Source organism: Amborella trichopoda, chromosome 1, assembly GCF_054954075.1.
Source record: "Amborella trichopoda isolate Santa Cruz 75 chromosome 1, AtrichopodaSantaCruz75HAP2 v2.0, whole genome shotgun sequence".
Lineage (NCBI taxonomy): Eukaryota > Viridiplantae > Streptophyta > Magnoliopsida > Amborellales > Amborellaceae > Amborella > Amborella trichopoda.
This window is the reverse complement of record NC_142336.1, coordinates 55,852,517-55,983,532: the sequence shown is the minus strand read 5'-3', so window position 1 is coordinate 55,983,532 and position 131,016 is coordinate 55,852,517. Positions and strand designations below refer to the sequence as shown.

At 35.3% G+C, this 131,016-nt stretch overlaps 6 protein-coding genes across 32 annotated transcripts; 4 read left to right on the top strand and 2 right to left on the bottom strand.

Moving 5' to 3' along the window:
• The first annotated feature begins 21,498 nt into the window (after positions 1-21,498).
• LOC18440839 (RNA helicase family protein) lies at positions 21,499-58,715 on the top strand. 25 transcript variants are annotated; one of them, XR_016040176.1, is made up of 34 exons: positions 21,499-21,918; positions 22,537-22,642; positions 23,116-23,327; positions 23,888-23,941; positions 28,457-28,610; positions 28,702-29,108; positions 29,361-29,579; positions 29,930-30,041; positions 30,183-30,374; positions 31,152-31,231; positions 33,100-33,222; positions 33,415-33,501; positions 34,222-34,322; positions 34,844-34,901; positions 36,439-36,504; positions 37,534-37,616; positions 37,705-37,888; positions 41,755-41,907; positions 42,023-42,124; positions 42,243-42,309; positions 44,356-44,460; positions 45,307-45,447; positions 45,580-45,669; positions 45,805-45,861; positions 50,148-50,231; positions 51,486-51,584; positions 51,682-51,822; positions 53,505-53,575; positions 54,518-54,578; positions 54,789-54,881; positions 56,206-56,405; positions 57,573-57,665; positions 57,937-58,059; positions 58,290-58,715. XR_016040176.1 is itself a non-coding variant. In XM_020671486.2 (34 exons), exons 1-34 carry the CDS (start codon positions 21,637-21,639, stop codon positions 58,365-58,367), a joined length of 4,380 nt encoding a protein of 1,459 aa, XP_020527145.2. In that variant the 5' UTR covers positions 21,499-21,636; the 3' UTR covers positions 58,368-58,715. The 25 variants fall into 25 exon arrangements, 13 of the variants coding, with proteins under 13 accessions (XP_020527145.2, XP_088702060.1, XP_088702080.1 ...); XR_016040174.1 differs by having other exon boundaries at positions 56,190-56,405; XR_002282095.2 differs by having other exon boundaries at positions 42,243-42,395.
• A 1,457-nt stretch (positions 58,716-60,172) lies between these two features.
• Positions 60,173-62,739, top strand: LOC18440840 (uncharacterized). Of its 2 annotated transcripts, none has more exons than XM_011627500.3 (3): positions 60,173-60,252; positions 60,535-60,957; positions 62,369-62,739. In XM_011627500.3, exons 2-3 carry the CDS (start codon positions 60,550-60,552, stop codon positions 62,513-62,515), a joined length of 555 nt encoding a protein of 184 aa, XP_011625802.1. In that variant the 5' UTR covers positions 60,173-60,252; positions 60,535-60,549; the 3' UTR covers positions 62,516-62,739. The 2 variants fall into 2 exon arrangements, with proteins under 2 accessions (XP_011625802.1, XP_006851040.2); XM_006850977.4 differs by having other exon boundaries at positions 60,195-60,301.
• Positions 62,740-69,896: 7,157 nt separating this feature from the next.
• On the bottom strand, positions 69,897-71,955 carry LOC18440841 (uncharacterized). Its single transcript, XM_006850978.4, has 4 exons — positions 71,632-71,955; positions 71,347-71,479; positions 70,996-71,040; positions 69,897-70,093 (listed from the first exon to the last, which is right to left on the bottom strand). Exons 1-4 carry the CDS (start codon positions 71,801-71,803, stop codon positions 70,036-70,038), a joined length of 408 nt encoding a protein of 135 aa, XP_006851041.1. The 5' UTR covers positions 71,804-71,955; the 3' UTR covers positions 69,897-70,035.
• Positions 71,956-80,153: 8,198 nt separating this feature from the next.
• LOC18440842 (Zinc finger C-x8-C-x5-C-x3-H type family protein) lies at positions 80,154-91,458 on the top strand. Of its 2 annotated transcripts, none has more exons than XM_011627555.3 (10): positions 80,154-80,395; positions 81,995-82,157; positions 82,239-82,384; positions 82,518-82,616; positions 83,086-83,179; positions 83,331-83,551; positions 83,788-83,948; positions 85,374-85,563; positions 85,750-85,822; positions 91,229-91,458. In XM_011627555.3, the coding sequence occupies exons 1-10, from the start codon at positions 80,352-80,354 to the stop codon at positions 91,265-91,267; spliced, it is 1,230 nt and encodes a 409-aa protein (XP_011625857.1). In that variant the 5' UTR covers positions 80,154-80,351; the 3' UTR covers positions 91,268-91,458. The 2 variants fall into 2 exon arrangements, with proteins under 2 accessions (XP_011625857.1, XP_088702043.1); XM_088845917.1 differs by having other exon boundaries at positions 83,070-83,179.
• An 8,775-nt stretch (positions 91,459-100,233) lies between these two features.
• Positions 100,234-103,204, top strand: LOC18440844 (uncharacterized). Its single transcript, XM_020671208.2, has one exon. The coding sequence runs from the start codon at positions 100,306-100,308 to the stop codon at positions 102,841-102,843; it is 2,538 nt and encodes an 845-aa protein (XP_020526867.2). The 5' UTR covers positions 100,234-100,305; the 3' UTR covers positions 102,844-103,204.
• A 6,282-nt stretch (positions 103,205-109,486) lies between these two features.
• Positions 109,487-115,050, bottom strand: LOC18440845 (putative protein phosphatase 2C 44). Its single transcript, XM_006850982.4, has 4 exons — positions 114,846-115,050; positions 110,785-111,061; positions 110,191-110,345; positions 109,487-110,026 (listed from the first exon to the last, which is right to left on the bottom strand). The coding sequence occupies exons 1-4, from the start codon at positions 114,981-114,983 to the stop codon at positions 109,886-109,888; spliced, it is 711 nt and encodes a 236-aa protein (XP_006851045.2). The 5' UTR covers positions 114,984-115,050; the 3' UTR covers positions 109,487-109,885.
• Between the last annotated feature and the right edge of the window lie 15,966 nt (positions 115,051-131,016).

Below are 131,016 nucleotides of genomic sequence, written 5' to 3'. Positions count from 1 at the left end.
ACATAATATTTGTGGATTAGATAAATCTCAACCGTTCCTTAAATTAATCTACTTTATTATAAACAACTAATCTGCTTTTGTCGATTAAACCGATTGTGAAGAAACCCCAGGGGCCAAAGTGATAGACCTGCAGTTCTTGAAGCAATTGGCTTCGGTAGCTATAAAAGGCAAAAGTTTATACAAAGGTGTCAACTTTATACTCTACCAGTAAGGTGCACCAAAAAAACCCACTAGAAGGTACTTTTTATGTTAAAAAACCTTCAAATCAGTCATCTTGATCGCAAGATTAATAAACACGAAAAAAAGGAGATTTTTAGTCCTAAATATAGTTCATTTTTTAACACGTTATATGGACCGTCCATTTTCAATATTTTTAAGTGTTTATAAATCGGCTTGATTATCACCATTTATGGAACTTTAAATTTCATAAGTAGAGACAACAATAGATTTTCATACCATCACAAGGTTTTGCTGTATGGAAACTGCATTCTCAGCATAGTTTTGAGGGTACACCTTACTTCAATAGTGTAAGGTTGACACCTTATATAATAATAATAATAAAAAAGGTTAACACCTTATACAAACCTCACCATTAGTTAAAGCACTTGAAATTAGAGTTGCATTTCTAAAAGTCTAGATATAATTTAGTTGTGCAAATACAAAAATAAAAGCTTAAAAAAAGGAAAAATTATATGAACTCCCCCTCCACTGATTTTGTTATTACACCCAATACCTTATTGCTATTTTCCTTTACATCAACTTTGGTTTGCTGAGGTTGATTTGGCACTTGAATTGCTGAATCGACATTGGGAATAAACATAAACCCAAAAATTCACATGTGAGTTGATGCAAAAGAGAACAACAAGAAGGTATTGAGTGTGATAACAAAACTAATGAGGTCTTACAAACTTTAGCGTAGGGGAATTTATGTACCTTTTCGTATTAAAAATAAGTTGGTTGTAGTACTTTGTGTAGATTGTCCAACTGCTTAAAACAACTTCTCCAACTGCTTAAATCTAGCAAAACATTAGTTGTGACTAATTTTCAACCAACTCCAAGGTTCCATTGATCAACTTATTACATTGGCAAGGCCACCGATTAGTGGTCGGATTGGTAGGAACACCAATTATGATGTTCCATTCATATTTATCAAAATTGAACCTAAAAGGTGATCTTACCAATCAGACTGCCGACCAGTGCGTTGGCCAATCTTGTCTAAAGTAAAAATTGAGTTTGGTAAAAACAAAACTTATTACAACTATTTATTTATTGGTTTTGACTGGTCGAACCAAGTGGTTTTAACCTGTTAGACCAATTAAATGAAGTTAGACAAAAAATTTAATATATCGTACAATTTAAAAATATTTTTCCATTTTTTTCTTTTTTTTTAGTAAAATCCGTCCAATCAATTTGACCAATGGTAGAATCATTTTTCATTGGATTAGATCTCTTACCAGTTCGATGACTGGTCCAATCGTTATACCTCTGTTTCCATCCCCCGCAAGGATGGGGCTTAATGGCTAGGACTCTATATGCAATAGTATAGCACATGATTAATATGTAAGAGTTCAAAATGCCTTGCAATTTGCTTGATTGCATAAATTCTAGGAAAAATATCTCCATAAACCCTGTTTTTTACTTTCATTTCTCCAGACGTAAGATTGCAAAATTATCTTACTGCATATAAATTCGCTCTATTATATCTTCTAACCCCTAGACATATTTTATTCATTTTTACCAATTTTTTTAGCCCAAACAAATTTAAAAATATATTATTTTGCTAAACCCTCCCTCTCTTTAGTGCTCCCTTTCTCTCTCCCCAAATCAACCTCCCAAACCTCTCTCTATCTCCCCCAACTCTTTATCTCTCTTCCGTTTCCCCATCCTCTCCAATTCTCTCTCGCCACCCAGGAACGCAGCCTTGAACTGCCACCACCTATAAAGCTCTCTCTGTCTCTTTTTTTTTTTACAATAAGCTCTCTCTCTCTCTATCTAGTCAGGGTCCCCCATCTCTCTTGCTTTTTGTAGTCGGGCTCTCCCCCATCTCTCTCTCTCTCTCGACCCTGTACCCGACCACCATCCCTTGCTCTGAAATCCTAACCATTGAAGTTGGTTTTCAAGAGGAGTGCTTGTTGAATGGAGTTTCTTCACAAACTTTGAATTCCAGGATTTCCACTTGTTTTTTGGGACAAATTATCCCATTTCAGAGCTCCATTAAAGAGCTTCAATGGTTAGGATTTCAGAACCGGAGAAACAACCGTGTGGGTTAGATTTTAGAGGGCTTCAGGCTTTGGAGTGGCTGAGCGTATCAGATTCTGGTGTGTTTTCAAAGGGAAACCAATGCCATAATTCCATTGCTTTTTTCGTGCCATGACTGCATCATCAATGGAGGAACTATCAACCGCTCATACAATAATAACAGGCAATAAGAGAACCACCATCAAACTTGATAGACTTCTTGGAACAAAGGAGCCAGAGATAGAAAGAATTGGAACTAAGGAGGTAAAGCGAGAAAGTTGGAACACAGGTTATTTCCCGAGCCCCTTTCTGCCGTAAAAATGTTATAGAGCGATTGTTCTGATTGGGGCTTATTGGTGGCTGATTCACGACATTGGTTTTACTGTGTTCTTCTATTCTCTTGAAATTCCCTAGAATATTCTCTTGTATCATTGAAATCTTAACTTTGTCAAAATGGATTGAGTTTCCCGAGATGGGTTTATTCCAACTTATCAATAGGCAAGTGAGAATTTGGAACGAGAAAATCGTCAATGGACCTAATCACACAGAGCCAAAGTTATGCTTATGAATGAACATAAGAATGGTGGCTTACCTACTCAGAAGCCTTGGCCATTTTACATGGGCAATAAAAGCTTAGTTGCTATGATTTGGGGTGAGAGAGATTGTGATTTAGAGAGAGAGAGGATGGGAAAAAAATGGAGAGAGCTGGATTTGGGGGGACATAAGAGAGAGAGATTCGGGGAAGCATGGAGAGAGAGAGGGATTTAGGGAATCACACGAGTGAGATAGATTTGAAGAAGCACAAGGAGAGAGAAAAAGGATGGGAAAAACGAAGAGAGAGGGAGAAGGATCTAGCGAAGCACGAGAGAGAGGATAGAGAAAAAACGAAGAGAGAGAGAGGGGTTTGGAGATTTACATGGAGAGAGAGAGTGAAACACGTAAAAACATAGAGGGGTAGAAAAGATGTATTTTAAAATTTGTTTGAACTAAAAGTTGGAATAAAAATGGATAAAGTTATCGAAAGGGTTAGAAGATAGATTTTGAAATCTTGGGTTTAGAAAAAAATGAAAGTTAAAAATAAGATCTATAGAGCTATTTTCTCAAAATTTTATTCTTTAATGCCGTGCATGCATACCAACCTTGGTGTCGTGCGCTAACGTGGAGTGTCTCCCTCTCTCATTTAAAACAAATTATTTGTCTGTACATTCCATACCCACGAATGTATTAAAAAAGTAAAGCAAATATTCTTTCCTTCCATTTGTTTCATTTGGGTCGTAGCTCAACTTACCTACTGGATATTAATCTATTTATAGGCTTGAGTGGTTAACCTTTACTGTCTTTTTGCTACATAATACATGCACATGCGTCGCCTTCCTCAAACAATAAGATAATACCTCTAAAAAGTAGGCCTTCTCACTTAATAGAGCTCCCCTCTATCAAGCCATCAAATAATTAAATAATTAGCACATATAGCATATGTTCTTCCCATAATATATTGTACACTAAGTCCTTCAGCCAAATGAGCTATATGGGAGAATTTCATTTGAGATTTTTAGATCTATCTAAGAATCAACATGTGATTATTTAAAAAGAAAAAAGAAGGAAAAAAAGAAGAAGAAGGATTTTTCAGTTCTTTAACTATTAGATCTTGCCCTCCAAATATCGGATGTTTCATGTTCAATCTTGAGACATTATCTTTTCAGACACAATGTACGCTATTTGAATTATTCTTTTTGTTTTCTCTTTGTGTTGGCGGCTTGATTCCAAAGACTACCTCCCCAAAATTTGGAGGTTCTCAAATAACTCCTAAAGTGGCTTTGCTTCGAGGGAGCAAATAGACAATATGGTCCCCAAAAAATTATTTAAGCTAAAAGAAAATGTTTATACAAGGGCGAGGCCCTAAACAATCAAATTAAGGCGCACCTCAAAAATTCGCTAGAAGAAGTTATTTCAATGCCCAAAAAACCTCAAATTGATAATCTCAACCTCAAGTTGAATAGGCATAAAAAAAATATAGATTTCAAGTCTTGGAAATAGTGTAGCTTGCAGTGCATTTTTGGACCATCAATTTTTAAGATTTTCAAATGTTCATAAATCTATTCAATCTACATTATTTTTGAAGCTTTAAATTTTGTAATTAGATATAAGAATCACAAAATTTTCCAATATTAAAACATCTTTGACCACCATTTGAAAACGCACCTTACTTTGATGGTTTAGGGCTTCCGCCTTATACAAACCACACCCTAAGCCAAAGGGTCTTTAGCAATTCTCCATCAGGGCTGTTGTTGATTAGTGTTTGTGCAAGTATGTAAGTTAATTATGTGGCGGTGAGGAGGAAGTTTGAAAGACCAACCAAATGCTCCCAAATGGTGGTGTGCACAGTCATTATATTCTCACAAACAAACAACACAAGTGACGCCAGCAATACATAGATGCCCAAACAAACAAATCAGTGAAAGCAACGCGTGTCTGCATCACCAAACAGAGGAAAGTGATGATATCATGTATTAGCAAAGGGTGAAAAAAAGGATGCCACTATGAAGGAAGCCACTTTGGCGGTAGATATGCACCATTGTTTGACACGTTCCATCCCGCTTTACCTCTACCTCAAAAGCTTTACCTCTCTCCCATGGAATTTTTGGGACCTGTCTCAACGGCTAGCAACGGCCCAGTCCTAACCCTAATCTCCAACGGGATGGCTCTCGCTCTATTTGGGCTACGGCTGGTCCGGGCCAAGCTAAAAAAAAAAAAAAAAGACTTATAAATAAAAAATATATGAAGAATAATAGATTAGGCCGCATCAAACCAGGCTAACCCTGTCGTGGGCTAGCGAAGAAGCCCGGGCCCTAATCTCTATACCGATATAATCAATCAAATTTTTCAATAGATTTTTGGGGTTTCATCCCTATATAAACTTTTTCTCTTTTAAAATCAAGTAGAATAAAATTATACTCCCAAAAGAGGTATGGTATACGTGCTCCGCAAGAATGCGTGATGATCCCTATGAAAAGCCGTAAGGTATCACCATCCAAGAATGATTAACGTTGATGGAATGATTGGACTGGGAAACATGACATGACCCAAGCGGTGGGCATCTCTCATTGTCTGTCGCCGTTTCGGACGTCATGAAACTAATTTTAATGAGGGGGGCTTATACCATTAAACTCCTTAATATTTATTATAATGCAGCAACTTTTTAGTTAGTCCTATGAAAACAAAAAAGCTCCCGGCAACTTATGGGCTCATGAAACATTATAAGATCAACGGTTCAGATTAAATTTAGATCGATCCAATGGTTATAATTGTATTTATAATTAAATTTTAATTTTTTTTTTACAAATCTAAATTACATAAAATTTAGAACGTTTATTTTTAAAAAATAGTATAATCTAATAAAATATCAAAAAAATAATTCGCATAAATTAAATTGACCAAAATACCTTTGAAAATTTACAAAGGTATTTTAGTCAAATTATTTTATGTGAATTATTTTTTTAATATTTTTATTAGGCGCATCTTGATGAGAAGAGTTTATGCTCCAAATTTCATGCTATTTATATTTATATAAAAAATATTAAAATTATATTAGCGATACGTTAGATCGGCCAAGATTCAATATGGGTCATTGGGCTTATACTATTCCATGAGCTAGTAGACTCACCCTAGCATTTTCCTTAGTCAAAAGTAAAATAGAAATTCCTAATATAAACAAAAGTATTTATTAACAATTAGTGGATAATGACATCACCAATATTGTATGTGACATCACCCGTAATATGCATTAATTGTTTTATAACTACTAATTAAATACCATTATTTTTATATAAAAATATTCATTCCACCCTTCTAAATGACTAAAAATACCCCCACATCGAAAAATTTATTTTATAATTCATAGATATCTACATGTTTAAAAATGTTGAGGACTTTAAAGGTATACACCACCAAGTGGTATAGCCTAACAAAACCTTTTTTTGCGAATATGAAATATTGGAATCTACCTTAGAATTGCTACATGATTATATAAAGAAAATAGATTTTGAGTAGGATTGGCATTGCCAACAAGGCCCAAGTCCGGTCTCGGTATCTTAGGGTTAGCCCAGACCTAGCTTGGCCAGGTGCGGACCGGGCCAAATGGTCCTTGGTCCGGGAGGTCCAAACTAGGCATAGCCCTGGCCTCGTCAAGTCATAAGGCTGATCTTAACCTTATAGATTAAAAAATAGAAAAAATAAGGAAAAAAACAAGGAATGCGAGGTTGGGCCACATTTGTGTTTCATACCCTAGTTTTTCAAGAAAAGTAGATCGAAGTGGATTGTTCATGTGCAATGTAAGTCTAATATAACATCAATTAGGAAGTGCAATTTGGTCTAAGTAAAATGCTCTAAAAGGGCAAGGATTAGCACATGCAATTTAGTTTAAGTGGAAGGCTTTAAGAGGGCAAGGTGAAGGCTCAAAATGATGTATGGGTAAATTAGTGATGAAATATATGGTGACTTATGGACATATGGCCTTAATAGAGCATAATAGCATAACATAATTCATTGACCCCAAATAATAGAAATAAAGGTCATATGATGATGATAATGATGACCCCAATTTTTCAAGGACAGCCCTACGGGGGCAAAACCATGTAGCCGGTTCATTGCTATCCCTAATTTTAAGATACTTAACACTGATATCTTGCCCTCCAAAAATTGGATGGCAAATGGAAAGTGATTTGAAGAGCATTATTATTATTTTCATGATATCATTCTCTATGTCAAAGATGATACATCCCTAAAATTTGCGTTCCAAAAAGTACTTTAATATTAGGTTTTAGTGGGGAGTAAACCGCCACTATGGTCCAAGTAATTTTTTGGCTCATAATTTATGATGCTCTCTCGGGTCCACAAGACTGGACAAAATTACCATATTCGTATACGCCTCGTCACGTCCACGTCTGCCAAGTGCTCGCAAACTATAAAAAAAAGCAAAATGAAAGGCATTCGCTTTCATGTTTGATCCTTGAGGTTTTCATCTTTCGAAGTCTGAGGATACCACACACTGACCTCTCCTTTTTAGTCAAAGACAATTGTATCCATATTTCATTTTCCCATGTCATGAAATGACATGCCTAATGCCATTGTGCATTTGACCAACATCTTTTTTAAAATTCTTTTGTCAAAAGAATTCATGTTCTCATTGTAGCATATTGTCTATTTAGTCCCTCGGATAATATCTCATCGAAATGTAATTTTGAGGATCTAAAATCCATGGTGACCGAACCTCTTTAACCTATAAGCTAAAATCAAATAAATAAATACATAAATAAATAAGTCGTGCCACTATTCACTTAAAAAATAATGTCTCGAGATTAAATTGAGAACGTACAATTTTTTAAAGGTGAGATATAAGTTTCAAAAGCTTAAAATTTTATTTTTTTTCCTTTTGAAAATAATCATCAAGGGATTCTTTAGTGGTTTTCAAATTTGATTGAACAATTCTCTTAAGTAAGTTATCTGCTCGAGGGAGTAAGGCTACAATGTATGCTCCCACTGGAGCATAATATACACCCTCCTTTTGTCTTATCTCTTTGTTAGGTTGAATCAGCGTTTTAAAAAATAGTGAAAAAGGAACCGGATCGCCCAAAAATCGAAAATCGTCCGGTTCTAGAGAGAACCGGACGATTCTGTACAGTGAATCGCCGATTCACTGTACGGAATCGGTGAGTCCGAACAGTGAATCTGCGATTCCGTACGGAATTTTTTTTTTTTTTTTTTTTTTTTTTTTTTTTTTTTTTTTTTTTTTTTTTTTTTTTTTTTTTTTTTTTTTTTTTTTTTTTTTTTTTGGTAATCTATGATAGATTTTTTTGTAACCCATGATCAAATTTTTTGGTTTTTTGTAACCCATAATAGAATTTTTTTTAATCCATGATCGAAATGTTTGTTTTCTTTTCTTGTAATCCATGATCGATTTTTTTGTTTTTTGTTTTTTTTTTGTAACCCATGATAGAATTTTTTGTAATCCATGATCGAATGTTTTGTAATATATGATCGAAATGTTTGTTTTTTTTTTGTAATCCATGATTGAAATGTTTGTTTTCTTTTCTTGTAATCCATGATCGATTTTTTTGCTTTTTTTTTTTTTTTGTAACCCATGATAGAATTTTTTGTAATCCATGATCGAATGTTTTGTAATATATGATCGAAATGTTTGTTTTTTTTTGTAATCCATGATCGAAATGTTTGTTTGTTTTTTTTTAATCCATGATTGAATTTTTTGTTTTTTGCTTTTTTTGTAACCCATGATAGAGTTTTTTGTAATCCATGATTGAATTTTTTGTAATCCATGATCGAACTATTTTTTTCTTTTTTTGTAATCCACGATTGAATTTTTTGTTTTTTTTGTTTGTTTTTTTTTGTAATCCATGATCGAATTTTATGTAATCCATGATCGAATTTTATGTAATCCATGATCGAATTTTATGTAATCCATGATTGAATTTTTTGAAAATTTGTGATTTTTTTTGTTTAATCCATGATCGAATTTTTTTTTGTAATCCATGATAGAATTTTTTGAAAATTTGTGATTTTTTTTTTAATCCATGATCGATTTTTTTGAAAATTTGTTTTTTTTTTTTTTAATCCATATAATTCAAAGAGAAAACGAGAGAGATGATGATTCTGAGGCCACCCTATCCCAGCCATATTATTCACATATCGAGTCCCAACAGCAACAGTGTAGGGATGAGCACGAAATACTGTAAATTAAATGCTGAATGGCGGTTCATGCAGGGAAAGAACATATCAATATTCGCATATTCATTCAAAAACATGAAAATTCTTAATGGAGTACCCTCATTTTTTATTGAATTCCTAAAAACTAATATTTATAATGAATTTTAATAATTTTTTCGGATTTTTTTGAAGCTTTATTCTGACCGATTCACCCGATTCCGATCCGGATCGCCGATTCGCCGATCCGGATCGGTTTTTGAAAAGCCCGATCCGGGTCACCGATCCGGTTTTTAAACCATTGGGTTGAATGGAATCATTCCATGTCTATTCAATAAAGTTATTAAAGGGAAAATTGTGTTTGATTTGAAAGGATGTAGCTGTTCTCAAGAGGTTAAAATTCTAAAAAAGGAGGTGGAAAACAGGGAAGACACTGACGATGGAAGCCAGAACGTCTTAAATGTAGAATACCTCAAGAATCTATTGAAAAGTATTATTGTGGTCTTGTGGACCATAGAGATCTTCAAAAATCCATGTGAGAAGGATTTAGAATACGAAACACGTTATATCTTTACAACTTAAAAAATAATGCAGATATGATGATTTATGAATAACTGAATAAATAAGGAAAAATCTTATACAAGGTTGCAATCTTAAAATGTAGAATTAATGTGTACCAAAAAAATCCATAAAAAGTTATTTTGATAGTGGAAAACCCCCTAATTGATCATCTTGACATCGAGATGTATTAATATAAAGGAAAAAAATAAAGTTTTAAAAATCATATATCTTGCAATGCATTATCTGGACCATCCTAGTACAATAAGGAAGTACAGTGACTGGTCAAGTACTATAGACCATCATCTGAACGCTAGGATTTCTTCAATGGCCTTCCAACAATTCAATTCTTCCTCCCCCTATCAAGCCAGACGAGAAGTCAACCCCATTTTAAAAATTTTCAAGTGCTTATAGATCTACTTGATTTGAATGATTTTTGGAGTTTACGATTTTAGAGATAGAGATGAAAATAGATTCTCCAATCATCCTATAAATTTTTTACACCAAAATTATATTTATGATAAAATTTGGAGGTGTGCTTTAATTTGATTGTTTGAGGTTGCAACCTTATACAAAGCACACCAATAAACAATATCAAAGTAATTTGAAAAAAATCATTTTAAGGTTCAGAGTCTAGTTGTTGTTTTAGACACATCATCAAGGTCTGCAAAACTCAAGATTATGAACTTCTAGATGCATATCCATCTCTGAAATGGGTTATGGAAGAGGACCATATTTGAAGAGCTGTGTCCCTCATGCACCAAAACCGCACCCTTGTTTAGGAGAAATATTTTAAAATGCTCCCTATATAAGGCATGTCGTTCAAGTGATTTATGGAGGAGATTTGACGAGCCAATGCTCCCTAGGGGGCACAAAATATGGCCTGAGACCAGGCCACCATGGTCCCCTGGAGCCTTGTTGGGCTTGGGCCTAGGCCCTAACCTACATGGCTCAGACCTTACTAGTTACGGCCAAGTCTCTGCGAGGGCTCCTTTGGTCCAGTCATAGCCCAGTACAGCCCTAAAGGGACCCAGGCTGGCATCGGGCTAGAATAGAACGGCAGGAACCTGGCCTATTGCCAGCCTAACCTCGTAAGTAAGGTATATGGTCCTGATCGTTTATATCATGCTCCACAATTTGGTTAACCATATCCCAGACCTTGCACTCCGTTTGCTGGCTCCTATTTGGCAGTTTCTCTAAGAGTTTGAGTCTTGAATGTTGTGTTGTGGACTTTCAGTCCTTACAACCACTTTTGCCTTCACATGTTTAATCATGTCCATGTGCAATTAAAAGTTGAGATTCAGCTGAATTTTGATGGCTAAAGTTGCGATTCAATTCAGCTCAATTTTGATGGGAGCTCTAATGGTAATTCAGGATAGTTGATGTGAAGGGTCTACTCGAATATCAAATGCGGTAATTGAAAGAGATTCTTTGAACGTTATTAAATAGTGTAAAAGTGAATAAAGTGAGGTCAAAATCAAAAATGCGCAGGGGTGGAAATATAATATTTATTCATAATTAAGGGGAAGGTGAATCAAGAAGGAGATAGTGTCACAGAATGAGATGTAGTAAAGCAAAGCTTGAGTGCAACAAGAAATTGAATGCCGGCGTAAGATTTAGATGTTGTTTCTTAAGTCGTAATTGTTTCTTTTTTTGGTTAAGAAAGAGGGCCGTATGTTATGTTTTTCTTGTTCCTTCTTGCAACAATATTTTTCTATTATAAATGTTAAATTATTATAATAAGAATGTAAAAAGAGGTCATTTACATTTAGTACAAATAGGTCACAATCACTTTTATCTATCGAGATTCAAATCGGATAGCTGTGAGTGTGTTATTTACTAGATTCAAATTTTTTTTAAAAAAAATCTCAAATTTTATGACGTATCCAAATCTGTCCAATTTGAAACTAATGTTTAAAAATGTCTGTGACCTTATAACAAAATGGTCTCATAGTTTATATTCCCTTATCATTAAAGATCCATTTTATTTTTAGAAAAACCAATTAAAAGTTGAGAAAGTATAGGCTGCTTATGATGTGCCCGCTGGTGGTTATTGTAATTTGGACTAACTGCCAAAGCTTGTGCACAAGAGTAATTTTGGAAGCAGTGATATATACAAGGAAAAAGTTAATGTAGAGCCTAGGCTTTATCATAATAAGTAAACCTGCACCTCATAACCCCATTAAAAATACAGTCTCGGCATTGGAAAGCTCTCAATTGATCGTTCAAAACTTAAAAGCTATCCATCAACAAAGAAAATTGGACCTTAAAATTAGTGTATTCGAGAACACATTATTTAGACCGTCCTTACTCAAGTGTTTATATATTCTACCAAATTTGCAAAATTTGGAGCTTCAAATTCATAATGAAGGATCAAAATAGATTTTTGGACCATCAAAAGGATTTACGACACTGGAACAACCTTTTCTGGCATGGTATTGAGGTGTGACTTTACTTTTTGCCGGTGTTTAAAAATTCGATGCTCTAGTTAGGAATCGAGCGATCCGAATTGGGTATCGGTCAAATCGTTCCGGATTCCTTTTTTTAGTTTTTACCGTGAAGCCTAGGCCTTTCCCTAACCAAACCCTATATGGCTATATCTAAACAATTTTGATTCATTCCAAGATCATTTTTCTATAGATCTAATATCCATTGAATGGACAATCGTAGATCCGAGGATTTGATTTAGCAACCTATGAGCTCTAATATTTCTTTCTATTTTTATTCTCATTGAAATTGATCTTAAAGTAACGAGAGAGAAACATGCCTTCAAAATTTAGAGCCTCACATACGCTCCTAGATCATACTTCTATACTCGATGTTAAAAAAATCATCGAGCCAAAGACCCACTTGAGTCGACACGAGACCAAAATGGGACCAGTTTGAGTTCCCCACGGAACTGGTTGAATGTTTAAAAATAAATAAAATAAAAACATGAAACCACCATTTGCTATTCTCGATCTTTCTGCCTCATTTCTTCAAGAAACTAGTGTTAGAATTCCACCTTTTGAGCCGACTTTTCTATCCATACAACCACTTTTTTTTCTTTTTTTTTTGGTAAAAAAGCAAAATAGAAGCAATAAAAAAAAAAAATATAGGAGTTTTTCGAAATTGCAATTGGAAATCTTTGATCTCTTTCACTATTTCACCAAAGTCTATCAAATCAGTCTATCACATTCATTTATAACTGCCAAATAAAATTTTTAGAATCAAAATAAAAAGAACCTCTAATATTGATTTTATTTTTGTATTTTCCTCCATTTCCTTTAGTTCTACTCAATTTTTTAATTATTTTCCCTAGAGAAAATGCACTCTTAATCATGTTTCAACTATTCTATATGATCTAAATAATTGTTTTGGATCTCTTTGGGAATCAAAAGATGATTTTTTTTTTTTTTTTCATTTTGAGCTTGGCTTTGTTGAATATGGTGATATCCAAAATCACCCACATAAGGAAATCCCATATTATGTGGGATTGAGATTTGATATTGATAAGTTTCCTAAAGGAAATAGAATTCCAAAAAAAATAGGACTCTGAGATATATATATTGGTTTTTGAAATATATGTAACACCTATAACAAGTTTTCTATTTGATGTGGACTCTTAACCTTATATGGGATGAAAGTACAGAGAATTTGTGTGCCCTATTTAGATTACCACATGGGAAAGGTGGCTTCCTCGAGAGAGAGAGAGGCAGATGCATCATGCGTATGAGAGGCAAGGCTTCCCCTTTAGAGAGAAGAGAGTTTACTATAGAGAGAAACTCCACATTGTGCCTCCTGTAGATTGAGAGGCTCGTTGTTTTGTGGAGAAGCGGTTCCCATAAAGAAGTTAAGTGATTTTCTCTTTTAGTGAGCGAAAGTCTATGTTACTCTCAAGGTTCTCCTATTTGACAGTGGTTTAGTTGTGTAATAGATATGATATCTTCCTGGACAATGGTTTAGTTATGGAATCAATATGAGAGGTCGACGATGGTGCCCATCGAGAGACTAAATTTAAAAGGGTTTACTCAACTAGATTTTGTTGAGGGTAACTCTATGCCCCAAAAATATGTAATGTAACTTTCATTGGTATAGTGGTTTTCAGTTTGTCGTACCCATGTGGTAAACCATGTAAATCTTTGTGTTTTTTGTGACGTATGTGTTTCATGCTTTATTTATCGTATTATGGTAATGCTTTCTTGTATTTTGTTTTTAGCTGGATAAGTACATGATCTTGGTAGGATCCAGCTTTTGGGATATTTGTTTTTGCATCTAAGGGGATTTTTAAATTTTAACAAGTGGTATCAGAGCGCATGGTTCAGTATAAGGCTAGTGTTGGGGCATTCGGTTGGAGAAAAACACATGACAAAGTATGTGACCATTTTATTTGAGGTGGAAAAATGTGATAGCAAGCACAACCTTGAAAGAAAAACCTATGTGATCTTTTACCGGGGAATACATTTTTTTTTTTTTTTTCACCCTTTTCTTTTGGCAAAAGATCACTTACATGTGGTCTTTATTATAATAAGATAAATTTTAAAATAAAATCAACATAACAATAAAACCAAGATCTTAACAACTTGATGACATTGAAACAACTATGCACTATGCTTGAGAATAAAAGATAAGATTGCAAGAAATAAAAGAAAGAGTGTCGAAGATTACCTCAACCGGGCTTATTATACCCCACACCAAGTCACCACCATCTGATGGCGCGGGATCAACTAGCTTCAATCTCGAACCGAGAAAGAAAATTTCGGCCAAACCACACCAATAGAACATGGATTCTCTTGATCACAAACTCAAACCTAGGTGAATTCTCTTAGCAACCTAGTTTGAGAGAGGTGGATTCTCTTTTTGCTAAATCCTAAAACCCTTAGCCATAAATCTATATTTGAGAGATAGGAGAGAGAATAACTCTACAGCCTAAATCCTTAGGTTCTTTAACAATGTGTGAGTGAGAGATCAAACATGAGAGAGTGGTGCGTGCCCCCTTTTGGGATATAAGAGAGAAATATGGGAATTAGGTACAAGAGATAAGGTGTAGGGATTTTTGGGTAGAGACAATCCCTTTTTATAGGCTTTGAATAAGATTAGAGTTATTTAGGGTTTTCTTTGACTTGCCTCTTCTTGTGAGATTGAACATAGACCGTCGATCAAGGGTGACTTGTGGGTTGAGAGATCTAAGCCATCCATTCCATAGATGGGTCATCAACATTATGGAAGGTGCATGAATCATTATCCCCATTTCCTAAACCATTTTTTCATCAATATATTTAAATAAAATAAATATCATGCATTCTATAAAATTGCACGATCCATGTCACATATTCCATAAGGATATGTCAAATACTATCAAGTAGATAAATACTACCAAATATAAATAAGGTAAGATCGATATCAATTCAAATTGACCATATCTCTTTAAAACAAATTTGCTGCAAAATAGATAAAGCCATGGTCAATATATCCCTTTCAAGATTTGACGACATGCCACAAATCAAACTAACCTTATCTTAAAAGCAAACAAGATAATCCAAAGAGGGTGGGGCGTGTCACACTTTTGTGACACATGTGGGCCCCCACCCACATGCCACATGGTAGGCTCATGTGCACTATGGGCCCCCATGGAAAAAAATATTATTTTTAAAATTGAATAAAACTATTTAAAATACATATTTGAATTTTTATAACTTTGTAAAAACAATAATTGTATTTTTATAAGTTAAAAAATCACAAATAAAATATTGAGAGATTCATAAAAATTCATATAATAAAGCTTAAATCATTTCAATAATAAAATGAACACAAATAAATTAATATGATGGGAAAAGGATCCATATGGTTTTAGGAATCCAATATACAATAACGAAGTACTCCACCTTCAACTATGGACTACAGACCACACTAGCTTTATCGAACCGACCTAGTGTTTCCCATGATCCATAATCTAGGCAGAGGCTCATTAACGGGTCACCAAAGTCAGGTCGATGAATCAAGGGGTCGCAATCCCAGTCTGTGGATTACAGGTCCCCCTAGAGAGGAGTCAAGGTCACCACGACTTGATGCGACCACAGCTTTATGACGCATAGGGGTATTTATCGCACATGTATACGCTTCACCCAAATGTGGATATCTGACTTTCCTGAACAATCTATCAATATGCATGCCGTGTGATGAAACATGGATGAGGTTTTGGCCCCCGTCTCAGTAGGCCACTATCACACACAAGGGTCACACAGTCGCTCAGCTCACTCATCCGGGCATGTTCTTCAAGTTCATCAAGGGCTAACACATAAACCCTCATCGATTTGTTCTTCATGCCCAGGTAACATGGGTTTTTTCCAACCGACTGGCCTAGATCGTTAAGCACATATCGGTATCAGCAAACCATCGTTTGCTTAGTATAGTCCACGAGGGACCACACTCACACTGAGTTCATGTTCCACTATATCATTTCATTTTACAAGCACTTATAAGGCCTTTAAAGGCCACATGAACCCAACAAACCTTTCCAACAAGAATAATGAAAAATTTTATTTGGCAACACATGATGAATTTATAAAGCTATCCGTTGGTTATTGGCAAGGTGAGCAGGTGATTTTGATATCAAGGTTGAAATTGTTGGATATAGTGATATCCAAAATCACCTATATAAGGAAATCCTTAATCATGTGGGATTGAGATTGATATTGATAAGTTTTCTAAATGAAATAGAATTCCAAAATGATTAGGACTCTAGAATATATCTCTTGGTTCTTGAGATATATGTAACACCTATAGACAGTTTATTATTTGGTGTAGATTTCTAACCTTATATATATAGGTTGAAAGTGTAGAGCATTTGTGTGTCCTATTTGGATCACCATATGAGAAATGTGGCTTCTTCTATAAAAAGAGAGAGAGGTCGGGGTCTCCTGTGCATGAGAGACAAGGCCTTCCCTTTAGAGAGAAGCGAGCTTCTTATGGAGAGAAACTCCACGTTGTGCCTCCTGTCGATTGAGATGTTGGTTTCTTTAGAGAAGCGGTGCCCATTAAGATTTTGGATGGTTTCCCCTTTTAGTGAGATAAAGTTTATGTTGCTCTCAAAGTTCTCCTCCTAGACAGTTGTTTAACAGTACAATGAAGATGGTCTCCTCCTGTACAGCGGTTTAGATGTGAAATCGAGATGAGAAGTCGATGATGGTGCCGATTGGAGACTGGGTCTAAAAATGTTTACTCGACTGGATTTTGTCAAGGGTTATAGAGGTAACACTATATCCCAAAATTTGTAATGTAACTTTCATTGGCATAATGGATTTCAGTTTGCCGTGCTCGTGTTCTTGTAGCGTATGTGTTTCATGCTTATTTCTAGTATTATGGCTCGTGCTCTCTCCTATTTTGTTTCTAGCTGAATAAATACAAGATCTTGGTAAGATCTAACTTTTTGGATTCTTCTTTCCGCATCTAAGGGGGTTCTTAAATCCTAACAGGCTTTTTGTTCAAATTTAAATTTAATTATTTTGACTTAAAAGTATATTTTAGAGTTATTTTTTTTCATTTTGCCTCGATTTCTCAATTTTAATTGTTTTTTCTTGTTTGTTTTGCCATTTTCTTTCATCCCTTGAGTTTTTTTTTTTTTTTTTTTAAATGGTTTTTAAATTTTTTTTAAATAGTATGAATCACCCATTTGAGGTTGGCCAATCTGACTCAAAACCAGTGGCTGACTAGTTCGACCAACATGCCCCACTTTTTTTTTAGCACCGGGTAAAACCAAGTGGAGGATCCAATCAATTGTATTAGGTACTCAGCCTCACCACTTAGTACACACGCTGGAGTTCACATGAAAATACCGAAGACACATTTAGCGGGGGGATTTTATTATTTGACAAATTCCATATTTTAAGTCCTTCCAAAATTAAAGCAATAAAAAAAGTAATTGCCCCAAACCCATTCCCCCTCAAAGCAGACTTGAACTATCCATTTGAGAAAGATAGATCAAGGCTTTAATTTTTTAGGAAATTATGATAGATGAGCTATTTAATATTTTACCTAGATAGTTTGACTCAATTTCAAAATCTCCATCAAAAGATGCGTGATCATAAGTTGTAATTGTTGTGGGTAGACATGGGATTCGATGGGTTCGAGTATGGGTTCAAAATTTGGATCCGAATACTATTTGGGTTCGAATCCAATTAGATCTGACATGTTGCCACCCCTACTCAAGATGCGTGGATTTTCAATTTATTTAGGAAAATTTATCTACATATGTATAGTAGATGAACTATTTAACATTCCACCAATTTTTTATTTAAATTCAAAATGCCATGCATGATCATGAGTTGAAATAGTTACAAATAAGTAAAATATTAAATGGTTTTTCTCTTATAAGTATTTTAATAGTATTCTAAACTATTATAACCAACCAACGCTATATATTTTATCTCTGTTTTTGGTTTGAGCTCTTTTCTTATATATTATCTCTTTTCATTATCGCTATATACAAATCCAATCCCCCAGCTAGAGTATCCATGTACAATTCCCCACCCGCTCTCTCTCTAATAAATCTAATCTAGGGCCAATCCCATCCATGGCATGAACCATGGAAAGGTATTTTCTGAGTGAGAGTTTATTGTTCTCTCTATTTCTCTCACGCATAGCAGGCTATAGATTAATATCTATAAATAGGAAAAATTATAGATATCCCTAAAATAAACTTTGTAGACATCCTACCTCCAATATTTTTAATATCGCACTTTCAACTCTAACATTTTTTTTTTTTGTTTTTACGGTAATGAAGAAGTCAACAGATTGGATACTAAACTATCATTTCCTTCTCTCTCTTTATCTCTCTATCTACCGCCCTCTCATTAATGCTTCTTTGCAGCAATCCACTACCTTATCATTAAAACCCTTCTAGTAATACTAAGTGATGCCTATCCATTTTCACCAAATATGACAAAGACATGCCAATTTATTGTTGTAAAGCTTGAGAATAAGATGATCAAGCTCCCTCGGAATGACTGCAATAAGGGTACAATGCTGACAAGGGCAAACTTCAAATGAAAAAAAAATTCAAGAGGAGTTTACTGCCACAACTCGATTGGATGCTGCATGGAGAATAAGGCATTTGAACACCTAAACTTTGTATACTGTACCATCGGCCATTTTTTTGTCCCATTTTGGCCAAAAAATGTATTTTTTTGGCACTATTATATCATGGATGAGTTTTTTTTCGGCGAATTACCCAAGGTAAAACTTTTTTAGGCTCTTGGATGGCTATTATCGATGTCTAGAGCTTCCAACACCGTCCTTGAGGCTCTCGCTTCTCTATAACTCAGTTGCTTGGAAAGGTGTAGGATTTTCGTTTATTCAATTCAAAATCTTAACTTTCTATTGATTGGTTCGGTTTTGGGTTGTTTTGCTTTTTTATTTTTAGGGAATAACGGGTGCTTCTGGTGCATTTGTTTTCCCTTACAATGGATGAGTGAGGGGGTAGAGAGAGAGGGCATGTAGAGAAAAAGATAGAGGGGAAGAATAGTTTAGTCCCAATATGTTGACCTTTTAATTGAGGGAGGATATAAGTAAGAAAAAAAATTTTGGGGTTGTAAGTGTGATACTGGAAGTATTGGAGGTAAGATATTTACAAAATTCACTTTGGGGGTATTTATAATTTTTTCTATTTAAATGGGTGTTTGGCAAAAGATTGTCTACTCTTACTTTTATAAAAGGGAAATTTTAAAAATGGTGCCTTTTTATTATAAAAAATAGAAATAAACATCAATTGTTTATATTTTACCTTTAACTCCTACTTTTGAGAGTGTTTGTTGCCCTTAGTTTTATTTTATTTTCTGTACATTGAATTATCCTTAAATAGGAAAAGAGCCTAGGCTTAATTGGTTAGCATCTAACGATTTGCAATGCTACGACCTAGGTTCAATTCATACCCCATTGACTCACCCAATTAAAAAAAAAAAAAAAAAAACTTAAACATTTGAAGTTAACACTTCTCATAATCTCACATTTGTAAATAATATTTTAAATCAATAAAATAACCAAGATACCCTTAAATTTTAAAATTTATTTCAATTTTTTTTTTGCAAAGGCCATGAAAAGCATGGATGCTGAAAAATTGAGCTTAATCGGGTACAAAGAAATTGAATAAAGTTAATGTACAATATTGCAATAGAGTTTAAGCACAAAATAAAAAAATAAAAGAAAAGTGTAGCGTCAATTGGGGGACACAAGTGGATATGTGAGTCACCCAATGCACCTAACATCCGTCTTAGTGGTGGATGTAAAAAAAGGTCCCACAATCAATGGTCCATCCAAAAGAAATCCTAAAAATATTAATTTTATTTTTAATTTATTTTTTACTATTTTTATATTTACCATGATTATCAAATCCGAAATTTTTTTGGATCTAATTTCTATCTTTAAGATGGATTTTGGATGGAAGAGTCATATAAATAGATGAGTTGGCCGACTCATAAATACCTTGTCTACAAATAATAGGAAGAAGCTTATAGAAAGGCTGCAACTTCATACTATCGAAGTAAGGTGCACCTCAAAAATCGTATAGAAGATAATATTCCTTTTTTGGAGAAACTTCAAATTTATCATCTTGACCTCGAGATGCATATGAATAGAAAAATTGCAAGTCACTAAAAATAATACATCTTCGGACAAGTTATCTAAATTGTGTATTTTAAAGTATTTATAGATCAGTGCAAATTTTGAATTTTTAAATTATATAACAAGGGACAAAAATAGATTTTAAAGCTATTGTAAAGTTTATGACACCAGAACTATATCTCCAAGCAAATTTTAGATGTACTTCTTCATTACAATGAGGGCCTTGTATAAATCTCACCTAAAACAAAGGAAAAATCTACATTACAATGAGGGCTTGTACAGACCTCACCTAAAATAAAGGAAAAAAATTTAGGAAAAATTACATACATATCCGTTATATTTTGCATTATTACGGATGTATAAAATAGTTTCCGTTATTACATGTATGTTCGTTTTTTACTTTTTATAATGCAAATTTTTAAAAAAGACAACTTTACCTTTTTTCGGATGTTGAACATCCAAAAATTACATACATACCCATTTTTACATTTTCGGATGTTGAACATCCGAAAATAGGCCGAAAGTTTATATTCCTATTTTCGGGTGTTGAACATCCGAAAATATGACAATCTGAAAATGATTTCGGATGTTTAACATCCGAAAATGATTTCGGATGTTGAACATCTGAAAATGTGATCCGAAAATATTACATTTTCGGATGTTCAACAATAAAAAATACAACCTTCTAGAAGGTCTCTATAATTTCGCTGTCATTTTTAGATGTTCAACATCCGAAAATGTGACTGGGAATGTGAAAAATGGGAATGTGAACGTTTAACTTTCGGGCTATTTTCAGATGTTGAACATCCGAAAAACCCTTCAATTCGAATGTTCAACACCCGAAAATGGGAATGTGAACATTAAACTTTTGGCCTATTTTCGGATGTTCAACATCCGAAAAAGGGTAAAGTTGTCTTTTTTAATAAATTAGTTATAAATGGTAAAAAACAGACATACATGCAATAACGGAAACTATTTGGTACATCCGTAATAACACAAAGTATGTAAGTAATTTTTCCAAAAGTTTATATAAGGTTGTACACACACCTAAAAATTTGTTATATTTTTTAGGATCTGGCCAAACCTGCATATATAAAAATGCGGGCCTATTAATATATTTATTTTTGAGATGGATTTTTGTACGTAATTTTTAAGGACATGTAATCTCTAACATGGAGATCATGAATATAAAAAAATAAGTAAATTTTAAAAACTAGAAATAAAAATTATAGTAAAAAAACATTTAGACCATTAGTTTTCGTTGTTTTTAGATTGAACACTTACTTGCATCCATCTTTAAGATGGATGCTTTTCAGTTTTGGACCGCTTATGTAGTCATGCGGTCAGCCGGCACGAAACAAATTTCCTATTTTTCTTACTAGCAAAACCATCCAAAGTAATACTGTACATCGCTCGAAACGGCGCCAATCTTAAGCTCTGTAACGTGCGCTCTGCAACCTTTTGACGGGAGTCTCTTAAAAGATAAGTTCAGTATTCTTGTTTCTCCTGTGAAAAGGGCATAGAAAAATGCCTCCAAAGAAGAATAAAAAGGGTGCTCCCGCCGGAAACTCTAAATCCAGCGACCGGAAAAATGCGCCGAAAGTTCAACTCTCCGCCGAGAACGAGCGAAAGGTTCGTCAACTTCTCCTGAACTCCGGCCGAAATCCCATCTCCTCTGCAAAATCCGGCGAAAATTCCAGCCATGTCTCCATCACTCAGAGGGCCAAGAAGCTCGAAGCGGTTTATGAAAAGCTTTCATGCGAGGGCTTTAGGTCTGATCAGATTGAGCATGCTCTCTCTGCGCTTAAGGTAAGGACTTTGTTCTTCTGGTTTTGATTGTTCAGTTCATTAGTATTGTTGATGAATGAGTTTACTATGAGCTTCTGTGGATCAGGTTTGCTTGAGTATTTGATTTATGGACATCTGTGAGCTGAGCTCAGGTCGGAAGGTTTTAAGAGCTTAACAGTTTTGATGGAATTTAGGGTTTCAGTAGTCCTAGAGCTATATTGATTGGAGAAATGTATGGAATTTGTGTTTTCTTACTCTCACAAGTCTCTCTCATACTCATAATCTGAAGGCAAATTTAAATAATTTCTCATCTCTGCATCCTTTGGACCTTATATAATGAACTCTTTACCTATAATCAATCCATTGTCGTGAAACACTTTTTTCTCCAAATGTTTGCTTACAAAAGCAGATTTGTAAAGAAAACCGTTCAATTCGAATTTGAAACTCGTAAATTGGAAATGAAGTTTATGGAGCCAGGTTGGTAACAATGTGCATGTATGAGTTATGATCCTCAGTTTATCCTTTCTTGGATCACTGGTTTAAGCCGCATTCTAGTTAATTTTCTACTTCTTTATGTTTTTTAATGCTCTAGATATTGGTGATTGCATCATTTTTTGATTAAACCATGTTTATGAAAAGGATGAAGCTACTTTCGAGATGGCTCTTGATTGGCTATGCTTAAATATTCCTGGGAATGAGCTTCCTTCGAAGTTTTCTACTGGGACATCCAGGAATACTCATGAAGGTACACGTGAATCCGCCACTATAAGTTCCATTGATTTCATTTTTGAGTTTTGATTGTCTTATTCACGGGGGACTGTTATGCTGAGTCTTGCCTTTGTTTGAGTTTAATTCATCCCCAAGTTTTTGGTTAGTTTGCTCATTTTTAGAAGTTCGAAATCTAGTATTGACATTGATTATGATTGTACGAAGATAGTGGGTAACCTAATATGGTTGTCACATTTCTTAGTTTATAATCATTACTGGAATATTAACTTTCAAGAAGAATAATCATTATGAGCACAATGTAGCATGTTAGCAGTAACCTGTGGTTAAAAATCATCTGCAAAATGTGCATTTTCATTCTATCAACTAGCAAAAATAAATTCCGTGACCACCGAGTACTGATTATGAAAGTGGAGTAGGCAGTAATCTTTGATTAAGTCCCTCTCACGATGTTGATGTTCACTAAATCAATGGCAATTATTTTCTGTATAGCTACTGCTTATGCAGGAGGAATGGGCTCCGTTAATATCATATCTTCAGCACGGGAAGACTGGGTTCCTTCAAAACCTTCTCCAGTTGAAGGTGGGGGCCAAATACAAGGACTTACTGTGAGGCACAAAGGGAATCAGAGTAAAGATCATGATAATTTACTGCGCTCATCCCAAGCTGACTGGATACGCCAGTACATGGAGCAACAAGAAGAGGTAATCCACTTAATGTGCTAGTCACAGTGTGTTTGCATATTTGAAATTCCTTTTTTCTATAAGATTTTGAATTAAAATTTATCGAATGTATGATAGCTTAGAATGTCTCGGGAAGTGGGAATGATTCAACAGAGGTTTTTTCATTTGGAACTGAGTAGGGATTGCTTTGGGATGGCAACCATGAAAACACAAACATTGCTCATATGCGAGCTTCCAACAACTAGGATTCTTTGCGGATTTTAAATTAGAAAATTAGAATAGTGAAAATGTTTTCAGTTTTAAACATAGATGGAAGTCCATTAATGTGATTAAATGGGTGTAGCAAGTTACCCTTTGGAGTGCAAGGAGAGGTAAATGTTATCGTAGTGATCGTCGAGATTGCTAGCTTGAGTGGGGTTTCTATGGCGTTCTTGAGAATGTGGCTTGCACTCCCTCGTTAGCCTTTTAGTTACATTTATTACCTTTCACCTCTTTAATTCAGTAATTATAACAAAAATAAAAAAGAAGAAAGCCAAGAAATGTTAGCACATTGTTGTTAACGCTTAGTTTTAGCTGTGCAGGATGATGTTGAGACCTATGATGATGATGGGAATTGCATGGATGATGTGGAGGAGGTACCCCTGCTTTCCTTTTGGTTATTGCTTGATTGGCATCAAGGTTAATGCATCTTTATCTCTTTTGTTGATTCCCTTGGGTGTGCCTGTCTCCATGGCTTCTGAATTTGTGTTTGAAACAATGGCTTGTCTTCTGCTGTTCACTGTACAGAGATGAGGACATATGGGTCATACTTCTTTCGCGCATGGATGATCTGTGGTATGCTGACATTGTTGCATGGGTTGAGTCATAATATGGTCAAGGCATTGGGTTCTGTTTGTTTTATATAAATTTTTATTTCTTATAGAGAAATGGGTTAAGCTAGTGAAACTATGATGTCACTTGTGTATCATACTTGGGTACTACTCATTTATTATTATGAACCTGGGTGTGTTACAATCAATAGTCTTTAGAACACAGCTCAAGCAAGGTACTCAGCACTTGCCTGAGCAGAGCTACTCTGGCTAGTCAACTCAGATTTGCCCCAGCCATGCCCTATCCAAATAAAGGGCCAAAAAGCTCTATAAAATTAGGAAATTTATTTGAAAGAAATAAAAAAATTGAAAATATCTAAAAGCTAAAAAAGTAAGTAGAATAAAAAATAGATACAGTATAAGAAGTATACAAAAGGTGGAAAATGATGCAAAAGGTGCAATGCTTCACAGACACGACTCAGTCTCACAGAGAGCAGTCCAATGCAAAAACACACCACTCTACATTCTAGTACCAAAAGGAGCATTTTGGATTGGGCAGGTTTGACCGAAAATGCTATGCTTACACACGAGACTATCCCTCTTCCTGAAAGCTTCGTGGGGACTCCTTTACGTTACAACGACAGAGGACTACCCGTAGGGACTTTTCTGCACAAGGCTTCTGCAGAGGAAAAGCTTTATCCCGGTGAATAGAAGATGCTCAGCTCGGCACAACATAGGGATTGGCACGCTTTTGGGAAGAACATAGAATAGTAAAGGATCCAGCATGTGGGACACGGCAATCGGGTTTCAGGAGGGGGTCACCCGCAAATGTTTGTGTGATCCTGGGAGTGTCTCTATCCCGGCTGTTCCTAACTCAAAGTTGCCATCGCTAGACCCAACGGTCCTTAACCCACAGTCGCCAAGGCTGCAGCGGTCATGCTCATTGCCACCTTGGCTAGGTTGCTCACCACTTGGGCTCTGTTTTCCACTGCACTTTGGCTTTGTCATCTAACACCTTAGCCCTCTTTTTCAGTAGAGATTCCACCATCTTGGCCCTCCTCACGTCCTTTGCTTGTGCTTCGTGTGGAGTTGTCTGATCGGATCTCTCCACTTCTATGTCATTTGACTCATCAACAACTTGTCCTTCATGGGCATTCCTATTGACTGCTGGTTTTTCTTGCTCTACCAGCCATTCCTCTACTAGATTGAATATGCAGTCAAGGTTAATAGCATTGTAGTCCTTCCTTTCTCTCCTTAGCTGCCTCTTCCTTAGGTTTATATTATAGTGCATATATACTAGCTTGTGCAGCCTCTCTGTTTTCAAAATTCAAACTTTTCCTCCTTGGAGCATGCATCCTCTGGAATGCACTCCAGTTTCTCTCAAATCTTGTAGCAGAGCAAGTTTGGCTGAAGATCTTGATTGAGATGTTTTAAAGTGGTGTTGCTGCCATGTAATTCTCGCAATTTTTCTTAAAAAGACATAAGATAAATTAGTCAATAGTAGTACAACAACATATACTAGTTATATTAGGATATAATAATCACAGAAATTTGAAAGCTAACCTGTATCGAAGTGTCGATTTCTTTGAGCCTTGCGGTCCCAATATCGCCTTGAGCATCCATATAAAATGCAAGCTAAAACAACGAAGTTCAATTCTGAATCTACAAACTACGCCAAGCTAAAAGACAACATTCTTTCACATTTTAAAGTTCTAAACTAAAGCTTTCCTCTTTAAAAAGCCTCAATTTGGGTGTCCTCGTCTGCCATAATATTTTGATACAGTATTTCACCCTTTCCATGATCTCATGGTGATGGCTTTGTCCTTGAAGATAGTGATAAGCAGGTTTCAAGAAATAACTTCAATACATTGATAATATCAATTTATCAACATCCAGGTCAAATAGACCAGCATAAATCACAAATTAAGATAGGAACATAAATTGGAACTTGAAATTGAAAGTTACATGCTGCATGGATGGGGCAGTGCAGCCCAGTTCTTATCAATACTATTCCACATTCTACTGTAGAATCTGCACTTGGCTTGTATGGACTGATTTTCACGGTCTAATGCTTCACATAGGAAATGCCATGGTAGGCTTAATATTTGAATCAATCATCTCAAGGCTTGTACAAGTTGGGTGGCGGCATGAATAAGCTGTTTGCAGTTATCCCAAAAGTGGTTATCAATAATTTCCTCAACGTATCTTCTGGCCTGACTCCTCGTAATTGGTGTAGTCATGTAGAATTCTACCATCTTTTTCAATTCTGATTGCTGTCCCTAGGATTGACACTAGTGTTAAGTATGCAGTGGCTAAATTAGTGACGGTAGGCCTAATGAGCTCTCTATCACGTCTCACGTGTTGCCTCGTCAAGCTAATGCTGGAGTGATTGTATATGAATTTTGTATTCCCTTATCCTTGCTCAATACAGGCCTTTACCTCCCTCAACTCACTGAATGACTTCTAACGTGAAACTAATCCAGTGAGCAGCATAGGTGCGCCAAAGTCTGGAAAAAAGTCTTCCTTTCTTTTCATCAGTAACTTCCTTCCTTTCACGTAGCTTTTTGGTTTGTCAGTGATGACTTACACAACATTTTCCTCCCCAATCTCCTTTTCAAGCCGTCTAAATGAAAGCTTTCCAGTCCTTTTTTTCTTTTTGGGAGAAATCTACACTGAATTGGAAATTACACCTCTTGAGCAATAAACTAAGAAATTCATATTTCTCCTTTCCCATCCCTCCAACGATCAAACATGTTGGTAGCCCTATTAGACAACATTTGCTTGAAATTTTCGAGGAATAAGTCCACCTTGGCCGCCTAGTTATCTGAACAGGGGCTTGTAAGCTTACTTGCAGTTGGTCCCTTGAATCCTGGGTCACATGTCAGCTATAGTGGCTATCATGTTTGATAATATTCAGTATTCACTGCATTGAAATGGGTAAATCTAGGAAGTATCTTACTTATCTTATCTTTAATTTCCTTGTCCATGAGGCCTTAAGGCTCTTTTGGTTATATTCGCGCCTTAAGGGGTCAATTAGAGATGGCTCAATATGTTGGATTGCATTGGGATCTAGGTTGGGGTTGTGAGGGCTGGGAAGAAGAAGGAAAATGGTTGTTGAGATCTCCCCTCCTAGGTGTTAATCTCACTTTGAAGTTCTGGGAAAAGTATTTTTCAAGGGATTTCGATTTTTTAATTCTGGGATCTCGATCTCCATTATTCAGGATCCCCCCCTCAATGACCAAGATAACGACCAAACTAATGAGTTTATTTTTTTAATAACCATATAGCAATTCACTACTTTTAATGTAGGTACATTGCTTGCTGGCTATAGATAAAGGGATCCCTGTTTTAAAAAGTACATGTTAGTCCTAGAATATGTATATTCTTTATAGTTGGGGGCAAGATCACCAAAAGGTTGGGATTGAGATCCCAAGAGGTCAAGATCGACATTCCTATACTATGTAATACTCACAGTAATACTTGCCACCTTACCTTAGGCATGGAAGTTTTATAATTGGTGTTACATGGACACTGACACCGTGACACCATTGTTGGTGTTGATGGGTGTCTCAAGTGTCTAGTAGTTCTGTCTAAAATGCCAATACAGCTAGAAACATTCGTGCATTTTCTTTTATAAATGAAATATTGTGTGTTTTTTTTTGTTTGTATAATGTTTTCCCTTTCTTGAGCACCAATTAAAGGGGTGTACATGGTAGGTTGAACTAGACATGCTAAAACTGAGTATATGATTGAGCCCCCTATGTGCTCTAGCTTAGTTTCTTAAAACTTCAATATATATCCAGTGTCCCCACTCATCGACATGTGTCATCATGCGAAACGTGGCCAATGGCCACATGTCATGCTGACACTGCTTCTATATCTGATTCTATTGGTCTTCTGAACTTAACTAATGAGATGAACCACAGATAAAACAGTTGTAAAATATTGGGTTGGCTTTGATTGTGTGCTATGAGTTGTATGACATGATACTTTGTTATTATTGGTGTCGGTTGGAGGGTTCCTGATTGGCACAAAAGGGAAGTTTTCATATTTTCTTGTGCATGAAATAAGGGTTTCTCTGCCTGAACTAGGTGGTGAAGAGCTTTGGATTAGCTTAGTAAGCAATGGGAGGTCTTTGAGGGCATCCTGCATTGAGTGCTATCTAGTACATTGTAGTGGACTGGAAAGATAAAATATTTACCAACATGTACTTTGATATGCAGTTCATATGTTTTCTGTTTCTTAGTCTAGTCATTACAGTTTTACTCTGTGTAGGTTCTGACTTTTTCATCCTATATGTAACATGTATTTTGATGTTTGTCTTAGCACATCCTTTTTTAGGTCACCGATCCAAGGTTACGTGCTGTTTCAATTGCCAAAGAGTTTCATGCGGCAAGGTTAGCAGCAGCTGAGGCCAAGGAGAAAAGGGACAAGAAAGGTCAGGAACTGGCAGGCCAGGCAATTCGCAAGCTCAAACAAGAGATGTCTTCTCTAGGTTGATGTGACACTTTAATCTCGCTATTTCCTTTAAGCCTAGTGCAACTGTTTTCTAATCTTCCATTTCTCCTCTTAACTTGTTTGAGCAGGATTATCCGAAGATATCTTAGCAGCAGCCTCCAAACCTGATTATCCTTCCCATCAAAAGTCTGAAGCCATTTGGGAAGATTCCATGATTGGCAAAGATGCTAAATCAATAGCAGTGTGTGATGGAGAAAGTGCATTGGACTTTCCTGTTGCTAAAGATAAAAGTGGAAATACTGAAGAGAGAAGCTCCAGTTTACATGTCCAGGATGTTCACAGTTCCTTGGAACTCCCTGTTCAGGAAACTGATAGTCTAGAAAAAGAGAATCTGGAGGAAGTAGAGTTAGGTGCATTATTTTCAGAGGATGTTTCCACTGCTGACCCTTTACCTCCACAAGTTTTGAAGCTGCAAAGGAAAGAAAAGTTGGGGCTTCCTAAGACTTCAGGAAAGAAAACTGACATGCAGAGGAAGGTGTAGATATGATCAGATAATAACATATTCATGTTATGTATATGAAATCTATCTCATGCTTGTTATTTAGATACAGTTGTTTAAAATTACAATATCAAATATTTATTTTATTGCGTCTAATATAGTGTTCATGCTTTTTGCTTTCAAAAAGTTATTGATTGATCGGCTTTGCACTACTTTCATCTATTATTTAGATGTCCTCCATCTTAACTGTCTACTCCCATCTTTATTCCATGTTATTTGAAATGGCAGGGAGACTCGGGAAAGATACCCAAAGCTGTTCTTCAACAGCAGTGCCAGAAATTAGGTTGGGGTGCTCCCAAATATAATAAATTGTCTGGAAGTGAAAATGAGTTCAGATACTCTGTCAGTGTGCTGCGTACTGCTACTGGACGGGGTAAAAATCGAAAAGCTGGGGGGCTAATCACCTTTGAGTTCCCCAACCAAGATGAGGCTTTTGAATCTGCTGAGGTATATCATGTTTACCTATCATTAGTATATCACATGACATGCTACCTCAGAATTTTGATGCTGTCTCATTTTTTCTTCAGTTGATTGATTGTGATATATTCTTGATTTTTGTGTTGATAATGCATTTAGCTGTGACGCTTAGTAGGCGATGCAATAAGTATAAGGGTAAACATAATTCATAATCACTGTGCTACTTCCTTATTTACATGCAATTAGCAATAATCCTTTTTTTAACTTTTTCTTGGAAGGACTGGGGTATTTATGAAAAGTTGGACAAAACCGTGATGAACAGTCACTTTTGATTTGATGTAATGTTTCTCTTTCTTATTTTTGTCCTTGTTTCCTTGCAGGATGCACAGAATGGAGTTGCAACATTTGCTCTTTATCGTCTATTTGCTGATCTTCCACTCTATCAGCTCATCTCAGAACCGTATTCTTCATTTGTTATGAAGTGGCATGAAGGTGGATCCTCTTTCTTATTTTTCTCTTCCCATCATGCATTCTTGGAATAAAAATTACAATGGCTAGCTCTAAGAAGTCTTTGTTTATTTCTTCTGCTTTGTATCAGTATCGTGAAGGTTTGTTGAATTTGTGCCTATATAGGTGAAGGTTTTATTGAATTTGATGAGAGTGAGGATCTTAGAAGAGCGAGTTTTGTGAAATCTTTGTTAGTTAATGAAGGTTCATCCTCAAATATTTCTGGAGATGTACCAGACATTTCTCTTCTGGAGATGCACTTGCCAAAGTTGGAGCAAAAAACAGACGATAATGTATTCATCACTGCAAGAACTGGGAGTATGTTTCTTGGCTGCATATGTTAAGACCATTTTTCTGATCAATAATTCTACCGAAATTTTGTTCATTGTGGTTTTCTGCTTCCTGATATGGTTTTGCATAAACAGCTAATCCTGTATGGTGAACGTGATTGTTAGTCTACGGTGCTGAGAGATTTTTATTCCTCTCTGATTGTTGGACTGATGATGAACAATGGGGCATCAAAGTCAAGTGAGCTATTATTTAGCAGCACGTATACAAAGAAAGTTGTCAGACCTGAGTGTATAGAAAGTGAAACACAAGCTTTCAGTGAAGACTTTATTCTTCTTTTGCTTTGAAAATTAGCTTAATTTCTGAAACGTCATAGTCTTAAAAGGAATATTGATATAACAGTGGGAGAAAGCTCCATGTGCTTTCATGCGTTTTGTTTTCTCATGTATATTCTGCTAACATGTATAACTTAGTCCTGCCAAAATGTGTTACATTGTCACTTGTCACTTCTTTCACGGTAGGAATGCTACTCTCATTTTATTATTAGGTTCTGGCATTTCAATTTATTCTTTATTTATTTGTAAAATATATAAAATAGTTTCTTTGCTTAATCGTATTTGTTAGACAGTACATAGTTATTGGTTTGGTTTAATATTGGTTAATATTTTTATTCCAAGGCACTATTGATTGCTGGGTATGGCCATTTCTGACAACGTCTACCGCATGTTTTTAATGTTGAGAGTAAATAACATTCACACCCTTACACTCCATTTTTATTTCTATGTTTTTCTTGTCGATTTTATACAGGGATGGATTCCTCTAAAGAAGCGGAGAGCAAGTTGTTGAAGCAAGAACTAGAGAATAAACTCCAGCAGAAGAAATACTTGGTATTTACTGATCTCCGGCTGTCATCCTGGTTCCATTATGTGACTCCTCTTTGTTTATTTTTATTTGTTTAATGATTGTTAGGAAGTTTCAGTCATCAACAGTAACCTCTTTTCTTAGATTGATCAAAGAAATCTTCTAGTTGTTGTTTTCCTTTTCCTTTTTTCCTTCCTTTAAAAGAAACGAGAAGTATGACCACTTTTCTGGATTGAGAAATTAATTACAGTGATGTACTGAGCTAAAGAAACAATGATCAGTGATAATGACCGCCAACAGTGATGTTGTTGTGTTGTCTAAGAACTACAATTTATCTGGCTACTCGAACCAATCATGGCCCTGTCTTTAGAACTTAAAATACAAAATGAGAAAGGGTGGATTTTAGGGTACAACTAGAAGATTTTACTAGCCAGATCATGAAAACCAGATTTTCATCATGATTAGGATTAATAACATCAAGAAATTTGGATGTTTTGGCAATGTTTGGGCCATCTGCATGGGCATCGTGGCTGTCAACTATTGATATGCTGTATTTATCAGTAGTTGTATTTGCCAAAATTAGCCTCTGAAACTGGAAGGTTTGTTAGGATATTAGCCATATCCTTGTTAGCATTGGTATCGTTAAACAATGGCTATCACTAGGACTTTACTTTGTTTGATGGGGTGACATCTGTGTTGTCCAAGTTTGTCCGTGAGATAAGTTTGTGGTTTCATGGCTGGTATTGTTGCTGATAAGAGTCATTGCATAATATTTCTTAGAGGGCAATTGACCCCATGTCTTACTTCCCAGGAGCTTTCCCAATGTGCTCCATGCCCATTTCGCAATTTGTTTGCCCATCTCCCTTCCCATTTGTTTCCTAAATGTTACTGTTCTCCTGTCTTATCTGCTTTTATACATTTTGAAATGCTTCCCAGTTGCTTAACATTTTCCCAGGTGTTTCTTTCCACTTCCCATTGATTTCCATGCACTTTTGAAGACATTTAAAATGTTATGTATGTCTTATTTAATTTAGGCATGACATGCTCATAAACATTTTTGTCATTTCCCATGTGTCATGAATTTTTTATTTTTCTCGCTTCCTTTCTGGAACTTGTTTTCTGCTATGGTAACTATGGTTCAAGTTGTTTGCAATGTGTGCAGGTATTGGTGATTTGTTTTGTTACCTGGATTTTAGTCTTTTCTGTTATGTGTATTTACTTTTTTTTCGTTATTGAATGACTGTTATGTGTATTCAATTGAGATGTTACATTGTAATTCGTTCTTTTATTGTATCAATGCTGGATCAAGTCAAGGCTATCTTATCTTGTATTCAATTGAGATGTTACATTGTAATTCATTCTTACATTTTATCAATGCTGGATCAAGTCAAGGCTATCTTATCTTGAACCTGTTGTCTTTTTTACTGTTAATCATGACCATCCATCATATTTCCATACCTGATAAGCTAATAACTTCTTCATCAGCATTTATACATTTTTGTGCTCTTCCCCCCCTCACCCCACACACACACACACACACACACACACACACACACACACACACACACACACACACACACACAGAATGCTTCCCAACATGTCTATGGAGGTGGGTGTGCTTAGTCACGACAGCCATCCTTATTGTCCTTTCACTTTTGAAAAGTTTTCAATGTTGAACTTTTATTCTCTGTAATAGTGTCTCTAGTGGTGACATTCCAGTGTCACTTACTTGAGCTTAAGTGCATGCTTATTATGCCTTAACTCTCTGCATTCCTCTTTCTATTTGTTTATGTAATGCTTTTTCACACATTAAAACCTTTAATTTGCATCTCTTATTTCTCACTTAGAATTGCTATTATGAATGACCTTGATTTTTTTATCTGATCTTTCCTAGAAAATGCTTGAAGCTAGAAATACTCTTCCTATGGCTGAATTTGAGGATGATCTGCTTCAGTTACTACATGAGCATGATGCTGTTGTTGTTAGTGGAGAGACTGGTTGTGGAAAAACAACTCAGGTGCAATTTTAATATCCTCGTTGAACTGTTATATCTCATATATACCTTTTCTTGCTTCAGTATCTCGCTTTTTGTGTTTGTGGTTAATATGATGTCTGCAACTTGAGAAATTTTTGGGATGCTTGAGTATGTCAGTTGTATTTCTTTCTCTTTGTTTCCCTTCTTCATTTTACTCACTATCACATTTGGCAGGTTCCACAATTTATTCTGGACGACATGATCAAAACAGGTGTTGGTGGTTTTTGTAACATTGTTTGCACACAACCTAGGAGAATAGCGGTATGTTATCATTACAAAGATTTTGGACTTTCTCAATAAGAATTTTCATGTACGTGCCTTTAATATTTTGTATTCTCTTTCCTTTTATGAATTGCCGAGTGCTTCTGGTTAGCCTCTGACAATAATTGCTTTTTTTTTAAGCATGACATCGATAATACTCAAGTCAATAGAAATGTGCTGTTATTTAGAAGACCATCAAGATATTTTCTATTGAGACTATCATGTTGCAAATTACTCAGGGACTGTCAAAAAAGTTTAGATGAACTTATGCTCTTAGTACCTTAGGAACAAAAAAAAAAAAACTGAAAAAGAGACCCATGTTCTCGGCTTATTATAGAAAAAATGTACTTTTAAGGGATAGTACATACTGTACAATAATAACTACTTACACATTGTAATAGTTAATATCAAGGGCGAATTCAATATCTGTAATCTGGTATGGTAGTGGGATATACAAGAGAGACTGCATGAAGAATCTCATGATTGCCCTTTCACATAGCAGTTCTCTGAGCTATGTCCACTGCTCCCAAATATACGAAGAGTAGCTAATCGCTTCTGGATTTCTCCTCCAATTGAAATAACATTATAGTCAATATGAAGTAGTTTGTAATCACGCTTCTATTGTTTTTGCAAATTTACATGGTGTGTAATCAGGCTTCTATTGTTTTTGCAAATTTACATGGATTCAGTAGACTGAATTTCTAGAGTTCCCCTATGTAGGCCATTTCTGTTGCAGAAAGAGTGGCAGAAGAACGGTGTGAACCTCCACCAGGATCAAATGGCTCCCTAGTTGGCTATCAAGTTCGCCTCGACAGTGCAAGGTGACCTCCTGTCTATAATTTAGTCCTTATCTTTATCAATTTTCTTCTATGCTTGAACTAGTAGGCAACTCAGAGAAAAATTTATTTTGCTCTCTGGTGAATGATTGCACAAGGAACATAGAAAAAATTCATATGGACCCAGTACGATGCCCATGACCACAATCGATGAATCTAGAAAGCATTCCATTAAGATGGCACATCAAAAGCATTTGCATTTAAGTAGTTCTGTTTAGCCAATAAAGCATTTAAATAATTGCAGTTACTTGCTTTCATCATGCTAGATGGAACTTTATTGGAAACTCTAAAAGTAACTTCATGCTATGGGGATATATTGTGCATAATGCCTGTGCCGCTTTGTATTTGTATATTGTTTGGTTGTATTATTGTGCTTTGAATGTTCACCAGAATGCTTACGTCTCTTAAAACCTGCAGTAACATACATCGCTAACTATTCTCCCTTCCCAGAAACAACCTTCTTCAAATAATATGAAGTGCATGTTCTAACTAATTTCATTTACCAGGAACGAGAAAACACGGCTCCTGTTTTGCACCACAGGCATTCTTCTTAGAAAGCTGGCTGTGAGTTCAAATTTTCTCCCTATTTTAGCGCCCTTGGCCAATTAGCGCTCTATATTTCTGATAGCCCTGCAATTGTTGATGTCTCTACTTCATCACTTCTTAATGAGCATTCATTCATTGGTTGGATGTGTCCATGGCACTTTATTTGATGTAGCTTTAAAGGGTTTAATATGTTTGTGAAATTATGGTTGAACCAATTGGTTCAGATGTGCTGAATTTTTTGGGCAAATTTAGTTGGCTTAATTTTCTTTGGGAAAATTTTATTCCCTAATTTTCATTCTTCTAGGCTGGTGGCTTGGAGAAGATGCTTGGCAAGGGATGGGTTTATTTTGGACGATTTTCTTTTGGCCAGCCGTTATCCCGTATGGGTGGGAAGGTTCAGAGCATCTTTCCTGATACTGGGTCTGAGTCCTTGATTTGAGTCTTTTGAGCGGAAACAGCTGGGGCATAGCGACACCTTCCCTTAGGGTATAATGACAATCTTAAAGAGGAGGAAGAGGACAAAGATTGTAAAAATGTCATTTGAGTTTTGCCTTTTACTCCATCTTGTGGGTGCTTGAAAGAGAGCAACATACAGATCTTCAAGGGGTGACTATGTCTATGGTCACTGGTGGTTTTGTCGTTATGTGACTGAGCGTTTTTGGGATAAGTGGTCCTTGTCTTATGTTTGCTTGAGGTATTGAGGTGTTGGAAATCAGCATGGTGAACATGGTGGCATACCTATTCCAAGAATGAGGATTTTGGTGTTGTTTGTTTAGCTTTTGTAGTTTTTGGCAGGTTGACCTGATCTTGGCTGTGTCAATTTAGTTTTCAGGGTCACTGGTTTGGAGGGTCAAATGGATTTTTAGATTGACTAGGTGAGGTTCATATTGGCAACTGATTCCAACATGATAACTCCGACTTATTATATATGAATAATATATAATATATGGTATATATTTATACATAAATATTGTTTATCATACACCCAGGTTGGGCTGGTGGACATAGATCCTACCTGACCTGTCAGGTCTAGCAGAGGGACTTAGACCGGAGCCAGGTCACATTGACCTGACATGATAAGCAGCCCTGCTGGACCCAGCCTGAGCCCATCCGTAGGGCTAGTCCAGCCCAGATTTCTGCTGAGAAACACTTTTTGTATTACCTGAATGGTTCATCTCAAGATAACTTTTGATGTTCTTAGTCTAGAGAAGAAGAAAAGGTGGAAAAATACCATGACATTTGGTTTGTATTCAACACTTAATTCTAGTTTGAGAATTGCTTTTTATGTAATTAGTCAACTTGAAGTTAGCGCTACTAGATATTGACCTACAGAAATGATCGATTAAACTTATTCTAACAATGTCTCCATTTGCTTGATAAATGTGAAATGTCTTGCATTGCCTCTTATTTACGATTAGTTTTCTATATGATTAATTTGTATAATGTTTTATTTTGACATAGTCTTTTTTTTAAATTGTTGATGCTAAATTTGGAGTGGATAGGTTCATCTTTTAATTTAATCACATTTGAGTGATTTTGATTTTTAACTGTACAGGGTGACAGATATTTGACTGATATTTCACATGTCATAGTTGATGAGGTGCATGAGCGGTCTCTCTTGGTAGGTTACTTGATGCCACTTGTGTAGTGATGTGATGTATAAGTTACTTTCACTATTTTTACATTCATAACCAGCTACTCTTCAATTGTTTTTGGTGTGATGTATAAATTACTTACAGACTTCTAAAAGTCTTTACCAACTTCATAATTGGTCAAAAACAAATTAACTAGCTTTGCTTCTTTATATGACTTCTTGCTGTGTACTCTTTTGTTTCTAGTTTGATGTCGTGTTGTTGTTTAATTATGCTATATATGGGTAATGAATTAGCATTCCTATCCAATTTGGCAACTATTTTGGTCTGTATTCAAGTTGTTCAATTTTAAATGTGCGATATCTGGCTTGTCCATGATTGTGTGAAACTGTTCTCATCGAGGATCAATACTGGTCATTTCGTGAGAATATAAATATTTGTTTCCTTTTTCAAATCAAACAGGAACTTATGAAATTTAGCATTCCTAATCCATATGCTTAGTGATGGGAGCTAAGACTCTCTCTCTCTCTACTCTGTCTCCTCTCCACCATTTTTTCATGGGATAAGGCTGGGATGATGATATTCTTAACCACCCCCTCCCCACTCTTTAGAGGATAATAGGGTTTTTACATGTCTCTTGTTTCAAGACTTGTTCAATTGCACTTTTCTTGTTTGCATTTCATTTGGTTATGCATTATTAAGGTTTCTGTTCGTAAGACTCATAGTATTCCTATAAACGGTTGTTTAGGATCACTTTTGGCTTTTCTATTGCATTTAATGATTTTGCTAAGTAACCTTCTCTCTGTTTTATTGTATTTGCTTCCTCTCATTGACTCGTTTGAATATAAATCTTTTTATGTGTTTCCATGAAAGTCTAGTTATAGATTGTAGCATAATGTTTCTCCTTGACTTTCTCTTCTTCAATTCTCCTTGTGTCTCTTTTCTTCAACTCTTAATTACTTTTTTCATTAGCCTGTAAAAAAGATAACCGTCCTTCATTTCATGGTGACTATTTTTGTCGATTAAGGCACTAACATTGATCAGTACCATTGCAACAGAATGACTTTCTACTTATTGTCTTGAGGGACCTAATTGAGAGGCAATCTTCGTGCAGAACGTCCAAACTTAAAGTTGTTCTCATGTATGGTTTTCCTTATCTTTCATTCTTATGAGATAATGTGATCGTTTGTTGTTTACTCTGTTTTAAAGTTCACAATCCATCTATACAGGTCTGCAACAGTTGATGCGAGTTTATTCTCGAAGTACTTTGGAGGGTGTCCCATTGTCACTGCTCAAGGGAGAACACATCCTGTGTCCACCTGCTTCCTCGAAGATATTTATGAAAATCTTGAATACCGACTTGCCTCAGATTCCCCTTCTTCACTTATGGCGATATCAACTATAAAGGATAAGGTTTGCAGAAAATGATTATTGAGTGTACCTTTCTTTCAAGACGTGGAAGTAGAAGCCATTTGGTAGATTATCAGCAAATATACTCTGCAAATACACGGTTCTTTTTAGTTTCTTTTACTTGGTTTAGTTGGTCTGCAGAAACTATTCTTTTTGTTGTATATTTGTGTGCCTGATCTTTTGGGCCAGTGTCAGTTAAATTTAGCGAAGAATACCTAGATGCATTTACTAGTTGGTTATTGCCCAATTTTTTTGATTTTTCCCCATGGATCTTCTCTGTGAGCCTACAGTTGGCATAATTTACAAAAGGGCTTCTTCAATTTTTCATGGTCAGAGTGTACGTGTGCCCTTCAACCCATTAGCATAGAATCGTTGATGTTGATGTGTATACATGATATGATAATACATGAGAACTTGTTTGATGGAGCCATTTTACATTTTGAAGGACTGTGAATTTCATCTTGGTCACTTGGTTATTTGGGTTTTGGCTAGCATTCTTTTATATTGTCTCTCTCCATTGGTGTGGACTAGTTACGTTTGAAGAGTAGAATTTCTTCTTAATTTATACCCTCGTTTTGTCTTTAATCAATTAATGACAGTAGAAAAATTCCTACTGCTGAATGAAGATGCAGATCACCATGTTAGGAAGGAGTATAACTTGGAAGTTTTAATTCTCTAAGATTTTCATGAAATTCATCAATCTTAAACTATTAAAAATGTTTCTTGAAATATTTTGTTTCTTGGTCGGTTGATCATACATGGAATATGTTCTTGAATGCAGCTTCACTTTTTCCTTCTCGAAATGAGTATGATGTGTTTGGCCTTAGTGACAATTATCATTATTGTGATATTATTGTCAAGAAATTTTATTAGGAAATTGTTGGTTGGGTGTTTTATCAGGTAATTATAAAAAAATCGGAAAGTTAATATATGAAAGTTTGATTATGTTCTTCGACTCTCTATCATAAAATAAATATAAACTCCATGTGAGGGCCACTTAGTTAGTCAAGTTTTTAAAATCTGGCTCTATGTTCAAGTGAAAATTTGAGTAAGCTTAAAATTTAAAATTAAGATGACAAATTTTCAAGGTATTTCTTGGACAACGACTTTAGTTTTTAAAATTTTAAATTTTAAACTATATTTATGATTTTTCAAAAGTTTAGCGTTCAAATGTTGGATATGGTGATATCCAAAAACCACCCCCATAAGGAAATCCTATATTATATGTGATTGATACTGATATTGATGTTGATAAATTTTCTAAGTTAGTTGGGATGCCCATTGAAGTCCAATTAGATTAGGAGTCTTGGTTATATATTTAGTTTGAGATGTATGTGACATCTATGGGATTCTTATCTGGTATGAGATTCATAACCTACTATAAGGAATAAGAGAGGACATAATGGGTGTGCCCGATTTGGGGTCATCATATGGGAGAGGTGGCTTCCTCTAGAGACAGAGAGGTAGGGGCTTCTTGTGGCTGAGAGGCAAGGCCTTCTTTTAGAGGGAAGTGAGCTTCCTATGGAGAGAAACACTATGATGGTGGTTTCTGATAGAGAAGCGAGTCCGATGGACATTTTGGTTGGTTTTTCAATCTAGTGAGATAGTTTAGTTGCTCTCAAAGTTCTCTTCTTGAACAGTAGTTTAGCTATGAAATAGAGATTGGAGATCGGTGGGGAATGTTAGTCAGGATAGCTGGTCTAAAACGAGTGCTCAACTGGGTTTTGTCGAGGGCTAAAGAGGTAACTCTGTGTCCCAAAATTTGTGATGCGACTCTCATTGGTATAATGGATTTTAGTTTTCCATGCTCTTGGATGTAGCTCTGTTGAGTTGAGCCACATAAATCTCAATATTTATATGATGTGTATGTTTTATGCTTTATTTCTTGTATTATGGTCATATTTATATTAAATTTATTTCTAACTGGTTAAGTACACAATTGTAGTGCAATCCAACTTTTAGTTTTCTTGTTTCCGCATCTAAGAAGGTTATAAAATCCTAACAATTGGTATCAAAGCGCATGGTTCAATACAAGGCTAGGGTTTGTGCATTCGTTAAAGAAAAGCATGTGGCAAAATATGCTATTGTTCTATTTGAGGTGGAGAAATATAATGGCAAGCACAATCTTTTCAACAAGAACGATGAAGGAATATATTTGGCAAAAAGGAAGAATTTTTATAAAGCTATCTGATGGATGTCGGCATGGTGAGCATATGATTTTGATCTCAAGGTGGAGATTGTTAGATATGGTGATATCCAAAAGGGATTCTCTACAAAGTGACCATTTATCTTTTGTATATGGAGATCACAATTTTTCTTATTCCTTGAATTTCAAAATGAGTGGCTGTAAGAGTGTCATTGAATAGACCCAAAGTTCTAAAAAAAAATTCTCGAGCTTCCTGACTCAACCCAAGCCATCCAATTTGACATCTATGAGTGAGAATAATTGTGACCTCCATGTACAAAAGATAAATGGTCTCTTTGTGGACAATCCTTATCCAAAAATTTCCTTATAAGGAAATCTCGTGTTACATGGGATTGATATTGGTATTGATACCAATAACTTTCCTTAGTTGGGATACCCTAGATTAGGATTCTTCATAACCTTGTATATGAGGAATGGGAGAGGACATAATGGGTGTGCCCTATTTGGGGCACCATATGGGAAAATTGGCGTTCTCTAGAGAGAGGGGTAGGGGCCTCATGTGCCTGAGAGGCATGGCCTCCTCGTAGAGAGAAGTGAGCTTTGTATGGAGAAATACTATAATGGTGTCTCCAGGAGAGTAAGAGGCTGGTTTCTTGAAGAAGTGATTCCCATGGAGAGTTTGGGTGGTTCCCTTTTTAGTGAGAGAGTCTCAATTGCTATCGAGGTTCTCTTCCTGGACAATAGTTTAGTTGTGAAGTAGAGATGGGAGATCGGCAAAGACTGTCAATCGGGAGAGCTGGTGTAAAAGGTTTGCTCGGCTGAGTTTTGTCAAGGGCTAGAGAGGTAACTTTATGCCCCAAAATTCAGGATGTAGCTCTTATTGGTAAAGTGGATTCCAGTTTGCCATGAAAATTTTGATGTTCTTGTAGTGTATGTATTTTATGCTTTATTTCTTGTATTGTGGCTCGTATTCCCGCAGAATTTTTTTGTAGCCAGTTAAGGACACGATTGTATGGGATCTAACTTTCAGGATCCCTGTTTCAACATCTAAGAGGGTTATTATTATTTTATTTTAGTTGGGTAGATAAGAGGGTTATCAAATCATAACACAAAAAAACTAAAATCATAGAATTTTACTGCTTTTTAGATAACTATGACAATAATTAGAAAGGGATTTTTTATTTGGGTTGTTTAATTATTATTAAAATTTAGTTCTCAAGATGTTGATTGTTCAGTTTCAAAAATGTTGATTGTTATTGTTGTCTAAGGTTATCATTGAGATAATATTGTACAAACCTTATAACCTTAGACAACAATAACAATCGATAACAATCAAAATGAAAAACAATAATATGGGAGATATTATCGGCCCATGATTTTCTCGTGAGAAAATCAAAATCAATTCAACTTATCTGAGATAATTGTCAATAAGCTTTTGGCTTGTGCCTCATTCTCATGACAGTATTTCTTTGCATGTTTAGGATATCCATCCATGTTTGTTATGATAACATTTATCTCCTCTCTGCTTTTGATGCTTTTTCCATGCATTTTGTCCGAGTTTTGGTTTTCACTGCATATACACACATTTGCATCTTTCAAGAGTCGCATTTCTTCATTTTCTTCTTTCTTTTTTGTATTTGTTTCATAAGTAAGGATTGTATTTTAACAAGGCTGGATTTATTGTTCTTCCCCTCACAAATTGTATATTTCATTTGTTTGGTAGCTTGGGAGGAATCCTATTGCGAACCGCAGAGGAAAAAAGAACCTTGTGTTAGGTGCATGGGGTGATGATGATTTACTGACTGAAAACTATATTAATCCACACTATGATGGTGGCTTATATGCAGCATACACTGAAAGGACCCACCAAAATTTGGTATGTGCGCTACTTCAAGCTTTATAATGAGATGTGGTGCCTTGTCGCATGTTCTTGCCTGTGGATATTTTATTCAAATTGTTTTTGAATGGTTGATATGCACCTTTTATTGCAGAAAAATTTGAATGAAGATGTGATAGATTATGATCTTCTTGAAGATTTGATCTATTTCATAAACAGAAATTATTCTCCAGGTTCTATATTAGTATTTTTGCCAGTAAGTGATCTGAGACTTATTTTGTATTGGTCTAGGATTTCATTGTTTATGTGTACTATGTGTTTTTTTGTCTCGTCTCTTGTTTAACATACCACTGTAATTGCAATGGATGTTATAGGGACTGGGAGATATACATAATTTGCTAGATAAATTGGCTGCTTCCTACCAATTGGGGGGGTTGTCAGGTGATTGGCTTCTGCCTTTACATTCATCCCTTTCAGCCTCTGACCAACGTAAAGTTTTTCAATCTCCCCCTGAAAATATTCGCAAGGTATTATTTCTGCTTGGTGTGTTCATATATTTTCTGCATTTTGGTTGCCCTTGCTTTTCAGTTTGGTAATTAATTTTATTTGTTTTATCAACATAGTAATTGTAGTTATTCCATTATTATTTTGATTACTTTAATATGTCTATGAGGTGTGCTTATGTTACTTTGATGTGGATGAATTTCACAATTGTTTTTATGAGTAGTTGATGTTACTTGCCAGTTTAAAGGTTGTAGAAGGCTACCATGGATACCTTTTGGATGTTAATGTATTGTGTTTAATACAGGAAAATTCAAATGGATCTATGCTTCTGTGATCCAAAGCAGCAATAACTAGTTTTAGTTTGCCTTAATGTTTGTTTGGTTCTGTATGGATTCCCGTCTTGCAATGCACCATTACCACTCTGCCTCAAATCTCACTTCTGATGGACTTCTGCTTTATATTTGAGGATCAGTCTCGAACCCATCGGGTAGAGATTTTTAGTTATAAAAATATTGTATGGGGCCAAACTGAGTGGTTGGAACGGGAAGATTTGAGACTGATTCAGCAACAACACGAAACTCATTGATCTATTGGTCTATCAAATAAGTGGAATGTAGCCCACTTTCACTTTGTTGATGACTGATAAGAAAGGGAAAGAAACAAGGGTCTGCCAGCCCCAGCTACAATACTTTGATCACCCTCAAAGGAAGGGAAGAAGGTCCCTCAAACCTACCACATCATTACTCCAAGTAGGGTTGGACTGCTACACCGAGTAGGGTCATCTCATCTACACGATGTCAAAGGAAATTTAATTTCATTTATCAATAGCCTCAACAACTAGCTTTCATGTACAGCAGAGAGATATTTGTAGGACTCTCCCACTCTAAAACCTAACTAGAGAATGACAAGTTGACTGTCTATGACTAGTTGACTGTCTAAATAAAGAGAAAGCTAAACTACCTTAGCTCACCATGTCCCTAAATTGGTCATCTAGGAAAATAGAAGTGCCTATGCTACCCTATCACTCCAAGTCCCCGTGCAAGCAAACCCCATGCATCCAAGCCCCATCCGTTGGAACCTGCTATTTTACTTTGAGACTGTCATTGCATTGGCCCTTTGACTTTATGGGAACTTGGATTATTGGAACAAAATAACCTAGCTTTGACCATAGTGGGATTCCATGCCACGCTCCTCTACCCTTGACATTCAATTAAAACCCAGCTTATTGGCTACATTTTACAAAAAGAATGGACAAAAGAAATAAGTCCAAACGACTTTATTTTAAATGAAAATTTGGCTCGCCCAGCTCTTGGATGAGAATAATCCCAATCATGTCCATTCCACTCAGTCCAGCTCTTTTATGCAGTTTGCATCACTGTAGGAGAGAGTATTGTAAGATTAAATACCAGAAACTTTGGTTGGTTCCGAAGTGCATGGCCACAGGCTAGCTGTAATATAATTATGGGCCTCAACTTTCAAACTCTGACAATTCCTGAACCACCGAAATATAAACTTCCTTTTAAGTGAAGGCGTGTGAATTATCAAACTGATAATTTGGTTTTCTTTCCATTATTCTTTCTGTTTAGACTTATTATTGTATTTTTTAATATTTTATTTGAGACATTCCAGTTGTCTCCTTAACCCTTTCTTCCTAAAATTAAAGAAATGAAACTCTCTAGTATTTTCATTATCTTAGGGCCTATTTGGATGGATGACTAACGATGCTTAATACTATTATTGTAACACAGTAGGGCAGGAATTTTTGTGCAATGTGTTTGTTTATGTCTGCTTTCTAACCCTCTTGTTTGAAAAATGCTGCAAATAAGGCCCTAAACACATGTGACTTAATTTTTTTAAAATTGTTTTGACTGTAATCGCATTTAATGCTAGTCAAGATAGACCTGGCTACGACACCCATGCCACCCCTTACTCTGTGAAGCTCATTGTCATGAAATTTGCCATTTCACCAACTGCTTCCCACAGGTTATTGTGGCCACAGATATCGCAGAGACTAGCATAACAATTGATGACGTGGTGTATGTTATTGACACTGGAAAGCACAAAGAGAACCGTTACAACCCACAGAAGGTATGCCATTTCACTCGTCATTGTTGTTATCATTGAATATTGAATTGGCGTGGTGTGAAACTATGTACTGTTTACATCCATGAAAGTGTCAACGTTATCTCTCTCTTGAAATGTATGATTCTGCTGAAATTTTCAAGTATCATTTATCTAATTTATTTGAGGGCCAACAACTATAAATGTTGTTGAGCTGTGAATCCTTAGTTACACTACTTACTAAAGATATTTTCTTTCTTTTCTTTTCTTTTCCTTTGGAAGGTAATATCCCGAATGTAAAACTGAGGGGTACTCGGGGTAAAAAATACTTTGGATATTTTTGACTAATTAATTTCCATGGTAGGCCTTGGATTTGGGATATAGTGAGAGGATAGAGTATCAATGTAGGTGTTATGTGGGTTGTGGTTCAATGGGCTAGGGAAGGCAGATATTTAAATCTTAGTCATCTAGGGTTTCTGTTTCGTAATCTCTATAGTTTCACTCACTGTAAGAAGTATACTTGGGTTGAGTGGATTGTGCTGCTGGGAACACCACCCTTTTTTTTCTTGGTTGGTGGTAGGTGGGTTTTTTTTTTGTTTTGTTTTGTTTTTGTTTTTGGGTGGGGTGGAGGGTGTGGTTGATTGTTGGGTTTTTTTTTTTTTTGGGTGGGTAGGAGGGTTGAGGGAATACCATTTTCGGTTTCCAGACACAACAACTTAATAAGGATGAGTTATGATTTATTTTCATGACTGGCAAGATTGTTTGTCAATATTCTTGCATATTTTTTTAAATCCATGTATTGAGACTTTCGATTATTCTAATCATATGAGGCTTGTATCGATCTCCAACTGCCTGTTACTTTATTGCTGTCAGAAAATGTCATCCATTGTTGAGGACTGGATATCTCGGGCAAATGCGAAACAACGGCATGGAAGGGCAGGGCGTGTAAAACCTGGAAACTGCTTCTGCTTATATACACAACATCGATACGAAAAGCTTATGCGCCCATATCAGGTAGCAGGGCCTTGTTTTGAGTATGCTTCACTGTTCAACTTGTTATTATTGTGCTATATGCTGTTTCCTTTGCATTTTCACATTTACAATAACTACTGCAAAGAATATAATTAGATTTCTCTCCACTTTAAGGTACCAGAGATGCTGCGCGTTCCATTGGTTGAATTGTGCCTTCAAATCAAGTCTCTTTCTTTTGGAGATGTGAAATCGTTTCTTCTGAAGGTCCCCAAGCAGTTCCAAATGTTTTAACATAAAGTTCACCTCATTTTATCGTGCAATCTCTTTGAGTGTTTTGATAGTATTTGATATGAAATATTTGGTTTTAATGTGATGTTCAGTAATGTGTCGGCATTTCAGGCTATGGACCCACCACGGGAGGAGGCAGTAAGCTCAGCAATTGCGACATTATATGAGGTATAGTGCCAAGTAATGATTGAAAGCTTGAGACACTCTCTCAAGTTATAAAAGAAAAATTAACTCATTATTATGTGACCCGTTTCGTCCACTTATCAAAAATGTCGTACATTGGAGTTCTGGAAGCACAACATTGCATCCTCATAACAAAATGTATATATAGGTGACTCTAAATATCCTTATCTGTTTCACAAAAGATTTTCTGTATAGCCCTTTGGAAATTGAACTTTCCTTTGTATGGCCCTTCCAAAATTCTTTCAAGCTTAGATTCTAAAAAATAATGGGAATTGTTACCAATATGATTAGATTTACATTGCGCACTCACACATGTTACTTATTCAAGGTCTCTTTCAACCAACTATTCCTTGGCTGGATCTTTAATAATATATAATTCGAGTTCTTTAGATGATAGTCTTATTGTTTCATCCTCGATTTCCTCTTCATGCTCAATTTCTATTCTATATTCCAGTGATTAAAAAAGTGAACCGCCCAGCGCCTAGGCGGTTCGATGCGCCCAGGCCTAGGCAGTCAATCTGGGTGGGTCAATCCCTAGGCGGCCGCCTAGGCGGTACGGAACCCAAAAATCATTTTACATCTTTTTTTTGTTTTTAAGGCCCAAAAATTAGGGTTTTAAGTTCATTTGAAACCTAAATCTTGTTTGAGCCAAATTTGGAGAGAGAAAACCACCAAAAACTAGATTGTGGTGAATTTTTTAAGATCGAAGGGTTACTCAAAGTTAACCAAAATTGATCAAAACATCACCCATTGATATTATATTTACTTTTTGATGTTTTGCAAAGTTATTAGGGGGTGTTTTAGAATATTTTGAGTATTTAGAAACATCTTTGAGGTGCAAGTTTGAAGATTGATCAATCAAACTCAAACTAAGTGATTTTTTTTATTGCTTTAGTAATTTGCATTATTTTTTACATGTCTTCTTCTGGATCTAATAGGAGTGGTGATCCCGGTTGTAAATATGGCTATAACCCATATCTTAGTGATAAAAATTGCGTAAGATGCAATTTTGTGAAAAGGATACAAAAGACGACATAAACGGTTCAAGAAACATCTTGCCGGTATTAGGGGGGATGTTGCCCCATGTAAAAAGACTCCTGATGTTGTTAAAGAGGAAATAAAGAATTTTATGAACTTGGTGAAAATGAAAAAAGATGAGAGATTTGCCTCTACAGCATAGATAGGTCTGGGGTTCGAGTCAATTTTGATGATGATGATGATAGTGATGAGGAAAGGATTGGGGAGGGATGTCAAGAGGTTGAACAATCCATTGTTAGGGGAAAGGAGAAGGCAGTTGTAATTGCTTCTGGTTCTGGGACTAAGAAGGCTCGAGTTAGAGGCCCTATGGATAGTTTCTTACCTCGGCCTGACCCTGAGATTGCAGGAGAGAAAACAAAAAAGCAAACCACCATTGAAAATAGAATCAAGAAGGAAGAGAGAGATAGAGCTGCGTATTATTTGGCTACATGGTTTTATGAGGCGGGCATTCCTTTCAATACCGCTCGCTTAAGTAGCTTTTATACTGCAGCAGAGGCAATTGGCCAATTTGGCGATGGGAAGAAACCCCCAACCCCATATGAGCTTTCAGAGCCTTTTTTAAAAAAGGCAGTGAGTGCCACGAAGGAAGCTGCAAAACTTAAGAAAGATGCATGGGCTCAGTATAGGGTTTCTCTTATGACTGATGCTTGGAGTGATAGGAAGAGAAGAAGTCAAATGAATTTGTTTGTGAATTGTCCAGTAGGGACTATTTTTTTTAAGGTCTATTGATGCCTTCGATCATATCCATGATGCCCATTACATATTTCAAGTGATAGAGAAGGGAATCAAGGAGGTTGGGGAGCATCTTGTTGTACAGGTTGTGACATATAATGCTGCTCCTAATGTTGCTGTATCTAATTTGTTGTGCGTAGCTTATCCTAGAATCTTTTGGACACCATGTGCAGCACATTGTATAGACCTCATGCTTGAAGCTCTTGGCGGTTTAACCGAGATATCAGGTGCAGTGAAGAAGGCCAAGTATGTTACAAATTTCATTTATAGCCACCATGTTACCCTCAGCATGATGCGTACCTTTACAAAGAAGAAAGAGATTGTGAGGCTTGGGGTCACGAGATTTGTGACCTGGTGCTTATACCTAGAAACATATATTCGAGGAGAGTACAGTTGAGGCAAATGCTTACCTCAGATGAGTGAAGAGCATGTAAGTGGTCTAAGGCTCAGGTTGGGAAGAAGGTGAGAGATAGAATACTTTCTAAGGCTTTTTGGCGAGGGGTGAAGGACGCTCTTAAGGTATTTTTTCCTCTTATCAAAGTCCTTCTCATGGTTGATGATGACAAGCCTTCTATGGGCTATATATATGATATGCTATGGAGAAATACAAAAGAGAGAAGCCCAAAATTTTAATGATGAAGAAACCCGCTATCAGCCTGTTTGGGAGATTATTGATGAGAAGTGGGATAAGCAGCTACATCAGCCATTGCATGCAGTTGGTTATTTTTTGAACCTAGCTTTGTTTTATTTTGGCAAGGATGTACAAACAAATGACACAATTATGGATGGATTTAATGAGTGTGTAGAGGTGCTAGTCCCTGAACTTGAAATGCATTATATTATCTGCGCTGATGAGCTGATAAATTACAAGTGCTCATTAAAGTCTTTTGGGAGTCCAATGGCGGTGAGGCAAAGGACCAAAATTAATCCAGGTATTAAATATTATTATATTAATAATATTCTTAAGTTCATCTTCATTAAGTTCAATTGTTCAAGTAATCAAGTATTTCTGTTATTTATTTATGATTTTTTTTATTTCTTTGCAGCCCATTGGTGGAGCCAACATGGGTGTAGTTCTCCAAATTTACAAAAGTTGGCCATTCGGATCTTAAACCTAACCACTTCTTCATCCGGTTGTGAGCGCAATTGGAGTACTTTTGAAGGGTTAAGGCCATAAGGGTAATTTGTATTATAAATAATACATGAATCATAGATATTAGATTTTAATTAGTTCACTTTCATTTTATTTTGTTAGGTTCATACAAAGAAAAAGAACAGGCTTGAATCAAAGAAGCTCAATGACCTTGTCTATGTCAAGTACAATCGATTCTTGAAGGACAGATTTGCTAAGAGAGATAATAGAGACCCCATCAGATCAAAAAATAGGGACAATGCTATGGAGTGGTTAGTTGATGATGATGAGGTCGAGGGGCATGAAGGCTTGACATGGGACATGGTCATGGATGTTTCAGGGACATCAGCTGACCCTCCTAGGGCCACTAGAGCTTCTACACAGAGAGCAAGGGTGGAGGATGAGGAGGAAGAAGAGGTAGATTCACAAGAGACAAAGGAAGACGAGTCACAATATGTCGAGGAGGGTGATGACTTTGTCGACTCTGATGAATATGATGCCAATGCAGCTGACCCATGATTTTCTGATGATGAATGAATGTTGATTGTTGAATAATTATTAAACCTTGTTACTTTGAAGTTTGAAATTTGATTGAAGTATTGTGTATTGAACATTTGAACTATTGAAGATTCTTTTGAGTCTTCAAGTATTACTTTCATAGTTTTATAATTTGGTTGGTTGGAATATTTTAAGTTCTAATTGGATATGGATTATGGAGTATGAACCGACTTATAGATTTTGGTTATGCTTATGCTTATGGAATGTGTGTTAAATGCTAATATGTAGTATAATATGAATATAACTGATAGTCTGATACTCAAATAACTGCAGAATCCTTATTTGGATTCAATTGGGCTGCCCAGGTTCTGAGCGCCTGCTAGGCGTTGGGCGGCCTGGAGCCCCCAATCTGCCTAGGACCCACCTAACACTTTTTGAAACACTGCTATATTCTATACATAATGACTTCTCTAACAATATATCCAAATGGGCTCTTCTTTTGTGTATCAACTATGTTCTTTAGGTGCACTCACTACCCAAAAACATAGGTCTCGATGTATTCTAATAGCAAGGCTGCAGTTCAGAAGTGTGATTTCCATGCAAATTCTAGCCAGTAGCGACAACATTTGATGACCAATCTATGTATGTTACATTTAGTTTTTGGTATGCCAGTAATCACATATTCAAGGAAATCACACTTCTGAGCTGCAACCTTGCTATTGGAAACATTTTATATGTTACCAAGGTATCCTTTTATTATAGACTTTGTTCTTGTCGTATTTGTTGTTTTTCTGTATATTGGATGTGTTTTTCTTACAATCACTTTCTTCTTCTTCTTCCTCTTTTTTTTTTTTTTTGAAATTGTGAGAAGGTTGGAGCCCTTGAAGGTTATGAGGAGTTGACATCTCTGGGGCATCATCTTTCTAGACTCCCTGTGGATGTGCAGATTGGCAAGGTTCCCTCTACAACTACGTTCTTTTTGATATCTAGTTTTCTATTATGGTGCCCTTCTTAAAAACGTAGGGCACCAGTATGTTTAACGTCTTGATCCTCTGGTTTTGGCAGAATTTATGTTAGGGTTGAATGGAGAAGTTGGAAATTATGATTGAGATTCTTCATTCATCATGGAGAAATAGGAAATTATAATTGCTATGGAGAGATTCTTCATTCATCATTGATTATGATTCAACAGTCCAACATATTATGTAAAATGTTGTAATGATCATTTCTATTTGGTCAAGCAACTGTAGAAAATTGAGATTTTTGGTTCTTCTTGAGTGAAGCTCACTTGCACACTCCCTTATGCTTTTGGTATCGAATGTATTGGGTGCAACTCCTCTAGTTTGTGGAAGTGATAAATAACTATGATTGCATGATAGATGGAACATGAAACTTGTATTCAAGAGTAATTTTGGATGAACTGTAGAATTTACATTTTGCACTCCATTTGAATAGATAGAATAATATAAGGGAATTGATCAAAATACACCTAAAATTTGAACTATTTGACATTTTAAGCTGGGTGTATTTTGATAAATTTCAAAACCCATTTTGATGTGTCATTTGATGGGCTATTTAAAATTGGGTGTGGTTTCTATAATGTTGCAACCTTAAACAATCCAGTCGCATCTCCAAATTTTATCCTAACGTGTAATTTTGGTGTAAAAAATTCTTAGGATGATCTGAAAATATATTTTCACATCTAATTATAAAATTTTAAACTCCAAAAATGGTTAAAATCAAGTAGATCTTTAACATATGAAAATCTTGAAAATGGACGGTCTAGATAATGTGTTGCAAGATGCACTATTTCTGGGAGACAATTTTTTTTTTTTTATATTTATATATCTCGATGTCGAGATGATCAATTAGAAGGTTTTCCAACAATAAAACAACCTTTTCCAATGGAATTTTGAGGCTCATCTTTAATTCTATATTTTAAGATTGCAACCTTATATAAACTTTTTCCTTTAAAATTTGCTCAAAAGACTGATGGGCTATCTGACAGTTGTTAAAAAATTATGGGTAAGATGTCAAATAATTCAAAATCTTAGGTGTACTTTGATAAATTTCCCATAATATAAGAGCTAAATAATCCTTATTGGGATGTTAGATTTGTTTAGTATTTATTCCTTGATGGGATCCTTTTTCTGTGGTATTCTTCTGAAATTCTTTTGGTATTTTCTGTTTCCTGTGCCTGTTGCCACAGATGATGCTTTATGGTGGGATATTTGGATGCTTATCACCAATCCTCTCAATTGCGGCATTTTTGAGTTATAAATTACCATTTCTTTATCCTAAGGATGAGGTACTTTTACATGGCACAGGCACTTCTTATCCATCCTTTGATTTTTGTAGAGTTGTATCTGTGTTCCTTGCCATGATCAGGTTTTCTTATGTTGCAGAAACAAAATGCTGAAAGGGCCAAATCATCCTTACTAACTGACAAATCAGACAGCGGAGGTGATGTGGCGATAAATGACAAGCAATCTGACCATCTTTTACTGGTGATTGCCTACAGTAAATGGGTGAAGATGTTGAGAGAGGTTAGTCAACTTCATATTTGTCAATTAGGATTGCATTATCTGCCCAAGTTTCTTTGAATGAAATGTTTAGCAAACAACAATGACCAAAAGAAAAGTTTTTTTATTAGAATTCATGCTCATAAAAGGAACTCCATGACCACTTCTCGTGAATGCTGTTTGAGCCTTTGAGGTGTTTTGTTGGATCTCAGGGAGCACTATAACTTTTAAAAACATCTCTTTTGAAATTTGAGAACTTAGCAAAGAAAGAAAAGAAATTTGAGGAAATTTTGTTTTGAAACTGTGGGACATTGATGTCCAGTATAAGGAAAATGTGGGTAATGAACACCCAACTTAGCCCAATAAAAAAAAGAAAAAAGAAGCATAAACTCTGTTGCCTATGTGAGGACATGGGCAAGCATAATATGGGCATTGCTTGTTATCAACTAATTGAGCAGCATTACATAGAGCATTCGAATAAAGGACCACGAGAGTGGGGGTTTATCCTTGGAAAGGAAAATCTGGTGGAATGTTTGGCAATAGGGATGGAAATTTGAACCTGATGACTCATGAATTGCTGGTTTCAGGATGAGACACAAGAAACTTGTCATTAGCTAGAAATTGGACATGGGGAATTCATATCTAGGGATTCTTATTTTTTTTTGTTGGGAGTGATGTTCTGGTTGATTTTGGATTTGGTTAGATGTGGGCGTGGATCAGTGTTCGCAAAACCGGCCGATCTAACAGGTAACCGCCTAGTTAGATTGGAACCGGCTGGTGGCCGGTTCCGGTTTTGGGCAGTTTTGGTGATCAACCGATATTTTTAAACTTTAGATATGATACTACTTCAAATTTATATCACATATATTAGGATGGTTTATTGGTTTGCTTTGACAGTTAAGTTGTATGTGAATCATGGTTCGAATCTTGCTCCCTATGTTTTTTCTCTTAAGCGTTTTTGCGTTTTTTATTTGAAGTTATCGTTGATTCAAAAAAATTACTGCCCACTGGAAGCGAACTTGAAACAAGTCCTCTATTATTAGACCCACTAACCAATACACCATTTACTACGTAGTTGAAAAAAAGAAGGGCCTATATTATATATAACTTACCTTTTTCTTCATTTTCTTTTAAAAAAAAGTGTTGGTCAAGTTGATTTTTTTAACACTATTATAATATTCTTTACATTATGGTAAAGATTAAAAACCATTTGGTCAATGATACTTTTATATTTTCCCATCTTTTTCAAAAAAATTTAAAAATACCCCTAGGCACAAATCGATTCGTTAAAATCCATTTTTTTCATTAATTTTCAACTTCATTTGAGTGTGTTTTGTTTTAATCACATTCTTTATATACTATTCATATTTTAATAGAATGTTTTTGTATCTTTTTTATTTTTTTAGCACTTTTTTGATCATATGGGACTTGCCCGGTTAGAGCGGTTGAATTGGCCGGTTTACTGGTTAGGCCGGTTAAATCACTCTCGGGCCCATGTCCGGTTAACCGTTGGGGTTCGATTTTGTGAACACTGGTGTGGATGCTGCCCATCGACCATGATTACTAGAATTCCTAGAGGGATTTTGTTATAGTTTTTACCTTTGCATGTGGTCATTCTTATAATTTTTATGGAATAAGTTGTGACTGGGATTTGATTTCTGTTGATGTGTTAATGGTGGCTAATTTTGACATTTCTCATCTGACAGAAAGGAACAAGAGCAGCACAAAACTTTTGCAGGTCTTACTTTCTGAGCAGCTCAGTGATGTACACAATAAGGTTAATCCTCTTTTTCCTCAGTGGCATCCTAAGGTCATAAAGGTTTTTTGAACAGTATTCATTCCTTTGTATGCTCAATTGATCTCATTTATTTACTATGATTAACTGGATTATATTACTAAGAAGTTCCTTGAATTTTCTGTGCAATTTGGTGTCGGTTCACTAGAGTATGGTGTGACTTTGTGCCATTGAGGAGATCGTTGAGACTGGCACATCATCCCTCTTCTTTAACCTCATGTCTAAGATACTACTATACCGTGAAATACTCGAAGCATCCTCGGAGTCCTAATAACATAAACCCATCACATGAATAAAACCTTAATTTAGCTCCTTTTTATGGCGGTTCCCTATTTAATGTTTATGGGAGTTGGAATTGATGTGTCAAGGAGTGCCAGCTTTTGTATTAATAAGAGAGCGTTGCATTTATGTACTCAAAAAAGAGAGAGCATTACTTTTTATTGTAGAAATGCTATGAACTCAAGCTTTTTTTACCTCTGTTTTACCAGTGTGATTCCCTCACCTGGTTATGTACACTTGACCAACAAAAAGGTTGATGGTCGTTTTTCTACTTTTCCCTTTCTGTCCCCAAGGAAATATTCACAAATGCATCTTATTTTTCATCAGCTTGCTCTTTCTTTTTGTACTGGCTCTTTTTTATTATCCACTGCTTTTATGACTTCCACACTAGTTTGTCTATACCAGTTTATTCATACTTCATAAGATGTATCACACGGCTAAATAGAAAATGTCTTCTTTCATATTTTATTGAATCACATATGGACTACTGACCAACATCTCTTTTTTGGTTCCGAGGATGTTAATTTGCATTGTTCACATTTTGTTGCATGCTGATTACTGACTAAATCTCTTTTTGGTGACGAGGACGTTAATTTGTATTGTTCACAATTTCTTCCCTTGCTAATTCATCTTCTGAACTGACAGAGATATGCGGATACAACTTGGAACATTGTTGGCAGATATTGGGTTCATAAATCTACCTAAGGTATGCCCCTGGCATATGTTTCTACTCACTGGTCCTGCACTTACGAGTTGGTCTTGTGTTATTCTAATGCTTTTTTATTTGTGGCTTTTAATTTTTATCTTGTGACTTTATTGGGGTTTATGATGTCTTTCGTGATGTCTATGTTAGTCATATCTGTCTTCTCGTTTCTCCTTTTTTATGGTTAGTTTGTTGTATATTATGATGAAACAGGTTGATGGAAAATCGAAGGACAAGCTTGACAGCTGGTTTGATGATATAAATCTCCCATTCAATATGTACTCTAAGCATTCTGCAATTATTCTGGTATGGTTGACACTTCCCCAATGGATCAAGTTTATTTCCTAGGATAGATAAATTTTGTATTTGTATGTGCATTTATTTGTCTATGGTTCTTTCACATTAATATCTACTTTTGTGCATATTTGCATATTCTTGCATACATTCATGCACCTGGGCAAAAAACAGACAGACATACATGTTTCCCTTTGTGTAGAAGGCTCTTGCCCCATTTATTCATCCCCTCGCAGAGCTTCTAAACAAAAATTATGACTCAGACAAGTCTTCAGAAAATTTCGAATTTTTTCTGCAATCTAATAAACCTACCAAGTTGGCTCCCTAGACTATAAGATTGAAGCAAACTTTATTTAAAAATTACAGTGTTATTTATTTTGATAATTATTATGTCGCTATTTGAAACGTAAATCTTTCATTTTTTGTTTTCATTCTGTACTGAACAATGAACATCTATATACTTTTGGAAGATGCTTGTGCTTTATTCCACTTGTTCATACACTATTATATCTTATCTCTCTTCACATTGTTTGGGAAAGGAGGAACTGATTACAATGTAACATTTAGACTATTAAATAGCTTGGATGTAGCTGCAAAGCATATTTTACTAACGAGGAGCTTCAATTTGACGAGGTGTTGATATATTGTGGAAACCATTGTCATCGTCTTATCATCCTCCCAAATGGAAACTTACTGTTCTTGAATGCAAGTAGCTGCAGAGAATATCTACTATGAGATGGTTCCCTATTGTATTGGAGCCTAAGTAATTTATGTTAGGGTGTGGTTTCTATAAGGTTGCAACCTTAAACAATCCAATTAAGGCGCACCTCCAAATTTTATCATAACATGTAATTTTTGTAAAAAAAATTCTTAGGATTATCTCAAAATCTATTTTCATTTCTAGTTATAAAATTTTAAAACTCCAAAAATGGTTAAAATCAAGTAGATCTATAAACATATGAAAATCTTGAAAATGGACGGTCTAGATAATGTATCAAGATGCACTATTTCTAGGACTCAAAATATATATATATATTTTTTTCATATTCATACATCTCGATGTCGATGTCAAGATGATGAATTAGAGTTTTTTTCAACATTGAAACAACCTTTTTCGATGGATTTTTGAGGTGCATCTGTAATTCTACATTTTAAGGTTGCAACCTTATATAAACTTTTTCCTTTATGTTAATGTAGAAGCAAATTTACTACTACTTGATTTTGCCAATAGTGGCATCAAAGTAAATAATCAATGATCTGCTGTTTCTCTGGAGCCATGTTGTCAAAACAACCGTCTTCAATTCTTTACAGTTCCTGCAGTCAATGTTATGTGCAGGTCTCTATCCAAATGTTGCTGCTACAAAAGAAGGAAGCAATTGGGCTCCTCAGAGTAGCAGCCAAACTCATTCAGCCACTTCTGCTATGCAAGAGCCCCCACGCTGGTTTGATGGAAGAAGAGAAGTTTACGTCCATCCATCTTCTATCAACAGTAGTGTGAAACAGTTCTGCTACCCTTTTTTGGTTTATCTTGAAAAGGTATTAGCTATTTTATCATTTTAGATATGATGATGATGTTATTACATTAGGAAAGTATACAAAGAGACCATTTGCTTTAGTACCAGGAGGTCTTTATCACTTTTGTCTGTCAGATTTCAATTTGGGTGGTTTTAAGAGCATCATTGAGACTCAAAAGTTATCTCAAACTACGTTACAGTCCCCAACCATCCAATCTGACATCTAATGGTTAGAGTAATTGTAACCTCCTTGTAACAAAGATAAATAGTTTCGTAGTATATAATCCCAATACATTGTGGTATGTATTATTTCAATGGGAAATTTAATGCTTGGTAGCTTTCTTTGTCTCTTCATTTGTTACGGCATACAAGAAGGAAAACTACTTTCTTACACAAGTGGGAAAGAACAAAGAAAAAAATTCTCTTGTGGTTTCTAGTGATCCCCTCGTTATTTCTTGTTGCCACTTTGTGGTGCCTTTATAAGTATAGGAGGCCATAACCTTTTCCCTGCTGCATCTTTTTTGGTGGGGATTTATTGGTAACCTTAGAAGTTGCCTCTATGGAGATTGAAAGGCGACAACATCACAGCTGAAACAGTAATACTGGGACGATCGGTACACCATGTGCTTGTATAAAGCTGGCCTCGAACATTCTAACTCTTGTTTCTTTTTAAGTGAACAATTTGATCATTGTTCCTCTTGCATTGTGGATATTTTTTAAGTGGAAAAAGTTTATATAAGGTGTCAACCTTATACTGTACTAGTAAGGTACACCTAAGAAACCGCTAGAGAAGGTTGTTCCATACTGGAAAACCCTCAAATCGATTATCTTAACCTTGAGATTCATATACATGAAAAAAAGGGAATTTCTAGTATTAAAAATGGTTCATCTTCTAACACATTATTTGGACCGTCCATTTTCATTATTTTCAAGTGTTTATAGATTTGCTTGATCGTCACTATTTTTGGAACTTTAATTTCATAATTGGGGGGGGCAACAATTGATTTTCATATCATCGCAAGGCTTTGTGGCACCAAAACTCTATTTTTTACATAGTTTAGAGGTGCACCTTACTTCAATAGTATAAGGTTGACACCTTATACAAATTTCACCCTTTTTAAGTTATGCATGTGACTGGTGATGCTGGTGGTAAAATGCTTTTGCTGGAAATTAATTTTCTTATTTACAGGTTGAGACCAGTAAAGTGTTTTTGCGGGACACCAGTGTCATCTCTCCATACTCTATTCTATTATTTGGGGGTCCAATTAATGTTCATCATCAGGTATCCATCAGTTCCTGACATGGTCGAAAGAAATACGGGAAAAAACAATTATAACCATCATTATGATGGTGATACTCCTGCCTGTTACATCATATAGCAGTGACTGGCAGGATGAATAAAATTCCATTTTTGCTGTTAAATATAAGAGCTCTACATAGATGTTTAGAAGTTCAAACTATAATATTATTTTGTAGTTATTAGAGTGCTTGAATTTCATTGTAAATAAATTTCTCTATGTATGATTCATGAATTTATGGATTTTTTGTTCCAGACTGGTTTAGTTACCATTGATGGCTGGTTAAGACTGACAGCACCAGCACAGACTGCAGTTCTGTTTAAGGAACTCCGGTTAGCACTTCGTTCTATTCTCAATGAACTGATCCAAAAACCAGAGGTATGATTTCAAGCGCCTTGATCCTTTTAATACGTGCTCTGGTCGCTGTAATATTTCTTTTAATTTGCTGACTTTATTGTCAATAGACACATACATACTCCGAGTGTGCACAGTGTGTTTCCTTCTTTTTGTTTTTTTTGTTTTGTTTAGTATCCACAGTTCATTTCCTATTGTGTGTGCACTGCAAATATGATAATTACTTACTAGTGGTGCCTTTTTACTCATTTCAGAAGAAGGTCGCTGTAACAGAGAACGAAGTTGTGCGCTCTATCATTCGATTACTGTTGGAAGAAGACAAATTCAAGTAATCAATCATCAGACCCATAGAAGGTGCCAGATTGCTGCAAGGTGGAGACTGAATAAGGCCGTCGTAAATCAATGATTTATATATGGACGGTTCACAGTTTAACTAACTTGTGTGAATGGTTCAGATTTGAGAAGGAAGCTCGCTGCTTGAGACTCTGAATCAACCCATCCCAATCCGTGTTAGGGGTTTTCCATAGGGTGGGCCTTCAAAATTCAAAGGGTTTTCATTTTTTTGTTATAAAAAATATTTTTTAATGAATTTTTTATCAATTTATCATCAAACTATTTGCTTATCTAAATGTAGCCAACATTTTGTGGTAGGTACTTTAATGGACTGTTCAATTCTTGCATTTTCTGTTTAAGTTAATTGGGATATGTTTGTTGCTTAAAAGCTAGAGCCATCACTCAATTATGCAATTTGTTTATGTTAAATTGGGACATATTTTTCCTTTAACGCTTGAGCGATCGTTCACAGTGCTGATCTGTTTATTATATTTCGAAAAGATGTATGGAGAGGGTTTGGCCACTGGCATTCTTTGCAAGCTAGGTAAGGGCTAACATTATGCTGACATAAATCTGATGTACCATTTGGAACAATCTCTAGCCATGTTTTTTCTATCAGGTGAAAATAAAAAGCTATCCATTTTGCATCTAATACGCCTTTATTTAACAGTAGAGCCTTTCTTTTTTTTTTTTTTGAGCAATACATCTAAAAGTTCGAGTTTTTTTCGAGCTCAGAGCTATCCATTTTTGCAACTAGTGTGTGTGTGAGAGAGAGAGAATGCACGATTCTTTATTTTCAAGCTCCACAGTGCAATTCCTTTTGATGGATTGCTCCTAAAGTATAGAGTTACTTAGTAGGGGAGGAAATGGGGGAAATTCTTTTGCACGCTACAAAGTTCATCACTTTTGGGTAAAATATTTGTTGTGCTGTTCTCTCCCTTGAAATGACCATATGGGGCTCGTACACCAGCCATGGGAATTTGACCATCGTGCCACCCTCACACGTTCTGCCAATTACAAAAGCCAGCACCTGCAACCAAAATTTGATGCGTGTTTCACGTAATGCACGTCATTCCTATGCGAAATCCCTCGTTTTCAACTGCTGCAAGATGATCAATGCCATTGAGCTTGAGTCTTTTCATGTCTTTGAATACTAGGCATAAAGGATTGTCGATTCTTTGTACATGACGTTTGTGATTGTTTAACGAAGTTTTAGTAGCGCCCCCAATTTTAAGGTCGGTTCCCCAGCTCATGCCTTATAAAGAGAACTAGCGTGTTGGTGGGTCATGGCCTTCTTCTACTTATGCCTCATAAAAAGAACTAGCAGGTGGGTGGATCACTCATGCCTTGCAAAAAGAAGTAGCATGTGGGTGGATCACAATCCTGATGATTAACCTAATATGGAATAATGAATCCTGATGATTAACCTAATATGGAATAATGAACGGTTCTTCTATTCATTCTTTTTTTGTATGAACCTTGGGCTAGGGTTGGCAGTGGGCCGGGCAACTTAGCCCTCAAAATGTAGGACTTGGAGGTCACAAAATACGGCTTTAGGACATGGGCCATAAAATATAGCATGGTGACATGGGTTTCGTTAAGGCGAGTATGGCACTACGCTTGGGCAAAGTCAAGGCAGGGCCGACCAAGCTGAGCCGGCCCCGTCGATTGCAGGCCTTCCGTTCTTTGGACACATAAATTGCGCATCAGTGGCACTTACGGCCCATGACATTGTACCATGCTATGGCTCTTCCACGTGGCATCATATCCTATGCCACGTATGCCAGAGATGATTATGAAGCCATGCATGCACCAAGACCAACACCGTCCACATCTCACCCCCACCTATTTCAGCACACAACACTCTCCCTTATCGCCATAAATGTAAGTGTCATTTCCACCGGAATTTACAAATAACCCAGGAAATTCACAGGTAACATAGCTGAAGAATTGTACAGGTTTCAACAGAAATTAGTTTCTTCTAGCATTTCAATATTGGTTTTTTTCTTTTTGTTTTTGGAAATTCCTTTATTGGATTTCTTGGATAATTTGCTATTGATTTTGGCTTCTTTTCATATTTTGATATATCCTGGTTAAATTTTCTGGTATAGTTGTTTTGGCTGATAGATTGGGTTTTTTGTTATTTTACTCGATCTCAATTTTCAGGTTAAGTTTCCCTAGATGACAAGTTCAAACAATCAAATCCAGATGCAAAATGGAGAAGAGAGCAATAAAATATCAGATGACATAGACCAGGGCAAGCTCTACTTTCCTGACACTGCAATCAGAATTCAAACTCAAGAGGAAAAGGATAAAGACCAGGTGAATTTATGGAACAAAGGGATAGGTGGGGTAGCAGCTGATATAAGGAGGAATTTTACGAATATGAAAGAGAGATTGATGGAGAAACTAGCTGCTCCTCCTGTGCCTGTGCCTGCGGAGGCTCTGGAAAATGCTCGGCTATTCGTCGAATCGTTGATCAAGGATGTCACAGCGGCTGCACAGGGCATGACAAAGGACGCTCTGCAAAAACTCAAGAATCATTTGGCCGAGATCATACCTTCTCTCTCTCCGCAGCAAACTACCAAGGTTAAAGAATGTCTCTCCTCTCAACAATACATTTATGTAATACGAGTGTTGTTTTCCTTCTTATTCTCTGTCTACTGTTACCCTTATCTTTGTGCATCGAAGTTGAGAATCAGTTAGTGTGCATGTACACTAGCCAAGGTTTGAAAACTTGGCCGAATCGATTCGGACTCGGCTGAGTCACTCCCACGGCTATTAGCGGAGGCGAATTCTCATACCTGCTCGGGTAGGAGCCAGTGTACTCAACGAGAACAATGCCTAGTTGCCCGAGTTCTAGAATACTAAGAAGGCTCACTACAATACTCGGGCGCGACAAAGAAAAACAAATAGGGCCAATTTCCCCCCTTTTTCATCTCTCTCTATCTTTCTTGTTTGGTGTTGAATTTTTTCATGGGATTAAAATTTTTCCTTTTTTTTTTTTTTTCTCGGTGTATTAGATATTGGTTTTTACCTTTTGGTATTGAAGTTTAGCGTCCTTTATTTATCTTTACTTTTTTATTACTACGCTTTCCATTTGTGTTCTTCTTTTCTTCAATATTCATTTAATGTTTTGTATTTAAGTGGTAATTGATCCATTTGTGATATCTAATGTATTTGATCTCTCTCTTAAAATCTTCCATCACTTTTAGCGACGGTTAATTGTTCCATTTATGCTAACTACTTCTCTATCTATATGTCTTGTCATATGGAAGTTTATTTTCTCCGCTCTCTGTCTTGATTTACTTTCATGATTATGGGACTATTAGTTAATACTCTTTTCCGGTGCAGCTTTCCATTGCTTTTAAACAGTAAAGTGTTCCTTTTTATTGTAGACTTCTTTTTTTTTTCTCTCTTTAGGAATTTTTTGCAGATGTCCAGTGTTTCCGGTACACCCATGTTGCTTTTTTTTTTTTCTCCAAAATGCTGAGTGCCGACTGGACCTGAAGCTCAAGTTGGCTCAGAGTGCGTGATCGGAGTGCCGTCCGGACCTGAAGCTCAGGTCTAGAGTTGCCTCATAGCTCCATAGTGGGGCGCCAATCAGCATTTTGGGTTTTGCTGAGCGATTCGAACCGTGCCGAAGCTCAAGGGGAATTGCCAAATAGAGGGGCTACCAAGCTCAAAGTGCGGGTCGTCACTCCCAGTGCCAACTGAGCTGAAGTGCTCCAGAGTGTAGATTGCCACTAGACTCTATTGTGGTTCGGACTGAAGTTAAGGTTGGTGGAGGGCTGAATGGATAGCATTTTGAAAAAATATATAAAAAGAGTAAAAAAGGGGAAATAAATGTAAAATATCAAATTTACCAGAAATATTTTACCCCAAAATAAAATAGAGATCTGCAAAAATTTCCGTTTCCCTCCTCTTTAGAACGTTGTATTGAAGTGTTACCTGCATAAATATAAGATGGTTTTATTATCATGTTTTTATTGGGTTTCAGATGGTTGATGAGGCAGAGAGAGAAACAATGGGAGGAAGTGAGGAGAAGAGGAAGCAAGAAGACCAACGTCCACCTTCATTCATGTTTCCGGCCTCATCTACCTTTTCCTTAATCAAGAGCCCATGGACGCCACGTTCAAAGCTGTGATGAGAGGACCACCTCCCTCTCATCTCTCTCTCTCTTCTCTTCTCTTTCTCTCTCTAGGTTTGGATATTACGCTTTTCCGTAGTAAAACCTGCTCGATGGTTGTTAAATAAAGACCGAAGAGCAGCCCTTTTTTTTTTCCTACTTGTAAATGGAAATATAAGGTATGGTTTTTTTCGGACTTGTACATAGTAATTATAAGGTATGCTTAAAGGAAAAAGTTTATATAAGGTCAGCAACCTTAAAATGTAGAATTGCATATACACCTAAAAAATCAAAAGGTTGTTTTAATATTGAAAGACTTTCTAATCGATCATCTCGACATCCAGATGTATAAATATGTAAAAAAAAAAAGATTTTGAGTTCAAAAAATAATGCATTTTGCAACGCATTATCTAGACCGTTCGTTTTCAAGATTTTTATAGGTTCATAGATCTATTTTGTTTTAATTATTTTTGGAGTTATAAAATTTTATATTTGAAAATAAAAATAGATTTTAGATAATCTTAAGAATTTTTTACATCAAAATTTCATGTCATGATAAAATTTAGGAGTGCATGTTAATTGGATTGTTTAAGGTTGCAATCTGATAAAAACCACATCCATGATTTAATAAAATACCATGAAAATCATGTTAACTAAAATTGTAACAAACCATGATTTTATGTAGTTTTCAATAAGTCAATGTGATTGTTTTGGACGGACTAGACTCGTCAAGACACCCATCAATAACCTAATATAAAGTTTTATTTATACTTTTCATTATTTTTAAAAACTTTCAGTCAAAATCCCGCAAGATGATGTATTGCATATTTTTTCTTTTCCTAAAAGATGTTCCGCTTCTTTTACACTTGCTTTATATTTCTATTTATTTTGATTTAGTTTCCTGCTCATAATTAATAGAAACAAAATTAAAAAAATTATTTAATAATCCCCTCTTTCAAGGGTCAAATAAAAAATCCCTACGCTATGGAGTAGACGAGATAGAGAAGTAGAGGACATTAATGCGTGAAGGAATTAAATTAAAAAAAATCAGGAAATGAAAAAGTGAATTAGGCTCACTTGGTCAAGTGAGTCTATAGGAATGTTGGCCTGGGCAATGCTCAAGTCGTTTCACGTGGGTCTCGTGAAAGGCCCAATTATCAATGTTGGCCTGGACATCTTCATGTTTTATTGTCGGGTAAAGTAAAGTTTATATGAGGGGCAAGCTTTCTATGCTTCCCTTACAGTATAGAATCTGTCTTTTTTTTGTTCATTTTGAATTGAAAGTTAAGATTGTTTTAATTACAATATCACGTCTTTACATTATTATAGTTTTAATTTTTTTTTTATAAATTATTTTGACATCAAATTTTGGACGTCCGTTCTTCTATTAAACTTGTACTAGTGAAAAATATAAAAAAAAATATTATCAATAAAATAAAATGATCAAAATACTTTTGAAAGTTTTAAGAAGTATTTAGGCCATTATATTTTATCAAAAAATTATTTTTAATGTTTTTTATAGGTGCGTTTCAATGAGAAGATGGCACGTATCAAATTTCATATTCATATAATTTGTATAAAAAATTTAAAAATAAGATACTTTGAGACGTCTGATCTAAGATCAAATGGTGAGCAACTCTCTTGATCAAAATTGGACGGCTGGATGATAGGAAGAGGATAGAAGGGGAAGCATAGAAACCTTTCCCTTACATGAGACGTCCTATTTATGCTTAGAAGCCGGGAGATGCAGTCCAATGTAGAAACTTGGTTTGGAAATATATTTCTCGTCACTAGTTAGTTATGAAATTTAAAATTTTAAAAATGATAAGTATCAAACAGATCAATAAATAGTTAAAAATTCTTAAAAGTATACAATTTATATAACTTGATATAAGATGTATTTTTCTAGGATTCGAAATTTTTTTTTTTCTTTATATTCATATATTTTGAGATCAAGATGATCAAGAAGGGTTTTTCAATGTAGAAAAACCCTAGGGCTGGCAACAGGTCGAGTCGGATATGAGATGACCTTGAGCCAACTAGTTTTCACCTGAATCTAGATCCGGGTTGGGTCCAAGTGAGCTCGGATCCAATCTGGTTGGCCAAGATCTAGGTCTCCAAGTCATTTGGGCTTAGACCCCACTTAGAACTGTCTAGAAATTTAAAAAGAATAAAAATTATTTTGCATATTATTTAATATGTATATTTATATATTTTATGCATTTATGCTGGGTCAGATTGACCCGGACTCGATCCATGCCAGAGCTAGACCAGGAAGAGACCCGGGTTGGGTCCTGGTCATTTGGATTCAAACCTAACCCGCTAGGTCCAAAACATGGACATGGACTTGGTTCATGACCTGATCCTACAAAAAAAACTCTTCTTTAGGATTTTGAGGTGCACGTTACTTCAATAGTATTACGTTAACACCTTATATGAATTTTTCTCTCTCATTTTTCACATTTCTAAAAATATCCAAATTAGACATTTTTAAAGTTGAGAATCCCAAACTAACAAGTGTCACTTTTTTTTTGTTTTTTTTTTTTTTTTTGACTCTCCCAAACAAATGACAAAAGTTCCTTTGCTTAATCAAAATGGTTTAAATATCTGAAATAGAAAAGGTCATTAATTTTGCCCAAGAGGTCATTAATTTTACCCAAGATGTGAAGCACTTTAAGGGGATCTCTTTAGAGGGGCCGATTTGCCTTTTGGAGGAATTGTTGAAGAAGCCAAACGTTAAGAGGGCATGTTTGGATGTAGGAGCAAAGTGCCCTCTCATTCCTTCGTGTTGGGAATGCCATCGAACACTGAATCTTTTTGCAATTAAACAAGACAATAATAATGTCCTGATCCACTAGGACCTTAGCAACTAGGTAGAAATTACGGAAACATGTAGAAAAATTCTATTCTATTTCAGAATTTGGTTGTAGTCATTTTGTATTTTATATTTTGCACAAAAGTTCCATTTTCATGATCTTTAATTTTATATTTTACATATATTATATTAAGCTCAAACTTGGGGCACCCATGATTTTCGATATCATGCTCCTCTAAATAAATAAATAATATTAATCTTAATAATAAAAAATAACAAAAATACTCTTACCAATTCATACATATCTTGGTAATTTTGTTTCTTTTAAATTACTATTTTATATTTTTTTACCATTGTGTGACAACAAAAAGTATGGACACCCCAAATTTCAATTTGATTATATGTATAAAGTAGTAAGCACACGGAAGACATAATAAATAATTTCAAAATTTCGAAAATAAATTAGGATTTTTCTATAACAAAGTCTTCTTGGGTTTGGAACATCAAAGTTCAGATAGAGAGAGAGAAAGAGCTTGACTGCTCGATTTTCATCGGTTATAGAAACTTGGGGCTGAAAAATGCTTGGACCATATCATGTCGACCATTTATTTGGGTTCTTCTATAACAAAACCTTCTTGGGTTTGGAGCATCAAAGTTGAGAGAGAGAGAGAGAGAGAGAGAGAGAGAGAGAGAGAAGTCGGTTGACTGCTCGATTTTCCTTATGACTCTCAGATCATGTCGACCATTTTTTTTGGCGAGTAAATTATTTGTGGCACATCTTAAAGGCAACTTTCGAGGACAAAGTGCAGCTGCAAAAAAAACTTTGCAATATGACAATTGGAATAATTTTTAAGGTTGAGAAAATGCGGAGTCTAAGGTTTCCGTTAATTAATGCGAATATAAAAGCTTGTCTCATATAAACAAATACAAATGATAAGAATAAAAATAAATAACATATACAAGATATTATATCTGGCCTTCCCATATGTACTGATTGTATATTCAAATTGCTTGATCAACTAATATAGAAGAACATCAGAACAGGGCAGGCAAACAACGATATATCAACAAACCTTAGAAACATAAGGCTTGAATAGAGTAGGCTTGAGCAACAAACAAAAGCTTCAAATCTTTTCAAGAAACAAAAAAACAGTCGACTCGGCCGAGAAAACAAAATGACACTTAGAAGTACCAACATAATTCAATGCATATTTATGATCGATTCAGTAGCTCGCAAACAGATCGATCTGATCGAATAATAGAACAACAAACTCGATCGTACAAAAAAGAACATGATCGAGTAACATACTCGATCTTATAAGAATGGATTGATCGAATATGAATCTGGCTCTCATACCATGTGAAGAGTCTTAGGTTTTAGACTCAGTGTCCATTAATTAATATGAATATACAAATTTGTTTTATATAAACAAATACAAAAGACAAGAATATAAATAAATAACATATGCCTATGCTATACCCAAACTTATCATAAAATTATCGTAAAATACAAGATAATGTATCTACCTTTCCCATATATGTATTGAATATAACATACACCTTCCATATTAACTTGGTAGACAATATATACTTTCCTTTCACAAAGCTTGCAATAGATACTTTTCTTTCACAAAGCTATTGTCTAAAGGTGAGAACCTTAAACTTTTCCTTAACACATCTCAAGTCTAGATAAAGGAGCTCGTATTTCCTTTCACAAATCTATGGTCTAATAAGGTGAGAACCTTAAACTTTCCTTTAACACGTGTCTAAGTCCGGATAAATGAGGTGGATTGTGTTAAGTAGGGAGCCAGCGTAAAATTTTGTCACATCTTATTATGAATATTAAAAGCCGACTTCAAATAAATGGGTTAAAACTTGGATAATGATGATTATGAGAACATATGAAGCTAATTTTCGTAGTCAAAGTGTCTTAGTACCACTCCGTTACCGAACCCATTTATTGCAAAAGAAAATCCAAAAGGTATTTTCCAAAAGAGATTTGATGATAAGAGGGAGAAATGGTTTTGTGAGATAGCAAGATTGGAGATTATGGAAGCTATGAGGTTTTGATGGTTGACTTGTGGGAAGTTTTGTGCTGTAGCCTCAGAGTTTGTAGAATTCAAGAAAAAAAGAAAAATAATATAAATGGAGAAAGGCGTTAGAGATCGGCTAGGGAAGCATATTTGTATATTTAATCCCTTGGGCAAAAGAGCTATTTAAAATGATATTTTTTACAGAGATTTTTTGGAATTTTTTTTTTTTTTTTTTAACACAAGAAAAAAAAATTGTTCTCATGGGGCTGTCCAAGCAAATTTTTTTTTTTTTTTTTTTTTTTGGGGTTGTTCAAAAGTAGACTTCAAACCACCCAAAAACACCAATTTTTTTTGTGTGCTTTGGGTGGTTTGATAGTTATATTTTCATCTTTGTGTTTTAGGCGGGTTGAATATTGGGCTTTTGAATAAGGGGGAAAATGAGGGGAAAAAAAGAACATAAAAAATTTGAGACCTTACCATAAAATATCCCAATATGGGTCATTCTTCAATAGCAAAACTTATATTGGGTCTGTACGTAAAATTCCCAAAAAGAGAAAAAAAACAAAAAAGTATCCACTTGATCTTAACGTTAAGAGATACATTATTAGAGAAAAGTATGAGATGGTCCATGGGAGTACACGAAATATACCGCAATAACGTTGTGATGGTCCAATCAAAGAAATGAGACTATGTATTACGAGACCATTTATCTATGTTACAAGGATGTCATAATTACTTTTAATCATTAAATATAAAATTCGATAATTTGGGGTGTATCACGAAGTTCAAATTTTTTTTTTGGAATTTTGTATCTAGTTGATGAAATTCTTACAACCATTGGATTTGAAACGCGACAAACCGGAGTAATGGTGCCCTCCTTGGACTAAAAGTAAATAGTCTTTTTATATACTTTTCCATAAAAAAAACCGTAGGCCAATATAACATTGCACGATTTAGTTATGAAAAAAGATTACATAGAGCTGAGGCGCTAAACCATAAAAATTAGAATGCACCTCAAAAATTTCACCAGAAGAGGTTGTTTTGATGCCCAAATGTCCTCAAATTGATCGTCTCAATATCAAGATGCATAAACATGAGAAAAAAATAGATTTCAAGTTTTGGAAATAGTTCATCTTTTAATACATTTTTGGACGGTCAATTTTCAAGATTTTCATAGATCTGCCCAATCTCCACTATTTTTTAAGTTTGAAAGTTTATAGTTAGAAATAAAAATATATTTTAAGACTATTACAAAGATTTCCAGTATTTAAACCACATATCAAGATGCATGGACATGAGAAAAAAATGGATTTCAAGTTTTGGAAATAGTTCATCTTTTAATACATTTTTGGACCGTCAATTTTCAAGATTTTATAGATCTGCCTGATCTCCACTATTTTTTAAGTGTGAAATTTTATAGTTAGAAATAAAAATATATTTTAAGACTATCACAAAGATTTCCAGTATTTAAACCACATATCAAGATGCATGGACATAAGAAAAAAATGGATTTCAAGTTTTGAAAATAGTTAATCTTTTAATACATTTTTGGACCGTCAATTTTCAAGATTTTCATAGATCTGACCGATCTCCACTATTTTTTAAGTTTGAAATTTTATAGTTAGAATAAAAATATATTTTAAGACAATCACAAAGATTTTCAGTATTTAAACCACATTTCTTTATACTATTTGAAGGTATGCTTACTTTGCTTGCTGCACCCTTTAGTTATACATTCCATTCTACCTATCTCTGTCCAATTCACAATTGGATGACCCTAGTTTCCACATTTATATCGGGTCACATGGATCACAATACACTTCCCAATTTCCTATGGGAAAAAAATATGTTATCATCTAGTGTTTAAAACGTGGATAAGCGGAGTGAACCAGCAGATCACTGGCCAATCATGATCGGCGATTCCTAATATGGATTAGCGACTCTCCTGGTCCAAGTAATATTATAAGTCTTTTTTTTTTTTTGGATAATTTAGTTGGGTTGACGAGCCCCTACCAATTTTTAAAATTGTTAGTAGTTTTTGAAAGTTTTAAGTGAGAATAGAATCCTAAACCTTAACTCAAGTATAAGTGGTGTTACTGCTACTATCACCATAACCCCAACCCCATTCTCGGTTACAACCCATAAGGTTCATATTTGGCACTCAAAAAAGGCCGATTTGAGGGTCATTGTGACCTCCGTTTTTCTTTGCACTGGTTTGGTTTGACTATTTAATGGATGGAGATTTTTCAAACAACTTTGCAAAAGCTTGAACTTGGGGGAGAAGCCTAGTTCGATCTACTGCTTAGCTAGCAATGAATATGACCAAATAAGAGAAAACACATTTTATTATCTTAATATAAATATTTGCTTTAAAATCTCTATAGTTGCAGAGGAACTAGACACCTATAGCATGTCTTTGACGCATTCATGTCGACAATTCGCATTGATGTCTATGTAACACTGGTTATATACAAGGCGTTTTGAGTCAGAGACTAGCTCAGGGGATCTCATAAGGAAGCCGAAAGCCAAGCATGGTCATGAAAGAGCACACTTTCACTTAGAAAGAAGATTCTTTAGCAATAATATGTGCAAATATTTGCCAGGCCCAAAACTCAGCCCATCTCAGATGTGTAACATATACATGTAGTTATCTGATGACCTCAAATTACATGGTGATATAAATTAAACTTTCAAGGCCAGAAATCGCCGTCTTTGATGAGGTTGCATATATCCGAGCATTCAAGCAAGCTGAAGAGAAATGAAAATAAAATTAGCTATGTAAGTTAATTCCCCCCCCCCTCTTTCTAGTGTTTAAACCACATACTCAAGTTGGGACTCCCTAGGTCGCAAGCCGAGTCTGACAACTCTACTCAGTTGAGTCCTAGCTAGACTCAGACGAGTTTAATTCAATGAAAAATTAAAGAAGAAAACCTTGAAAACCAATAAGACACTGCCAATTCCATGATTCTTTTTTGAGAATAGGCCGGTTATTCAGTCCGAACAACTCAGAAACTCAGAGCAGCAATCCATGAGTTCTAGATCACTGCTCTATCACACTAACTGCTGAAGTCCAATTCTCTTCCCACCTATCTGATTAAAGTACTTAAAGCACAACTAATAATTCCCTTACTCCAAATCTTAATATTAAGCTGATTCTACCTAATTTTCTCACCAACCATATCAGTACAGTAGTTGAAACTAGTGTGACAGGACTCAGCCAAATCCACTAGGACCTGGCCAAGTTACTTGGCCACGTCCTATAGGCGAGGTGAGTTTCTCCCAAATAATATCATGTCTAATTTTATTTAAAAGAGCTCGAATAGCTCTAGGTTAATCTTTACAGTCATTGGGCCTCATGGTTGAGGTTCGACCGCCGCGAACGCCATCCATCTTAATATGAGAACACTTGAATAGCGTTTTGGCTTAGCCTTGACAGTTTCTGAGCCTAATGTTTTTAAATTTTTTTTACTCGGGGTAGATTCGGGCGAGCTACTCATACTCAGTCAAGTAACTCACCTTGGCCAAGGGGCGAGTCCTGGCACCTTGGCTGAAACAATTCTCACACTGCCCTAATCTGTGAAACTACAAAGTGGAGGAGAAATACACTACAATTAAGGTGTGGTCTTTAGAGAGGAAAGCGATAAAATTACCAGTAGTGCCGACTCCTGAAGCCCTGCTTGAAAACCACAAGGGGCCTGCAAAAAGTCAAAAACCATCAAGCATACGGTGCCCCACCAATGTATTCTGAATCAGTTTAAGTTAATTCAAGATAAATCACTTTTTTTTGTATAATAAAAATTGATGCTACTCAAATTCTCTGAGTTGATTGCTTGATTGTAATCATTTACTATTCTTGCACTGCCTACTATGCTGCATATTTGAAATTTTCTGGCCAAATTTAGGTTCCATTGAAAAGCCGAAAATTGACAGTTTCAACAAAACAACCTCAAATTGGTTTCAAATTATTCGAATTGAATAAAAATGGAATTGTGAAGTAGAACCTTATGGCTTGAAGGGGCCCTTCTCCTGGTGAACCCGCGCCTCCTCGAATGCACGTCGTTACGCATCTCACAGTGCACGTCTCCGCCTTTCTCGACTTCGGCTTCTGTATCCTTGCTGCCTTCCCATCTTCCCCTGCAAAACTCAATCAATTTGCTCAAAGAAACCAACCATAACTCAAGAAAACAAAAACAAAAAACCAAGAATCCATCCAAAGAAAATAACACAAATGCAATAATTCGCAAAAAGTGAAGCAAACAGAAGCTTTGGATCGTCTGTGCTCTCACCTGAAAGAACAGGTGGAATATCTGATAAAGTCTCAGATTGAGGAGCTGCTGAGGAAAACATGAGAGCTGCAAACAAGAAGGTTGCACAGCCATGGCTTGCCTTTGCTTGCAGGGTCCTTTTCCCAGGAGGAAAATGAAAGCATTTACAAGAAAATGTAGAAAATGAGGCCATGTTTCTTCTTCTTAGCTTAATTGGGTCCTCTCTTTTGTGTATTTAGAGCTCTATTTTTTTTCTTTGTTAGTGTTTTGCTACCTTATCCAGACATATATGTTGTGGATCCGCATTTGTCATCGTGGACCTGAATTCACGTTGTGGACGTTGTGAAGGGATTAGGGCTCGGAAACAACTTTAATGGCCAATTAATTATGTAAATTTGTGTAGTCAATTCTAATTAATTAGAAAAATATATATAATAATAATGATAAAAAAATATTAATATAATGAACTAATTATCTTCTAGTATTATTGAAGGTGCTAAATCCTCATAGGTAACATAAAGAGGGTGAGTTCTATTTCACTCAAATACCTTTGAAAAATTATAACAAGATTTTCATTAAAGGACCAGAACCTTAACAAGCAAGTGTATTTTGATAATTTAGTCTCATTGAACTTTTTTGAATCAAATAACAAAAATACCCCTGATTGTTTTTAGTCGGTAACATGAGACTCCCAAATAATCAAAACAATCATTTTGGTAATTAGTCCCCACTTAAGTAGCATGAGACAAACTATAGAAGTTGGTGTGTGTGAAAGCTCTAAATTTGAGGGGTTGATTTTTTACAAATAAAGAGTGAGAAAAATAAAACTGACAGCGAACAAACAACAAGCAAGAAAAATGAATCATGAAAGAAATAACGAAAAATGGAATACCCCTCAAAACATTACCTAAAAATGAATTTTGGTGCCAAAATTTCTAAAATAGTTTGAAAATCTATTTTTGCATCTAGCTATGAAGCCCCTAATTGGTGCAAATCTCACATATTTATAAACACATGAAAATAGTTGGTCTGAATAATATAATATAAGATATACTATTTTTAGTGTTTAGAATTGATTTTTGATAGATGCCCAATCGATGATGTCGAATTTATCAATTGAAAATTTTCCAACACTAAAAGTTGTTTTGTAGAGATTTGTATGATTTGTTTTAAGGAAAATATATATTAAAAGGTCAAATCACCTCATAAAATAATTAAAGTGGTCAAATCATCCCATTTAACATTAAGGATGTATTTGACACATGGAGTTTTTAGGAGTGGAATGGGCTCTCCCACAAATGATGAAAGACTGTTTTTCCATCATTTTTTTATGGAAGAGAGGTATTCAAAAAATGAACCCATTTTAACACTAAAAAAAAACTGCATGGAAGGCTCGCCTTTCTACTTTACAACTTCTACACAGTAATATCAAACATGGACGTGGGACATTTAACTCCCACTTCCAAAAACTTCTACTTATCAGTCACGCCCTAAAAGAGTTATTTTTTTAAAGAAAAAGCTTATATAAGATTTGCAAACTTATGCTATTAAGGTGCCCCTTAATATTACACTAAATGAGAGTGTTGACATGTTGGGAACCATTTAATTGATCATCTCAACTTGAGATTTGTGGATATGAAGAAAAAGAAAATTTCAAGTTATAAAAAAAAATAATAATGTATTTTGCAACAAGTTGTATGGATCTTCTGTTTTTAAGATTTTTAAGTGTTAATTGATCTGCTCAAGTTGTACTATTTTTAAAATTTTAACTTTTGTGTTTAAGGAAGCAAATAGATTTTCAAACCATCGTAAAGTTTTCGACACAAAAACTATATCGCCAAGCAAATTTCAGAGTCGCACCTTACTTCTACCGTATAAGGAGGGCACCGTATAGAATCCCCACCCTTTTCTAAGTTGATTTACTATGTACCTCCTTAAAAAATCTCCTAAAAATAACTAATTGTTTTTGTTTAGGATTGAAAATAATTTAAGGATACGTTGGTTAGCCTTACTTAAATGGCCTAAAAAAAATGGCAAACTTACTTTTATTCGTTCAAAGATAGCAATTTGAACTGCCAAATTGACCTTTGTTTGTTTTTTTTTACTTAACAGTATGTACAAGATGGGTTTTTATATAGGAAAAAGTTTATATAGAGCCTAGGCTCTAAACAATCAAATTTGACCCTACCTCAAAAAGTTTACTAGAAGAGGTTGTTTTAATGTCCAAATATTTTCAAATTGATCATCTCGATATCAAGATGCATGGACATGAGAAAAAAATGGATTTCAAGTTTTTGGAAATAGTGTATTTTGTAACGCATTTTTAGACCGTCAATTTTCAAGATTTTCATAGATTTGTTGATCTACCCTTTTTTTGAAGCTTTGAACTTTATAAATAAAGTTGAAAATATATTTTAAGGCTATCACGAAGATTTCCAGTAGTAAAACCACATTTCTCGATACTATTTGAAGGTGGGCTCTGATTTGATTGTTTAGATCCTAGGCTCTGTACAAACCGTACTGTTTTATATAAGGGAAAGTTTACATAGAGCCGAGGCTCTAAACAATCAAATTTGAGCCTACCTCAAAAATTTTACTAGAAGAGGTTGTTTTGATGCCCAAATATCTTCAAATTGATCGTCTTGACATCAAGATGCATGAACATGAGAAAAAAAAATAGATTTCAAGTTTTGAAAATAGTGTATTTTGTAATGCATTTTTTGAGCCTCAATTTTCAAGATTTTCAAGTTTTCATAGATCTATCGATCTACACTATTTTTGAAGCTTTAAACTTTAGAAATAAAAGATGAAAATATATTTTAAAGCTATCACAAATATTTTCAGTATTGAAACTACATTTCGTAACACTATTTGAAGGTGGGCTCGATTAGAGCCTAGTCTCTATACAAACCGCACCCTATATAATAACAATAAAAAGTAACACTAGAAAATAACATTACTAAAGAAAGGGAAATGATCCTATGTATTATCAATACACCATGGTGGGGTGTATGGTAATTCTGAACCATCCATTCTTCCAAGCAATAAAGATCTGCGAACTTATATGGTTAGGGAGCCCATTAGGGTTTCAAGGGGAACAATTTTTACTGAAAACTCCCATTTTCTCTCTTTTCCCTGTTTCTAGTCACGTCGTCTCTCCACCCCGTAGCAAACCTCCCGTTTTCTGTCTCTTCCCCAACAACACAAAACCAGAAATTCACTTGTTTCTCTCTCCTCCCTTTCTAGCCACAAAGAGAGCCCACAAAGAGCCAGAAACCCGGCAATGAAAATCCACAAAGACCGTGAAACAATGAAAACGTGTCTTCAACTTGAGAGAGAGAATGGGGTGTTGTTGCTGCTGCTTGAAGATTGAATGGAAATCTACGGCGCCAATGTAGGGTGGGGTGGGCAAATATTATGTGGTTCTTGTTTCTGTGGAAGAAGGGGGAGAAAGAAGAGCTTGTATTTATATAATCTTTAGGAAATAAAATGGTGAGCAATGGATTTTGAGAGGGCCATTTTGGTGGATCAATAGATTACGCACACTTGTTTCTACTTGCTATCTTCTCTGAACCTCTTTTCTCTCTCTAAACTACTTTTTTACGATAGTCTATTTACCATAAATAGAAATACGGCAATTTAAATACAGTAATATTTACAAAAATCTATACGGTAATATATATATACTCTTATAAAGAAGAGAGTTTACTTTCATATGACATTACGGTACTCATAGTACCGTGATACGTCCTTCAAATTATAGGGTAATATGGTTACCGTAATGTGCTGAAACGTCTACCGAGGCTGAGCAGTGGATGCAGCAAATGTGTGTTGTATATTGCCCACTGATTTATTATGCGAAGATGAAAGGAATGGCCACAGTTAGATAATGGTTACCAGAGAGAGGAAGTCCTTTCTTTTAAAATGGTTACTTTGCGCATAAAATTCTTCATTATTGCACTGCACTGCACTGCACTGCAATGCTATTTGAAGATTCAACTAAAACAACTTACAACCTACACCAAATCTTCAAATGCCTTGTTATATATATGCATGTTGAAATTTATTTCAAGAATTTTCGCAACAATGTGTCCGCATCACATCAAAGGCAGCAACAGCAATGATGGAAGTAAAGCATTGCGGTATTAAGAGTACCGTAAATGTTTTATAACATATTACGGTATTCTATATACCGTAATATAAATTCAAAATATTACAGTATCCTTTATATGATAATGCTAACTAGATGTTTAATGGTATTTATATTTACCGTAAAGATGATAAGTATTACAGTAAAAAGACTATTGTAAATGGTATTTTCTTTTAAAAATGATGAAAATTGAGAAAAAGGGTGTGGACGAGGTTTTGAGAAGTTCGGGTTTTTTTTTTTTTTTATTATTATTAAAATTTAGCTATATTAGCGATAATTTTTTAACTTATTATATAAATTAATATTTGAATACTATAGAGATATGCAACACAATTTATAATTTGACATTAATTCAATTGATGAACTTACAAAGTCCAACTAACAATGATCAGTAATAAATGAGAGTGGCCAGTTGTGCCCCTCACCAGTCAAGAACATTTCTCGTAGAACCCCCTTGGCCAAAGTCTCTTAGGCATGTCTAGCCTTTATGCTTTCATTCACCTTATTGTGTGTTACCCCCACCTTGTTCTGTATTATCCCCACCATGTTTTATATGTTACCCCCGCCCTGTTCTGTAATTCTAAAAAAAAAGACACTGTCAAATCTCAAGTAACCCAGTCCAACAAAACAAATCAAACATATGTTGTATATCACGCTTTCCATTTGAGTCATGCTCCATATAAAAAAAAATTTATTTTTTTTCTCATATTCTTCACATATTTTTATAAAAAAAGATATAACATTAAAAACAATTCAACAAGCTCACTAAAAATATATATATAATTAAACTAAAGAATATATATATATATATATATATATATATATATATATATATATCATATTCATAAAAAAAAAACATATTTTTATAAAAAAATATAACATTAAAAAAATATAACATTAAAAAGAAATATTTTTTTTCTCATATTCATCACAATAAACATATTTTTATAAAAATATATATATAACATTAAAATCAACCCAAAAAGCTCACCAAAAATATATAACAATAAAAAGCAAGAATATATTTTTTTCTCATATTCATCACAAAAAGCATATTTTATAAATAAAAAAATAATAATTCTATTGTAAAACAATTTTTTTTAAAGAAATCCTAAAATCGAGCCAAACCATCAAGAATACATAAATTTTAGAGTCAAAATCAACCCCAATCTTCCCTTTTTTAAACAAATTGATATGGGGATATGATAGATGCTTCCATTACGATTTAAATTCCTCAAATTTCATGAAGATCCATTCACTATTGAGATTGTTCTTAAAAAAATGGCAGAAATTTCACTTCACGAAATTTTCAAGGCAAAAAAGCAGTAAAAAAAATCCATATAAAAAAATTTACTCGATAATAAATCAACATACCTATTGTATTTGGTAGATGAAGCCTTGATGATCAAAATAAATTGCTCAATTCGATAAAAACCGACCAATAGATCGATCAGAAATCATTTTTTTTTAATCAAACATAGTTATTCGAGTAGCAGCATTTTGAGCCAAAATCACCCTCCAATCTTCATTGTTTTGGATAAATTGTAATGGGTACACAGTTAAAGTTTCAATAATGATTCAAATCCCTCTATTTTCATGAAGATCCATGTAATATTGAAGCTAATGTTGAGAAAATGACAGAAATTTTAAAGCTTAAAAAATATGCCATTGCAATCCGCCAAAAACTCATCATTCTTCGATTTTTTATTCAAGAATCAATGATTTATAAACAATTTATGTGTATAACAACAATAATTCACCGAAAAAAACAGAAAAATCCAAAAAATGGAATAAAAAAAAATGCTACAAAAGTTGATTCACAGGTTCAGCTAAATATAATGGCTCTTATATCAAATAACGCCTATTAATTACAAAATGACCATTATTTTCGATATATCGCCCGTTATAGCAGTTAACTGGTCTGGTTAGTGAAAACTAGCCAGTTTTCCATAAAAAACCGCCGGTTCGAGGTCTAACCAAACGATTTTTGTACCCCTTTTTTTTTGAAAGAACCATTTAACTAGTGGTACCCAAAACTACCTGGCCCTAACAGGAGTCGAAACCCTAGCGGTTCCGATCTAACCGGCCAATTCCAGTTCAAATCGTTTGGTTATGCGAACACTGGTGTAGAGAGAGAGAGAGAGAGGGCAAAGAGTATGAAAGGATAAAAATATATTTTTTAAAAATAAAAGTTAAAAAAACTCCAATACACTTAGTTACAATGTATCTAAAATACATAGGATCATTCCCCTAAAAGAAATCCCCAAGTTTTTTATTTTATGTGTATACCCCTGTTTTTTTTTTTTTTTAATTCCCAAGTTGCCACCACTTGGGATCTAATGTCAAAGCCATTTTGTAGTTAATTATTACCTCAGATCTTGAACTGGTGGCAATTTGGGACTTTAAAAGAAAAAGAAAAAATGAGGTACAAATGTAATATAAACAAATTGGGGGAATTCTTTAGTAACACCATTTTTTTGGGGGGGAATCAAATTAAGATACACTTTTTAAATCATACAAAAAATTGTAATTTCTGTCTTTGAAATTTATGATGGTTTGAAAATCTATTTCCATCCCTAATTCAAAATTTTTGATGTGCCCTTATATAAACTTGGGAAATTGACAAATAAATGATGTTTTGTTTTTTATATTTAAAAATAGGTATGGTTTGAGACATGACATTATCAAAAAAAAAAAAAAAAGGAAAAAGACGTATGGATTGTATAAGGTATCAACCTTAAACAATCCAATTAAAGCGCACCTCCGAAGCTCATTGAAAGATGTAATTTTGTTGTTGAAAACTTTAATGATGATCTCAAAAAAATATTTCACATCTAATTATGAAATTAAAATTTAAAAAATGTTACAAATCAAGCAGGTCTACAAACAAATGAAAATCTTAAGAATGGACGGTCTAAATAATGTATTACAAAATGTAATTTTTTTGGTGATTTAAAATCATTTTTTTCACATCTTTTTTTTGGTGCTTTAAAATCATTTTTTTCACCACCAAAACAATTTTTTTCAATGGATTTTTTTAGCCCCTTTTTTCTATGTTTAAGGTTGCAACCTTATGTAAACTTTTTCTTTTAAAAATAGTTCCCTGTAGTTTATCATTTACATTTGGGTCCCATTTTCTAAGAATATAAGTTGTATTCTTGCCTTATATGAACATATGAGCCCAACCATCCAGATTGATTCTAGGCCGATCTAACGATCATGAATGTCCGGTAGTATTTGAATTTTAGTTTTTTTTTTCTATAAATCCAAATTACTTGGAATTTTAGGCGTGTATTCATCAAAAATAGGTGAATCTTTGAAAAATATCAAAAAAATATTTTACAAAAAATAAATTGATCAAAATACCCCCAAAAAGTTTTGGAGGTCGTTTTGGTTATTTTTCTTACAAATACTTTTTTTATATATTTTTATTAGATGTGCATTGATGAGAAGAACACACAGCTAAAATTTCAAATAATTTGGATCTGTAGAAAAAAAAAAATTCAAACATTACAGAACATCCGTGATCATCAGATCGGCCCAGATTATTGGGCTCATATGTTATATGAGCTAGTGGGCTAATCCCACCTTTATATATATATATATATATATATATATATATATATATGTTTTGACAATTATACACCTATAAAAATATTTAAAAATAAATTTAAATAAATAAAATTACAATCTCTAACTAGTATAGGGATAATTTCATAATTTTATTTATTTTAAATAATCTTTATAGTGTATAATGATGAAAAATACAGACATACCCAATTTGAGAGCTAAAATTAAAATATATTTTATATTATAAAAAAATAAGACTTAATTGTAAAATATGAAATATATGAAATTATTATTAAAAGAAAAAATTTATATGAGGTTGCAACTTTATATTATACTATAAAAGTAAATTTTAGTAGAATAATCAAAATTTTAATAGAAAAGAATGTTTTTAAGTTAGAAAAACCTTGAATTGATTATCTGAGACAAAGAATTGATTATTTTTAGAATTTCAAATAATTGATTATTTTTAGAGTTTCAAAGAATTGATTATTTTTAGAATTTCAAATAATTGATTATTTTTAGAGTTTCAAAGAATTGATTATTTTTAGAATTTCAAATTTTATAATTAGCATTTAACATAAATTTTCAATGCTGTCGTAACGTTTCCCAAACCAAAAAGTAGGAAATTATGAAGTACACCTTCCTTGACAGGGTAAAGGAGGCAGTGACTGTCGCACCGAGTGGGCACCTATTTTTTCCCCTGTAAACTTTTATTTTTGACTTTGGAGCAGCCAAGTGCGACAGAGTTCTAAAAGCAAGGTGCCTGAAAAATTCAGAGTTTGGGGGGAGAGATAAAAGCCATCAAGTTTGTGTTCACAGCAGTCTTCGGTACCTCTAATTTCGAGGAACGGAGTCACAAAACTCGATATATTTAAGTTCTCTGGTTCCGCTACTGTTGTTACTCCTCCACACTCGCTTCATGGTTTTGCAGTTCCTACAAGAAGACCTACTTCTTTCACAACAGTGGCTTTCCCCGTGTTTTAGGGCTGGAACACACTGAAAATTTGGGCTTCTAGCAGCCATGAACAGAAGTCCAGAGCCCTGCAAATTCTTTCTGCGAGGGAGGTACTCTCATTTTTAATTACCAAAACCCTTATTCCCCCGAATAGTTTCTCTCTCTTATATTTGATAGTTTCTTATTGATTATTTCTTTATATGTATCTATGTCTTCATGGGCCTTCTCTTACATGGATCATTGGGGAGTTCTTCTTTGTATTTTCTTCTCGTTCTTCCTGTCTTCCTGAATGCATGTTCATAATTTTATCCCAATAGATAGCAAATGCGAGAATTATTTCAGTTTTTTTTTTTTTTTGGTGTCAATATGGGCATGCTTCTTTGTGTTTGATGATTTTGTTGGACATTTTTCAATGGTTTTATTTATGCATAATTATTAGCTCGGTGTGTGATATGTTCTTAGGCGAATTTTTAGGTTCATCAGAAGGCAAAAACCATTGGTTTTGAAAGTTCCCTTGACATTATACCACTCCCAATTACACACAGTTAAATGGTCATGTGAATCCCTTTTTTTATTTCATATTTTCTTTTGTAACATCGTGAGATGCCATGCTCAAAGTTGTCCCTGCTAATTTGTTTTGTCGTAGTTATGATCAAATTTATCGACAAATTTGCATGTTATAAGTCAAATGCACTTGTAATTTGCTTTTGGTTGTCAAGGTAAGAGTAATGATACTATAGTTCTTGCTCGAACTTGTAAGAAATTTCTGATTAAATATGATCCTTCCAAATTTTTGGACTTGGCCATTCTGATTATGGGGTTAGCTTTGGCCATATTCAATGGAGAATAACATTATCCTTGCACCTGTTTTTTGTTTCTATCAAAGAGACTGACTGTTAAGTCCAATAAGCTGCTAGTCTTAAGGGGTGTGAAACTCGAGGTGGAGATAATTTCGCTTCTTTTATGATGCCACTTATTTTAGCAATATTTAGAAATTTATTCCTTCACTGATGTCTCCTTTCTTTCATTCTTTGTTTCTTTTGTGATTAGTCAAATGGTTGTGTAAGAAAAAATACCTATAAAACTAGGTTATTAAGTTGATTGGACATTTGAATTTTCTAGAACTTTTGCTATTTACCTACCCACTACCAAAGATGTTATGAGATTTCTGATTTCTTAATTTTGTTTATTTTTTCTCTCTTTTCCTCTAATATTTTGCATGATAAAATTTCCTCTAATATTTTATATGATAAAATCGATTTTGGTGTGAACCTCAAGAAATTCTCCCCAACAAGTTCCTAGAATGATACGATCACTTTAATCCAGATAATGCTTCTTCGAACTCATAATTTTAGTCGTGCAAACACATACATGCACACAATCATGTGGGTGTTTAGATCGATAGGTAGATAGATAGGTGTATAAATAGGTTGATGATTCATTATGGATACGTAAGTAAATTGTTCCTAGAAGCATGGGTAGAAGGTTTCTGTGGTTAAACCTTGGTTGATCATAAACACAAACCCATCAGACTCTTGGATATTGGTTCTTGGCACTTTTACATATTTATTTGACGAGTGTTCTTTTTCTATGAGCATAGTATCAGATTTTAGTAAAAAAAGGAATCAGATTTTTATCCAATTTAATGTCCGTCGGAATCTTCTTATCCATTATGAATCCATTATGAAGTTTTATTATTCTTATTTCAGTTGCAAATTTGGGGAAAGATGTAAGAATCTTCATCCAAGACCTCAGCAATCTATGCCAAATCCGTTTGGGCAGCAGCAATCGAGGTCAAATCCTTTCGGCTTCGGTGTGCAAAACACCTCACAATCAAAAGTTGCATTTGGTGGTTTCCAAATTCCAGACAAGGTTCGTTATCAGATTGGCTCACTGCATACTTAAAATAAAGTCCATAATAAGTTTTATTTATGCCTATGTATATGGAAACAGCCATTACCGCAAAACAAGTGGAATCGTTTCTCTCCAGTAGCTAATGGGAACCCTAAGCCATCAACTGCAAGGCAGACTGAGTCTCAGCAAAAGGCCCTTTCCACGCAAAGCAGAAGGCCCACTGACTCTCTTCAAAAGACCCATGGGTAAGTTCTCTATGATTCAGAAGAACATTTTTGTGCTGCATAAATCTACATTCCATTTTATCCTTGCTGTGAAAATGAGCTCCATGATTATAGTCCCAAAATCATCATGAACGAATATGCAATTTTGGTGCAGCTCCACCTGCACGGACCCTGAGATATGCAAAAAACAAATAATTGAAAATTCAATGGAGGAGCCTCTTTGGAAGCTTACTTGCTATGGGCATTGGAACTAGTAAGTTGCATATTTTGATTTGGATTTGTATGCTATGCTGTATTTTGGGTTTCTGATATTTTTGAAGTACTCTGTCACCCCTCGGCTGTCAATAGTGGGCTGTTGGGATTTTTCATTCTTCCGCTCAAAGCCTATGGAATGCTTTGACAGGAAGGTGAGCCCCCAACTATCTAACATAATGGGAGAATGCTAGGAAAGTGTAGGAAACCCACATGATAGCATTCCATACTTTAAGGAAACCCACATGATGGGTTCACATTCCCTTTTATTTTGGTTAGTCGTATTTCTGGATGGCGGTAACATTATTTATGATCTCATGTTCACTTTGCTGTCATGATTTTAGATTTAAAGGATATTCACTAACCTGTTTCGTACATAATTTTCCCGTTGATTTGGTGTTTGTGGTAAAACTTAAAAATTGATAGTGAATGGTGTTGAACTATACTTTGTAAGTGTGCTTTGCTTGTAGTCTCCCATGTGACATCACTGGTGATATTAGTTTTGAAGAATTGAGGGCAGCAGCATATGACGATGCTCGACGCGGGGTGCCTCTGCAGTCAATTGTAAGAACTGGAGTTCTTCAGCAAAGTACAATGACAATTGTTTGATGTGTGTTTGGTTGAGTGTCTCTTCTTTCTAGACCATCTTGGACTACCGTAGTTACTCTGTAGTTACCCCTTCCAAATTGATTCACTATTTTGGTGCTTGATTCAGGTTGAGAGAGAGAGAAACTTACTTCAGGCCAAGTTACTAGAATTTGAGAACCTACGCCGCAATCCATATGTGATTCCAAGAAAATCTAGCTCCTTTGTGCCGTTACCATCACCTGCAACCAACCCAAACATATCACCACCTGGATTTCAGCAAAATATGCCACCTTCAGTATCAAGTTTTAGTCAACTTGGGATGTCGACTTCCACGGGCTTGAACACAAGGCAAGATCTAGCCCGCCCTCACTCTATTTATTTTTGTGTGTCTGCATGCATGCATGCTTGCGTGTAGTCGTGTGTGTGTGTGTGGGTGGGGGTGTGGGCATGGAGTGGGTGGGTGGGTAGGTGAGTGTGCCCTTGTGTGTGCATTTCTGTGTGTGCGCGCCTCTGTGTATGTCACCTACGGCTTTCTTCAGTCTCTATTTGGCACATCCCCTGATTTTCTCAAATTACATTTCCAGGCAACAAAGTTCTTTCCAAGTTTCTAGCCAGACATCTGGTAGCAGCAACTCAGCATTCGGCGCCCCACCAAAAGATGCCTTTGGACAACAGGGTCCATTTCAAATTTCCAACCAAACATCACCTGGTTTTGGCACGAGCAACTCGGCTTTTGGAACACCAGGTATTATACCGTACCTAACAACATTATGTGATATATAAGTTGCAGAAAATATTGATTTGCTGCTTTCCTTGTTTCTTGTGTTAAGTGTTGCCATAATGTGGTTCTCATTGTTCTATTACTCATCATCATCTCAATGTTCAATTACTAGCAACTGGAATTTATAATGTTTCATGTTGGCATTGGCAATATCTAGTCAAGTCACTAGGTTATTTGGAAAGCAATGTTTTGGTGGTAGTGCTTCTTGTTTGGATCTCTTTTAGTGAGAGTGCCATAGGTGGACCTTGTAGATCTTTGAATCTGACCTTGTTTTAGAAGAAATCCAAATGACATTTTTAGAGAAGGGTTTTATTAGGCTACACCACTTGGTGGTGTGTACCCTTAAGTCTTCAAACACTTGGATATTCTTTTCCTATAGTGTAGTGACTTTTTGTCTAGGGGTATTTTAAGTAATTAGTCAAGGTAAAGTAGAAATTTCTAATTGAAACAAAAGCATTTATTAACAATAGTGGACAATGATATCACCGACATGGTGTGTAACATCACCCACAATATGCATTAATTATTTTTTAACTACTAAAAGAATGCCACTATTGTCTTATAGAAATATCCGTTCTACCCTTCTAAATGACCAAAAATGCCCTTACTTGAAAAATTTTGTATTACAATTCAAAGGTATTTAGGTATCCAAAAATGTTGAGGACTTTAAGGGTATACACCACAAGTGGCGTAGCCTAACAAAACCCTTTAGAGAATAGGACTTCTTTAAAATAGTAGATATTAAAAATCTACTTACATTTTTTATGATTGTACTATTTCCCAACAAGTACTTCCCATGGATATTTAGAAGCTCTTTCTAAAGTATGACTGTATGAGAATAAATGGCTAGAAAAGGTCAGGTTTCTCCTAATGACTAGAGGCAACCCCTCTACCAAAATTGTTACTCTCTTCCATGTAACATATTTTGGTGCTATTAGGAATGAATTATAAACCTTGAGCATTGTAAGTGCAACCATACCGTTGCCCCTTTGTTAAGGCATCTCTACAGTACTGCTGTTTACTGACCTTTAAATGTTGTTTAGAGGTAAATTTAGGTGAAGTCATCTTTTTTGAGAGAAGAAATTTAAATGCACTTAGAATGAAGTTGATGGATTGTGTTTCCCATTTCATGAGAATTGCATGCTGGTTTTACTGGGGAACTTGGTTTATGTGCAAGAGATTTGCTTTTAAGCTCACCCTTGGTGAGCTTTCATCACTATCAATGGAGATTATATGAGTTGCAATTTTATGATTTCAATATTTCTTGTGTTCCCTCACGTCCTTCTCAACGTTTCCTGTGGTCCCAGAACTAGCAAAAACATTGAGTGCTCAGTGGCCTGGAGTTTTGCTTCTATGAAAATTGACCACAAGCAAAGTTTTGTTTTGCAGGATTATTCGGGAATAAAGTACCTAATCAACCTTTTGGAAGCAGTGCAGCTACAATGAGCAACAGCCAAATTCCAACATCTCCATCATTTCCCATGTTTACAAATAACTACTCACCTGGCCTGTTCGGTGGGCCTAATGTTGGTTTTAATCCAGGTGGCAGTGGAGTGAACACATCAAATATCTCCTTAGCGTGAGCCCTCCCCACCTCTTTCTCTCTCCACATAAATACTCACATCATCATCTTTTCCTATTGAAACTCAAACATCATCATTAACAAGTTATGTTGGCAAACAATAGTTCACTAGAAACAAATATTTGCAAGCAATGATTTACTACAAACTATTCATTTCCGGGTGTCACCTTTGCACTATGACAGTGACGACAAGCAAGTTAGGCTGGCTCCTGGAGAACCAGATATATGGTCAAAGGAGGAATGGGAAGTAGGGGAGGTAAATTTCTTTCGTATATGCAAGTTTCATACAGTTCAAAGAGTTCAGAAATTGATGGAAGTGAGCTCCTGCTATTTTGAAAATTGGCTGCTTCCATTTTCTGCATAGAATGATAGAATGTGGCTAGTGTTTTAGAAAGACTTGTTTGTGACACCAGAGCTTTTCAAGGGATCGTCCATCATAGAACTGTCTTGGCTATCTGACTATTTTGGGGTTTACAGCCACAAGTAGCTTGAAGATTTTGAGATATTCACCACAGAATTTGAGCAACAACTAAATTCCTATATCTTAATATTTTAATAATTTTAAGGGAAATTTACGCTCATATCCTCCTAAAGTTTCACTATTTCAGAAATCTCCAAATTTTCATGTTATAAAATTATACAAATTCTTTTCACAATTTTTTCAAAATGTTTTCAAAATGACAATATTACCCCTACTTCGGATTTTGAAAGTCTGAAGTTCAACACTTGTAATAGAACACTTGGACAGTGGTTATAAGGCATGCTAGGGTGAAGGATTTCTTTAGAGGACTTCGGATTTTGAGAATCCAAAGTTTGCTTTTGTTGAACTTCGGATTCTCAAAATTTGAAGTTCTCTTTGGAGTCTAGCAAGTTTACACAGGCTTTGGAAGCCAAGGATTTCCTGAGAGAATTTCGAATTTTGAGAATCTGGAGTTTTATAGAATCTCAGATTTTAAAAATCCAAAGTTTTATAAAACTTCGAATTCTCAAAATCTGAAATTATCTCAAGAAATTCTTTGGCTCTTGGTGAAACATTCTTTTTGTATTAAAAGGTCTAATAACTTCGTTTTTTCAAGTTCCAAAGTCATGGCAGTTTGAGAAAAAACAAGAAAAAATATAAAAATGGGTATGATCATAATATTCACATATTTAAGGGGATCTTTTAATAATGGTAATTTAAAGGTATATCTTTGTAAACTACTCTAATTTTTGTATACTGTAGTAATGTATTACACATACGTGTTACCATGGTATATTAATATTATTAAAACATTTAGTTATATCCATAGTGATTATAGCACGTTGTGGCTGTTTAGTTTAGATTGCATGTGATGCAATAATTGTTAGACTTCATTCAGTATATGGTGTATATATATATTTTTTAAATAAAAGCATATGGTGTATATTATATGCTATAAAGTACCCTACTGCACAATATAGAGACCTCATTTGGCATATAGTTTTTGCTATATGCTATAAAGTATCCTAGTGCACAATATAGAGACCTTCTTATTAATATGATCTTTATATTATACTTTTTAATTTGTTGAATAATTTTCTCGCTGGGGAACTCAAGTCATTCATTTAGTCCATCCAAATGGGGTTCAGATTCTGAACTTCCTGGGTTTACGTACTCTTTTTTGAATCTTGGCTATCTAGATTCTGGTTAATTTTCTAAATGGGCACATTTAAAGAGAGCTATGAACGATCTTTATGAAATTGAATGTAGCATTTGCATTATTTGCAAAAATCTACTGTGTTATTATGAGTGATTGGTTTGTTTCTCGCATTACCAAAGTTTACTGGAATAGTGACACTATTCTTGTAGACATCAACCGATAATGAGATATGTACTTTTGATATATATGCTAACTCCATGTGGCCACATTCATTGCAATAATGGCAGTTAGCTGCAAATATATTTTATTCTGTACATCTTTTTCAGATACGAACAAAAAGAAGATTGTCTACTTGACTGGTGTCTTTTCCAGCAAGATACAGAAAAAATTTGAAATATTAGCACGCTCACACACTCTTGCGAAATGCCAGACAAGTCCACAATACATCCACCGTCATAAAGTACTGCAAAATCTTCCATACAAGCAACACATATAGCTTTGAGCGAACAAGAGCTCATATAATTATAAAGCATTTCAAATAACAAGTGAAATTGGGAGTTTCCAGTGGCTGATTTTGCCAAAATCCTAAATCATTTTTATGGGTCGTTCGGCTCCCTGTGCAAACAAACTCAGGTTTCAAATCGCAATAAAAGTGTTTCAAAATCTGTATCGGGGGGGTTGATCGTCCATCCCATATATTTGTGTCGCAGCATTGGATCGACGATCCGGATCATTCTAAATCGGTCTAAATCGGTGATCTATAAAAATATTAAAAATAAAAAATAAATTAAAATTTAAATAGGGGTTTATGGCATGGGGGCTTCAAGAGGGACCTAAACAAATATTAGATAAGCTTAAAAATAAAAATGAAATAAAAATGAAATGATGGGCTTTACGGAGGGAACTAGGCCACAATCGATGCCATCCAATTGGTTTGGTCCCAACCGATTCTTGTTCCAAATTGGCGATTCCCGATTTGGATTGCTGGGGTTTTAAAACAAAGTATAACATGATTATGCCTAGTGTTTTAAAACCCAACGATTCCTCATCTGGATCGTCGATCCGAATGGGAATTGGTGGGGACCCAACCGGTTTCTGGATGGTATCAGTATTGGTCCCGGTCTGTTACCCCCCTAAAAGCCATCCCTTTCTTTCATATTTTTTTCTTTTTATTTAAGTTTATCAAATATTTTTTTACGCCTTCCTTAATTCCCCACCCCTATTTTAATTTTAATTTTTTACTTTTTAATGTTTTTCTAGAATACCAATTAGGACCAATTCAGATAGCCGATCTAGCAATTGGAAAGGCTAAATATGCCATTCATTGGTCATGCAAAAACCTGGATATTGGGACAACACACTTTGGATATCTTCTAAATGGAGTCCAGGTTATGCCAATCCCATATTTGTATCATATGTTTTTATGACTTGCGTTTACAGATTTAATATTATTTATTGAATAAATTATCAATATTATTTTGAAAATAATGATAATATTAATGATAATAAAATAACAACAATAACTACAACAACAATAGTATTATTATTAAATTTTATAACATTAAATGCATATAATATTATGATATTATGTTATGAAGAATTAGTAGAATTATTATTGAAATTGGTAATAATAATATATTTGCATCATTATATCACAAAATAATAATGATGATGATGATGATGATGATGATAGAGAAGAAAACCTTGGCGGGAGGCTAGTACCCCAAGTGAATAAGTGCTTGCTTCTGCATAGTCTTATTATTCATTACGCCTTTCTTTATTTTTGAAAAGTCCGGTTATGAGGTACTTTTGCTTAGCGATAACGTGATTTTGGGGAGAAACAAGTTGCCAAACAGTTTTTTCTGTTAGATAACCTGAGTATGCAAACTTTGAGTTTGCATAGTCAGGGATCCAAATGATCCATTAGTTTCCCTCAGGTTAGCCCTTCTATCTATCACCAAATTGTTCTTCCTGGGAACATGAAGTATGTCAACGATACCACACCCCATACTTCAACAACGATATTCTTCTAATCTCCATGGTGCCTTAAAAGGCATCTGATGGTCTTCAGGGTTTCTCCTTCTAAGAAGGCTGGTTTGTTATTTTTTTTACTAGCATATGGACCTCTTTCAAATCTGGATAAATCTTAGCCCATGAAACATCTTTAGGATCTAGTGGCCACATGTGTTCCCTTGTCTGTCTCTATGGATTTCATCAAATTCCATTCTATCCTGTCCGTCTTCCATTTCCTTGGCATGCATAATGCCTATCTCACACATGAAACATTTGATCTACCTTGTGATGCTAAAATGGCTATTGTTCCAAGTCTCAAACCTTGATGTGAAATTATACTCAACCATTGACTGACAATTCAAATGGTTAGCTCTAAAATGGTCAGCTGGGGATTGCCCATCTATTGGGCGAAATAAATGGCTGATTTCCAAACTATTTGCAAAGAGACATTTCACTCAGTTGTGCATCTTGGGGCAATTCATGGCCACTTAAAGAGAGTTTTGCCATCTGTTCCATATATATGTTCTGGTGGTCTGATAGCTAGATCCAAAGCCATGATGACTGAAAGAATTGAATAGGGTTACTGCATAATAAACAACTCGTTTTAGAGGTAACCAATGTATGATGGTATGAATGTGGACAATGTGTTGATGATTAATTTTAGCAGCCTATTAGGAAGTATACAGTGCTTGAATTTGGTATAATGTAATGATTGTGTTCATATCTGTGAGGCACGACCAGGATGAGGACAATGTGTTCATATTGTGTTCATAACTGCAAGGTACACGCATGACCAAGATGAAGGCATTGTTATGTTTTCTTTGGTACATGAAGTTATCGGTATTGTATTTGGGATCCTCCTAAATTTTAAAATCCGCTGTTTTATTTATTTGTGTGAACATCTTTTCAAATGTTGACCCTAGAACTTCTCAAAATTTACAAAAAAGCATCGATTTACTTTAGTTTTTTTGAATTTATTATTTTGTTGAATCTCTCACAATGAGTTCTAATGGGAGAGTAGAAAACAATAATGCATTTATGTGGATGTGTATTTCCACTCTCGAAGTGTGGTGAACTTTATCAGCATGCTCGAAGATATTTTGCCACCAGTGTTTGGTTACCTCTGACATATTTTGGATACTCACGCCTGTCGCTATTTGTGTATCATTGCTATTTGGGAACTGTAATGCACCATGAAGTTTTGGATACCCACACCGTGAAGTGACTGTTGTCTACTTATCTTCGATTAAGTTCACTAAAATAGTCTTGTAAATAATCCACTGCTCTATTGTTCTTAGCCTGTAGCAACGTACCTAAGCAAAATACCATTATTTGGTCTCGACCCTTCGAAAATTCACCCTGGAAGAATGCTATTTTGTGATTGCACATATTTTTCTTTTGGGTAGCGTGGGATTCGAACCTGCAATGCAGCGATGCAATTGTCAGCATGGCAACCAATCAAAACAATGCCCAAATCCCAGGATAGCCCAGGTTTCTTTTATGGGATGAAATTTCAACTCTTGACCTCCCACTTTGTAACCACATATTCAGGTTGCTCTAATGAACGTGTAATGGGTAGTTTATAAAGCCGTACATTCCTTATGTTTGAGCAAGTTGGAACCTGGGCAAAAGCCTAGGGAATGACTGGTTTAATGGGAATCTTCCTTTAGAGAGAGAACCATGAGACTGTTTAAGTTTGGTTACAACCTTTCTGTATGAGTATAAACTTACCGGCTTAGATTGGTTTTTTTCACCTCTAGCTTGTTCTGAAAAGATTTGGAGAAACTATTTTCTCAGATGATGATGATTTTCTCCAAACTGACTGCTTTAATTGAGCATTTCTACTGTCTTCTCTCCCTCTCCCTCTCTCTCTCAGACACACGCATGTTGAACAGGAATGTGGTCATTGTGACTTTTTCTGTTTCATTTTAATTATTAACATGGGCTTTTCATTGTAATAGAATTGAGTTTTTCTACTGTCTTATGATCCCAGTTTTGTTACGAGATCTAACAGCAACGATGTTCTACAGATTCCAGAGGATGAACCACCGTCTTATGCCCTGTTGTGAGAGCATCATGCAGTCAATCACAGGAATCGTCGATCTCATCGATTTTTTCAGTTTTTTCTTCTCAAGTTCCTACTTGATTCCTGTAAATTTTGACCGATTCTTTACAATCAATTTTGCATGTTCATAGTTTCAATTGTTCTGGTTGGAGATGTATATTAATAGAAGGCCTTTGGCAGTTATTTAAGTTTCAAGGCATAGCTTCCTGCACGTCTCACAACTGCAAAGAATGTAGCAGTTGGAGGCTTCACATTGAAAACAAATACAAGAGCCAACCTATCAAGTACCAAATAAAAGAACAATATAAGAAGAGAGAGAGAGAGAGAGAGATCCACTAATATGACATCTGAAATGACATGATTCACTCATGGGGAATTTGGACTTCTAATCATTATCAGGTTGTATTATATAGCACTACACGAACATGCCAAAGAATCATTGAGAGAGAAAGAGAGACGCGTATCCTACTTTTTCGATGTGAGAGGATGCATGTTTGCCATTACTTGTAATTAGGTATAACCACTATTCTTGGTGGTGGTGGACTATGTATTCTTGCCCATTTTAAATAAGCAAAATATCATTTAACTGGCTAAAACACTTACAAAACAATAAAGGAGGTCAAAACATCTCAATTAACAAAAAAACAATAAGAGTTTGCTTGTTAATTTATATTGTATTGAGGTTGTCTAGATAATGTGTCATAATGTACACAACTTTTAGGGTTTGAAATCTTTTTTTTTTTTTTTTTTACAATCATAATAATCAAGGCTGAGATAATCGATTTTTGAAGATTTTTTTATGCCATAACTATAATTTTCGTATCGAGTTGTGAGGTGGGGCTTTATTATTTCGATAGGAAACTATTTTCCTTACCAATTTTGAACAAATTGGGGTGTCTTTAATAATTCGACCCATTTAAGAAGCTCCAAACTTGTTTTTCTTGCTTGTTCGGGTAGATCAAATTATTGAAATGCATATGCTTATTTCAGGAACAATTTAATTAATTTTAGAAATAGTTCATAAATAGGTATTTAAGTGAAATGAAACTTAAATATTTTAATTGGAGGTTTTGACTCCTTAAATTACATGTCCCCTTTTAAGCAAAAAGCAAAAGTATATTTTTGAAAATTAAATGTAAAAAATAAAAAATATATCAAAAATAAAAGATAAGCAACGACTATTTCTTCTCTCATCTGTTTTATAAAACAGACAAAAATACCAAGGAGAAAAGTAAGCTGGGCCATTACAGTTGTACAGAAGAAAAACCAGAACGTGCCAACATCTAAGTCCTTTGATATTAAAAGTCTAATAAATTTATTATGTACCGCCGCCTATCGTGCATCAATATACGCTGCAAACTGTTGGACTTTGAAATATAATTAAACAAATACTCTTTAACCAAAAACTTTCCAAATCAAAATTGATTTTTTGTTATTTTTTCTTACTCATATTTACATTAATTTATTTTTCTCCCAAGGTGAGAGAACAAAGAAGCATGGGAGTGGGTTTTGTCTCTGTCACCTGTCAGGAATCAATCCGATTTATTATTTAATAAGTAGAGTACTTTTTTTAGTTTAATTTTATTAAGGATTTGTACACTATGCTAGGATTTGGTTTCGGAATAGTTTGCTACCAGCTTCTTAACTATATGATGCCATGCTAAAAGAATGTCAATTTGCTAGTAGATTGCTTGACACCCTACTGCACTGCTTTCTTTTTCTTTAACAGAGACCTTATAACGCTAAGCAATGTTCTAAAATCCTCAAGTTGGGTCAGAATCACCGAGCTAACTCACAACCAATGGGCGACTGGTCTAAGTTACTTCAAAATCAAGATTTGGACCTGTTCATCCTAAAATTATGTTTTTATGAGTAATGTGTGATAAAAGCATTATTTTCAGTTCAATTTGAGAAACATAAAATTTGCTTGAAAATTTTAAACCAGTATTTAAATTTCTGTTTTTTTTTCCTCTAAATTCATCGAGTTGGCTGAGGATCCTCGGCCCACTGGTCTGATATTTATAATAATAATAATAATAATAATAATAATGTGATTTGTTATTGGTTGAACTATGTTTTGCTATTTCTACTTAAAACATGAGGGGGAATATCACGAAATCTAACCACCAAAAAGTGCTCCTCTTGACATAAGCTATTATGTTATGGGAAAATATAGAAAGAGACCATTTACCTTTGTTACAAGGTAAGACATTAATCTTGACCATTCGATGTGAAATTGGGTGGGTGCAATTATTCCATTGACCAAGCTCAAACTTCGAAAGGAATTTTTTCAAATTTTGTGACACATCCATGCTATCAAATTTAACTTCCGATGGTTGTAAGTAATTGTGATCACTTTGTATCAAAGGTAATGGGCTCATTGTATACAATCCCTTATATTATTACATAACAACAATTAACAAAGTGTAATCCCATGTAATTATGAAAAAACCGCTTTGAGAGCAAGGCGACCAATGTCAAAGCCACGTGCATCGTGGAAAGGCGGTTTTGGAAAACCGCCTTATGAGCTGTGTATTCTAAGCTTCCAAGGAAACAAGTTTGTAATTGGAAAAATAAATGAAAAAAAAAAAGAAAAAATTATAGATACCCCCAATTTCAACATCTTACCTCTCAATATTTTTTGTATTGTGCCTTAAACCTTAACAATATTTATTATTGTATATATCCTCCAGTCAAATAGTCAAACTATTTTTGACCAAAATGCCATTTTTTATTCTCTCTCTTCCCTTTTTAACTTATTATTTTATATTTTCTCTCTATACTTACCCTTTCTTGCGATTTAACACATTTTATGTCGGACCGCATTTTATAGTCATAGAACTTTTGGAAAGTTATTGGTCTAGCACACTTTGTACCGGATTGAATTTTTTTTTTGCGGTCTAGTACATTTTGTGCCAGATCACATATTTTAGCTATCAAGCTTCTAGCAAAAAAATTTTTTGCAGCCCAGTACATTTTGTGCCGGACTACATTTTTTAGCCATAAAACTTGTGGAAAGTTACCGGTCCGGCACAATTTGTGTCAGACCAAAAAAAGTTTTTTACGGTCTATAACACATTTTGTGTCGGAACGTAAAAAAAGAATTCGCTCCGACACCAATTGTGCTGGACCGTATTTTCAAGCCTTGTATCATTTGGTGGAGAGAGAATGAGAGTGAAGATGGGTAAAGAAAGAGAATGAGAGTGAAGATGGGTAAAGAAAGAGAATGAGAGAGAGGGTGACAAGAGAGGTAGAGAGAGAAAGTGTATTTTAAGACAAATTGCATGGTAAAGAGAGAGAACGAGAGAGATGGTGGTGAGGTAAAGAGAGAGAATGAGACAGATGGTGGCCAGAGATGTAGAGAGAGAAAGTGCATTTTGAGACATTGATAGCACATGACCAATCTCTTCAAAAGGAAAAGAGAGAACCAAAGGCATTTTGGTCTTAAAACTTATCGACTATTTCACTGAGGGTAGATATAAAAAAAATTAGTGTTAGGATTTAAAGTATAATTCAAAGAGTAATGAGATAGGATGTGAGTAAAGTTGAAAAAGGAGATAACTATAATTTTTCCAAACGAAAATGATAACTTTGAATTGTAATTTGCAAAACGAGTGCGGTTTTTATGAGGTTGCGACCTTGAACAGTTCAATTAAAGCGCACCTTAAAATTTTATCATAATATTTAATTTTGGTGTAAAAAATTTTTAGTACTATCTTAAAATCTATTTTTATACCTAATTAAAAAAAATTAAATTTTAAAAATAGTTAAAATTAAGTAGATTTATAAATATGTGAAATTTTTGAAAATAGACGGTCTAGATAATGTGTTGCAAGATGCATTATTTTCGGGATTTTTTTTTTTTCGTATTAATACATCTCGATGTCGAAATGATGGATTAAAGTGTTTTTTCAACATTAAAACAATATTTTCGATAGATTTTTAAAACAACCTTATAGAAACTTTTCCCTTTGCAAAATTGAATGAGTGTCAAAAGAAAGGAATGACTCTTGTTTCTGGATACAGGAGGGTAGTTCCAGGATGGGGTGCGACCCACATGCGACACCAAAACAACTTTTGATGATCTTCTTTTATTGACCTGACCACTGCAAAAAGGACATGTACCCGCGGGACCGTGATCGCCTTTAGATAAAAAACTTAAAAACAACTCCTATTTCTCAAGGTTTGAATAAAACAAATCCTTACTCTCACAATGGGTTCATTCGCGGACACGGTTTTTATGAGTCCATGTATAAATGAGTCACCTCTTAAAAATCGATTTTTGAGATTTATTTTTGAGCCTTAAGGACATTTAACCTCTAACATGGAGAGCATGGATATGAAAAAATTATTGAATTTTAAAAATTAAAAATGGTAATTCTATAAAATATTTGGACAGATGGATACTTTACACCTCAGGGACTACAAATGCAGAAATACGTATCTGCCCCCATAAAAACAATTTTCCTTCGTTTACCCTCCACTCTCTCTCTCTCTCTCTCCCTCACTCTAAAAAATAATGCGTGAGGTTTAGATAAGAACACATTCTCTATGCTTTAGAAATAAGGCGCAAATCTAAGTTTTGCCTGGATATATAATTCAGGTATTGAAAATTTTGTGATGACTTGATTATCTATTATCATCACTTACAAAATTTAAAAGTTAAAAAACGGTAGAGATCAAATAAATCTATAAACACTTGAAAATCGTATCGATCGATTGAAAGATTTTTCAATCGTATCTTCTTGAAGACTTTTGAAATGCACCTTTCCAATAGTAGAAAATCGACACCTTATTCTCTCATTTATTCATGGTTTCTCTCTCTCTCTCTTCTTGAGGACTTTTGAAATGCACCTTTCCAATAGTAGAAAATCGACACCTTATTCTCTCATTTATTCATGGTTTCTCTCTCTCTCTCTTCTTGAGGACTTTTGAAATGCACCTTTCCAATAGTAGAAAATCGACACCTTATTCTCTCATTTATTCATGGTTTCTCTCTCTCTCTCGGCAGTTGGGAAGCCAACGATAAAAGCGTCCTGCCCCTATGCTCTCATTTAAATTTTAGACGGGGGGTTTAAAGTTTTGGCAAGCTTTCTTGAAATTTACCAACATTTCGGCATATTTTGGACAGCTTACTTTCCTTTTAATTTTTCAAGCCAATTTGACACCTAGAATTTGAAAAATGTGCCACTGTTTGAGATAACACTAAAATATAAAGGTCGCAATAAGAGCTCCATAACGGTCGATACAATGATACAAGTCTCTTATATTTTAATAAATTTGTTGTGGTAATTTTTTTCTATGCCTATCTTTGTTCTCTCTGTTACAGGCCTATCGTACTATGGAAAATTAACCGATACCAGCACATTATGGCATATGGGTATACACCCCATTACTAGATATTAGAAAGTAAATAGAGAGATGCCTAAAACATTAAGGAAAATTTCGAAAGTTACACTTAATATGTGAAATAGTTTATATTTGAACACGTTTTCTATGAGTCCGTATAGCAATGAGTCGACTATTAAAAATCTATTTTTGAGATGGAGTTTCGGACCCAATTTTTAAGGACATGTAATCTCTAACATGGAGGTCATGAATCTAAAAAAATAAATTTTAATAAATAAAAATAACGATTTTATGAACAACAAGTTTGGATAGTTAGTTTCAATTGATTTTAGATGGACCATCTATTTGCATCCATTTTTAAGATAGATGCTTTATTTCTCGAGACCGCATACGGTAAAAATGTGGTTCGGCTCGCATGAAACAATTTTTTTTTATATTTTACATATATTTTTATTTAATTTGTATTACTTTTTAATCAAATTTGAAATGGCCCATGAAATCAATGCACCAAAATAGGTTCAGTGTTTATTAAATTACAGCTGATGTTAATTGTTATTCAACTTATTTCTGTTCTGATAAATTCCAATAACAGATCACCAAATCCACTGAAAAGTTCTTGGCTTTTAATGGAGTAGTCATTGGGATTGCTAACAATTTGACAGCTAAATTTTGAGCCAGGTGAAGGGCCATTTTGGATATTTAATTAAGAATTAGAGGTATTTCTCTTTGGCCCTTTGTTTTTGTTCCTTTGAACATACGTGCTTTCACTGTTCCTCAATAATAAGCATAGAATATTAATAAACTGAGGTGGCAAGCCAAAGCGAAACTTTCAAATTCATCAAAATAGACGATCAATTATTTAACACTTTATCTATTTGAAACTATTTCAATGACGATGCGTTTTTTTGGGTATTTTAAAAATAAAAATAAATCAAAAGATATAGATAAAGCAATGGTTTAAAAACCGGATCGGTGACCCGGATCGGGCTTTTCAAAAACCGATCCGGATCGGCGAATCGACGATCCGGATCGAAATCGGGTGAATCGGTCAGAATAAAGCTTCAAAAAAATCCGAAAAAATTATTAAAATTCATTATAAATATTGGTTTTTAGGAATTAAATAAAAAATGAGGGTACTCCATTAAGAATTTTCATGTTTTTGAATGAATATGCGAATATTGATATGTTCTTTCCCTGCATGAACCGCCATTCCGCATTTAATTTACAGTATTTCGTGCTCATCCCTACACTGTTGCTGTTGGGACTCGATATGTGAATAATATGGCTGGGATAGGGTGGCCTCAGAATCATCATCTCTCTCGTTTTCTCTTTGAATAATATGGATTAAAAAAAAAAAAAAAAAAATCGATCATGGATTAAAAAAAAAATCACAAATTTTCAAAAAATTCTATCATGGATTACAAAAAAAAATTCGCTCATGGATTAAACAAAAAAAATCACAAATTTTCAAAAAATTCAATCATGGATTACATAAAATTCGATCATGGATTACATAAAATTCGATCATGGATTACAAAAAAAAACAAACAAAAAAAACAAAAAATTCAATCGTGGATTACAAAAAAAGAAAAAAATAGTTCGATCATGGATTACAAAAAATTCAATCATGGATTACAAAAAACTCTATCATGGGTTACAAAAAAAGCAAAAAACAAAAAATTCAATCATGGATTAAAAAAAAACAAACAAACATTTCGATCATGGATTACAAAAAAAAAACAAATATTTCGATCATATATTACAAAACATTCGATCATGGATTACAAAAAATTCTATCATGGGTTACAAAAAAAAAAAAAAAAACAAAAAAATCGATCATGGATTACAAGAAAAGAAAACAAACATTTCGATCATGGATTACAAAAAATTCTATTATGGGTTACAAAAAACCAAAAAATTCGATCATGGATTACAAAAAAATCTATCATGGATTACCAAAAAAAAAAAAAAAAAAAAAAAAACCGTACGGAATCGCCGATTCACTGTTCGGACTCGCCGATTCCGTACAGTGAATCGGCGATTCACTTTACAGAATCGTCCGGTTCTCTCTAGAACCGGACGATTTCCGATTTTTGGGCGATGCGGTTCCTTTTTCACTATTTCCGAGTCGAACCGGGCGAGTCCGGTTCGACTCGACGTTTTTTAAAACGCTGAGATAAAGTGTTAAAATATTTTATTTTTATGGATAATTTTATAAATTTTGTGTATTGAACCTAAACTTAAGTTCATAAGTTCAGGTACTAAAATAAAAGAAGTGTTCATAATATGATTTTTGTATTACATTTTATTGTGTTATTATTCCTTTAGCCCTCTCAAGCCTGGTAATGGAGGTGAATTGTGTTAGATAGACAATTAACGTAAAATTTGATGAAAATAAAAAAAAAAAAACAAAATAAATATAAATTTTAAATAAAAAAAAATACGTTTGGCACCGCCTTGTTGAAAAGTTAAAAAGGAGATACATTGCTTTGACGTTGGTTTATTAAAGTTAGAAGAAATGACGAAATTGCCACTGTCTCTTCCCATTTGAAAATGGATGGAATAAGTGCCTAAATAGTGTTGCCTCGAGAAAGGCAGACAGTTGTACTTAAGCTTTTGGGGTCCAAATTTTCTCTCTCCAATAAAACGTCCTATTCAATTTCAAACACTTACTCAAAGTCCAAAATAACAAAAAGGTTAAAAGTTGAAACTATTTTTGCTGGATGACAACTGAAAGGTTAAACTTTCTCTTGGAAAAAGATTAAATGCTTAATTGTGATGTTTAACTGTTGTTTTAACTAGTGTTATAAGGATGAATTGGTTTGATGTTTGGTTTAGTCAAATCAATCGGAGCTGATAAAAAATATACAAGTATTACCCTAAAGATATAGAATATATTAAAAAATATTTTCTCAATTATATCTGTTTGGCTTTACTAAACAAATTAATTAATCAAATTGATCAAAATGGGTAAGATATTTAACAAATTTTCGATCAAATTCATTTTTTATTTTGTATTACAACCGCTATGATCCAGTCAACTGTCTAATCAATCTAATCGGTTGGTCAAATCCCGGCTTGATACATATAATTTTAATAAGAACAAAGTTTATGTAAGGTGCCAATGTTACATTGTAACAGTATAGTATTTCGAAATTCTTTAAGTATTGTATGCTAAATTGAAGGGCACTAAGTTGAAATTTCAGCAGCCATGTATATTGGCGCCTTGGATGTTGTTGTCGATATAGGCTGAAGTTTTGGACATTTGAGATCTCCTTTTAGGATGTTTAATCATATTTCAGATGCTATTGTTAGAAAGGGGGTAAACATTAATTATTGATGATCTTCTTTTTTCTTGTAATTAACAAAATTAGGTATTTTTGACATTAGAAGAAATGGTGGTGGTATTTCTTGTCAAATTCTTTACCCTTCACTGAAGGAAGGTCCCAGCAGCCTAGCAAAGACAACTAAGAGAGAGAGAGAGAGAGAGAGAGAGAATCAATTCCAAAATTAATTTTTTAAAAAAAGAAAAAAAAAAACCTGCCATTATTAAAAAAAAGAGAAAAATGCCACAGCTTTTCAAAACAAAAACACGTCTGAAGGGTCGAGTCGAAAGACAGTAAAAAAGTAAAAACAGTTTCAGTGCGGAACGCGTTATAAAACCCACACCCTGCCACCCTACCACCTCCTCACATGCCGACAATGCCTCCCCCTCTCTCTCTCCTCCTCTTCTCTCTCTCTCTTCTCCTCCTCTCTCTTTCCTCCCAAGCCCAAACTCCGGCCTCCTCCGGCCAAACAGTCACCATAAACCCAACTTTCCGGTTTCAAAACCCCTCTCTCCGGCGAGCATACTACGCCCTTCAGACCTGGAAAAAATTCGCCATATTCTCCGACCCCTTTAACCAAACCGGCAACTGGATCGGCCCCGATGTCTGCCACTACAATGGCGTCTTCTGTGCCCCTTCTCCCTCCGACTCCTCGCTCAATGTCGTCGCCGGAATCGACCTCAACCATGCCGACATCGCGGGCTATTTGCCTCCAGAGCTCGGCCTGTTATCTGATCTCGCGTTATTTCACATCAACTCCAACCGTTTTTGCGGTGTAGTTCCCCCCACTTTCAAGCGAATGAAGCTGTTATTTGAGCTCGATCTCAGTAACAACCGTTTTGTCGGGCATTTTCCTGCCGTCGTTTTGAAACTCCCATCTCTCAAGTACTTGGATCTCAGGTTCAATGACTTCGAAGGCCCCGTTCCTCCAGCGTTATTTGACAAGCCTTTGGATGCCATATTTCTTAACGATAACCGTTTGAGACTTGGGATCCCTGAAAATTTCGGGAACTCGCCCGTTTCCGTTATTGTTTTGGCAAATAACGATCTGGGGGGTTGCATTCCGGCTTCCATTGGGAAAATGGCGAACACCCTAAACGAAATCATTCTGATGAACGATAATTTAACGGGTTGTTTGCCGGATGAGATCGGTCTCCTAAAGAACGTAACGGTCTTTGACGTCAGCTCGAACAGGCTTGCCGGGCCGCTGCCGCAGAGCTTCACCGGATTGGTAAGCGTTGAGCAGCTGAACGTGGCGAACAACCGGCTGACTGGGGTCATTCCGGCGGGCATCTGCCAGTTGCCCAGGTTGCAGAACTTCACAATTTCCGGCAACTTCTTCACAGGAGAGCCGCCGGTGTGTTCGGCTGGGGCTCCCGGGAGGTTGTTCAATGACCGGAAGAATTGCATTGCCGGTCGGCCGAGACAGAGGAGCCCAGGTCAGTGCGCTGCCTTTGCTTCGAAGCCTGTTGATTGTAGTACATTCGGGTGTAGAAGCAACGGTGGCGGATACAGGCCATCACCTGTTCCGGCGAAAAGGAGGAGTTCGCCTCCACCATCTCCTCGGGTTAACGGGAGCCCACGGCCAAAAAAGAGACTCAGGACGCCGCCGCCACCAGAATCTGAGACATCGCCGTCGACTAGGGCTCGCCCTCCTCCTCCGCCCACGCAGGGTCAGCATACGCCACCGATTGTATATGGTCCTCCTCCGCCTCCCAAGTCTTATCCACCAAAGTGGAGCTATTCTCCGCCGCCTAGACATGGCGAGCATGCACCACCTAATATCTATGCTCCACCTCCGCCTTCGAAGAGTTATCCACCAAAGCAGAGCAATTCTCCTCCTCCACCTAAGAAATCGTACGCTCCAGTGGTAAGGCAGTCTCCTCCACCGCCTTCTCCGCCTGTGTATGTTTCTCCACCACCTCCGTCGCCTGTGTATGTTCATCCTCCACCATCACCTCCAGTCCATTCATATAACACTCCACCTCCACCAGTCCATACACAACCTCCGCCACCACCAGTCCAGTCATACACAGCCCCACCACCACCAGTCCAATCATACGCAGCGCCACCACCACCAGTCCAGGCATACACAGCCCCGCCACCCCCAGTCTATGCACAATATCCGCCGCCGCCTCCAGTTCATATATACACTGGCCCACCACCTCCAGACCATTCATACTCTAGCCCGCCACCAACTCCAGTCCCTTCATACACTAGCCCGCCACCACCTCCAGTCCATTCATACTCTGGCCCGCCACCACCTCCAGGCCATTCATACACCGCCCCACCACCACCAACGCACTCCTACACAACCCCACCACCTCCAGTACATTCATACACGGCCCCACCACCACCAACGCACTCCTACACAACCCCACCACCTCCAGTGAGTACATACGCCGCCCCACCGCCACCACCGCCAGTTGATGGATGCAAAACACAACCATCACCTCCACCACCAGTATACACGCCCTCATCTCCACCCCCACCACCGTCACCCACACCAGTGTATACGCCCTCTTCACCACCACCACCACCACCACAACATGCGCCACCTGTGTATACATACTCTTCTCCACCACCACCACCAACGCCAGTGTACACATACTCCTCTCCACCGCCACCACCACCACCAACGCCAGTGTACACATACTCCTCTCCACCGCCACCACCACCACCAACGCCAGTGTACACATACTCCTCTCCGCCACCACCGTCACCACCACCACCACCAACGCAAGTGTACACGTACTCCTCGCCGCCACCACCGTCGCCACCTCCACCACCACCACCAGCATTGTCACCACCGCCTCCACCGCCGGTATTCGACAATGTTCCTTTGCCACCAGTCTCGGGTGTCACTTATTCATCACCCCCTCCGCCTGTTTATCCTTATTATTGATGATTCTTAGCTTTTGATTATTGCACAAACACTATTCTTTTGTTAAGAAATGGAGATGGGTTCTCTGTTTTTCTCTCTAACTCTTGAAGTGAGAAGATTTTGAAAGATATATAAATAATGGTGGAAGGGTGGGGAGGGATGTAGCCAGATGAGGCAGCAAAAGCTTCAAAAGATTGCTGGTGTTTGATTCTTGTGATTTTATTGGGTTTTCCTAAGGCTATGTATTTGTTTAGGAGTCATCCAATAAGCGCATTCCAGAGAGAGAAAGGGTTAGAGAGAGAGAGAGAGAGAGAGGCGGGTTGGTGTTTTGTTGTTTATGTTATTTTTATGTGATTGTTTTATATGCATTATATTCGACAAAGAGAAGATGACTCTCTGGTTTTTCCGGTGGCTGCACTTCCATGGTGAACTAAGGTGATGATTGATGAGAGAGAAAACAGTCTTTGATGAGATGTGAGAGAGAGAGAGAGAGAGAGAGAGAGAGAGAGAGAGAGAGAGAGAGAGAGAGAGCGTGTGTCATTTTTCAGATTCTCTACGTGCAACGGCTGTGTACGAGATGAGAGGAGCTGGCATGAGATGGCAGCTCAACAAGTGGGGACGAGAGAGAAGCGCGTAGAAAAGAGACAAGGGGACAGGCTTGACCCAAGTCATATCAAATAAATGTTTTCATTTATTATTTCAGGGGAACATTACTGAACTGCTCTCCTCCTTGCATAACAGACATCAAATTTCACAACTTATAAATGCGTTGCCATCTTGATAAATAGCTGTGGTGCCCCTCTTACAAGACGTGAATTTTTATTTTGGGACCGTGTAAAAAGGGACCATTTAGGGATGAAGTTTCTAATGCCTAGGATTCATGAAAGCCAAATAAAACCTCACTTTAAATCCTTCTTTAGAAAGCATTTTGGGAAACAAAAGTGGGCTTTAGAATCATTTTCCAATAGTGACAATAAATTTTGAAATTAAAAAAAATGTATAGATATTATGAATCTTTGAACACTTTTTTTGAGGGTGAAATTGACCGTCTAGACAATTTGTTAAAATATATATTATTTTTAGAGTTCGAAATCCCTTTTTTATTTTTCACAACCATAATTTTGAAGCCAAGATCATCGATGTAAAGGTTTTCTTATGCATGAATTACAATTTTCGATGGGTTATGAGATAAGACTTCACTTATTTTGATAGAGTTGCAACCCTTCAAACTATTTTCTTTTATAGTTTGCACATGAAGGCCACGATTCATTCCCACTCGTTAGAATTCAAATTGGATGGCTTGGGGTGAATGATAAATTCGATTTTTTTTTTTTTTTTGGGGAAACTGTGTCTATTGATTGATAATTCTTACAACTACCTATTTTGAATTTAAAGGACAAAGAATGATTTAGCATCCATGTACAAAAGATAAAATGTGTGGTTTGTATAAGGTTGCAACATTAAACAATCAAATTAAGACGCAACTCTAAATATTATCATAAAAAATTCATAGGGTGGCTTAAGAATCTATTTTCTACTCTAATTATAAAACTTTGAACTCTAAATATGGTTCAAATCAAGTAGACCCATAAGCACTTGAAAATCTTAAAAATGGATGGTCTAGATAATATGTTGCAATATTCAATATTTTTAGGACTCAAAATATTTTTTTCTTTTCATATTCATACATCTCGATGTCGAGATGATCAATCAGAGGGTTTTCCAACATCGTTGTAACAAGTTATTTGGACCGTTAGATTTTTAAATGTTTATTATCTAAATATTAAATTTTATTACTAAGGATGAAAATACATTTTCAATCCATCGTAAATCTTCAACACAAGAACGACATATCTAAATAAATTTTAAAAATACGCCCTCCTTCTACAGTATAAAAAGGTAACCTTACACAAACCACACCCTTTTTTTCAAAGGAAAACATTTATATAAGTATGAGGCTCATCAAAAATTTCACTAGAAGAGGTTGTTTTGATGTCCAAATATCTTAAAATTGATCATTTGGATCTCAAGATACATAGATATGAGAAAAACAATGGATTTCAAGTTTTGGAAATAGTACATCGTGTATTGCATTTTTTTATCGTCAATTTCAAGATTGTCAAGTTTTCATAGATTTGCTTGATTTATACTATTCTTTAAGCTTTAATTTTTATAATTCGATATAAAAATATATTTTAAGGCTATAAGAAAGATTTTCAATTTTGAAACCACAATTCTCAGTACTATTTGAAAGTGCGGTTTATTTTGATTGTTTAGAGCCTCGGCTCTAACCATACCGCATCCTTTTTGTGAATTTCACATATTATCTGGAACTTCAAAATTTTCCCGCAGTTTAAATTTTTGGAGAACTTTTTTGACTCCGGGTAAATTCGTATGTTTTCCCCCATCTAATTGCTGTTTTTAAGGGGCAAGGGTACTTTAGTCACTGGGGCCAGCTAGGTAAAGGGCCTGTACCTTTTATTCGCTCACCAATCAATGTGCTGAAGGGGTCCACCCTGAGATCTGGGACGCGGAGTTCTGAACGTGGGTTCAATAATTTTCCTTCATGCCACAAAGAAATCAGAGATACAGGAACTCACTTGGGCACTTTTCCGGTCGTTGACGATGGACACGCGTCGGGAACCTGACCCGGCAGGTCCTAGTCCTCGTACCCCCGGCCTGGCCGAGCAAAAGGTTGGGTTTGCAAGGGCCCTAACAGGTCTTGGTCGTAGTGTATTATAGTTATTCATCGTCATCGTCAATATCTCTTTTTAATTAATTGAGACTAACTATATGAATTTAGATATATAATTATTTTCTAGTAAACGCATACAATTAATGAGGTCATATGTTTCATATATTTTCTCACTATTTTTAATCATGTTTTTTTGAGTTTATCCTTTAATTTTTTTCAACCTTTCACTTGAACTAAGTCTGTGCCATACATGACTAACTTGCCTAAGTCTACTATCTCTCATCTTATTGTCTATTAGTGCTTCACCTAAAATATTATAAATATATTTTCGAAGTCTATCTGTTCTTGTCTTGCCCCTCATCCATCCCAACATCATCATCTCCGCTCCATTCATTCTATAGATATATTATTTTTTGACCGCCCAATATTCCGCCTCATAAAACAAAGTTGGTCTCACAGATGTCTTACAGTCGTTGCCTTTTAGCTTTATTGGTATCCAACGATCACATAAAATTTTAGTTGGAATCTTTACTTCGCCCATCCAGCTCTAATTCTATATATGACATCCTCATCAATTTGTCCATTTTCCTAAACTAGTGACGTAAGATAGAAGTACGTGCTTTTTAGTATTTTATAACCGTCAATCTTAACTACTTCCTCGCCTCTACTCCTATTATTGCTAAACTTACATTCTATATACTCTGTCTTAGTTTGACTAACTCTAAAACTTTATGATTCTAAAGCATCCCTCTAAAGTTTTACCTCTACGTTGACATCATTTCAAGTCCCATCAATCAAAACTATGTCATTTGAGAACAACATACACCACATACTAACCCCTGATGTAGATCTATTGTTACTGAAAACTCACTCATCTCTCTACTAATTGTTTGTATAATAATCAATGCTCCATCATACATAGCTATCTTAAAAATTAAGAAAAATATTTATATAAGTTTCACACCTTAAATTGTAGAATCAAGGTGCACCTTAAAAATATGTCGAAAATGAATATTTTGATGTTAGAAAACCATCTCATTGATCATCTGAACATCGAGACACACGGATATAGAAAAATAATAATTTCAAGTCCAAAAAATATACATATTACATCACATTATCTCTACCGTCCATTTTCAAGATTTGTATGCATTTATAGAGAAGCTTGATTTGTACCTTTTTCTTTTAGTTTAAAATTTGTAATTAGATATTAAAATAGATTCTATGGCCATCCTAAGAATTTCAGACTCCCAAATTGCATCTTATAACAAAGTTTTGAGGTCTCACTACTCTGAATGCTTATGGTTGCAACCTTATACAAACCTCACTCTTAAAAAATTGAAACAATAGAGAAAAAAAAAAATAGGGCCTGATATGGTGACCTTAGTAAACACATAATTAAAAATAGAAATTGGGTGGGGATAGCCTTGTTGCATGTCGCAGAGAAGACCCGGCGCTTTACCTACCATTAAGCCACATTTTATGGCGCAGGGCCTAGTAGCCTGGCCCGTTCAAAGCCTATGAAATGGCTGGTGACAACAAGGGCCCTGGCATACTTCAGTAAGATCAAAAATAGGGAAAAGAAGGTGGGGACCATGGCCCCTGGCCCATTTCTAGCTTTTTTTTCTGACCAAGGGAACGTCCCAGTACCCGGCTCATTGCCAGCCTTAAAAATGGGGGTGTAACTATTAAAATTGTAAAGGTGCAGTTTGTATGGAGCCGAGGCTGTAAACAATCAAAATAAAGTGCACCTTCAAATGGTGTCAAGAAATATGGTTTCAATACTAGAAATTTTTTTGATAGCCTTAAAATATGTTTTCACCTTTAATTATAAAATTTTAAATTTCAAAAATAGTGTAGATTGAGCAGATCTAAGAAAAACTGAAAATCTTGAAAATTGTCGGTCTCAAAATACATTACAAGATGCACTATTTGCAAAACTTAAAATCTATGTTTTTCTCATGTCCATGCATCTTGATATCGAGATGATCAATTTGAAGATATTTGAGCATCAAAACAACCTTTTCTAATGAAATTTTATGAGGTGAGCTCTAATTTGATTGTTTAGAGCTTCAGCTCTATATAAAAATTTTCCAAAGGTAAATAGTAACTCAAAAAGTGGGGCCCATAAACGACAAGTCTGCGATACGTACTAAGCACATATCACGCGCTTTTGGGCTCGTTTTTCCCCCTCCTTTTTCAATGTTTTAGCCGGCGAATTTGCCGTAAACTATCGGCGATTCTGAAATAACTGCCAAAATATGCCGTCACTGTGAATTACCAAAAGACTAGGTAAAAATGAGAATCTTTTTTTTATAGTGCTAGTAAACATCATGTGCCGCACACAAGCAGTTCTTCTATTGCAGTGTTTTAAAACCCCGAATCGTGTGTTGGATGGGAATTGGACTGATCGATTGATCGAAGATTTCGGTCAAGATCTAGATTGGCCGATTTTTTTAGGTCGGAAAAAAAAATCTAAAAATAAAGATATTTAAAACATGAAATCACTGCCCTTTAAGTTGGGCTGGTTGGCATAGCTCTATTGTCTAACCCAGACAGTTCAACTAACAAAATTGCTAAGCCCTCCTATAGCATCAGGCGATACCTACTGACCAAATCCTTGTTCTTTTGGGGAACCTTTTCGGTCCCTACTGAATAAGATCCATATTGGCAATTGCCGGTTCGGATCCGTGATTTTCAAAATCCTTTTCTATTGCAAGTGAACGTCACTCACTCGCATAGGGTTCTAATCTTTCACTATCCTAACGTCCTAAAACTATGGCCCAGGTCAAGGACTGTTTGGCCCTATCCTATATTTTCCCTTATTTTTTCTTTTTTCACTTTCATTGAATCTATTAGGTTAGGGCTGGGCCTATAGGGACCCGGGCAGGGCTGAGCCCGTTCAAGCCTGGCCACTTGCCAACCCTTCGATTGGGACAGCCCTTATCCTATCCTTGGATGGGACGTACCGTTCGTAAAAGGTTGTCCTACAACACAATTAGGAAGAAAAGCGGAGATTAACTGTCCTTCCGGATGGAAATAGCTCAAGTTAATCTCTACCATCTGCTATCAGAGATACACGGTGGATCCTATGGTGTATCATAAAGTCTCTGCCAAAAGTGGGCGAATATCAGGCAAGTTGCCACAAAAGTTCGCTCATTTATTGATATCATCAATAAATGGTTGTCATTGCTGTGAGAGAGGCTCATAAAGGAAAATATATATAAAAAATGCGTTAAAAAAAATCTTACTCAGATCAGGAATCTGCCAATCTTGGTCGTGGATTTGGCCGATCCAAGTCGATAACGCATTGCTCCCTTTCACCACACCTCTCCAGCACAGGCTACGTAATATAGTGATGCATGACTCACTTCACCACATCTCACACACGTACACACAAGCATCAATTGGGTTGGGTCGACCTAGCCCCAGGTATGGCACAGTATTGGAAGCATCGGTTCGGGTCAACCTAACTTGGGTTCGGGCATGAATCCACTTTCCAAATTACAGCTACTTCTTGGTTTGACAACTATTTACTTGCCTAAGTCTAGGTCGAGATTAACTTTTGAACAAATTGTAAACTCTGATTAGTTCGGAGATCCGAGTTTCCGTTTGACCCAAGTCATATCCAACCCCAATTTCATGAGATATGATGTCAATCAAATAGGGTCTACTAGACTAGTATCAAGTCCAGAACCACCACCCAAATTTGGGAGGTCAACTACATTTAAAGTTTCTTTTTTTTGGGTGAGTCGAAAAATCAATTAAGCCCCAGCTCTTTTCCTAATAATTAAAGTTTCAATGGAGCAGTGTTTGTGAATCGCCTGGAGCTCTCAAGAGCAGCACTCAGACCTCACAAATGACTCTAATATGGCCAGCCCAGACTTGCTCGATGCTACCTCTACACTTAAAACAATCACATATCCATAACACATTCTTCACCACCACAAGTATTCAAGTGACTCTTGATTTAGATCTGCGAAACCTCTCAGATATAGCGTAGTATTCATCCGATCTCTGGATACATCACTCTGATACCAAGCATATACAAGGTATACCTACAAAGGTACATTTATAATCTGTACAAAGAAATTCAAATGTTTCGCATGGAGTTTCAGTACAAGATGTGAGAGCGACTGATTTGCCAAATAATCGTAGAGGACGAACAAATCGCCTCATAATTGTTGCCAAATCATCGATTCCTCACAAAACTGGCACACCCATGATGAACAGATATTCGAACAAACAATCATACAAGAATGACACCACTTATATGTATACATATATATGCTCTCTCTCTCTCTCTCTCTCTCTCTCTCTCTATATCAACCAAGGAAAAAGCCTCTTAACTACATAATGAGCGAGAAATCAGCCTCTGAAACGAATGACAATACATGAGATATCATCTTTGCTCTTCCTGGCAAGTGCCTCTGTGGTCAAGCGTTTTGCAGCAGTTTGGGGGTCTTTGATGGATCTTACCAAACTAACGGCTTCTTCATTTTTCATAACCTGAATAAAAGAGAAGTTTCTAATACGAGATCCTTATCCAAATAACAAACAAATTGTAGAAAATAAATATCACACAAGAGGTTCAGAAAACACACACACACACCCCATACATACACACACAGATGACTTAATTTTATAACTAGGTATCATTGAGAATGACTGACCTTCCACAAGCCATCACTTGCTAGAATGACAAACTCCACACTAGAGTCTATTCGAACTTCTCGTACTTCCGGGTCAGAACTTAAATGGGCCTTGAGGCTTTGATCACCAAAGGCACGTGCCACTGCAAGCTGGCCATTAACCCGAGGCACATCTCCTGAAATTTAGGAAATAATTGTTGGTATTTACAATTCCAGCGTAGGTTGAAAACTTTGAATTTCGGTTGGCTTTTGGAGAAATCTAAATTAATCTTTCGAATTTGGAAATTGGAAAAATTAACATGACTAACGATTTCAAATATTAATTTCAAAAAGAAAAAGGTCCTGTTTTTTTAAGGTTAGCTGATTTCATTCAGAATTCAATGTTTAACAGATAATATGTAGATTTCATCTTTATGCTTCAGCTAAATTCAATTTAAGATCAAAGTTGTAGTATAAAGCTGTTAGCAACAGTGAGAGGGGAACAAAGATCAGTAGGTTAATGGAAACCGCACATACCTTAATCTTCAATTAAGTTACAAGGAGAAGGCAAGTATACAACTCTCAGTTGAAACAGTAAGTTAACCACAAAATTAAGTTTGTGACAAGAGCATGTACCTGGAAGAAGTGTAACGAAACCACCCTGCTTCTCAATCCTCTTTCTCTCACTATGAGGTTCATGGTCCACGGAGAGCTGAATTGCCTCGCCCTTCCGGCATAGAACAGCCCTAGAATCTCCTATATTGGCCACCAATAATTGCCTACCATCAATTACAATGGCAGTAACAGCTGTTGAGCCACCAGGTCCTAAGTGTGTCGAATTTTCCAAAATGAGTTTGTCTGTTTGTTGATATGCCTTGGCAATTGATCTGATAGGTTCCATCCAGAAGTCTGGCTGCATTAATATAGACCGACCGATATTAAATAACACATTCATCAAATAGAGTCTGATACATAAAAGAATAGAAAGGAGGGACAATGGTTCTCAAGCTACTTAAAAATACATGAAGAACCTAGGTGCCCTTTATATATAGGTTAAGCTTTCTTTCCATTATAAACAAAAGATATTTATATTCACGTTTCTTCCATTAGTAAATATCCTTTACATCTAGCACAAAAACAAGAGGTTGGATGAAGCATCGTGTTGATGCATAGATTGGATAATGCTTCCTCCACAAGAACCTGAACAAAATACTCCCTATATCGAGAGAATCCCCTACACTGAGGATAGCATATCTTCTAGCTTCTATTTCCTCCATCTTTTTCCATCCATTTTACAACTTTCTTGTAGATCACTCATCGTTATACTCAACAGAGATACATTTCTCAAATCTGTGACCTAACCACCAATTCTATGAATGCGATAAGATGGGCAAGAAAACAGAGCATGTATCCGTGGATGCTGGCAGATGTTATTGAGAGAATATCGATCTATGTTGAAGATAGTTGGTTAGCTTTCACCATATCCCAAGGAAGGCCAACGAACTTCCAGATGCATGGACTCGGGACAGGAATCGAAGAACTGCCCATAATGTTGGACTTAGCCCCCCTGACTGATATTCCCCTCCCCCCTCTCTCTCTCTACACATTTCTCTTGCGGTCTCTGTGTCTCAATTTACTGTGAATGTCTTAGTTTGACTGACTACTCCTATTGGAGTAACTTCTTGTAAACAGTTTCTAAATTCAATATACTACCTTCCAAGAAAAAGAATTTTATCCCTGTATTTCTATGGGATGCTAGGCCATGGGTAGAAGATTCACATGATTCGTTGCTCCCATTTCATGCTTCTTCTAGTGTTCAGTCATGTTCACCTTTCTTTTATGGATAACCGGCATTATTAAAATACAAATGTGTGTTTTGTAGCATCCAAAGGTGCAAGCTAATCAACCACAATTCAACTTTTGGTGCTCACAATATCTTAAGTTCTTCTATTGAGCCTTTAGTCTCTAACATGCCATCAAAGATATCTGGCATTTCCCACATAAGATATTGTCTCCTTAATGAGCCAATCATTACTGGAGTCTCCTTCCATCACCACTGATCAATAAAATTGCCCCTGACCTAGATGCATGAGGAACTTTTTTGGGTTGCATCCTAATATTCTTTCATTTGAGGAATCCGAATCAGAATCTCTGTAGAATAATCTTCTTCACAAGCAATTTCAGCCAGACAAATATGATGACTAAACAGAAAACTGCCATAGCCATTGCTCATGTTGTGGAAGTACCGTCGCTCATCTTGTGGAAGTACCATCACTCATCTTTTGCATGACTTAAAGAGCACAGAAGAATCTAGTTTTCATTTTTCTTTTTTTTTTAAAAAAGAGCATCTATATTTCGTCATTCTTACTCCTCGAAGGGTTCATTCTTCAGATCAAATAAGAACGGAAATTCTACCCATTTTCATTTTGAATTTCCGCAAGACTAAAACAGAGTCCAATAGTGGAACAAATTGAACAACAAAAATTCATCAATCATAATGACTCTATCTATGGTTTACACTTATTCAGTCACCCATGAACTTCTTTTTCCTGTTGTTCATTTGTCCCAAAATTCCATCATGAAGAGGCCAAATTTATGAACTGAACTTGGGTGATTAGTTAGAGCTCTATCATGGCAAAAAAAGACATATTGATATCATTTGTGAAACTCCATATCATGGACATAGAAAAGTCAATTGTAATAATCTCCTCCATGAACAAACCAGAATTGCTTTCTGGTTGCATTTATGAGCCTCTTTCTAGAGGATGAAATTCTTTTGATTGTGCCACATCTGACGAAGGCATTACATAGAGAATTCAGAAAAGAAATAGCGAAAGGTCATTGCAACTTTTCCTTAAAATGCATTATCATCATCATCCAAGCCTTACCCCAACTATTTGGGATCGACTATGGTTCAGGATTCATGAAAATATGTGGCACAGTTTTACGCTGGCTGCCCTACCAAACACAACCCTTCTCCTTTATCCGGGCTTGGAACAGAAATGACCTTAAAATGCACATCTGAGTAAATATTAGCTGTAAGCCCTTAGGAACCGCTAGATCCCTGTCAGTTTCTTCTTTAAGAAAACAAAGGAGTCACTGGCTCACTGCAGAACAATATGACTAGGATTTTCTAATCAAAGACCTTATGAGATGCTTACATTAGCACTGCGCCTGTCTAGTTTCTCAATATAACAGATGTATCTCTAGATACTTATGGCAGAAGAGGCAGGAGGGGCACTTTTTTATATTGTCCACCAAAAAACCTCGGCTTCCAGCCGAAAAAATTATAAAAGAATGGTATTCTTAGCAGGAAAAAAAGTATTATAAAGACCGGTATTTTGAAATGAGTAAGTGAGAGAGAGAGAGAGAGAGAGAGAGAGAGAGAGAGAGAGAGAGAGCATTTTTAGTAGGGGCTTGCCCCTACCAATTATGACGTCGGTATGGAAAATATGACAGTGTAGTGTTAAAAAGACCATCTCTTGAGGATGCTCTCGCAAAGAGCCCAAAAACATTCTTTAGGCCACGATCCATCAACAGTACAGCTTGGAAGCTCAAGGGCTGAATTGATATTGATCACTTCCACCAGATTGGAAGCATGCCGAAGTTACTTTTCTGGACACAAAAACTCATTCAACTCAACCATGTATGAATTTAAATCTTTTATTTTCTCACTACACTAGGGGACCTTCATGTGGGAAACCCACCCATTTCATTAAACTCCTAATAGGCGGGGTGCTAGACCTCGTGTGATATATTTAGAGTGGGCCTAACTATAAGTCTATTTATACCACACTACATACATGAAAACCTCACTACTTTTACTGTATCTCATTATTCTCACTCAAGGTCAATGTCAATTGGAAATTTCTATTCCCCTCTCATACATAACTTTTTTTCTCTAATTCCTTGGCGGAATTATCTTTCCTTCTGGGATGCTACCTCAAATTTACATATCAAACTGAACATTAATAATACTCGACTCATCAAATACTTGATCCAACGTACGAGTGGAACTTTCAGCATGATGAGCCTTTTATATGAACTTTGTATGACATCCCTTTGGCTTGGAGACATTTAAGGTCCATCTAAGCTGAGGGGATTGGTACTTTCATGTGGCAAAACTTTAAAGCATAAAAGTTGGTATGTTGATATATAAAACATTTAAGTATAATTAACTATATGTATGACAGAAAAGTTAAAAGGTGGTCTTGTCAAGCAACAAACACATGGAAGCAACAGGATTTGTATACACTCGCACACACAAGTCTTTTACCCATCGAGAAATCAAAACCTGAGTACGCAAATCTTAAAAACCATATACAAGGTATCATCTATTTGCAAATATTTCAGCTACAGATGAATCAATCAGCATGAGCAACCAGGAAATTAAAATACAAATAATTACCAGCATGTTAACAACAAAATTCACCATTTTGCAATAAACATCTCGTTATTGACTATTTTGAAAGAGAAGGCACTCTTGATGGTATCTTTTCCCCAAAATAATTATCCAAAACTCACTATCTTCTAATGTTTCATATTCAAGCTTATCATGTATAATTCAAGACACAAACAAGGATATGAACATGAACGAGAAGTGCATTATGTAAGAGTAGGCAGTTCATCGATAAGTAGATTATAAATTAATAAAAATGGTAGGTCAGTAATTGGTTGAAGAAGAATTCAGGCCAAACCTCATTCAGTATGTTGTCAAATAAATGGGACTGCAGGTAACTTGGGACACTATCTCCCAGATGGCCATCAAATATGGCAAACAACCCAAGTTCATGGCCTTTCACATATCTGTACTGTGCAACATGATAGTCCTCCATATCATGACCTGATTTTCCTTCAACAAGATGGAACCCATGGATCACTCTGTTACTGGACAACTTGCTGCGTCCTTTTCCAGTATCAGATGATGAAGAATTCATGCAAGTTGCAGTCTGCATAATAGAAACAGTTAAAACTAAGAGACAAAATTGAGAATCATTAACAAAAGAAAACCCAATTCCACAATTGAAATTTAACCAAAAGAAAAAGATATAAATTGATAATCAGTCGACAAAAGAAATCCCAATTCCATGTTTAGAGCCAGTCAAAGAATTACAGAAATAGAAACAAAAAATTATTTAACAAAGAAAACCCAATTTCATCCTTAGAACTTATTATAGAGTAACAATATCAGCTGGAACAGCTGTAAAGAACATGGTCAAGAAGAAATAACCATTTTTCAGATATTCAAAAAGTAAATTAATAAAGGAAACATGAAAAAAGCATGTTTTTATAATGTTTTATACACAAGTAGGCAATAGATCCTGATTCTTAGATAAGTAGAGCAAATGCAAAGTTTAGAAACTCAACGCCAGTATTCCACTATCCCTTAACAACTCTGGACCCGGAAAGATCAGAGAGCCCAAAAGCTTCAATTATCACTTAAACTCGATTGAGCCCATAGTTTTCACTGGCTCAAAGAGCACATAGCTCTGCTAAGCTCAATCAAACATCATAACCCACTGAATTTGTAGCTCTGATTAGCTCTACCAAAAGTGCCACAAACAAAAGCCATGGTCCATGAAATCTTGGCCATGGAAAACCCCAAATTCGAAGACTATGCCCCTTATCTAGACAAACCCAATTCGCAGAAAAGCCCAGGGGGGCCAACAGATGGAACCCAATAATAAAAAACTGGTGCCATGAGAGAGAAACAAAGAAATCACTACAAACTGATCAAACCAGAGACAAAGCAGTAACATGATAAACACAGAGAGAGAGAGATTCATAAAACACTGCGATAATAGATAGAAAGCTAAGGAGAGATGGCGTAGAGAGAGAAAGAGAAACCTGCTACCTTGATTTTGTTGAGGAACTCAGTCCTCCTGTTGGGGAGAGCATGGTGTCTCTCCATCCTGGTAACATAAGAAACGCTGCCTTAAACAATTGAGAGGCCTTTTCAACGATTCACGAAACCAGACGCAGTGCAGAGAGATTGCAAAAATGGAGAGAGAGAAATTTAGAGAGAGAGAGATAGAGAGTGGACAAACAGGAGATATACGAGAATGAAGAGAGATAAAAAGGAGAGAGAAAGTCATAAATGGAGAAAGTATGGAAGTCAGGGGCACCCGCATTCTTTGAACCTTCCTACGATGCCTTTGACTTCCATGCCATCACATTCCTCGTCATTCTACAATCTACGCTTCTTTCGCTGCCTTACTATGCCCCCTTCAAATGCTACAATGACCTATATGTCCTAAACTTGCCTTCCCTAATTCTAGCTTCATTAAAAACGAAAATTAGAATTAATCTTGATCATTGAAGTTGTGTAGCTGCATCATTAACGAAACGTGCAGTTCAAAATAAATTTTTTTGAACTTTATGACACACTCAAACTTTCAAATTTTCATATTATATGGTTGTAAGTATTTATACTAAAAGTAAATGGTTTCATTGTATATAATTTCATTAAAAAATATTTAGAAAAATTTATCAAATTATCTACAAGAGATGAACAATTTAACATAACGGTGTAGTTTACATAAGGTTACAACTTTACACAATCAAATTAAAGTGCACATCCACATTTTATCATAAATATAATTCCGGTGGCAACAAATCTTAGGATGTCTTGAAAATCTATTTTCATCTTTAATTATAAAATCTTAAACTCGAAAACTAGTTCAAATCAAGTAGATCTATAAACTCTTAAAAATCTTGAAAATGGACGGTCTAGATAATACGTTCCAAGATATATTATTTTTAGGACTCGAAATATTTTTTTTCTTTTCGTATTCATCCATCTCAATGTCGAGATGATCAATTAGAGGGTACTCCAATATCAAAACGACCTTTTATGATGGATTTTTTAGGTGTACCTTAATTTAATATTTTAAGATTGCAACCTTATATAAAAAAATTTCTTAACATAATGCACATATTTTTTATTTAATTTCAAAATATCAATACAAAATACATGATCTTAAGTAAAATATTAAATAATTCATCTTTTATAGGCATTTGGATAAATTTCTCTAAATTTCAAAGCATTATGAACACAAATCTATAAATACTTCAAAATAGACAAGTACAAATAATGTGTTACAAGATTCACTATTTTTAAATTTAAAATATTTTTCTTTTAGCATTTATATGTTTATACATCTCGAGGCTGAGACGATGAACTGAAAAAGTTCTTTAGCATTAAAACAAGTTTTTTTTGCCGAGATAATCAATTGAAGAGTTCTTCAACATTAAAACATGTTATTTCTATGGGGTTTTTAGGTATATTCCTTTCTTCTACAGTATAAAGTTGGCACCTTACATAACTTTTGTGCTTTGTCACAATGCTTACTAGCACAATACTTATTTGAGTCAAAAAAAAAGAAAAAAAAAAAGAAAAAAAAAGAAAAAAAAAAAGAGAAGACCAAACCTATTAATAAGATATAGATTGCAGCGACCAAACCTATTAATAAGATATAGATTGCAGCGACTAAACCTATTGATGAGATATAGATTGCAGCGTTTATGTGGTCTTGCTTGATGAAATATACATATTTGATTGACCTTGTAAATTGAGCTCTTTCTTTTATTCGCACACCTCTGCAATTATAGAGGGCCCCCATTTTGGCTTTGAACTCTTAAACCTGCAAATTTTTGTTGAATTCATCAAAATATATTTGACTTATCAACTATCTAATAATTTCCTCATTTTAACTATTCCAATTCCAACCCATGTCTATTTTGATGGAATGTCTTAAATTAAATAAAAAAATGGATTAATGGTTATGTCACACCCCAAGAATTTACAATACAGATATTTTTGAGATGTGACAGTCCAAAACATATATACAACTCTTGATAGGACAAATTTACAGTGGCGAGGTCTTACAAAGTAAATAAAGAAAACTAGCACAACAACAGTATCTTCCAAGGTTGATCTTGACTAGCACTCAAAATGAATCTGCAGTTATCCTGAAAAAATGTTTACCATAGTTTGATGAGTTTGGCTACTCAGTAAGTGATCATCATAATCCTAAAAATAATCATGGTTGGAAGATATCAATATTTTCCAAAAGGAGATATATTAACAGAAATGCATCAACAGTTTCACTTTCAATAAATGCATAATTAAGTATAATCCGAATAATTGAAATGCATATAACACTTTAACGGTAGTACATAATTCAAATGATTTCACAAAATACCCTATTGGCGTCCCAAGTAGGTCACCTATATACCCCATCAGGGTCCTGATGGGTCCACTTAATCGCTATCGGCGTCCCAGATAGGTCCACTTAATCCCTGCAGGTCCACTTATACCTCATCGACGTACCGGATGAGTCCACTTAATCCCTATCGGCGTCCCGAATAGGTCCACTTATACCTCACCGATGAACTGGATGAGTCCACTTGCATACTTAAATTATTTCTAATAAACATTCGAAAGCAGCAAATATCATGTACTCAACATATCACTGAAATCATTAATATGAATTTCACTAAAACCATTAATAATAGTCACTTTCAATAACATTTCAAAAATAACCAATCAAATATTTTGGGCTCAAATTTAGAAAATTTTTTATTTCCAAAGAAATGTTGTTGTGATCCCTAGAGTGGTGAACGAATCCTTTGAATCCGTTACCAACAGGTATCATCCCCCCTAGAACAACATTCTCTTTCAGGCCTTTCAACCAATCAATACGACTTCGGAGAGCGGCTTTCGCTAAAACCCGAGTGGTTTCTTGAAAACTCGCTTCTGATAAGCAGTTTGTAAAGACATTATAGCATAATTGCCACTTTAATATGTATAGAAAAACTCTTATAGAAATTCAAGAATACGGAATTATCACAATTTATGGGATATCAATTCACAAATAAACATTTCACAACAATGCTATAATCAATTGCAAAAATATTAATTTTTAAATAATAAGGCAGTCATTTGCACATGAATTTTACAATGTCTAAATATAAAAAAAGCAGTAGAAAGAAATCTCACAAATTTAGTAAAAGCAGAATTATCACATTTATTTCTAATAATTTTACAGTATCTAAAATTTTCTAACAATCGACAAGGAAAATAAATAAATTTATTTCTAAGAATTTGCAGCATTTAAAGTTTTTAACATAGATAAAATATCACAATTTTTATTAAAAAGATTATTTTTCAAGATAATGAGGTCGCGTGTGCATAAAATTTATTGCGCTTAAAATTCATGATAATAAGTAGAAATAATTATTTCATTTTATTTTTAAAAAGAATGGATTAGTTTTCGAGACAATGAGGTCACTTACACACAAAGCTTATAAAATAAAGATCCTGGACGGAAATATCACTATTTATTAAAAACAGACTATTTTTCTAGAAGATGATGTCACTTACCTAAAATATTTTGTGAGAGAGCTTCCGATAAAAATTCGGCTAGAGAGAGAGAGAGAAACATCGCCTCTCATATTTAAACTCTTACGACACCTTATAATAATATTTTATTAAGTTACACCTCATACACGAGGTGTAACGTTTATATTACCTCTTATACACTTAAAGCCCACGTCCAGTGGACGTGGCAAGGCAGCAGCAAACAAACAAACTCAAACTAAAAGCTTTGAAAATGGTGATGGTCCCTAAGGACTATCATGCTCATATGGACCATCACTTATTAAAAGTTTCTTTTCTTTTTTCTTTTTTTTTAAAAAAAGTTTAAGATTGTTACATTCTCCCCCCTTTAAAGAAATTTAGTCCTCTAAATTTATGTACCTGATTACTGAAAAAGATAGGGATATTTTTCTCTGATATCGTCTTCTCGTTCCCAAGTCAACTCTTCTCTTGAATGGTACTGCCATAATACACGGACTAAAGGAATCTCCTTCTTGCGCAATACTTGTACCTTTCTATCCAGTATCAAAATTGGCTGCTCAATGAAGGATAGGTCCTTCCTGATCGATAAAAGTTCATATTTCAAGATATGAGATGGGTCGGGCTGATATTTTCGTAGTGAAGATACATGAAAGACATTATGGATATTTGCCAATTCGGGTGGTAAGGCAAGTCTATACGCGACACCTCCAATTCTTTTCAGGATTTCAAATGGTCCGATGTAACATGGGCTCAGCTTTCCTTTCTTGCCGAATCTCATGATGCCTTTTATTGGTGAGATTTTTAGGAAAACTCGATCACCTTCCTCAAATTCAAGATCTCTCCGTCGGTTATCGGCATAACTCTTTTGCCGACTCTGAGCTGTCTTGAGCCTTTCACGAATTAATGCTATTTTATCTGTGGTTATCTGGACAATTTCTGGCCCCAAAAGCTTTCTTTCACTAACCTCGTCCTAACAGATGGGTGACTCATATTTCCTTCCTTACAGGGCTTCATATGGTGCCATCTGAATACTGGCTTGGAAGCTATTATTATAAGCAAACTCAATCAGGGGTAAATGGTCATCCCAGCTTCCTGTAAAGTCAATAACACAGGCCCTCAGCATATGTTCCAAGGTTTGGATGGTCCTCTCCGATTGTCCATTAGTTTGGGGGTGAAAGGCAGTACTAAAGGTGAGTCTTGTCCCCATGGCTGACTGTAGTCTAGCCCAAAATTTAGAAGTAAACCGAGTATCCCTGTCCGATACAATACTGACAGGAACTCCATGCAACCGCACTTTTTCCTTAATGTACAACTGGGCCAGTCGATCCAAAGTGTACGTCGTGCGAATCGGTAGAAAGTGGGCAGCTTTGGTCAACCGGTTCACAATGACCTAAATGCTATCATGTCTTGAATTTGTTCTAGGCAAGCCAGAGACAAAATCCATAGAGATGTGCTCCCACTTCCATTCTGGCACGGGTAAAGGCTGCAACAACCCAGCGGGCCTTTGATGTTTAGCTTTTACTTGCTGGCATGTTAGGCATTTAGACACAAATAGTGCTACCTCTTTTTTCATATTTTTCCATCAAAAGATTTTCTTCAGGTCCTGATACATTTTAATACTTCCGAGATGTATCGTATAACGAGAATGACGTGTTTCTTCCAAGATAGCTTTCTTCACACTCTCATCATTCGGAACACAAACCCAACCTTTGAATCTTAGCAAATCCTCACTACATATAGATAATTCATCTGTCTTTCTTTGCTTCACCTCTTTTATAATTGTTATAAGCTGAGGGTCTTTTTTTTGTGTCAATCGAATCTGTTGGATTAATTGGGGTTCTGTCTTAATGTTGGCAATCATACTTACCACACCATTAATGGACGGAGTTGGATGCCAATCCACTATTTCTTCTAACAATCTCATTTCTTGGATCATTAGATGAGCTAAGACTCCCGTAGATTTTCTACTTAGAGTGTCGGCCACAACGTTAGCTTTTCCTGAATGATAATGGATTGTACAATCATAATCTTTTAAAAAATCCATCCATCTTATCTGCCGCATATTTAAATCCTTATGAGAGAAGAGGTATTTCAAATTCTTATGATCTGTGTATATTTCGAATTGCTCACCATATAAATAATGCCTCCATATTTTTAAAGCGAATACTATTGCAGCTAGCTCCAAGTCATGAATTGGATATTTTTTCTCATATTCTTTCAACTGTCTGAATGCATATGCCACTACTTTCCCATATTGCATTAATACACAGCCCAAGCCTTTATGTGAAGCATCACTATAAATCACAAATCCCCCACTCCCCTCAGGAATAGTTAAAATAGGTGCTGAAGTTAATCGAACTTTTAGTTCTAGAAAACTCTCCTCACATTCACCTGTCCACTCAAATTTGATATTTTTCTGTGTCAATCGAGTCAATGGGGTTGCAATTCGAGAAAAGCCTTATACAAATTTTCTGTAATATCCTGCCAATCCCAAAAAGCTTCGAATTTCAGTCACATTACTTTGTCGTTTCCAATTAACAACGGCTTCAACCTTTGAAGGATCAACTGATAGACCTTCCTTTGATATCACATGTCCTAAAAATGTCACTTGTTCAAGCCAAAATTCACATTTACTAAGTTTGGCATACAATTTCTTTTATCATACAATTTCTTTTATCTTAATATTTGCAATACCATTCTTATATGCTGCGCATGTTCCTTCTAATTCTTGGAATAAATTAAAATATCATTGATGAATACCACAATAAATTTATCCAAAAAGGGCCTAAAGATCCGATTCATCAAATCCATAAATGCAGCCGGTGCATTGGTTAATCCAAAAGGCATGACTAAAAATTCATAATGGCCATACCTTGTTCTGAAAGATGTCTTGGGAACATCTTCACTTTTAATCTTAAGCTGATGGTATCCAGATCGAAGATCAATTTTTTAAAACACTTGTGATCCTTGTAATTGATCAAATAAATCATCAAATGGATACTTATTTTTCACTGTCACTTGGTTCAACTGTCTATAATCAATACATAATCTCATAGTTCCATCTTTCTTTTTGACAAACAGTACTGGAGCACCCCAAGGTGACATACTGGGTCTGATAAAACCTTTAGCTAATAATTCTTCCAATTGTTGTTTCAGTTCCTTAAGTTCTGCAGGAGCCATTCTGTAAGCTGCCTTAGAAATTGGTGCTACCCCTAGCAATAATTCAATGGAGAATTCAATTTTCCTGTTAGGCGGTAATCCTGGCAATTCTTCTTGACAAACGTCGAGAAATTATCGGATAACCGGAGTGGTATCCAAATTTATTTCTTCCTTCCTATCTTCTTTGATATAGGCAAGAAAGCCTTGACACTCTTTTCGAAGGAAACAATTAGCTCGAATACAAGAGATTAAATATGATGGGGAGTCTTCTTTGACACCATTGAAGTAAAATACTGGTTGATTCGGAATACTAAAGGTAACAATTTTCTTATAACAATCAATACTTGCATGGTATGCAGAAAGTCAATCCATGCCTAATATTACATCAAAATCTTGAATTTCCAAGAGTATTAAATCAACCAACAGTTCATTTTCTTCTATCTTTATTACACATGATTTGGACACTATATTGGTGTTAATTGAATCTCCCATAGGTGTGGCTACCTCTAGAATGTATTCTAATTGTTCTGGTTCTACCTTTAAGTGGCATGCAAAGTGTTGTGACACAAATGAATGAGTAGATCCAGGATCAATCAAAACATGAGCTACTTTTTGGAAGATAGTAAGAGTACCTTGGATCACTGATTTTGAGGCCTAAGCGTCTTGCTCGGTAATCGCAAATACTCTTCTCTTCATCTGAGGCTTTGGAGCTATCTCTCCTTGCTTTGGAAGCTGTTGTGTCTGTAAGCTAGGACATTGTCTAATCTGGTGTCCCAATTTTTCACATTTAAAACAGGCTCCGGTATTCCAATAACAAGGGCTTGATCCATGATTTTTTTCCCACATTTTCTACATGGTTCTATTGGGTTTTGAAATGGCGAGGGCCTTGGCTTCTGTTTGGCCTTTCAAACTGTTGTCGATTAGATGATGTAGGTCTAACATGACTGTTCTGATTTTTCGTCTTTTGGTAATCTTCAAAATCTTTTTCGACAATTTGGGCTCGATCCACTATTTAAGCATAAGTTCTCAATTTCAAGACTGATATTCTGCTTCTAATAGCAGGCCTGAGACCCCTTTCAAATTTCTTCACCTTTCTTGCCTCATTGTTAATCATATGTGGTGCAAACCTGGCCAATTCTATAAACTTGGCCTCGTACTGTGCTACTGTCCTATTTCCTTGGATTAATTCTAGAAATTCCATTTCGTTTTGGTCTCGAATAAAATCTGGGAAATACTTTTCATTAAATGCCTCTAGAAATACTTCCCAAGTCAAGGGTTTATTTTCTTTGACCAATACTCCTTTTGCCATTCGCCACCAGTGTTGTGCCTCACCTTCTAACATAAAAACTGCCAAGGCCACCTTCCTATCATTAGGACATTCCATAACCTCGAATATTTTTTCCAATTGCATAATCCATCCATCGGCTTCCAATAGGTTTACAGCACCCTTAAAAGAAGGTGGGTTTAATTTCTTAAATTTTTCGATATTGCTCCCACCATTTCCTGTAACTGACTGCCTGGGTGGATTGTTGTTTTCCATCTGATGTTGCATTAGAGCAACCATATTTTCCAAGGCTTTGTGAATTCCTTTCATATTGGCTTCAGCTATTCTGGATCTTGACTTTATCCCTGTCTGTACACACAATAAATGTGATTTTAAGTACATTCTTTTTAAATTTCCTAAGAATCCTAAACCTATTGCTCTGATACCATAATTGTCACACCCCAAGAATTTATAATACAGATATTCTTGAGATGTGACAGTCCAAAACATATATACAACTCTTGATAGGACAAATTTACAGTGGGGAGGTCTTATAAAGTAAATAAAAAAAGCTAGCACAACAACAATATCGTCCAAGGTTGATCTTGACTAGCACTCAAAGTGAATCCGCAGTTATCCTGAAAAAATGTTTACCATAGTTTGATGAGTTTGGCTTACTCAGTAAGTGATCATCATAATCCTTAAAATAATCATGGTTGGAAGATATCAATATTTCCCAAAAAGAGATATATTAACAGAAATGCATCAACAGTTTCACTTTCAATAAATGCATAATTAAGTATAATCCGAATAATTGAAATGCATATAACACTTTAACGGTAGTGCATAATTCAAATGATTTCACAAAATACCCTACTGGCGTCCCAAGTAGGTCACCTATATACCCCATCAGCGTCTTGATGGGTCCATTTAATTCCTATCGGCGTCCCAGATAGGTCCACTTAATCCCTGCAGGTCTACTTATACCTCACCGACGTACCGGATGAGTCCACTTAATCCCTATCGGCGTCCCGAATAGGTCCACTTATACCTCACCGGCGAACCGGATGAGTCCACTTGCATACTTAAATTATTTCTAAATCTCTTTAAACATTCGAAAGCAGCAAATATCATGTATTCAACATATCACTGAAATCATTAATATGAATTTCACTGAAACCATTAATAATAGTCACTTTCAATAACATTTCAAAAATAACCAATTAAATATTTTGGGCTCAAATTTCGAAAGGTAGCAGTTTGTAAAGACATTCTAACATAATTGCCACTTTAGTATGTATAGAAAAACTCTTATATAAATTCAAGAATAAGAAATTATCACAATTTATGGGATATCAATTCACAAATAAACATTTCACAACAATGCTATAATCAATTGCAAAAATATCAATTTTTAAATAATAAGGCAGTCATTTGCACATGAATTTTACAATGTCTAAATATAAAAAAAGCAGTAGAAAGAAATCTCACAATTTTAGTAAAAGCAGAATTATCACATTTATTTCTAATAATTTTACAGTATCTAAAATTTTCTAACAATCGACAAGAAAAATAAATAAATTTATTTCTAAGAATTTACAGCATTTAAAATTTCTAACATATATAAAATATCACAATTTTTATTAAAAAGATTATTTTTCAAGATAATGAGGTCGCGTGCGCATGAAATTTATTGCGCCTAAAATTCATGATAATAAGTAAAAATAATTATTTCATTTTATTTTTAAAAAGAATGGATTATTTTTTGAGACAATGAGGTCACTTACACACAAAGCTTATAAAATAAAGATCCTGGACAGAAAAAATACTATTTATTAAAAACAGACTATTTTTCAGAAAGATGATGTCTTCCGATAGAAATTCGGCTAGAGAGAGAGAGAGAGAAACCTCGCCTCTCGTATTTAAACTCTTACGACACTTTATAATAATATTTTATTAAGTTACACTTCATACACGAGGTTTAACGTTTATATTACCTCTTATACACTTAAAGCCCATGTCCAGTAGACGTGGGCAAGGCAGCAACAAACAAACAAACTCAAACTAAAACCTTTGAAAATGGTGATGGTCCCTAAAGACTATCATGCTCATATGGACCATCACTTATTAAAAGTTTCTTTTTTTTTAAAAAAAAGTTTAAGATTGTTACAGGTTACTAGTTAGTTTCCTAAGCATAATTACCAAGCATATACTAAATGGGTCGTCCGACTATTCAAACCACCGGCTAGTGCCTTGGCCGGTCATTCCTCAAGTAAAAATTTATTTTTGTACAAAATCGGTAAAAATCAATATTGAATTGGTTTTGTCCAATCCGACCAGATAGTTTTGACATGTTCAAACGTCTAAGCAAAATGAGCAACTTTTTTTTTCTTCTAATATTTTAGATCTTTTTGAATTATTGTTCATATTTTTATTAATATTTTTAGAATCATGTTAAACTGGTTTGACTGATGATCACACTAATTTTGATTGGACTAGACCGCTTATCAATTTGATGGTTAGTTCCATCATGGTAACATCATTCCTAATGCATTTTGTTGAATTTCTATATGTTTAATTGAGGGCACGGCTTGTACAGAGCTGGGGCTCTAAGTAATCAAAGATATTTTTATCGAGAAATGTGGTTTCAATACTAAAAATTTATGTGTTTGATTTAAAATATATTTTTATCTTTAATTATAAAATTTAAAGCTTCAAAAATAGTATAAATCGAGTAGATCTATATGAAAACTTGAAATCTTGAAAATTGACAATCAAAAAATGCATTACAAGATGCACTATTTCCAAAACTTGAAATCCATTTTTTCTCATGTCCATACATCTTGATGTCGAGATCATCAATTTGAAGATATTTAGGCATCAAAATAACCCCTTATAGTAAATTTTTTGAGGTGGACTCTAATTTGATTGTTAGACCCTCGGCTCTATATAAACTTTTCCCTTTACTTAATCCATCAAAATCGATGTTCTCGCACCGATCTAGAAGCACATGGAATTGGAGAACCTTTTGAGCTCATCAATCTTTACCAAGTGATTTTATAAATAATAAATATTATTTTATTGATTTGGTTTCTTTTACATTAATATAAATAAGTCGATACGTTGGTGTGATATTCACTTGGATTCCTTTTAAGGGGTGCCGTTTGTATAGAGCCGACGCTCTAAACAATCAAATTAGAGCCCACCTTCAAATAGTGTTGAGAAATATAGTTTTAATATTCGAAAATTTTGTAATAGCCTTAAATTATATTTTTATATTTAGTTATAAAATTTAAAGCTTCAAAAATAGTGTAGATCGAGCAGATCTCTGAAAACTTCAAAATTGATGGTCTAAAAATGCGTTACAAGATGCACTATTTTCAAAACTTGAATCCTATTTTTTTACTCTTGTCAATGCATCTCAATGTCGAGATGATCAATTTGCTGATATTTGGGCTTGAAAACAACCTCTTTTAGTGAAAGATTTGAGGTAGGCTCTAATTTAATTGTTTAGAGCCTGGGCTCTATATAAACTTTTCCCTTCTTTTAAAATGGCACCAAAATAAGTTGCAGATCGAGACAAGTTAGTTAGTTTTTGGGGTAGGTGTACTCGGATTTGATTTGAACATGGGAGCTTAATTAGTCCCAAGCTTAGAACATGACCACCAAGTCTAAGGCCCACTTGAATTTGTTATTTAATATTATCAAGCTCTATTTTGCTTTTGTATTTTAAATTTTTTATTTAGATTTTTCCACGTCAGGATAAGGAAAGCGGCAGTGTCTCAAAACCCAATGTTTTTTCCGTTCATGAGTGTCGATTTGGATAGGAATTGGTCGGGACCGAATTAATTTCAAAATAGTATACATCCCTACCCGGTTCCCATAAATCCCTTGTATGTGTGTATATATAATGAAAAGATCATGTCAGCCCATGGGCTAATGGAATAGTATAAGCTTAACGGTTTAAGTTGAATTTCGGCCAATCCCCGACAGCAACAATTGTATTTTGTAATGTAATTTTAATATTTTTCTTACAAATCCTAATTACATGAAATTTGGTTCGTTTACTCTTCTCATCAAGACATACCTAATAAAAATATTAAAAAATAATTCGCAAATAGTAAATTTATTAAAACACCTTAAATTTGGATGAAAACGATTCCCTTTGTTATTTTGCTATTTGCACCCAAGTTTTTTAAAAAATTTGCTATTTGCACCCATGTTTTTGTTATTCTTACGCAAACAAAGGGATGGCTAGAATTTATACACCTTCCTAAGAATTTATCTTTAATATATTCACAGGTTGTTGCTTTTCTTGAAAAGAAACAATATTCGGAAAGTAGTAGTGCGCCTTTTTCTTTTAAAGTTTCATGAGAATATTTGCAAAAGTAAGACATTTGGAACTGGAACTATGGTTTGACTTCCAAGCAAATTATTCTTCCAATTCGGTCACATGTATATACTTTTAATAAAAGTCATGTCAAATGATTATCAAAGGGAAAAAGTTTATATAAGGGTGAGGCTTTAAACAATCCAATTAAGATACACCTAAAAATTTTACTAAAAGAGGTTGTTTCGATGCTCAAAAATCCTCAAATCGATCATCTCAACCTCGACAAAAATAGATTTTAAGTTTTGAAAATAGTGCATCTTGTAATGCATTTTTTAGACCATCAATTTTCAAGAGTTTTCAAATGTTCATAAATTTACTTGATCTTTAAATTGTATAATTAAATATGAAAATAAAAAGGTGAAGGCCATCACAAAAATTTTCAATCATAACGTTCAAATTATATTCGTTCTTGTTCCACTTAAAATAGGGTGCGGTTTGTATAGAGCCAAGGCTCTAAACAATCAAAATAAAACGCACCTTTAAATAGTGTCAAGAAATGTGGTTTCAATACTTGAAATCTTTATAATGATTATAAAATTTAAAGCTCAAAAAATAATGTAGATCGAGCAGATCTATGAAAACTTGAAAATCTTGAAAATTGACGGTAAAAAAATGTGTTACAAGGTGCATTATTTCCAAAACTTACAATCTATTTTTTTTTTCAAGTCCCTGCATCTTAATGTCGAGATGAACAATTTGAAGATATTTGAGCATCAAAACAACATCTTATAGTGAAAGCTCTAATTTGATTGTTTAGAGTCTCGACTCTATATAAACATTTTATTTAAAAATATCATTCTTTTAGGTATATTTATACGCGGTCTATATTTATTTTAACGCGATGGGTTTTTTAGAAGTCCCATCTTGAAGATGGGCATGGGCGTGGGTGTGGGTGAGTAAGCAAGAAGCTGGTTTGTCATGGAAATATAGACAACCATTTTTCACATCCAAGTAGCCATCACAATAGTTTTTAAGTATTTTATTTTGACGGTGACGAAAACTGTTTAATTGTTGTACAAAAAGTCCTTGTGCAATGACAATGCAAAACAGGATCCAAGGGGAAGGAGTGAAGTGAGAGAAGAGGGCGGCCGTACATTTGAAGGGTGAGGGGCTTGGAACGGGTCTTCTTGGTCAAAGGTCAAACCTTTTGGCTGGCCCCTCATTATCACTCCGCGTGACAGCTTTTAGAGAGAGAATAATACGGACGGCAGATATGCCTTTCCTACTTACCCATAAGGTAGAGAGAAGATATGGGCCCACATTGACATCAGATGGACGGTCCCGATTAAAAAGTCGACTGGATAGGACCATCCAGAATATCTGCACCGTCCCACGAGTCTCAAAGTTCTCCAGACCAAATTAGGGTGCCTAAAAGTTATGGCGCGTTAGGCAATTCAAACCCTAATGCTTCACTTTGTTGCGGTTGGAAGCAATTCCTGATTTTAATGCAAAATGCCACAAACGGCATCCGGTTTACATTAAATTAAGACAAATTTTTATCAAAATACCTGAAAGAGGTTAATTATTTGATATTCACCATTATATATTGTGAGATCATTTATATGTAGTATGGAAGTAATAGTTGCAACTACGCATTAGATGTAAAATTGGACGGCTTGAAGTGTTTCACAATATTCGGAGTTTTTTTTTTTTTTTTTTTGTACTTTAACCCAATGATACACTCACAATTATCTATCTGGTTTGAAACCTGAAAGATAAGAATGATTGTAACCTCATTGCATTAATAGTAAATGGCCTTTGTATACTTTTCATTAACATTGTATCGATTGGAACTCTTTCACCTCATAATTATGTAACTTGATGGGTATTTCGAAATTAATTCAAAGATATGGTTAGAATGTTAACTAGTTCGCCTCTCATAGGTATTTGGATGGATAAATATCCTTTAAATTAAAGAGATATGCGCTAGTTACTCTTTTCATAGAGTACTTGACATACTTAGCATTTATTATTTTATTAATACAATATTTTTTATGTAAAACCTTTGTAATTAGGGACAAGCAAAAAGGATATCACTTGTTTGAAAATCTTTGGATTTGATTTTGAGTCATCTGTTCACATGGGTCGTCCCTCCCAAACCATCTTATACTCTTAGATCGGAAGCTTTAGGGGTTGATAATCTCAACCATGATAATAATCAATCGGATAAAAAAAAAAAAAATCTAAATTTAAAATAAAAAATGTCATTTTTATTAAGTAGGTTTAAGAAAACACGACGAAGAAGTAGGCTAGCAAACCCTAAATATAAAAAGGGTCTGAGACCCCTTTTGAAACACCACTAGGCATGGCAGGCAAAGTATTCTGCCTTTGCAGTACTGATTTCCCTAACGAAATATTATATGGATGAAGGAAAAAAAAAGAAAAAGAAATAGGAGGATGTTGGTCAAGTCCTCTGGTAGGAGGACCACAAATGTTCCCATATGTAATCTGCCAAAAACATAAAAAGGTCAAGAAATAGGAAAGAGACTTAATTTTGATATCTAGATCGTAGCATGGCGCTAATCGGAAACAAGAAAAAAAAATTTATATAAGGCATCAACCTTATACTACAGAAGTAAGGAGCACCTAAAAAACCTATCGATAAAAGTTGTTTTGATGTTGAAAACCCCTCAAATTGATAATCACGACCTCAAGATGTAAGGATATAGAACAAATAGTTTTGAAGTTTTA

Bases quoted from the DNA above. Each gene is read 5' to 3' on its own strand.
- LOC18440839 (XM_020671486.2), top strand. From the start codon at position 21,637: ATGCCTCCAAAGAAGAATAAAAAGGGTGCTCCCGCCGGAAACTCTAAA. The intron at 42,396-44,355 runs GTATTATTTCTG...TGCTTCCCACAG, and splicing joins CCCCTGAAAATATTCGCAAG to GTTATTGTGGCCACAGATAT. The intron at 45,862-50,147 runs GTATAGTGCCAA...AATTGTGAGAAG, and splicing joins CAATTGCGACATTATATGAG to GTTGGAGCCCTTGAAGGTTA.
- LOC18440840 (XM_011627500.3), top strand. From the start codon at position 60,550: ATGACAAGTTCAAACAATCAAATCCAGATGCAAAATGGAGAAGAGAGC. The intron at 60,958-62,368 runs GTTAAAGAATGT...ATTGGGTTTCAG, and splicing joins CTCCGCAGCAAACTACCAAG to ATGGTTGATGAGGCAGAGAG.
- LOC18440841 (XM_006850978.4), bottom strand. From the start codon at position 71,803: ATGGCCTCATTTTCTACATTTTCTTGTAAATGCTTTCATTTTCCTCCT. The intron at 71,480-71,631 runs GTGAGAGCACAG...TGAGTTTTGCAG, and splicing joins TATTCCACCTGTTCTTTCAG to GGGAAGATGGGAAGGCAGCA. The intron at 71,041-71,346 runs GTTCTACTTCAC...GACTTTTTGCAG, and splicing joins GGGCCCCTTCAAGCCATAAG to GCCCCTTGTGGTTTTCAAGC.
- LOC18440842 (XM_011627555.3), top strand. From the start codon at position 80,352: ATGAACAGAAGTCCAGAGCCCTGCAAATTCTTTCTGCGAGGGAG. The intron at 83,180-83,330 runs GTAAGAACTGGA...TGCTTGATTCAG, and splicing joins GGGTGCCTCTGCAGTCAATT to GTTGAGAGAGAGAGAAACTT. The intron at 85,564-85,749 runs GTGAGCCCTCCC...GCACTATGACAG, and splicing joins ACATCAAATATCTCCTTAGC to TGACGACAAGCAAGTTAGGC.
- LOC18440844 (XM_020671208.2), top strand. From the start codon at position 100,306: ATGCCGACAATGCCTCCCCCTCTCTCTCTCCTCCTCTTCTCTCTCTCT.
- LOC18440845 (XM_006850982.4), bottom strand. From the start codon at position 114,983: ATGGAGGACTATCATGTTGCACAGTACAGATATGTGAAAGGCCATGAA. The intron at 111,062-114,845 runs GTTTGGCCTGAA...ATATTAATGCAG, and splicing joins TTGACAACATACTGAATGAG to CCAGACTTCTGGATGGAACC. The intron at 110,346-110,784 runs GTACATGCTCTT...CCTAAATTTCAG, and splicing joins TTTCGTTACACTTCTTCCAG to GAGATGTGCCTCGGGTTAAT.